The sequence below is a fragment of the Cygnus olor genome, chromosome 4 (assembly GCF_009769625.2).
Source record: "Cygnus olor isolate bCygOlo1 chromosome 4, bCygOlo1.pri.v2, whole genome shotgun sequence".
Taxonomy (NCBI): domain Eukaryota; kingdom Metazoa; phylum Chordata; class Aves; order Anseriformes; family Anatidae; genus Cygnus; species Cygnus olor.
Genome location: NC_049172.1, coordinates 51926360 through 52070538, shown reverse-complemented (window position 1 = coordinate 52070538; position 144179 = coordinate 51926360). Strand labels below are relative to the sequence as shown.

Sequence of the window (144179 nt, the reverse complement as noted above, 5' to 3'; positions counted from 1 at the left end):
ACTGGTCCAGAAACAAGCTACCTGTGCCTCTCCTTTACAGCACCTCAGCCAAAGGAAAGGTAGGCAGTGAGGACAGGAATCTCTGACCTGCACAGAGGCAGACTGACCGTGACTGTACCATGCTAAAAATATTGGTAAAGCTGTAAAAAGCAAGACCATACTACAAAATGAAGATCTTTACCTGTAAAAGCAAGAATTGCAAAACCTTAGTGTCATTAGAATAGACGTTCTCTGTACAGATGCAGCAAATAATCATCTGTAATTTCCTGAATCAAGCAAATAGGCTGGATTATAAAAATTAATTAAAATAAAAATATCCTTGCAATGAAGGTTTTCCGTACCAAAAAGTAATGATGAAATTATGTTAATACAAAAACGTGTATTCAATGTGTGGAAAATAAAATAAAAAATAAAAAGAGTGGGCAGAAGGATCTTATTACTGTAAAAAAAAAAAAAAAATCCCCGTAAAGCTGGAATTTGACACTTTGTCAATGGGGTCATATTTATCAAACTCAATACATCAATGTTACCTATTTAGGATGGGAACAAAGTTACATTAATTTAGAACATCAAGTTATCACTATTTTACACATTTTCTGTGGGACCAGATGCATTCTGGTTTTTAATTCTGCCACTCTTTTACTACTTCAGACTCTCTTCCTTTCAGATTGTATTCCCACATTAGAAGCATTTTAGAATGAGAGAAATAAAATATGAGCCTGCCTTGTGATTTCCCCCCCAAAAAGAATGTCCTGGAGCAAGGAAACAGAAATATTGTATGTGATATACATGTAAATATATCTGCGAATTCATTCAAGGTTCCATGAAGCTGAGGTATATATCCTCAGCAGACATACTTTTCTATACATTTTAGAAAACATAAATAGTTGTCCCTTTTCATTATTATATATATATTTTTTTTTTCTACAAATTTCTTAGCCTTTCATTAAACATTTATTGAAACAAGGATATAAGAACACAATTCAGTAATGGATTTTTTCATGAATTATTTCAAGGTCATTTGAATACTTTTAGAGCAAAAATTTTAGCTCACTGGAAACTAGTCTCAAAGATATAATTTCCAATAAGACTGATGTACTTCACTAGTTTAAGGTGTATTATGGTTTCTATAGCTATCCTCCTTATTTGTTGATATGTTTCTCATATAATCAAAAGTAGTAATACAAATTCAAATTTATCAAATATATATGTTTAATAAGTTCTTTACTACAAACTATACTTGTCACATTTTTCTTGTATTTGGGTATCAGATATAAGTTTTCAATTAATTATTTTAGAGTTTGTGTGGACAAATGCAAAATTCATGAAGGCAATGAAAGTGATAATGTTCTTTATATTGAGGCTAAGGAGAGGTGGGATGCAAATAATTTTATGAAGAAGTGGCATACAAAGAAGATCTTCCAGTCAGAATCTGATCTTTTTAGATAGTCTTCTGGTAAATTTATTATTAATCTATTTGGCTTTTTAATTCAGGCATGAATACAGTTTATCAAATTTCATGAAATTAACAGAATTGTTTTTGTTAGGGTTAAAACCACCCTAAGCTCCTTTAATCATCAATAGAGAAAAGAAATAACTCTAGACAACATCTTAGTTCATCAGACTTCTCAGTTTTCCTTTTAAGATGCCTATTCCTCTGTCTTCCTGGCAATGGAGACACTCTGAGGAGACAACATTCCTGCCTCCTGTGCTTTATGGCAGTGGGATTATTTCAGGCTCTGGGCAAAAGTGGTAGCTTGTCCAAACTCCATAGAGCATGGCCAAAAATAAAATCAGAGTAAATATCCCAAATCTGAAATTCAACCTTCTTAAAAGAAATAACTTTATTTTGGTTTGTGATTTGCATATATACTATTCTGATAACCATTCTTGAGTCAGAAATATACTAAGATGTGTTGAAATGTTACTTTGGTAATGATTAAAGTTACAAATCGTTGTTGCCATATTCCTTCTCTTCTTAACCACATTTCATGGTAGCTCTTGTCATTTCAGTGCATAGTAAATATCAGGTAGTGGCAGTCTAATTATATGATGATTGCTATAAATGTTACAAAGTAAATGGAGCCAGTGTCAGTTACACAGTAATTATTCTTGGCCATACTAAACATTTTACCAAGTAATCGGCAGGAACATGTAATTATCTTATCATGAAAGAAAATTAAAACTACCTTCTCGACTTTCAAATTCTTCATGGTCTCTTTACACATTTGCTACATGCTGCCCAGTGTCTCACTCTGCTTGTGAAACCCAGTCTATTCTCTGTCCTCTCCATTTGATTGCACACATCAAGATAAGACAGTGACTTCCCTATCTTGTCATATTAACATTTACAAATGCAAACATTTGCATTTGCATTTCTTATTTTTAGGTAACCATCCAACGATAAATAAATCACTGCTCAAGTTCATATTCTGAGAAGACATAGAGCCATCAAGGATGTTTCCTTTTTGGAATAATCTCTATGCAGAAATTTCTGCACCTTTACAAGAAGCTAACACTTTTCTACTATAATTCTTGCTAGTGTGAGGTTTGAGAATATTTCTTTTTTTGATACAGCTATACCTAGGATTTTCATAGCTCGTTGTCAAGATATAAAACTCCACCTTTTTCCTACTTCCCCCTGTTTATATATTTCTCTTTCATCTGTTTCTGGCACATGATTTTTTACCGCTATAATATTTTGCCTTAGAGTTTATTTTGACTCTTTCTACTTTTCTGATTGATAAGTATCTGATGCCTGAGGCAAACAATTCAATAACTGGTGTAGGGGGAGGATAATGAAGAAAATTTAGGCAAACCACAGAAGGAAGGAAGGAAGGAAGGAAGGAAGGAAGGAAGGAAGGAAGGCAGGAAGGAAGGAGGGAAGGAAGGAAGGAAGGGAGGGAGGGAGGAAGGGAGGAAGGGAGGAAGGGAGGAAGGGAGGAAGGGAGGGTCTTATCTTACTGGTTTTTGCACTGATCTAACAGGAGGTATCTTAGAAGACGGAGTTAGATTTTATTTCTAATTTTTCTCTTATTTCTGTCTAAATAAATTCCAAAACAAAACATAACAAAAAAAAAAAAATCTTGCACAGAAAGAATATGAGCTTCATTGTGGTGCATTGTGGTGCAAAACTATCATAACCTTGCAATAAAATGCAAGCTGTGTCTCCTCATATTACTTCATGGCCACCGCATCTCTGAGCTTTGACAGAGAAGAGACTGTTTTTATATTTTTTTTTTGTTGTTGTTGTTTGTTTGTTTTTTCCTTCAAGAGACTTTTTTTCCACTTCTTTCGGACATTACTGTGGCTTAAAGTAGAAACAAAACAAAACAAAACAAAGAAACAAACAAACAAAATCCTTCCACTTCTCTCTGAAGAAGAGTGATGGGTTAGCAGGCTAGCATCAGGAAAACCAAAAGCAAAGAGCAAGTCACAGTGTCTCTTTCTATGACAGTGAAGTGCAGCCACCCACGAAGAGATGGATATGTTTCAAGAGTGGTCAAATTTACATAGGGTTGTTTCCATATAGAGATTCTCAACCTGGGGAAGGTCAACAGTGTCTAAGGAAGGTTTCCAAAGTTTCAGACCTAAAGGTCAGAATCACTGTGAATTGAGTCTTACATTATTATATTCTTCACTACTTTGTCATGTTTTGTTTTAAATGGTTCAAGAATCTAATTCCTGCGAATTCCTTCTGGAAATTATTTTGGAGACTAATGGCCACCAAGGCTGAGTGGTTCTGTTATCTCTGACATTTTTTCCTTGTTGACATTTTTCGTTCAGCTTAAATAGGAATGGCAACTGCTGAGTTACTTCACTACTATATGTATACACTCATTTATAGCTCATTTCCACTCCCATTAACAAGCTTTTCAACACCCATAAGTAGTAGGAAAGAAAATATTTGTAGCTATTAACAAATGCACCATTTAATGACATTATAACCCAGCCTGATCAGAGCCTTTTACTATATATTGGATTGCTTGTTGAAAGTCAATATTACAACAAAATAAACACTGGCATGACATAAATTTCACTGTTTTAGTTTTCAGATGTAGTTATATACCATATTACTCCTCAGGGGTGAAAAACATAATGTGTGCAAATGAATTTAGATACACAGCAACTGATTTTCCAGTGGTGATATAATTAAAGCTATAAAAAGAGTGCCTACATGTAACAGCTACTGTGGGAGCCCCTCTCATGTTCTTATATACACGACAAACATATTTTGTTTTCTCAGTTTGCTTTAACATTTACTTGTCTTTTTGCAAAGCAACCAAATTATTCAGTGACTAAAAAAGTTTCTAAAAGACTGAGAAGCACAATAATTAGACCACTCTGACTCAAATTTTGCATTGGAGAAAAATAAACATTGCTGAATCCAAATACACCCAATTTGTTTGATATAAGCACTTGTTTTCAATATATAAATATGTACCTCATGAGAACAAAGTTTTAACAGTTTGGTTTTCTTTTTTTCTTTTTTTCAAGATGATCACCTGATGTCTGAAACAAGGGTCTATTAACACTTCTCTTATTTTCAAGCAAATATTGATCCAATTTGGCTTCACTTGGGATCAGTACAGTACCAAGTACGCACAGAGGCATGGTGCAACGTTTTCTTTTGTGCCAAGGGAGGCTTCATTACTTTTTTTTTTTTTTTTTTTTTTCTTCTATCAAAGGAATAGACTAAGTGCTGCAATTACAGGAACCATTTAACTTTCTGCTGTTCTCCTTGATCACCTGAGAAAGCAGAAGATAAGTGATTCTGATTCTCTGTCAGCCTTATAGCACTAGGTCAGAGAAAGGGGGCTGCTGAGCATTGTAACCACAAGAATGGAAGGAGAGAAAATAAAGATACCCAAGCACTGAAGATACTTCCATCATTGAAAAAGAAATATCTTAGCTCTTTTAAAATACATTTTGGAATGCATGAATAAGAATATATTCAACGAGTAGTTTAAGCAGGGAACAGTTTATAAATATTAATAAATTGAACTTCACTCTGTATTGAAGTGGAGAACTATCTCAGTAGATACTCCAAGTCACTTTTTACTCATGTTTTACATGTAAAATTTCACTGATTTCTCTGGGAATTTTGTTTTAATCAAGAAAAAAAAAAGTCAGATTTTTTGATGCAGAAGATGAAATTATTTCCCTTTAGTCACATGAACTATGCAAGCACAATACTTAATAGTCGAGTGTGGTCAAATAACTTTGGTGAAATTTATTAATCAGAGGAAAACTGCATTACATTTTTTTTTTTGGGGGGGGAACTTCTTTCAATAGAAATGATGATATTGCTTTAGAAAACCAAGTATATGAGAAATGAAACCTTTGAAATTTTGAATGAGAACACAGAATATTTTCTCTGAAAGACAAAAAAAAAAAATAAAATCAACTCAAATAGTGCTGTTCTGCTTTGAATTGTACTATTTAATTGAATTCTAGCTCATAAATCAGTTAACATGTCCCCCATCTTCATTAAGCAATGATAAAGAAATGAGTTATGTGAGAAAGAGTCAGGCTGAAGAGCCCATCAAAATGGCAGAATGGGATTATAAATCCTGAGCAGCAATTATAACAATGCCTTCATTTGGCTTGTGCAACCAGTTTGAAGAGACTGCTTCAACATGTTTCAATTTTGGATTGGTTATTGAAAATTTGAACTTTTCCTCTTTAAAACTGTGAAGTCTTAAGACACACTGAAATCCACTTTTATACTTGCCACATCTTTACCTTTGCATCTCTGTTTATGTTTATGTAATATACATGTTCACAGTGAATCACCCTGCACAGGATGCAATCTGTACTTTATTCAGACTACTATTGCCCTATTACTAGTAGAACTACCAACGCCAGTGTTTATGGACTCTTGTTTTGCTTCCATTAGAGATGCTCATGGAGCCTCCTGGGTTAAATTTGCTGATGTTCTAAATCTCAGATTAGATCCACATCACAGCTGTCAAACAATCAGAGGCACTTTCAGTGCCAATACCAGCAGTAATGTAGGTCTATAATACGTTGTTAAAAAAATAATAATCAGAGGCTGCAAGAGTGTCATGCAATCTCGTTGCTCACATATCACTGCTGTTCCTTGCCAAAAAGAAAAGGTCATTTGGTGGTTTTGTTAAAAAGAGATTCAGCTTTTTCCTGCTCTAACTCTCATTTTACTATTTTAAAGACTCTTCATAATGCCCATTTCTCCCTCAAAACAGTTTTAAAATAATTATTATTTATAATATACATACATATAATATATATATATTATCTAATTTAGTAGTAATTATATTTCAGATTGCAAGTCCCAAACATACTCGAATTCATATAATCCTAATGAGTCCAGTGAGGAGAGGAGAGGAGAGGAGAGGGTGAGGAGAGGAGAGGAGAGGAAGGAGAGGAGAGGGAGGGAGGGGAGGGGAGGGGAGGGGAGGGGAGGGGAGAGGAGAGGGAAGAGCTCTTTTGCACACATTAGCTTGTATCACAAATATTATTATCCTGACTACTTCTCAGCAGTTACAATCAATATGCAGGCAATACTCCTTCAAACTATCTGAAAGGGTTAGAAATTGATTTGCAAAGAGAGAAGAGTCATTAGATTATGCTTGGTAGCTAATGGGTGATATGGTCAATGATGTCTCATGCTTTGTTTGGGTTAGGAGTCCAGTGTTAGTGTTTATATGAATTGTCTAAATAAGATCATCTAGGTGAATAAATGTTCCCCAGTATGAGCAAGGAGTACACAAGACCCTGGTATATAATTTTCTACCAACTTGGAAATTATAGTTTGATTTACTACATTAGGAACAATAAGATCAGAACTTTACTACTCACAGAAGACCAAAAGATTTACTATAGATGTTAAGTTGAATAAATATCTGAAAATACAATACAAAATATAATAATATACACAACATTCAAAAACTTGCTTGTCAATTACTGATTTTTAAGACATCTTTTTGTTGTTGTTGTTTTGTTTGGTTGTTTGTTTGTTTTAAGAGAAGAAAAAATGATTGCAAAAGCTTGGAGAAGGTAGATAATAGATGTGTCCAGAAGCAAGTTAAGAAGAAATAAGAAGATAACTGATTTTGTGTGGAAAAAATGAATAAAGTAAGACCAAACAGAAAGGACTGTTTTGTGAGAAAAGGTGACTGAGATTTTGATATTTGCATGTGCAAAAAAAATCCCACTTAAAACCTCAAGAGAATATACAAAGCATTAGAAACCAGTCAGTCTATCTTCTAGCCAGAATGGAAAAAAGTAACCAAAGAGATCATTTATAACATTTTCAAAACTGACAAAGTGATAAAGAATCTTAAGGCCTCCTTACAATATAAAAGATTTTCTGTCAGGTTTAGTGGAGATTAAGGTGAAATGTATGAAGCAAAGACAATTAAAATAACTTCCTCCTCTGGATCTCCCAGTGAATCCTGGACTTGGGAAAAAACACATTTCAGTGGAAAGCTCTTCATGAAGTTGCTTTTTTATTCAATACTAGTTCCATTATATTGTATAACAAACAAATAGAGAACAAAATTAATTTATTTCTACATTCAAGTGTACCTGCACAATTCAAATACTGAACTTCATTTAAAGACAGCTTTTCAGAACCTTAATGCTGAAACTGTACTTGTTGAGTAATCTGAGAACCTGACATGATAATGAGTACTTATTTTCCAGAAAGCAATACCAAGAATTGAAATAGAACGTGAATGTAGGTTAGAGTGAAAGAAAAAGGAAAAAGGAAAAGGCACAACTCTGAAGATATGTTGTCTATTTATTCCCATGAGAAGTCAAAATAAAATATTCTAAATACTAAATGTAGGAGGAGGTTCTTAGTGGCAAATATGTGATGGTTGTCAGTTTCCTAGTGATAGATTTCATCCCCAATTTCAATATTTTATACAAATATAAATGTTATTCCATACATTATATAGAATTTGTCATTTATATGGCATAAAGTGTAATATAAAATATCACATTATAATGAAGACTACACCTGCAAGGATGGATTTAACTGTTGTCCCTCCAAAACAAGTCTAGTTACTGGTACCACCAGTTTATTTTCTACTTTAAATTTTTCTTTGAGGCATTATGTTTGGTTTGTATGTTTTTTGTTCTTCTTGTTTGGAAGATAAATTACTGCTGTGCCATGAGGGTAAGTCTTGGCTGCTCACAAATCTCAGCACTACTGATTATTCTGAGTTCAGATGATGTAACTGTCCATGGAATAAGTGATCTGCACAGCTGATCAGTTGACAATGTGAAGACAAAAGCCCTCTTTTCAACTTACAGTAATAAACCATGTTTATTATATTTTAATATGACATATAAAATGTCATAGGTCAGTCATAATGCTGATCATTGGCATTTAACTAGCTTAATAGCACTCACAACCAGTTACTACACAGTTACATAGGATAAGAGTATTAAGCAATAAAAGTATAGTTGTAAGTCAAACAACCATCAAACGAGATCATATTTCCATATTAAATAATAGTATCAGAAGTCGAAAGGTACACACCATCTCTGTCCAAAGGCAACTTCATATAATGAATCACCAGTGATGTGATTGTTCTTAATACTTCATAACACATTAAGAAACAAAATTGTAGTAAAAGTACTGAAATTCTGTTACTTGCATGTGGAATATTGGTTTCACCAGGGAGACACCAGATTCTCAGCTGTGGTGAATTTGGGTTTACTTGGAGATAACAAGAGGTTTTCCCTTCCTGCTAAAGCCTCCTTACCTATTTTTAGAATCCTCTCACATTTATTCATGCAGTGCTTATCAATGTGTGAAATTAAAGCATGAACTGATCAGTATGTGAAAGTGAGGTTCCCAGAGTTAATTTATGAATAAATATTATGGGATGCTGAATACATTTAAGGAAGGTCTTCAGAACCTGCTTTAAATGAACTACTACTACTGCACTGAAGGCTGAAACTGGAATGACTGAAAGTGTAGACTGACTGACTGACTAAAGTCAGGCAAATATTAGTAAGTTACTAAATAAGGACACTATTTGTATTTTTTCTGGGATGGTTAGTATAAATCATATCTTTAAACATGAAAGGTGGGTTCATAGAAACTAATTTTTTACTGTAAAGGTGTACAGTTTGAGGACAATGTTTTAATCTATAGAAATTGTTTACATATAAACTGTATTTTTCTGCTGAAGTTATTGAAATCAATGCTGCCATGTGTCGTTACAACACCTGTGAATTAGGAATGTTAGTGCTTTAGCTCATTTTGGAGTAAGTAAGAAGTGAACACATCTTGTTAAGTTAGTCTCATGTTCCCAAATGTACTGGATCACTTTCATACAGCTTGGGCTCAAAGAGACTGTGAACCATACATGAAGTCAGAAGTAAAATGAAAGAGAAAAAATAATGATGTGTAAGAAGCTTAAGCTAAATGCTCCATTACACCTGAAATCCTCTGAAAACTCAAAGTATCTGGGAAAGATTTAAGCTGTATGTAGGGTACTAATAGGAAGACAATTGGAAAGTAGCCTAGTTTGTGCCGATAGAGAATTCTGGTGCACTGTAGGCATCTGGACAGACAATTGTACATATCAAACCAATTTTGTTTGGAACCGGGATACATAGCACAGTAATGTCTGACATGATTGATAGTTTATATATGCTCCACTTTCAAACAGAGTGGTGGGCTTTGACAGTGTAATAAATAGCTATTTTACAGCACTGGGTAAAAAGTATTACGTGGACATGATAATGAAAAAAAAAAAAAACAGGCAAAGGCTGTCTTGTTCTCAAAATGTTGCAAAAATACTCTGTCTGTCTGAACTGTTGCACAAATATTGACAAGCATAATATATAAGCAACAGAAGCTGTGAAACAATGGAAATTAAAGGTAGATATTTTCCCAGGTAATTATGTTTCAATATTATTATAAATTTAAAATTATAATAATTTTAAAAAGGGTCACGTGTTTTAAACTGGTCATAAATCCACAAATATCTGTATAAAGATGGAGATAGTTCCTACAGTAAAGATGCCGGTAAACTGGTAGATATGCTCAAGCCCCAGCAACTTCTAAAATTAATGAAAATTGTATCAGAGGGTATCCATTCCAGCCTGTTTACAGCCACTAAATGGAAATGCTACCCCTCAGATTTGTAGGTCATAATAGTTGTGTTTACTATGTTAAAACAATACAGATTTGTGATTAAATCATCTGAGAAAAATTAAAGCAATTATTTTATTTATTTCTCAAGCACACAGCAACGGATGCATGCTCACCGCAATTTGTCGCTAGCAGGTGTGGGAGGGATGGAAGACCATTCTTCGAGAGAATTTCAAGATTTATTCATTCAAGCATACATTAAGGGCAAGGCTAATCATACATGAGCTAAAAACCAGTACTGAGATTCTGTTTTCTCAATTTGAGAACAGGAAGATGCTTATTTCAGACTCTTCTGAGCTCTGCTCTCTGTAGTTATTTCATCCCATAGAGATCTCCCTTCACCCTTTTTTGCTCCTTCCGTTTTAACCCATCTATTCCAGCAGACAGGATGCTTCTCTGACATGACTCCACTTCTCCTTCTCATAAAACTAAAATACAGCTTCCAATGTTCCTTCTTCGTGTGTGCTTCTTTTTTTCCCCTTTTTCCCACAATAATTTATATTAATCCAAATTTTCGGTTCTCTGAGCTTTGTCTTGCTCCATGCATCTTTCTTGCCACACATCTTACTGATCATGATTCTTTGTTCTTTTTCCTGTCATTCATGACAATTTTTCCATGACTCTGTAGATTTCAATCTCCATGTTAATGATAGCATTGACTGTACTTCTCTTCTAAATTTTTGATTTGAAGTTAGTGAAACAATAGGTGCAATAGACACTATGGAGGTTAGATTTAGTTTTACTTTTTTTTCTATTTTTTTTGTCTTCAGTTTTAAAGGGGGATCTGTTTATTCCTGGCTAATATATTTTATTATCCTCCTAACATTTCTCTAAAAAACAAGGAAGAAAGAAAATGCACTAAAATCAGCTAGCACAAGCATAAAGAACAATGTTCCAGTGGGAAATTAAAAAAAAAAAAAAAAAGTAAATGTTCAAAACCCAAACTTGATTAAAACATCATCACAAGTTCTAAACATTTCAGAATACACATAAGAATATGTGCTGTCCAGAAAACTGCTTATTTCCTCAATATTTGAGTAAGTCAAGATTAAACTATATTTGCTTAGTCAGCTATACATTTTCTTAGTTTCTTTTTTTTTTTTTCCAGGTTATCTTGTAAAAATGAAATTAGATTGACATAAAAGAGTTTCCACAGCTCCATTCCAGCAGGCTTTCCTTCAAACGAAACTGCACAGTAGTATTTTGATTATTTTGGGAAGATAAGATTTGCTTTCACACTTTAAAAAATAAGATTTTGTTTCATTTAGAAATATGTACAAAATGGAAATTATAAAATTGGATATAAATTCACAATTGTTTATTTGCAGCTATTTCAAGTGATCAGATTTTTTTTTTTCTGTTACAATGGTGAAGGGAAATTCATTTTTATGTGAAAAAGAAGACATTCAAATTTAAATGAAATACTAATTTACTGGGTTTTAAGGTAATAGCAGAGTTGAAATGTTATTAAAAATGATTGTCTTTTTTTTTAGAGGTAAAATGACTACGGAATGTAGTTGCAAGAAGTGCAACCTTGAGAGGAAGAAATTAAAGAAACGTTATTTAGAAATATGAAGGATTAAAGAAAAAAAAAGTTATTTTATATCACAGCTTTCAGTGTGATTAATGAAGCTTGGTACACTGCTGTGCTGAAAATAGAGACGTTACTTTATGTCATATTGTCTGATCTTGTAAATTCAGAGACTGATGCTAAACATATCAGATAGCTCTCCAATTTTTATTAATCTAATTTTTAGCTCTCTTTTGTTTGGGAGCAGTCATGTTGGCTAAAAAGTCACAATCTCTTACTTTTGCTGCTGCTAGGAGTACATTTATAGTATCTTTTACCTTTGAAAGGAAGTGAAATGCTCTAAATTTATTTAAGAGCCAGCAGATTTTAGACATAAAAACGGAAACATGATCACTTGTATATGCGTAAGTTGTAGATACTACATTTTAAAAGTCTGAAATATTTTGTGTGCTCCTGTTTCACATATAAAAGTACAACCTCGTGAGCAATTAAATCATACAGAAAATACATTAAAGGCTCTAATGCTGCCTTGTATGGCTTATGAATAATGAACATGTTCTGCTCACAGCCTTGGCCATTATAATGTTATTACACAGTCATTAAATTAAAGCTGTTATTACACTGCTAAAACAACTGATCAATATCCATTACCGTTCAGTGATGGTTGAGCCAAAATGAGATTATATTGCAAATGAGCTGCAGACAAGGTAATGATCCCTCCACTTTGATATATTTAAAGGCGTTCCCTAAAGCAGATAATTTCCTTAAGAGAGAGTACAACTTTTCTATCAATTCTCCAATCTAGGTGAATAAAAGTGCTCTTTAATTATCAAGAAACTTATTTAATGGTTTATAATGAAATGATAGTGTCCTAGGCAAAGATCACTGCTGTATCAATGAAATTGTTTATAGTTTCCATTCATTGATTTCTATATGTTCTGCAGTTCTATATGTTCTTGCACAGCATATATGTTGTGAGGCTGAGCCTATGTCTTACAAAAGAAACATCAATTGATATGGGCTAGAAGTCATAGTATCTCCCAGTGAGGTAAATTTAGAGTTTGTCTAAATAGATAAATGAGTAAATAATGAAGGAGAGATGTCCTTAGAAGGATATTTGTGTCTGTTTCCCATGAAACTCATGAAAATTTGGTTTTTCCCCCCTATATTTTTCAAAGTTCTGGCTGAAACTCTTTCAGGCTGTGCTTGATTGGTTCCTTCAATGGCTTTTCACTCATTTACTTGAGGGATCCAGTCTTTCCTATCATCTCTAATACTTTCCACTCATTAAAGTATCTGGGTGTTTTATTTATATATTTTTCTTGTTAACCTGATATTCTCACAAGACAGGTTTCCTACAGTCCAGGTGTCCACATCTCCTTTACATTCTATATACTTACAATATGCAGAAGTTGTTGCAGTTGCACCATCTTGCATCTCTTTTTAGCAATTCTGGTAGTTTTGTTATTGAAGCAAAAAGCTCCACAATTAAACAAATTTAGTAATATATAGCACAGCAATATATGAATAGAGTAATACAGTATAATTTAGTAGTAGAGCATAATTTATTACTATATCTCAAGTCTATTACAGCTTTCCCACTTTTCGTTCTTCTATATTCACCATATTTCATTCACATTTTTTTCCCAGAGAGGATGTTGCTTTATCATACATGGACAAAATTATCAGCTTCTTCCAAACAGCACTTTTGGAACTAGAACTTCAATTTCTTTTTCTTTTGAACTCATTTTTTTTGATTTTTTTTTTTATATTTTTCCGGAATATTAATAACACTGTAGCCCTCGTTTATGCAGACTAGTTCAAAATATAGCCTTACTTTTGAGACTATATTGACTATTTGGAAAGAAAAATTATGATAGGATTACATAGGCAATTTTGCATTAAGGATAAATGCTTCAAGTGTGAGAGAGAATTTTTCCAACACTAATGTAAAATACTGGAAGTCTAATATCTCCTCTTTGCACCCTGCTTGATATTCCTCTGAGTCTTTGTGTGATATTGTTCAGTCTGAACTCTGAAGCAAGGGTCTAAAAGACTTGGCATGTCCATATCTCTGCAAATGTCCTGAAGAAGACCAACTCCTCCATGGGTATAGATTAGGTTATTCTCTTTGTACATGTCCATAAAACAGAAGCTGTGACTTAACTCTACAAAAGGGAAACATTGTCTGAACTTTTACGCAGAAAAAAAATGTTGGGTATAGGCTGAGTTCTGAGGGCAATATGCTGTTGACCTCTCTCTCTTTTTTTTTTTTTTTTTTGGTGTGTGTGTCTGTGTTGTGTTTAAAGCTATGAACTCCTGTAGTTTTTGCAGAAGTCACGTTTCTAGACCATTTCTTTGAACAGGTCATTCTCAGTTTCTCCTCCATCTGGCTTGCTCTTCTCATGAAGATTTTTTTCCTCTTACCAACCTTAATTGATATCTCTATTTAACAAGTACAACTGGGTTTTCTCCATCATTGCCCCTGAGTTATTTTATTCTCCTCCTTTTGCCATGAAGCCTTGAATAAAAACTGTACTAGTTAAGCAACTGGTGTCCTGTGACCATTATGCATGAAATACCAAGCCACACTGCTTCCTCCACTACCTGTCTGCCTGTCTCAATTCACCATGTCGTGTATCTTTGCATGTGCATGACTCTGCTGCACAAGTGTTCAGCTGCCTGGCTTGGCTGGCTGCCACCACCATCACTATTGTACCACAGAGTTCAGTGGGAGCAACATAAGACCATCTAGGATCTCAAGAACGGACTGAGGCAGCCACTGTGTATGCTATGGTGATTTTGCTGCCATTGATACCCATGGTAAAAAGTAAAGCTGACCCAGGCTGTGCTTGCTCTTTAAACACACTCACAATTATAAGTTCCTTGGCAGAACTGTGTACTGCAACCAGAACAACTGGATCATAGTCCATGGCTACTCTGAGGCACAATAATAATACCAATAATAAATAACAACGGCAATAACCTTACATCATCTGACAGCTCAAAAGCATATTTAATGTAAAAATAAATAAATCATTGTTATGAACAGACTCTTACAGCCCCTTTTATACTACTATATTCTGCTTCATTTAATGTAAAGTATGTATCTGAGTCTGACAGCCTTGACAGCAGAACTGTCAGAAGATTTAGTGGAATTGTTTGATTTTTCCTTCTCTGATCAAACTGAGAACCTCCTTGTCTTGGCAAATCTGTAATGAGGTTTTGAATGTTGACAGAAGAAGGACATAGTGGTGAGAGGCACAGGTCATAAAAACTATCTAATCTAATGAATAATGTAATTCTTAATTAGTTTTGTCTTGTTTTCTTTCTCTCTCTCTCTTTTTTTTTCTTTTTTTTTTTTTTTTATTTCTCACAGTTTTTTTAGGCTATTCTAGTCTTCATTTATATTTCTATATGGATGCACTAATTACATCTTAGTTTTCAGAGATCTGAGGGTTCTGCTGGTAGCAAAACTAGATGCTCCTATTTATAACAACTGTTTGATCAATAATGTATTGCAGATGCACAGCCCATAGTACGTTGTTACAAACATACACATGGGATGCCTTCCTACTGCACACACTCTATGGTAACTCAATTTGCAGTGGCAAGTGCTGTTACACTGGATTAGAAGCTTACAGAAATCTTGCTATTTAATTGCATGTCCATTAGAACAACACCATAGGTTAAGTTATTGCAGTACTGACATTTAACTGGCAAATAGGTGAAGTCTGAACAGAAGAAAGGAATTGTGATGTTATTTTTATTGTACGAAAAGAATAATTGTACTGAAGTCATAAGTATAGCTCTGAAATAACTCCAGAATATACTCTCCTTGGCTTTGGCTGAATACAATATAATAGAAAACAGAATGTAAAGATTAAGAGAAAGAAGACCTTGATTTCCTTTTACTTATACCCACCTCATCAAAACTAACTGCACTGCAGGAAATACATAGGGGAACTGACTCTGACGGATTGTTTTTCACTTTTATGACATGAATGCCAAGTAACAGAACCTGATTTTGTCCTTATTACTTCATTAGGTTTGGTGGGTACAAATAAGAATAACTTCCAACAAAATTCAATGTAATATAGACAGCAGGCATATTTATTTGTTTGTGTCATTACAAAAAAATTATTGCACTCTATTCGACAAGTAATAATGAACAACTGTGACCTATAAATGCTCAGCTCAATGGAGTGGCTTAAATAGATCTAGATACATACATAGTAATGAGAAAATATGTTATTTTTCATAAATAAAGATTCCACAAGCTTTTTCCTACCCAAAATAGTAACATTTTATTCCAAGGAATAAGCTACCTTCATCATTACTTTGAATGCTTAAATCAGTATTAAAAACCTTTCTAAAGATATACGCCAGTAACTTCCTGAACTGGAGGCAGAACTTTTGGTAAAATTATACCGCTTTTTTAGACAGAAAGATGTAATGGTCTCTCTGAGCTTTAAAAGTGAATTATATTACCTTTTATAATAAAGCAGCATGTTCATCGTTCTTTTGAAGATAATTTATGTTAAAATAGAAAAGATATTTTATTGTTTTCAAAAGCTTGTTAAAAGTTTTTAACTTTTTGGTTTAGTAGAAACCAAATCATTTGCTGTCATTTTTAATTTCTAAAGTTCTTTTCAATCAGTCCCTTTTGTTATGTTTACTATTGTACACTATCTTGCACATCCTCTATTGTCTTCATAAATTTTTAAACATTTCACCAGAACTTCACATAATACATTTTCTTCAACAAAAGTTAACTGAATAGCCAAAGATTCTGATGTTTGAGAATAACTCAGAAGATAATTATTTTCCAATGTTTTTCAAATGATTTCAAAATGATTATCAGATCTGTCTCAGATTTGTCTTATGTACTCCAAAAATTACAGAATTTGATTGCCAGCATCATTCTATAGACAAACACATAAATTAAAATTTACTGTCTGACTGGTAATCATAGTTCTATTATATTAAACTTTATTATTTAATACAATTCTCATATATATTTACCTGTAAACTTATGAAAATTTATCTTTTGTTGTTTAATCCCACTATTTTCCTAAGAGGTCTTTTTTATGCGTAAGTTTAACAGGAAAAATGACAGCTATATAGTGTTTTATATCTCTTCAACACTTTAGTTTATAAAATGAAAAAAAAAAAAAAAAACAGACAAATGCACCAATTCATCTCGGTCTTCTTGCTTTCTGAGCACATCACCGATGTGTGTAGTGTTGTCTGTGGGATATCACCACGTGATTGATGGTACTTTTTTCCTACCTAAGTGCTATGTTATAAGTGTTTAGAATACAATTAGTTTTTCTAATGGAGTTTACTGGAGTATGAACATCATCAGGGAGGGTACTAACAGTTTTTAGTTTAAATGTCCAGTTGTGCACCAGCTGAAGTCACAGAAATAAGTCCATTAATTTTCAGACAGACAAGTTTAGACTACAAAATTCAGGATAAAAAGCCATAAAGTGTGAAGATAGAACAGCTAAATTCCAGTATCCTTTATACTAACTTTTTATGGGTATAGCTCTGTCAACATCACTGGAGCTGCTCCCAAGGTACATTGGTATATAAAACAATGGGACTAAGATTAGATTAAAACTGAGATTTAAATAGTTCTTATGGAGCATTACTTGATTCAGTAATTCTTGTTCATCAAAATAGGCGATCTAATTTCTGCAAGATTACCTACATAGGCTAACAGATACAAATTTCAATCCAAAGCACTAGGAGTCCACAGTTTTTCTGCGTCATTGGTTTAATCATAGTGGAAGATCACATCATGGTTTTATGCATCCGTATTGCATTTGACTTGTCTCTGAGGAGCTGAATGTTCATTACTTTGACCCTAAGTAAAAGGGAGAAAATGCATCCATTTCTTTTAGGAGCTTGATCCACCATCACACTGAGCAGGTTGTGGAAATGTCAAGGGCTTTGAATTGCTGTTAAAGTCAAAAGCTTGAAAGGTTGAGTCATATAGACATTCATTTATAGCAATTAATAACTTGAGACATTAAGTCACTAATATGCTATACATCTTAATTAGAAGCCACATCTTCAGTTCAATTTAATTACCCTCCTCTATTATGTCTTCAACTCAATTAATTTCCTTCGCAGCTTGCATAACAAAGGTACATATTCTGTATAAGATTTACACTGGATTCAATTGTTGTTATGTTGTGTGTTTATATGAAACTTGATGAGAAGAAAGAGGAACACTTAAGTGATCCATTTTTACTCCCCAGATAACATGCAAAATTCTCATGGATACTGGAAGATGCATCACGGAATACCTCTCAGTGCCTTTGAGAAAGTCCTGAAGCTAACCTGACTTGAATATAGCTAGCCTTTTTTAGTTTATTCTTATTGCTTTTACAATAAGTCATAGTTTATTTATTGCATGTCCAATTAGAATTATAAGTTCAATACAGTGGGAAAAAAACAAAACAAAAACATAATGGGAAGGACTTCTTTTAAATACAAATTTAAAAGCAGTCATGAATTACAAATCACTCAACTTCTAAGTAAAAAAAAAATATGGGAAGGGAAGGGAAGGGAAGGGAAAAAGAAAGAAGAAATGAGAAGTAACCCTCTCCCACAGTATATTCTAATTAACTTAATACATTAGTTTGGCTTTTTATGTTTGCATGGATATATTTACTTTTCTAACTAACTCATTTATTATATTTCATATCTAGCTACCATGCTGACTTTAGTCTATTTCCATGCATAACTTACATCACCTAATTTCTGCCTTTACCATCTCCTATTCTGATTACATAAACCAGTTTGCACACAGCCATTTTGAATTTAGTATCATCTCAGCTGCATATTTGTCCCACATCTGGTCGATAGGAATATGTGGTGAGATTCCTCATGAACCCAATTTTTTCAGCTTATAAGAAAAGGAGATGAGCTAATCTTTCTTCCTTTAGGCAGGCAAAGATCTGTGCATAGATGGGAAATACATAGTCAAAGATGATCCTCCCTTCTAAGGAATGTGAATTCAGGGAAGGTTTAGGTTGGAGATTAGGAGACATTTCTTTTCAGAAAGAGTAGCGAGGGTTGCCCAGGGAGGTGGTGGAGTCACCATCCCTGAGGGTTGGAAAGGTTGGACTGGGTGCTTAGGGACATGGTTTAGTGGGTGACATTAGGAGTAGGTGATAGTTTGACCAGATGATCTTAGAGGTCTTTTCCAACCTTAAGGATTCTATGATTCTATGAATGTTGCTTCTGACATAATACATCTCTTTCCTGCCCTGCTTATTAGCCTAGATAAAGACATACGTCTATTCGGTGTTGGTAAACCACCACCACCAGCAGCCCAGCATGCTGCTCCTCACTGGGCGTGCTCAAATACTTGAATCCATTTCCCATACTGCATGTGTTTTGGTTTGGTTTGGTTGTTTTTTTGTTCTGTTTTGTTGTTGTTTTGGTGACAGGATACCTGCCTCCTTTACTCACAGACATTATTTTTCTCCCTCTGCTTGTTCCAGATGTCAGTGGTTTGGTTTTAGGGCTTCAGAGACCTTGTGCCTTGTGCCAGAGAACAGTGTTCTTGATCAATACGGTCAAGAAACTCTCAGAATCTCATAAATCTGAAGAGATCTCAGCCATCTCCAAGACTAAGGTGTTTAGATGTCTCTCTCTTCCTGTTAGCATAACTCTTCTGTGCTTGAGAGATAAACTATAACCTTCCCATTCAACAGAAGGCAAACAGGCGAAAAAAGCCTAGATCCAAAAAGGGTCATCACTTAAAATGAACTTCATTTTACTGCCAGCACCCATGTCCAAAATTCTGAGCACACATCATCCACCAATGTCCCAGCTTTTCATTTTCTCATGTATGTGTAACAGGAATGAACAGTCAGACATCTCTCTTGTGCCTTAGCCTCCTTTGAATCACAAGTTAGACCTTACATTATGACACAAGTCACTTGTTTGTCAGAAAACACAACAAATTTATATAATGCTCATTTTCCAAGTCTGTTTAGAGAAAGGTGTTAGTGCTTTGTTTTTAGCAGTGGCTTAATGATAGGATTACTCCTCTGGGCTGGGTTTTAGCGTCTTATTCTGCCTGAAGCATTACAAATGAACATCTCTTCTTCTGTGACCTATTATAAGATACGGGGCTCTTCTCTTCCCTGCTAAGTCATTCCAGTCCACGTGACATACCTGAGGGCTTTCTGGAACAGGAAGAGTGAGACAACTGTGGTCCTACCCTCCAAAGGCAGAATGGAGAAAAGGAAACTTAAATCTTGGAAGTGTTCCACTGAATATATTCTTCATCCTGGGATCAGGACAAAAATGAAATTCTAGTCCTTGAAAAGAAATTCTCTAGTTTACAGGTTTTTTCTTTCTTTTTCACTCTTCTGAAATATTTAATTATATTCCAGACTAAGGAAAATCACTTGAACAAGATAGAGTTAAAACATCCAGGCTTCCCTAACTAATCTATTACTTGGTGGGTATACCACATACAATTTTCTATTATAAGCAGAAACCAAGGGCTTAGATAACTGGACTGTCACATATTTGTGGTGAATATGCTAATCTCTCAACTTTAATGGAAGATGGAGTTAGTCACTGAGCTGTAAAAATAGGGTTCTATACATCTTCACAGCCCTCAGAGAGGACTGGGTGAATCCCAAGCTGAATCTCAAGGAGAACTTCATATGTACGCTGCACCTAGATTTCCTGTCAGCAAGGTCAGGTGCTCAGTGCTCAGAGTGATGGTTTCAGCATTGCGTTACTTTCTTCATATTTGCAAAAGGAAGCCAAGGTCCCTAATCAAGTCTGTGAGCCTGCTTCCAAGTGCCAACTTAACTTCTTCTAAGTTAGGAAACTTCTTGCTAAAATGTTGTGGAACTAAAGGTATAAATGGGTTCATGGACACAGTCTCAGATAATAGATGCCTATTAAACATAATGATCCTTCCTTTAGGTCAGGAAATCCCCCAGCTTCTGACTCTCAGCTGTGGGAGGGAGTGAGAGGGTAAGGGTGCTGGTACCTACACTGTTTCCTGAGGCATCTATTACAAATCACTTTCCAATACAATCCAACGATTTTTATTTTATTTTATTTTATTTTATCTTATATTTTTATTTTATTTTATTTTATTTTATTTTATTTTATTTTATTTTTGTGATTCTGTAGGGATGCTCATACATAGTTTAAATGTATAGATTAAGGTATGTCTTAATTTAAGATGCTCATGATGAAAGACTAAATTGAAATCAGGTAATAATCATAGATGTGTAAAAAGAAAACAGTCAGCACTGTCAAGATTAACTTTTGTCATAAATATTATCCTGGAGCAAAGGGCACAACTAATAGCAATGAGTTTTTCAGATAACATGGTTCCTTCGGTACTTAATGTAATCTTTTTTTCTCAGTGAACTGTGCATAGAAAAGCTTAAACTAGTTGTATCAGAAATCTACAATAACAGCAACTGAAGTTAAACATATGTACATACATATGTGCATGTGGATTTCTGTAGATTTTAACTATGAAAATATTAACACAAAGTGTTGATGCTGAGAATATATTGGTAAGAGAAGAAATGAAAGGGGAAAAGAAAAGAAAAGAAAAGAAAGAAAAGAAAGAAAAAGAGAAGAAAAGAAAAGAAAGAAGAAAGAAAGAGAAAGAAAAGAAAGAAAAGAAAGAAAGAAAAGAAAAGAAAGAAGGAAAGGAAAGGAAGGAAAGGAAAAGGAAAGGAAAGGAAAGGAAAGGAAGGAAGGAAAGGAAAGGAAAGGAAGAAAGGAAAGGAAAGGAAGAAGGAAGGAAAGGAAAGGAAAGGAAAGGAAAGGAAAAAAAAGGAAAGGAAAAAGAAGGAAAGAAGAAAGAAAGAAAAGAAAAGAAAAGAAAAGAAAGAAAGAAAAAAGAAAGAAAAGAAAGAAAGAAAAGAAAGAAAAGAAAGAAAAGAAAAGAAAGAAAGAAAAGAAAGAAAAGAAAAGAAAAGAAAGAAAAGAAAGAAAAGAAAGAAAAAGAAAAAAGAAAAGGAAGAAAAGAAAAAAAAAAAAGAAAAGAAACACTCTTTAACAGTAGCTTTAAAAGTTGCACTTATGATATTAGGAATTCTGCAATGCACTAAGACACTTTTGTCCCATGAATCTTCCTAGAGCTGGTGGATTTTTAACTGTTTCCTCTGGTCTGTTGTGCAGAAAACTGATAGATAGAGTAAATCTACCCTCACAAACTTCCAAAGACAGTTAGTTCTCTGACATTTTAATGGCCTCCATTCACATTCGATTACCATACTTGTAATGTCAAGCCATTCAAAAAGTGGGGTATTCCCAGCAGCCATGTATCTCATTGCTCACAATGCTAGTCCCACTGGTTCTTAAATAAATATGTTGTAAAAATAGTGATCAGGGAGTTTCTTTTGAAGATTCACCTCCTGAGTCCCAGAGTGTTACATTTGTTAAAGGTCATAAAATGAAAGGAAAAAAAATCCCTCGATTCACAAAAAATGTGCTTTTTTTTCAAAAACCTAATTAGTAGAAGTCCTCCAGAGAAGGATTTCCAAATCACCTTTGGCAGGCAGACACAAACCTGCAGAAACAGAGAGGCCTGTAGTAACCCTTTATCTTCTGGAAGGAAGGGTTATACATGATTATGTAAGCTTTCACTATCTGGCAGAAAGCACCTGTCTGCTGGTGTTATCCCTGAAAGACCAATGCTCCTGAACAGATCTGCCACCTTGGCTTTTCAGCAAGCAGATGAGGGTTTGAGAGGGAAGAGGTCCAGGCCTGTGGGTACTCAGAGGCCATCTGAAGGAGAAAAACATGAAAAACAGAGAGAATCTGGAAGTCATGATATCAAGAAGCAGCAGTGTGAATGATGGGCATATATTGAACATAAGGAAAGAAAATATATTTGTATATTTCTAATTCCAATTTATTCTCACATGTCTTCCTTGAACTATCTCTAAACACATAACAGAGGTCCTCTGCTGCTCTCCTTTGAGAAAGCAAGTGAGCATACATGTGCATGATGAGGAGGGATGTGGAAAAGATAAGGAAAGGTAATTTGGGAGCCACAGTTCCAGCTCAAACATTTCCATTTAAAGGTTTCCAGTTGGCATCCATACAACCCAGATTTTGGATAGTTTTCAGTACTTCCTTTCTCAATATATTGCATCCCTTCCTCTACTTTCCCTTTTAAGAGTAATTCAGGCTTCTTTTTGTTCATTTTTTAGTCCTCATCCTGAACCATTGTATTTGACAGAGTTCAGAGAGTGAGTGTAAGGAAAGCATGTGACAAGTTTTTGTTTTTTTTTTTTCTTGAGGGACACCCTTCTACAAGACACCTGTATATGCAAGACTTCTTTTTATTTGACTTGAGACTCCATATTTTACTCACAATACACACAGGTATGCAAAAAAAGCAATTTCATTTATACTCATTTAACATTCAGATAGATGAGATGAAGACCACAGATCATAATGTGTATAAAAGTTCAGAAGGAAATTATTAGTCTGTCTTCACAGAGAACTTTTCCAGTGTTCACAAGGATGTGTATTTGGCAAAAAGCATAATGAACATTTGCTCCCAAAATCGGGATTTTTTTGTGTTATTGTTTATTTAGTTTCCTGCATTTGACACTAATCCTAAGAAAAAAACAGCTTGCATCTAGGTAAGACTATCAATGTGTTTGAATATTTGTTAAATTCCAGGAAAAACTGAAGATTTCCAACTTTGTAGGGACCTTGAGACTTTTAACACCATTCTTCTAATATAACCATTTTGATGGGGTATGTAATAGGTAAGTTTTGTGGTATGGCTTTAGTAAGTTGGCTTCTGGAATAGAGTTTTAAACTGATATTTTTATTTGTTATCATTTATTTACAATAGAATTGCTTTTACTAAAGACTACACCCGAGGTCTCAAGTGAATTGATTGCATAAGAAAGGTTATTTTTAACTCAAACCAGTCTCCTCCCAATAATGTTACATTTCTCACTTTCCTCTTCTTCAGGCAAGAATAATATATTATAGAACAAAGACTTATACTAGCAAAATATGCAATGAGAATCTTCACAAGAGATTTTCACAGAGAATCCTTTTTATTCTTAAATAAAAGTAATGTCCGTATTACCAAAAAATGATGATATATAAAGGAAATTTATATTAAGTATTGTTTATCAGCTGTTGAAACTGGACAGCTCTAAAAGTAATTCTATAGAATAATAATAAATAATTTAATAAAGCATTATAGATAAAATAATATAGAATAAAAACAGGCTTGCATCTAGATGAACTGTGGGCACCATATGTGTAAGAAGAATTTTATTTTAAGCATATGTAAGGTGAGTGCCTAGGAATAAAGAAATGAACGAATGAATGAATAAATAAATAAGAGCAGAAAGGACTCTCAAAATTTGCAGAAATGCCTGGTGTTTACGTGTTCAGTGATGCAATCTAAGCACTTTTCTGACATCCTAAGAAAATGAGTTATGGATGATGGGAGAAGAAACTTTCATGGCAAAAAACAGAACACCCAGGTGTGCAATTATTTGTATCTACTGAATTCTCTCTTGTTTCTTTCTGCATTGTTTCAATAAATTCATTTATTTTATGGTGATTTAAGATTCTTATATTATGTTTTTTTTTGTTTTGTTTTCAGTTTGTGCCTATTCTAGCATTTAAACAAGGCAACCCTTTGTAACTTTGTCAAACATTTACAATCAAGAAAATGACAGTTTCTCAGATTTAATTGCATGTAAGAATTTGATGTTAAAAACAGCTGACAACCTGGCAGATGTTCATCGTGCAGTAGGACACAAAGGTGGTTTTTTTGCATCATGTCAGATGGAAATGTTTAGATAGCACTTAGAGGCAGATTAGGTGAAAGAAATATTTTGTTTTGGATCTCTGAGAAATAATAGATTATAATAAAAGGCTCCTTATGAAATAAGCTCTAAGGAGCTTCTTTCCTACCCAAGGAGAAGAAAAGAGAAGACTTGGACAGAAGATGAAGTATTTCAAAAATTTAAAACAATCAAAGAGGTCTCAATTCTTGAAGATGTCTCATCAGAAGGCAAAGACCTGATTTAAAACTTATTAACAATACTGTGAACAACCTCACTAATTTCAACTGTCTACAAGACATTTAACTTAAAAACTCTTTGGCTAAATTTGTAATTAGAAAAAGATAGAACAATAGTCCTGGGTGGTCTCTGGGTGGCTAGAGGTCAGATATCATTCTTAAGCTTCTTAGTTTGGAGCTGTAGTCTACTAGTCTACTGCTTGCTTTTGGTAAATTGTCTTTACAAAGATATATATATATTTTTTCTTGTTCTGATCATTGTTAATTTGTTCCATCAGAACTGACAGAAAGTTTGTTTAGTCTCATTATTGGAGGTGGTGCTATCTTAATAACCTTTCTCAGTTTTTCCTTACAGTACAGAAAACAAATTTGCAAAGACACTGCTCCATTAATCGGATTGATTCTAAGTCATTAATGGCTGTTAATTACAAAGCAAAAATAAACAAACATACCCCTCAACCTTTTATTTCCTTCTAGAGATCTCTTTACACACTTGAAGGTTAGTTTATCTCTAACATAAATATGTTCCATTTCATCAGAAGTATAATTTAATTCTAATAAAATATATTAGAATTCTAGATCAAAGGTTTTTTGTAAAACAATATCATGATTTTACTAAGATAATGGTTTGTGTTTCACTATTCATATTCAATCTCTATTCTTATGGTTTTAATATGGTGCAAACTAAATGATTGTTCACTGAAACAGAAATCATTATTCCAATTAGAAAACACACTTGCCCTATACATCAAAATATTAAGACCTTTTAATTACTTGATGGATATAGGTAGATTCCTTTCCCCAGTGCTTCCTGAAAGAAATAACATAAAATCTTTATTTCATAGCAATGTTTCATATTAAACCACTAGCAATATGTCAAAGAAAGGGGACATGAAATTTTCATAATTGTAAAATTTTCAAGTAAGAGCACCACTAAATTAAAATGTTATTGAATGTTATTGGTTTAAAAAAAAAGGGGGGGGGGGGGGGGGGGGAGGGGAAGGAGAGGACGACAAGAACTTCCACACAAATATCTTAGATATTTTCGTATTTATTAGAACCCCCAAGTCAATGAAAACTCAGGAAAACTCACTGTCAAAATACTTGCTAACTTTTGTGTGTCAGGAAGAGCTCAGAGGCAACTGAATCTCCATCTGTAAGAAATGAATAACACAATTTGCATTAGTAGGCTCTCAAAAATTAGGCTAAGTTTTAAAAATCAGTGAGCATAATACAGCTCCTAGACTTGCTTTTGCTTCATCTCAGCAATGTTGAACTCAGCCTTGGGATATGATGAATGACTTCATTAACCAGCTTCTTACACTAACATGTACATAGGATTCTTATCTGTATGCAGCTGCTACAGCACACTTGCTCCAGGTTTACACATGCCCATAGTTTACACATCGTCATTCACAGTCTAACTTCAAGTCAAAATTTAGAACTTTATTGTCAGTGTATTCAGCAGCAGTTGTCCCCAATCCTTACCACAGACTTCTCATATCACATTCTTCAGTCTTCCTATAAGCCAGAAAAAGGTAGAGAACTTCTGACTGCAGGTTACTGCTGTGAATGGAAAAGCTACCCCTTAATGCTGTGGAGTATGTAAGCTTTGTTAATATGATAAATGACTAAGAAGTGGATATTTAATTATTTACAGAAAGAAGTAGTTTTGTGAAAAGAAAAAAAAAATGCTATAAGGTCTTGCATTAAAAAAAAAAGCATAGATTTTTAAAAAAGGCTATCTTTTATATTTAAGATTGCAGAAAAGAAAGCTGATGGGGCATATGATTTGGGAGGAAAAGAGTTATTGACTGTGAGATGCAGATCTCAGAGAGAGAGAGATGAACGAAAATTAAATGGAGAAATTTCCCTGATAGATGGGATAGTTGTCTACATTTTACATATTCATAAATACAGTGCATGTGAAAAGAAGTGGTCGTCTAAACTTCATGTCTCTGTTAGAGTGATATGTTAACCTTTGTTTTACAATATGGCTTACTCCTAAGAATATTTTTCAAAGATTATTCAACCAAACTGAGTCAATATCCAATGGCAACTATAAACACAGTAAAATAGGAACAGAGAAATTTAATTAAAACCTTTTGGAAAAAAAAATGCAATAAATAAATAAATAATGATAACCTTGAAGGGGCTGGATGGGGAAGGGAGTGCAGCTGGTATTTGTTTGGCAGAACGTATCTGTCAAAAGGGCTGATGTGAAAACTGAACAGGAGGGAACTCCAAAGCATGGCAGGAAGACAGACAAGAAATTTTGGGTATTGGGGAAACAAGTTTAATTGCAGTGCAGCATCAGGTAGCTGAAATCACACTGATCAAGTGTGGCAGGAGAACAGGGTGAAGCTCCACAGAAGATGATGCCCATATGTCTTTGCACTTAGAATTAGAAAGTAGAAAGGAAGTAGATGCTGCAAGTGGCATCAACCAATGCTCGTAGAGACAGTGACAGATATTTGTATTAACACAATTCTCAAGCTATATTTTTTTGGGCAGCATGAAAGAAAACATCTGTTGCAGAGAGTGCAGAGACTTTGCATTCAGAAGATGTTCAAGCTTCTATGCACAATTTGGAATTTAATGCATATTACGAGACTTTTATCATGGTGCCTCACATAAACTGTGTCTCCCTTGTGAAATCTCACATTGGGGTAGGTTATAGGAAGCCAGTAGCCATTACAATGGTAATTTGAGCTGGGACAGAGTAATGGCACCATATTATGAACCAATAATGGGATACTAATGTTTGTAGTACACTCTTGCAGCGCATAACAATGAAGGGGAAATATAAGTTTAAAATCAATGCTTAATTAGGTGGATGACTTTCTGACTCTGACAGACACTGAGACTTGCCCAGAACTTCAGCACTGATTCAAAGCTTTTGCAATGTTTCTACCTTAGAGCACATAGGTCTCTACCCAGCAGTTTTTGGGGCTGTTTGCTTTATCTTCGATTGCATAAAGTCACCCGAGTCTCTGAGTAACTTCTCGAAACCCTTAGATTTGCATGCAGCTTTTTCCTGTTGTGCAAGTGATCTTATGCCATTTGGCAGCACACACTGCTGCAACACATCACTATTTCAGCAGAATTAGAAAGCAAAAAAAGGGAAAATGCTGGTGTTTTGGGTGCAGTCAACTTTCTTTTGGTAAGTGTGAGGAAATAGCTGCCAAAAATTATTTCATTAAATACACTTTACATGTGCATACAGATGTTCCAGGTGGTGAAGCTTCACAGTGTGGGTCATGGCTGGCTACAGGACACCTTGCATCAGAAATGATTAAATCAACCTGTTGAGTTAGACCAAGTTCAAATGGCACCCAGAGGCATGATATGAAGGCAGCTTTATCCCCTGCACGGCCTGAATATCATGCCTTAGTCATATGTGAGGAAGGAACTGGTGAAATAAACAAACATATGGCATGATTAAGTCTGCCACTGTTCTTACACACTGGCCTAAATTCTCTGCTGCTGCACAATGACATCAATCAGAATCTGTAACTGGGGAGTGAAGCTGGGCTCCTCAAAAGCTAAACTGCACAATCTCATTTTTACTTTATATTTGTGGTTCTGTTTTATTTATTTATTTATTTATCTATGGTTGGTACAAATGATGTGTAAGAATTCTGTGTGTGCCCTCAGGTTCAGCTGTACCAGCTTCATAGTCCATTAAGCTAAACGTCCCTGCTATTTTCACTAATTTTATAGATGTGATGTAAGGGTTAGGGAACTCTGCTAAATATCTCAGAAACACATTAAAATCTGAAATGTACAGATACTGTATGTAGAGCATGTTCATCAATCCTTGTCTTCACACATCTGGAAGCTGACAGACTGCTTGCTGGGCACTCAGCACAAAGGAGACGAGTTTTATGGGGCAGCAAAACAGAGCAGCAGAAAGCAAGCTGCCCAGTCCTCTTTTCCTGCCTTTCATGCTTACATTGGGAATTCCTTAATTCAAATATTATTTGAAGTCCCCTTGCTGAAGCTTGTGGGTTTTCCTAGAAATGTATGGAAATTCATTTAAAATTGTAATCTTTATGGGCCAGGAATAATATTATATAAATTATTTGTGTTTTCCTAAACAGATGCATTCTGTTCCTCTTAGAATATTACTAATTCCACCTCAATTTGCTATTTACTGCCTGCTCAAAGGTTAGGTCAACCAATATGATTTTTTAGTGTACAATCATGATTTTAGGTCACTTCATTTAGAGCAATTAAGTAAGTTGCTAGAAGTTTCTGGACATACCAGGTCAATTCATTAAGTTTTATAATTCTTCTGAAGTTTAAATTTAACATTTTCTGTTGAATTACAACTCTAATTAATTATCCTCTGCACTAAGCATCAAAAGGAGACGTCTTCTCCTATCTTAACCTGCTAATAAATGGCAGTGTTTATAAAAAGGAATGTGTCAGATTCTCATTTGCACCAAGGCTGTTCATGAAAAATGACAGTAAAAGAGGTTTCATAGGGGTGTAAGATGCACTGTCTCCAGTTTCAAAGACCCTTCTCTACTGATATAATGGACAGTTATTTTGATAGTGTCTAAATAAGGAAAGATCTAAGATTTTGTGAGTAGAGAGGCAAATAGGCAATGAAAAATGTCAGTTCTAGGATTTAGAACCCATTTTATTTTTATAATATATATACACACACACTATTTTTTTGTTTGATACAGTGTTATATATTACTATAGGAAGAGATCTTTTCTCAATATCCCTAGGGACATGCCTGACTCTCTCCCTGTTGATAAGTCTTTTTAAGGTTCATACGTTTTGTTCTACCAGCTTCATTGTTTTTAAAAGCCAGCCTTGGCAGATTTATAAATTGAAGATACTAGGGGGTAGGGGGTGGGTAGAGAATGGGGTTATTTTTTGTTTCTCTGACAAAAAGGTATTTGCAGAAGCATGCTATCATGTCATCATCCTCAGGACTCTTCTGGTGTGGAAGGAGAGCTATATTTTGTGGGTGATTGCTTCCGATTCAGAGTAACAGCTTCATTCCTGTCCTGTATACTATAAGCACATAACCTTTTGTCCTGAATGAAATTATTATGAGCTGTTTAGAATGCAAGGAAGGAGAGATGAACAGTGAGCAGACCTGTCTAAAGCAGGTATTTGCATGGCTTCTATTTCCTGACCTGAAAAATACAATAAAATTACAGGAAAGAGATTATTTGCAATCAGCCAAAATTGCTATATGGCATTGCACTATCGCTATTACTGAATTTTTGTGACTTTATTTATTATTACTACTTTAGTATTCCAGTCCAATTTTTCTTCCTAAAAATATACCTAGATGAACAGCTCCTGTACACATATACATTGCAGAGACTGTGGGGTCTCCCTGGGGTGGGGAAGCCAGGGTCAGCCAGGACCCAGGCAGCTGGGGGGCAGCTGAGGGCAGCCCCAGCCCCAGGCATGGGGCCCTCACTGGGCTTGGGGATGGAGAGAAGCCAGGATATCAGCCTGCAGGTGGGGGGTTATAAAGAAGCAGGATGGTACTTTTGTTTACAATCTGGGCATCCCAGACTTTTTTTAAACTGTAACTTATCTGCAGCCTAACCCTCCAAGTATTCACTCATTCAACATCACCTAACTACTGAAATGCCTGTAACACACCAAATGTTTATACCCCAGGGCTTGTACCCAGCAACAGTCCCCATCTGGAGCTGGTGGCTCCAGCAGAACATCTGGACAGACACATGCCACCTCCTGGAACCCCTTTGCTACTCCAGATTTCTCAGAAAGCCTGTTTTTGCCTGTTTTATTTACTTATTTATTTATTTATTTATTTATTATTTATTTAATAATGAGCAAGGAATGGACCTGCCATGTTGTTAGGGTGGCTCAGTTAGTCATGCTGAAGCTGAGCACTCATTCCCCATCACGTAACCATGTCCCATATGCAGCACTGCTTATAAGCAATCATTCGAAGGGCAGCTGGTGAAGAAAGCCCTGTCAGCAGGTGGGTAAGGAGGGGGAAAGGACAGGTCTGCTTTGGGACTTAACTTCCCCTGGAGGTATGTTTCTATCCTCTGTGGCTTGTAAGGGAGAAGGAAGAAATTGTATTCTGTTTTACATTTCACCCTCACTGTGCAATCGCTGTTTATTTTCACATCCCTGACTCTAGCCTCAAGCCCCTCTCACAACCTTTCCCATGCAACCCAAAGCTTCTGACGGCTTCCTTACAGAGAATTCACTAAGGATTTCAACCTCAGCCTATGAAAACCATGGTGGCTGAGCACACCACACCTGCTTCAGCTTCCTCCAGGACCCCCCAGGCCACTTCCCGAGGGTGATGCCAGGACAGCACTTCTTCACTGTGTGGTTGGGAGAAGCTGAGATCAGTTCATCAGCATCTCTCCCTGCGCTCTGCTTGGCCATTAGCTTCCTATATGCAGGTGCCTGGCTGTCCATGCAGCACTTGTTCAAGGATTCTTCTCTGGTGGGGCAGCACCAAACCCAGCTCACAGTAGCGTGTGCAAGCGTCGCGTAGCTGACACAAGCGCGACTGTGTGTGATCCTCTGCCTTCTCTGCACTTTCCACAAGCTCAGTCTTATTTTATTCAAGGAGAGACAAAGTTGGCTGCAGGCCCGGATTTGCAGCTGGTGTCTCCAGCATACAGAGGGAAAATACAAACCATTAAACAAAATAACCCAATTCCATGCTGAATTTGCAGGCTATGAAGTTGGCATCATTCAGCCATACAAAGACATTGGAAAATAGACGGAGGTTAAGGCTAAGGTTAGGGGAGTGTAGCAGTATCTACTGTCTCTCCCCAACTGGTGTCCAGTAACTGAGAATCCTGTGGACGGGACCAATGCTTATAGTTTACTTGGCTCTGCCGTGCAGTCCAGGAATTATAGCCTAAAAAAAGAAGGAAGAAAATAGGATTTTGCTGATCATGTGTTACAGAGAATACATTATGCCACTGCCAGAAAATATCTGCACTGCCAGAAAAAATTCCCTTTTTTAAAATTGTATATAAATATATATATAGATATAAAGCAGCTTGTTTTCCCACCTGATTCTACACAAAACCTCAGAGACAGAGGTACAGAAAGGGTGATTATGCAAGAAGGAGAATACATCTCTTTCTCCTTTTCAGCACTGTGCTTTGGTAACTTAAGCAGATTTGCAAATATAAGTATTGCAACAGTTAAAGGTAGCGATGGACCAGACAATTGTTTTGGACACATGCCTTCCATGGAGGCTGAGTAGCCAATTTTCAGGGCTGCCTTTGAGAAACTTTGAGTGGTATATCCTATAAGTGAGCAGAAATGTGCCCGTAAATGCAGAACACAGCTGTGTGGTATCAAGCTGGAGAGACCCTACCCTATCTCTCTGGAAAGGTCTGGGTCTGTATTTACAGGCAGCTGAACTTGCAAAACTGTTAAACATTAATTCATTCATTATTATTTATTTCTAGTCTTTCTGAGGAATGTGATGCTCTTTCATGAGGTAAGTTCTCATGGCTGCCATCTGCTTCAAAACATTGCTCTGAATTTCTAGGACGTGAACAGATGGGAATTTTAAGGGCAGAATTTTAAGGCATTCATCCTGCATTTGGATATACATGGGGAACATGTGCATTGATACCAACAGACTTTTGACCAACACAGGGTCTTGCTTAGCCACTGGGCTGCAAGATTGGGTCCTATGATAAAACATTTCACCCCTTCAGGAGCTTTCCTGCCTAGTGACACAAGACAAAATTTCTCAACTATCACACACGGACCAAAATGTTCACTACTGAGATAGGTTGTAGGTAAGGTTTTTTTCCTCTGTTTTGCATTCACATGATATGATTTCTAAGTTAGATGATCACACAGTTGATAAGCAAACAATAGGCTGCCATAATCTGGTAAGTCTGAAAAACATTAAAGTGTCAAAGAGAAAGATAGGTAATTAGGAAGATTTGGTGCAGAAAGGCTAGGTCTAGGCACAACATAACTGACAAGGATGTTCACTGATATAAAAACAAAGGAGTTATGAAAAGACTGTGATTGTACCCCACACTGTAATAAAGTTTAAAGAGAACCATTCTAGGGAATACTAATAGAAACAACATAGAACAAACAATCTCTCTGCATTTATGTTATATTTGTTGCAACTCTCCCTGTTCCTGTTTTGTCATTTTCAATCGTCTTGAGACAGGAGACAAGTCTTTATGCTTAGCTGTAAAGCACTAGCCATGTATGTCATGCAAAATAAATAAAAAATGAATCATGATAGGCATTCCAGGATATTAAGTAAATCAGCACACGCCTACTGCATCAATAATTCTTACTGATTATCCTTGAGTGACTGAGGTGCCAGCAGGGATGAGGAAAAATAAATAACATGCCTTCAGAACTGGGAGGAAGCATCAAACAGATAATCACACAAGCACGTATACAGCTTCAAATCCTGGTCACTTACCAGCTGAAAATAATCCTTTAACAGTTAGAGTAAGAACAAGATATGATAATTCTGGTCTTGGGTCCTGCACAATATTGCAGTTTTGCTGAGATCTTCAGGTAATGATGGGATGTGGCAAACATCCAAGAAAGAAATCCCTGGGGGTAGTCTATGCCTCTCCCACCATTATTAAAGCAATAATCTATGAAATTACTTCCCTGTTTACTACACTGATGGCTTTAGGCAATGAGGACCATGATTGGAAGTCCAATAGGAACTCATCTCCTGAGCCAGGAACAATTCAATAAACAGGGGGCCCCAGCACAGAATTGAGGTAATCATGTAGGAAGGATGAATTCAAAGAACCTAAAGATCTCTCTGCTCCCTGGTACTTGGAGACGGAGGAAACCACTCAAATCACTTTCAAAGTCATGCAGAATCTTTTTGTCCTGTTCTTGTTTTATTTTGCCTCTTTTTCCCCCTATGGCAGCTTCACCATAAGTAGACTTACAGAGGGACACAGAAGCCTTCAGAAAACTCCTGTGGGTTTTCAGAAACACTAATGTACATAATTTATTTGAAGCTCATATGCAGTGGAGTTCTTCTCATTTCTGTACCCACAGAGCAGCACCATGGCTTCCTCCTGCTGAGATGCTTATCACAGGCTGGCTCAGGCAATTGCTGTTTACCCTAGTGTGAGACAAGACAGACTCACAAGGAGTATTAGAACATAGCTCTTGTCAGACAAACTTGATTATTCCTTTTAGTAAGCACTACAGAATTAGTGTATGAAGGGAATGGGATGTTATAATCATGCCTGATTTCAATGTTAAAAAAAACCAAACCCTTACTAGTATGATTAATTCAAATTGCCTTGGAGTGGAAGTGGGAAGCTGCAGTTAAGGATGATTGACAGATCCTATTGAGATGAGGGGAAGGACACAGGGATCACTGCAGAGGTAACAGGAGTTTTTCAGAGGTAGAGAAAAAAGAGTTAGACACAAGTCTCAGTAAAAGCCACAGGGAATTGGGGCTCTCTCACCTATGTGCCTTTGAAAATCTCTCTCACATTTTATTTGCCATCGTCTAATTATCTAAGATAAAGTAAGTGGGATATTCATAAAATTCAGTTAAAAAAATAATAAAATAGACTAATGAATAATTGGAAACATAGAGAAAGGTAAAATGTGTCTGACATTATTTCTGGTCAGAAATAATTGAAAATCGGTGCTGTTTATTTGAAAAGGGCTGAAGTAACCAGGAAAAACAAAGGCAAGGAAAAGAGAGAAGAGAAGAGAAAAGAAGAAAGAGGAGAAAAAGAAGCGAGAGAGAAAAATAGAAGAGAGAAAGAGGAGAGAAAGAGAGGAAAAGAAAAAAGAGAAAGAGAGAAAGAAAGAGAGAGAGAGAGAGAGGAAAGAAGAAAAGAGAGAAGAAAAGAGAGAAAGAAAGAGAAAAAAGAAAGAAAGAAAAGAAAGAAGAAGAAAAAAAGAAAGAAAAAGAAAGAAAGAAAGAAGAAGAAAAAGAAAGAAAAAAGAAAGGAGGAAGGAAGGAAGGAAGGAAGGAAGGAAGAAGAAAGAAAAGTGAAAAAGAAAGAAAAGTAATACAGATCTTATTTCAGGCAAGACATAAGCTTACAATTTAAGAAGGCAGTAAAAAAAAGAACATAAAATAATGAATTCTATAAATGGGAATGTCCCTTTACAGTGCAGGAAGAGAATAACCTTTTTCTACCCCTGTCCTTCTATTACTGACCAAAATGAGAATATGTGCATCTGTAAGTACCTGTTTCCCAAAAGAGTATTGAACACTTGGAAGACACTCAAGGAAAGTAAGAAAACACTTTTAAAGAGACAGACTGAATCTCAATGTCAGCAGAGATACTTGCCAGGGAAATTCTGGACAAGTATTTGCATGACTTAGTCACAAAAACAGAAGCCAAGCCTGCGCTCTCTTTAGAGGCCAGGAGGGTGCTACTTAATTTTTCCATGAGGACATACTGGATCAGCATCATAAAACCTGTGAAAGAGCAACATTTTTTCCCTCAAAGACTAGGTTTAGTTCTGTAACTTGGTGAATCCAGAATTCCCTTGGGGAAGGGTATGCAAGGACTCCACATCCTGCCCTGCCCAGAGAGAGAAGCACCACAGGCTCTGTTCCTCAGGGACTGGGTTTTTAATCCCTTGGGTTGCCTCTACATCCACAATAGCATGAAAGATTATTTTTAACACTATCTTTTTTAGTCCCATTTCCCTACCTCCAGGGCAGACTCTATGGCAATAGCTTTACTGCTCAGCAGTCATCTCAATTGCTGATGTCAGAAGCTTACTAATGTAATTTAAATCAAGGTTAGATATAAATCAAAATAATTCAAGACCAAATGCCAGTAACTGTTTTGTACTACATTGAGTCCAATACTACCTTAAACAAAAAAATAGCATGAAATGAAACCCACAACTCTCCTAAATAGGGAAGAAAACAGAAAATAAATAAAAATAAAAATAAAAATAAAAATAAAAAAAAATAAAAATAAAAATAAAAATAAAAATAAGGTCATTGATGGATGGTTCTCACACTTCATCCTAAACTAAACTAGCAATCTAGTAGGGATAAGAAATATTCCATCAGGTGTTCATGCTGTCAAAATTTACACTTACTATGCACAGCATACATTTATGAACAAAACGGCCTGTCAGAAATTTAGCATGAAGTGTTGCCACATTATGAATTGATCAATATTAAATTAATGAATTGCATGCATGTTAAGCAGATAGTAGATAAAGTTATGGTATTTCAGCATTAAATGTTGCTTGAGAATCAGGAAAGATTATTTATTGCCAATTGTGATCTCCCTTCTTTTATGTTAATTTAATTTTCTTCTTGTTACTGGTACTCATCTATTCTTGGGTGACTTCTTGCTAAGAATTACACTGCACTGTAATTGAAATGCTTACTATGCTCAATACTAGAATTACATCTAATACGTATAGGAAAGATTATACAATCTAGTATCTCAAGACGGATGTCATCAAACTATTTCTACACTCTCTCTTTATGTACATAAAGGAAGATAAAGTAACATTTTAAATAAGCAGATTTTAAAAGGCAATACAACACAGAGACTGTCAAATTCCCACTACCTCTATCTAGTCTGTTGTTGCTTCTCACTCTCTTTTCTTCTTTTTGGCCCAGCAAAAAGAGGACGAGTCCTCAGGGGAAGAGAAAATCCCCAAATATTTATTCCCTATAATCATCATTCACTGCACTCACTGCATTTGTGGTTTCCCCAATGTTTTTACACAATATAATGCCTGAAACTGAGGGTTTCCAGGGTGCCAGCCTCCAAAGAGGGGAGTACAGTCAGTGCTGAGTTTCCTCTGGGCACCATTTGTACTGTTTTCTCAGCACCCCATTCACATTACCATGAGGCCAGTTTCAAAGAAGGAACAGTGTGCTAAAGCAGCAGAGCTCTCCATCTGCTGCTATGGAGCTACACGTAAGGACTTGGTCCCATGGGACAGATGTTCTCAGTGCAAGCAGCGATGCTCCAGCAGTATGAAACAATGGTCCCAGGTCAGATACAGTGATGAAGGCTGTGCCCTGGAGAGGCAGCTGTCCACCACAGCAGTCTGTAAAAAGTGGTATATCTTTATGAACAGACATACTGCTCTTACCTGCTCTGTGCAACCCAGAGTCATTGTCTCAGCTGCAGTACCAACACAAAGTGTGTGTGCATGGTAAGATGAATACTGATGATATTGGGATCATATTTATCTGTTAGCAACACTATTAGGGATTGCTTCATTGGATTACTGGACAGTGATAAAGAGATGTAGGGTGATTCACCTGGCTTTACCTTTCAGCTTGTGCTTCATGTTATCTTGCCAATAGTACTGAAGTTTCCTCAAACAAGCAGCACTCACAGTGTGCTCAGCTTCCCCCATCATTTTCTAGCATGAAGCCTGCTGTAGTCCCTTCTGAATTCAGTTATGTAACTTCAAGTAAAGAACAGATAAATAGAAGTGATTATAAGAATGTCCATAGTAACAATGGAGAAAAGAGAGGCAGAGCAGAAAATATGAGATTGGATGAAAATTACTTCTAGATAACAGGGCCTGGAATAAATAAAGCTATTTGATGGCCTGTAATATATAAGCTAAAGTAATGTGTGAATGCTATTTTTATGGTGAGCTATACCAATGGTGTGATCCTGTAAATAGCTAAAGCCTTCTTGAGAATTTCTGAGCACTCCCAAGGAACTTGGTTCAGGACATGAGTCATATAGAGTGAACCCATCATTGCCTGTTGTTACCCAGTATACTAAATTGAGTTTCCACCTCCAGTAGGAAGTGTATTTTTGAACATCATTACTTGAACAAAGACAGCATTAGAAAGTCAAAAATGATTTTGAATAAGCACAGTTTTTAAAGGTGGACATGATGTTTTAAATACAATTTAGTTCATTTAAAATTCATTGAAAGTGAATTCTAAAATATATTTCAAATTAATTTCAAAGCATGTGCTCAGTGGCAATTTTATGGACACTACCGACTTCTGTCCAAACATTTTTGCTCATCTGATTTGTTTGGTAGATTTTTCTTCCAGTAGATAAGTAAAAAGAATAAAATCCAAGACTTGTAAATTTAAGTTAGAAATAATCCTCAGAAATAGGTTCAGAAGTAATCCTTCAGCAGTAATTAGGCCACCATGTGATTATGATCTTTCTTCACACATTTTGAAGGTGTAAACTCCATTGCATGTACCCCTGTTTCCCATCTGCTCAGTTAGGACAACGAAGAATATAAAATAGACAGATGTGCTATCCATCATGTGGTCTTAAAAATAATTTTTATAGTGAGTAAACATGGGCAACGAGAACTGTTTTTGTGGCAGATTCTGATGAATAGAGTAGAATAGAATAGAATAGAATAGATAGAATAGAATAGAATAGAATAGAATAGAATAGAATAGAACAGAACAGAACAGAATAGAATACTTGAATTTTGTGAAATATTAGTTCAATTAGGACATTGCTTCTAAAGGAAAATTTGTTTTATTTTTATCTGTTCCTAATCTTTAAAAACAGTTTATAATATACCTTTCTGTGTTGCTTAGCATGTTAAAAATTAGGAACTAAACTTGGCAGAAATATACAAAGGGAGATAGTTTTACAAGTTCAATTTTCAATAACATAATGATTTAAGTTTTTGTTGACTTAGAAAAAAACTTTCTGAAAACAAAATATTTTTTTCAAAAAGACTTACTTTCCTTCTGGAAATCAGTTTCATTTATATGTTATGTGACCTATTAGTATTTTATCTTATATTGACTTTTTTTTTTTTAATGTATTTTAACAAAGCAATTATCATCTAAAACTTATCATCTGCTGGCTAAAAACAACTTGTTCTATAATGAGATAAAAGTTAATGTCATTACTCTAACTGTGAAACATAACCCTTTAGAACGTGAAAATAATATGAAAATTATAGTTGAAATATTGAAAGAAAAATAACAAATTTATTTTTGACATTCTTTTTCAAATTTAAGATTGAAAAAAAAATTTTTTGATCTATCTTTCCTTTCCAAAGAATGTGTATTTTAAATGTATAAACTTCACATGGAGTGGAATTTAATGTACTGACCACCTCTACTGAAAGACAATAAAGGACACAGAATTCCAAGGTTTGTAGACTACTCCTCTGTAACAAAGTAAATAGCTGGAAAAGAAAGATAATGAAAAAGACTGAAATGGATAAAAGAGAAAGAAGCTAATTAGAAAAGTAAGAAAAAGAGAAGAAAGAAGGATGCAATCAAAAAACCCAGCTCTTACCACTTTCTGCTTCTATTAGAGAACTCTCTTATAACACTTGGGAATTTCCTGCCAACCCTATCCATCTAATCACCCACAAGCTCCTCAGTTACACCAAATGATGTGGCTTGCTATCTCCCTAATCACACCCTGTAATCTTAAACCTGTAAATTAATAAACACATAGATGGGGTTGGAGCTGTAACTGTGTGAACTGTATGAAAAGTGTGACAGGCATTGCAGAATATGCCTGGAGGATTCACGGGAGCCATTGTTTTTTCCCAGTCTCTTACTACACGTGCCAATTTTTCACTCTGAAAGAAGGAGAGTGTGTGCTGTGTAACCCCCGACCAAAACACTTAATCTGAAGATGCTGGTGGGGTTGCTAAGTAACAGCAATGTGGTTTATCTGACACATCACTTGTGCCTTGCGAGCACTTCAGTTCTCTTCAGGAATGAATTAAATCTGAGAAATTTTAGGTAGTACATTAAAAGAAAAAAAATCTCATTAAAAAAAATCTACATATTGACAAATTAGAAGGGATAAACAGGTCAAACAAATACCTAGCCATACCATAGGCAGGTAGTGACTGAAGTGCTAAGAGTAAGTAGCACAAAACAGTCTCCAAACTCAATGGCAAGGTTTAATAGAAAGGTTCAAGATACTGTGTGAACCTAAAAGGCATCATCCCAAATGGAAACGGCATAAAATAAAGACAATGGAAAACTGCATAACCTGTGAGAAGCGCTATGAAGTCAGATTCAAAAGGCAAGAAGAAAATTCAGTGTGAGATTCTCAAAAATTCTCATTAGTCTTATTTTAAGTTATGAAAATGCTTTCAAAAGATGAAATGCTGGAGTAAACTGATTAGTTGAATGGGAAAGAGCAATAAGCTCTTTCCAAGTATGGCTGTCTGCACCACAGTTACCTTGTTATAATGACAACCATATCAATTTTCCTGTATCTGCTTTGAGAAATTAGGTTTGTCATAGAAAAGACTATTCACAGAAAACTTTATTTTGTAAATGTGTAAATTTTCTGTGATATTTTAAATCCTCTGTTTCTAAGATGATTTTTGTGAACTTGTCGAGTTTGGACTGCTTTCAGTTCTGTTAGTGAAAACACGCAGTGTTTTAGTTCATTCCCCCCTGCAGCCTAGCATAGCTCTTCCTTCTGGAGTCTGTACTGTTGTTCCGATTAAATGGCACTGCACTAAACATTGTTCACCCACTCCTGAAACATGTTTTTTGTTTGGCTTTGTGTTGTGTGTTTTTTTTTTTCATTTTTTTTTCAGCAAAGTAGTTATGAAAACATTAAACAAAGCAAAACAAAACAAAAACAATTTGCTTGAGTCTCTTAAAAAGAGAGAGGAGATAACGATAGCCAAGAAAATCTACCAGATGGTTCTTTTAATAAATACATTAAAGTCTTTTTTATTTTTCTCCAATTTTAGTGACTAACATAACAGAAACTTTCAGACCATCAAACCAGTTTTCACAATCTGTCATAAGTTTGCATTTCACAGAAATAATCCTGACAAGCACTAATAGATGAACGTTGTGGTGCAATAATAAAACAGTATAAGGCATATTTACACCATCCTTACATACAGAACACTGTACACACAAAAAAATCACAGACCCAGAACAAAGCAAATTCAATCCCTTAGACGTTTTACGTTTATAGGCTTGGTATCAAACAAATAATTCTCCAAGCAACAGACAACCTCTTGTTCTTGTGTGATTTATTTGTAACATTGTGCTCATGCAAAATAGGTATTTGTTTTATTGCATTAACATTGAAAGAACATTGGGAGTTAGTTCTGAAACCAGTTCAATCAAATTTTCAACCCTGTTTCTCTTCATCCATAGCAAGTCTGAGTCATTTTTATTTGTGACATAAAACGAGGCATTAACTGATGATTGAGATTTTTATTTGATAAATTCCAAAATGATAATGAAGCTCAACTGACTACAGTTCGAAAACCATCTTTCTTCACCATGCACATTTTTCTTTGCTATTATGAGGTGGTTTAGATGAGACACTTTTTTGTATTTTTAAGTTTCTATCTTTTTATATATATTTTTAAAGAAACCATGTACTATCCAACATCCACTGTTCACAGAAGGAAATAAGCAGCAGGAATAGCTCTGGTGGCAGAGTTGGCCAGGAGGAGGACATCAGTAAGTTAGTGGCAACTTATTAAACATCAAATGCCCCAGAGATACGTAATGAAAGAGTTGAGTACTATAACCCATATTTCTGTAAGAGTTCAGACTGCCAGGGACGTTTGCGCTCTGGAAAGTAATCTGGAATGTGGATTTTTTTAAAATCTTGGATGCATTTTCTCATTTCTTCCTCAACACTCAGCTTCTCACATACCTTCTTTTTGGAAAGATTTGTTTCTCTGGACTTGCTAATGAGAGTTTGAAAGAGTTCACTGTTCCTGCGTTTGTCTGGCGGTGGCATCCACTGCACTGGGGCCTTCTTAGATGGACGATCCAAAGTCAGAGTATTTGGCTGGTGAGCTGTGGACTGCTGAGTGCTAGAAGCATTTTCTTGAGGAGTGCTTGCTTCTGAGTGGCTGTCACAACTTGAGGTGGACAACTCGTTGCAGGAAGTCCCACTTTCACTACCCTTGTCCAAGACTTTGTCGTGCTTCCTGTCCTCATGGTCTTGTTTGGGGGAAACAGTTCTCTGTGGTGGCCCTAATACAAGGCAGGAAAGAAAAAGTATTAAATAATGCATCGGTTTACACAGAAAACTGATCAGCTGTCATTTAGAAAAACATGATGCGGGGTCTCAGCTGAGACAAAATGGAGGCATTTCCTTTTAGTCAAAAGAATTATGTCAGAGTGGTATGTGACTTCTAGGTCTGGTCCTACATACGTGTTCAGTTGTCAATATCCTCACACCTAAAAATGTTTTCAGCAAGAATTCAATGCCTGCCTAGGAAGAATCCAGGAAATGAAATATGTAATCCTCACAGATTATCTGCATCAGAAATCCCTGCAGGCAAGTTTGAAAGAGGTATTTTGCCACTACATCCCAAGAAGTTTATTATGAAAAATTAGTTTTTGTAGTATTAGGAAAATACTGTCATACAATTTGCAATCTCTTTCCTTTGCTTAAAGAAAAATATTCCAAGGGCATTGATTTTTTAATTTTTTATTTTTATTTTCATTTTACTTTTATTTTTTGAAATAAATTTATCTGTTCAGAACAGTCTACTGATACCATGCCCTACAGATGTCAGCTATGCAGAAACCCCAGTCTCCAAAAGAGTATTAATCCTGGAATAACAGAGATTGTTCTGTACTGGCAGTCTTTAGGCTTTTATTATTATTTATTTATTTATTTTTGCCATATACTCATTTCACTCCCCTCCTACTGTCAGTTGTTATGCCAGATTTGCCTCAGTGCACATTCAGGATTAGGTTGTACATCTCCTACTGCACAAGCTGGCAAGGAAAAGGAGGCTATGAAGTTATCAGCAACGAAGCACTCTGTAGCAGCAGAGAGAGCAAGCTGATGGCCTATCAGCAGGAATTGCTCAGTGCTTCATGCAACTGAAAATGGGATCAAGGCTGTATTCTCTCCAGATATTATTTTTGCTTTGAAGTCTTGAGCAGAATTATGAATGTGAAGATGGTTGTCGCTAAATCTGTACAAGTATTTTCATTTCCGAAAACTTATTTCAAAACTCCAGCTGTGAAATGATGTTATGCTGACATCATATAAACATCATGATGTCAGTTTGGGACACTATCTAAAGCTCACAGAAATATGTACAGAGTTCAACAGGCTTCGGATCAGAGCAAAGATGTTTAAACATCTAAATGAAAATGAAGAGCAGTATTTCAGTGACAGTTGTGTGTCTGCTATGAATCCTGACAGAGTCCAAACAGCATCTAAATGTCTTATCAAACCTAGCTTACCCTTACAGTTTACCCAAACACCACAAGCATCAGTTACTGTCTTTGCTTGGACCAAAACTCTGGGTATGACAGCCCAACTCCAAGTTAGTGGGACAAAGCTGCAAGGAGATTTTTGAGTCACTTATTATTCTGTTTTTCAGAATTACAAATTAGAAATATAATTACAATTATAAAGAATGCAGGAGCAATACAAACACTCTAGTGTCTTTTTGACAGTGCAGTTCTATGATTCAAAGGAATCTAAGAAGATGGCAGTGTTTTATAAGAGACACAGGGGAAAACAAAACAAAGAAAAACACAAAACAAATACATAATAAACTAACAAAGCAGCACTCAACAATCTGCTTTTCTTTTGTTTAAGACAGCATCCCAAGATACTGTGCCACGTTTCTGTAGTCCACCTGGAGAAATCCATGAATAATCAAGATCCAAAGAGAAGAGAAAACAATCCATCAGGGCTTGTACTTACATTATTCACAGTGGAAATCACAAGTGATTTTCTACTTCTTTAATAGAAAATATTTAGTGCACAGCTGCAGAAATTTCCCTTCTCTTTCTCTTCCAGAAACATGTTCACCTTCTTAAATAGATTTACATGCCTGCCTTCTACTATTGTATCTGGCACTTCATTTCATACCTCAAAACCATTGCATGGATATGCTAAATGCAGACAGTCAGCTGACATCATGGAATTACTCTGCCTGTGCAGCATGCGATTATAAAACTGAGCAGTTAATCAGATAATGATTTCAGTATTGTTACTGTGATTTTCAATAACATAATTAACACCAATGTCTAGTTTACAATCATAGCTTCTTCAAATATAACAACAGAATCTGCGATTGAGAAATTAGTTTAGTGTTAGCAACACCCTGTAGACTTCAACTCTGTCTTTCCTGGCCTTTTTTTTTTTTTTTTTTTTTTATCTGTAACCACGTGAATCAAGATATTATGTCTAGTTGGTTTATTACTTCTTTATTGCTATTCCTTGTTTCTCCAGGGCTCAAACCTGCACTGTAATAAGGATCTAATTCAAAAAAAGTATTGAAACACACATACATACTTCCAAGAATATAAAAAAAAATAAATCCATTTTACAGCTACAAGGTTATCCAACTGCCTGATATTAGCAGGTATGTAAATGTTTATTTGGACCAGGGCCCTGACGTTCAGTACCTTACAGCTCTGAATTGCCTAAATTCACAATGAATTTAATCCATACACAGGTTTCTCTCACACCTCTCCTTTTAAAAATTAACAGATACTCCCTCAGAAAGAATTATTTATATGCTCCTGCACTTCTTTCTCGATAGCGCGTTATTAACAGAAGTAAAAGTAATGCTGAATTAGAGTTGTTTTTCTCACGGTATTTTACATCTGCTTAAACCCCCAAAGAATTTATAAATACACAATCAAGGGTCCTGAGAAGAAATTTGTTTATTTTCAAAATTAGGGATTATTAGATAAATTTACATATCTCTCTGTTTCAGAAAGCAACTCCTTATTGCCCTCATTTGTGACTGGGACTGTGTGATGGGGTGCTGGTTCCACTATACCTTCTCAGCTCTTCCAAAATATCACCAAAGATGTTCATACAAATCAGTCTACCTGGAAATATTTATTTTCCACAAGTATAGAATAGGTCTATAGAATAGAAACTCAGAGAAAGTATATTTGCTCTACTGTGCATGTAACTAAAAAGCTTCACTGACTTCCAGCCTTCACCCTTCCCTGTCCCTCCTTCTCCTGCCCTTTCCAGGACCTCTTATCTGCTGCTGGTTCTCCAACTGGAAGCTGGAAGTGAGTCACTGCATCTTGGTCCTCTCCAACTCATTCGCCTCTACCCATATATGTCTGGTTGTCCTCTCCGCTGCCCAGTTCTCCCAACATTTCCCAGTTAACACTTCTCTGGGCAGTTTCAATACATAAATAGATAGGATAATTGAGTTGGAAGGAACCTACAAAGATCAAGCCCAACTCTTGACCACTTCAGGACTAACCAAAAGTCAAAGCATATTATTATTAAGGGCATTTATCCAAATGCCTCTTGAATGCTGACAGGCATGGGGCATCAACCACATTGCTAGGAAGCCTGTCACAGTGTTTGACCACCCTCACAATAAAGAAATTTTTCCTAATATCCCTCTTTTTTTGAAAAACAAACAAACAAAAAACAAACAAAAAAACAAACCACAACCTTTTCCTAATATCCTCCCCTGGCCCATCTTTGTGCTGTTTCTGTGCATCCTGTCATCAGTTATCAGGGAGAACAGACAGATACCTCCCTCTCCCCTTCCCCTCCTTATAGAGAGCAGTGAGGTCACCTCTCAGCCTCCTTTTCTCCAGAGTACACAACCCAAAGTGTCCCTAGCCTCTCATCAGAAGGTGTGTCTTACAAGACAAAAATTTTAGCAAATACTTTATATTTATTGAGAATGCATCTTAAAAACATTGCAGCATTGTAATAAAATAATGATGTAAAAATCCAAAAAACCTTCCATGTTTTAACTGATTTCATCAAAAATGAAAACAGGAGGACAACAAGGCTTAAACTGACTGATTATCTTGGAAGGCTCAAAAACATGATAGCAAAGAGAACAAATGCTATATTTTATTTATAAAAAAAAATCTAATCCAACAATATGGTTTTCAATTTGATTCATAATTTTTGCATGAATGAGAATATTGGCAGTATGTGATTTGCATATGATTTTGCATGACATGAAGACTTTTTCTCATCATTTTGCGTAGCTACATAGGATTTCAGTCTGGTACACAGCCTTGTTAATACTCCTGAATGAAATTTTCTTCTACTTAGTTTCTCAAATTACATTATTAAACAAATCCTATTGTTTTATGCTTTATTCTTAAAAGTCTAAGTAAAATTAACTGTATTTAATAATCTATTGTAAAAATCAACAACAACAAAAACCCCTCATCAAATCCCATATTATGATGGACTCATCCATCTTGTATACTCTCCTTTTTTATTACTTTTCACCAACATTCAAAGTATTGCAATAACCTGAAAGCTTAGAGAAAAGTCACCTGTGAATTTTGATGACAGGTTATGATTACTGTGAGAACATTTTCATTAACAGACTTCTGAGTACTTAGTATGTTACTTTTATGATAAAGGATTATGTTTTTTTTTTTTTTTTGTCTAATTTCACCTTTATTTTTTAAAAAGATTTTTTTTTTTTTCAAAAAAGCTATAACAAGATAGCTCTATAAACCCAATATATTTGTGGTTTGTATTGTTACTCTGATTTTCAATAATATAATTAACACCAATATCTGGTTTACAATCACAAGGGCACATACTCTGCCCTTGTGAGGCCTCACTTGGAGTACTGCATCCAGATTTGGTGCCCCCAGCACACGAAGGATGTGGACCTCTTACAGTGGGTCCAAGGGTGGGCCATAAAGATGATCAGAGGCATGGATCTTTCTTCACCTCTCCTGTGAAGAAAGGTTGAGAGACCTGGGGATGTTCAGCGTGAAGAAAGGAAGGCACCGGGGTGACCTCACTGCAGCCTTTTCAGTAAGGGAGCTTATCAAGAAGATGGAGAGCAACTTTTGCTCAGGCAGATAATGATAGGACAAGGGGGAAGGGTTTAAACTAAAGAGGGGAGAGTTAGATTGTTAGCAGGAAATTCTTCACTCAGAGGATGTGAGGCACTGGAACAGGTTGCCCAGAGAAGCTGTGGATGCCCCATCCCTGGAGGTTTTCTAGGCCAGCTTGGATGATGTCATGGGCAACCTGATCTAGAGGTGGCATCCCTGCCCATGGTAGGAGAGTTGGAACCAGATGGTCTTTAAGGTTGCTTCCAACCCAAGCCGTTCTATGATTCTACGATAATCTGTGGCATATTAATGATATTTCCACTGATAGGAGAAAATCCAGCTAATTCCTTGAGACCAGCATGGATTCAGCTTGCCTCTTACCACCAGAGTTGTAGGTTAAAACTAGCAACTGTAAGTTCGTGTTATATCATCTTATTGAAATCTCTTCTGTGACATACACTTTTTGAAGAATAGTGCTGATGGCAAAGAAGTTTACAACAGGACCACTGCACTCTGTCCTCTTAAACGCACAACAAAATCAAGCTAAATCAACTGCTCTATGGCCAGAAAAGAAATATTTATGTTGTGGTGTTTGCTTGTTTTTTTTTTTTGTTTTTTTTTTTTTTTTTAAATAGCAAGTAAAATAATTAAAAGCAAATAAATAAAGAAATAGATAAAGAAATAAGTAAATACTCAGTTTTCAGCTGGTGTCTCCTCTGGAACAAAATTTCAAACCAGTTTTTGGATTAAAAGCCAGATCCAAAGAATGCTTAGTATAAAATAGTGAAGTAGTTTTCAGAAGGAGGATTGAAACTCAGATTTTCCTATTTTTATTTCTCCTTTCAGATGAGTGATCAACTGCTATGGGTAGCCAAATGCTCACACGTGTGTGTTTTTTGACCCAGCTGAGACTTGGCTTTAGTCAATGCAAAGTAGAATAGCTTTGATAAACTGAAGAGAAAGTTCCCTTCACCTTCAATTACTCCAGTGCCTTCAGGGTAATATATACATTTGGAAGACGTGAGTTAACTTCCCTCAGGCACAAGAGAGAATTACTATCTGGGAGGCTTTGATTTATTAATGCTTTAAGCCCTGAACTCTTGCATAAAAGGCCAATACTGTTGACAAAACCAACTTCGGTACTTGGAGCAGAACCTAAATTTATGTGACCTAAGAAAGCCAAGCAAGTCAGCTTCCAGATGAGACTGACACAGAAAGGTCTTGTGAATTGCAGCACAGCTTCGTTAACATGAAGAATAGCACTTAGGTTACTCACATCTTAACAAAACAGTTTTGTAAATATGACCTATGATCTGGCAAAGCTTCAGTTCATGTTTTCAGGGTATGCAGATTGGTTTGGCTTCACTAACAAGCTGATTCTGATCTGTGAATCTGGTTCCAAAACTGCATCCATTTAAAAAAAAATGTTTTAGACTAAAATGTTGACCCCATTCAAGTCAGAGACAACATAATCTGTGACCATAAGTTATAAAAAATTGATTTCAAAAGAGTGTTCATTCTAGTGTGAATGTAAAAAAAAAAATCTTAGAAGATCTTAGAAGGAAAGTAATTTAATGGTGAAAGAAGGAGTGAAAAGATACTGTCTTATTGTTAATGTTTCGGAGCATCAGGATTTTTAGCAATGTTTATTTTTTGTTTGAATACGTGGATATTTCAACAGGAAGAATATGTGTGTGATTGCACGTTTGATGAAGCATTTTATTTAAATCCCCTTACCTGCCATGAAAAGTTTAACAGGCACTGTGTAGAGATTTTGGCTGTACCGGGCATAGATCTCACAGGAGAAATTACCCTTTAATAGTGTTAAACTTGGTGGTGTGTGAATGGATATGTGGTACGTGAAGGGAATGAACCAATTCATCTTTCAGATTAGTACCACATGCCTGTAAGTGATAACTGCTCTGTCTCAAAAACAAAACAAAAAACACAACACAAAAATATTTTTTTTCTGTCACATTTACTACCACCTGATGTTAAATTAACTTCTAGAAAGGGTATAGTAGAATGAGTTAAGCAAATCATTTATTTATTGAAAATTTCTTTGTTTACTTCCAGTAAAGCTGTATTTGAAATATTAACATTATTCACAATATAAAGAGATTAACTTATATAGAGGGAACTACCTTTGTTATTTGGAATGACTGAAGATATGCAATAAGCACTCTGATGCCCAACTTGAATTCATTAGATACTTCAACCTAGTCTTGTTTTGAACAAATAACAAAACCATACTCTTTCCATTTATTAGTTTTCTGACTGGGTTCTGTGGTAGGCAAAACAGTACATAAATATAGGAGAGAGTCAATGAAATTCTGACACAATTTGTTGCATTCCAGTAAAACTAACGAAGAGTCCACAAAACCTTTTTAAATGTATTAATCTGAAAATTGTGAAGATGTACCAAGAAATGTCATTTCTTGGACCCAAATCTGAAACCTTTCTTAAGATAATTTTGATACTTAAGGACAACTTAAAAATGAGTGCATTGATATATATGAAAAATAAATTTTTAAAAAAATCATAAAAATCAGGCACCTTCCATACCTTCACTTGCAACAGTGAACAGACAAAACTAATTGTATTTCAGAAATATCTCAGCAACTTCTGGTAAACATCCTTGTCATTCATTTCCTAACTGTCAAGTAGGTTTGCACTCAGCTCTATGTGCTAACATTATCTGCCTCTTTTTGATTATTTTTCAGTGGCCAGCAGTTAAGAGCTAAAACCTTTTGTTCTGTCCATGAGAAATGTTTATTAGTTTTCAAAAAAAAAAAAAAAAGGGCTATTCCTTAAAAAAATAGTTAATTAATATTAAACTATACGAAATCATCTTCAAATTATTAATTTATGGATCTGAAATTTAATAAGACTTATCTAGGGTGATATTCTCAATTGACCACAAAAAGAAGTCAGGAGAACAGTATCAAAAACAGGACATTTTATCATGTAGTTCTTATAAACTCCCTTAAGACTTCATTGCTTCTTTCCCCTAACTGGTGCTGACAGAAAGCTTATCTTGTTACCGTTGATCACTGGAAGAGAGTTCCTTGATGCAAATCCCAAGCTTCCAACTCTCTCTTTAAACCTAAAAGGAAAAGTGTCTTCTCAGTTCTTTCAACACCAGGATACTGGTCTAGATACTATAATAAAATCCCAGTTTCAAGGATCCAAATGTCTTTAAGTTGTTCTGTTTAACTATTTTCTTGAAATTACTTCTACCACAGGCTTAAATTACAAAATAAAAAAAAAAAAATCAGAAGTAGACAATGCACTTGCAAAAACTTTATGGGGGCAGAGTGACAAAGAAAGATAATCATTCCATCTTCATATTGCAGAAACAAACCCTAGATGCATGAATCCCAGGATTCATAGGACAAACTATGGATTACTGTTTAACCTATGGGTTTATAGACTCACTATTCTCTTTCCTATCCTGTATCCTTAGGCTGCATTCAGAGAAAACAGCTGTTGGGCCGGGAAGGACTTTTAGATCCCTGTGCTTTCCTTGGATCTCTGAGGTTGCCAGATACTTCTGGCAACTTACCATTCACCTTCCTCACTCCCTTCCCCGTTCTTCTAAGAACATATTTAAGGATAACCTAATCAGGAATTTCAGTCTGTCATCAACTGCATTGCTGGCTGCTGCCTTCTGCTTTGTAAATATTGATATTGGTTGGGCATCTGCTCAACTGTGAAATAGTCTTTTAGCCACTGGATCTGTATTTGGCAAAGCCCTACTCAGAGCTTTAGGCAACACGAAGTTGAATCCCTTTCCACCAAGATAAGTAACACTCCTTTTTGAACGACTCACATTTTGTTTTTCCTAAATTGGTTTTAACTTCTCAGCTGTCAGATGCAGCTCCCTGTGTAGCCACACAAATGCTTGTGCCAGAACTAAAGGCACCAAAGGGACAGGAAAGAATACAAGAGAAGGGATTGCACTTTTCAGAGAAGGCTTATGGCAACTTGAAACATACATGAAACTATAACTTGTCTTTTTCCTACACACACGTACAGTAATAATGTCCTCATCAACATGTAGTTTACTTTCAATAAAAATATACTTGGAATGTAAAAAATACCCACTCAAATAAGATCTACCAAACACAAACTTATTTCAGTGGGACTTTGGGGATTCTGTCACTTCCAAAAACACTGCTACGCCCACAGAAGCTCAAAAATTATTTCAAGACTGAAGGAGAGGGATTAAGACAATGATCTCAGGAATCTTTGTTTTGATATTTTCTTTTAATGTAAATTCATTCACAACCCTTACATTGGTAAGAACTCCTTGTGATGGACAGCATGGGCAGAAAAAAAAAAAAAAGACAAAATCCATAATCTCAGACAATAAAACAAACTTTTTCCTCCACAGTTTTACTTCTAGTTTGTCTGGTATCATCTCACATTTCTTTGCTCTGTCAATTACTTTGTCAATCACTTTAGATAAAATGTGTAATCTCCACTTCTTCCTTCCATCTCTTTCAATTTCACAGGTTTCTTTCCTACTGGCATGCAAAATAAATTAATGTTAATGTGAATTTACAGAATGTGTATAAAACACACTAGTAGAAAGTTGCCAAAATACCACGCACTGGCTTGAAAGAAGTGTCTCATTAAAGAAATATATTTTAGACATCAGCAATTTTGGCAGGCTTACATGATACTAATGATAGCACTATAGGCAGTATGCAAGTACAAAATAATGAGAAATATACACTAAGAACAAGTCTGTATTTTAATTTTGATTATTGACAGATAGCAGAGAATGAAATGAACAGTTTAAGAGTCCACAGCAAGTTTTCCTAAGAGTTGAAGAACTAACAGAGTGGCAATTCAGAATATACTCAGATTATATTTGCATAGTTTTATGCCTTTCCGTGCAGGTTCTTGGGATGTGTCAGTCTTCAAGAATGCTGTGAAAGGACCAGAAATGTTTGCTGAAAGCTTTTCCTCAGTAACAGTGATGACCGTCAACGAAATCTTTCTTACTTCTATGTACAAGCTTTGAAGTACATTTCAGACTAACATTTCAGTAATAACAGTGCCATTCACCTATTTTATCATTAATGGCTGGTACATGGAAAATAAAATAATATGAAATTAATGAGGCATCGCATCCTAAACTATGTAAAGAACATGCTGATAATAGCACACTATCTTTAGATCCAAATTCCTAGATCAGCCTTATGGAACATTGAAAGCATTCACCCTAATAACTACAGAAAATGTGAAAACATGCAGAAAAACAATCTTATTTATCTGGTATATATTTAAGTAAAATAAAAGTTATTGAATACTGAATTCACTCGACACATATTTTCTCCTGTGCAAAAACAAAAAGAGTTTGCAAATGATTTGTATCTAGAAACTACACTTACTCAACCAAAATATTGTGACTATATCACATAAACTCACAAACAGAGACTGAAGACTGAATTCACTGACTGAATTCTCTTTGGGAAACAGTGAAACAGCACAGATCACAACTGCAGTGCAGTAAAGAAAATGTGAAATTCTTAACAGAAATCCTGAGTATTTGCAGAAGAGCAAACTACATTTGCGACAACACAGAATTAAAAGCATTTAAGGGACAGGAGTACACTGATCACATTTAAAAATCCAAAACAGCAATATTCAAAACATCAAAAAAAATTGTCATGCAATTCTTGGACAATACGTGAAGACAAGTGTGATGTTATATATGTTGAACTAAGCTAAATGCTATCATTTAATCAGATACAAGGAGTAAAAATGAAGACCCAAAAAGGATTTACCTTTATTGAAGATGTGGCTGTTGTTAATAATAAATTTATTCCTCTTGCAGTTGCAGACTATATGCTCTATTAATCACCTGCATTGTACACAACGTAGTTAGGCTGCATCAGCATTAATTAATAGATGACCTTTGCGCCTAAACAGTTTAAAATCTAAGAACATGACAAGAAACAACAGATGGGAAGAGACAGATGGGAAAGTACCAAAAAAATGCAGTATTGGTCAGCATGATAGGCTGCTTGTCTCAGACCTCCAGCTGTCTAATCTTTTGTCAAGACTTATATGAGCAGCATAGAAACAGAGAGTTTTAAGGAGGATTTTGAAGGAGAATAACACAATAGCAGTCCAGATTTAAGAGGTATTTTCTTCCTTAAGTAAGGAGCAGTATCAGCAATGACATGAATGTGAGCAATAGATAAAGTCACCATGGTCTGGTGGGAGCCATGAGTTAAAATTACAACAGGAAATATGTGGGGGCTAGGTGAGGATAGTCAATCAAAGGCCTGGAGTGTGAGGATGAACAACCCACTTTGACATAAAACTGAAAAATTTAATGTAGGGACTGAGAAACAAGGGTCAAAACAATAAACTACTTAAAAAATATATATTATTTATTTATTTATTTATTTATTAACAGCACAGAGCAGATGCTCTGTAAGGAGATAAAGTTTTCTTTTCCACAGTTACGTACTTAAAGTTTGGATGGAAGAAGAGGAAAATAAAGACCACCTATTAAAAGTATAATTAATTATTCATGTTTCTAAGCAAGCTCATTTAAGACTAAAAATACATGTTGCTGTTAATATACACAAAAGTGCATATGACCAGTTTTCATTTTTATGTAATTTTCATTTTTATGTAATTTATTTTGATAAGGTAGAAAATACCATTTGCCAGAAGATTTTTCTGTGCCCTCTGTTATGCAGCTATGTAGGCCAATGGAACTTGCTGGTCCTGGTTAGCTTTTCCATGATTTCCTCAACACTTCTTACAATACTCTCCTAAAATGCTTTCTTGCAACACCGTAGCTCTTCCTAAAGTAGTCCTCCCTTCTTCCTGCAGCACTAATCAACAGCTAAATTACACCAGACCTGTTCTGAGCACTTTTAGGCTCTTAAGATCTGTCCTGCAAACACTATATACACTTCTGATTCTATTTAGCTTATTATGGATGCAACACAATGCACGAATTTGTAAGCAGAGAGATCTTGCCTGCAATATTTATTTATTGCTTAAATACCTCACCAAAAATATTTGCTGCAAGGTGACATCTAGTTGTGCCCAATGGTTGTATTTACATGTAACATTTCCACCCCTGACCAAGTTAAAATGGCACTGGTTCCCAGCCCAGAGAAACCCAAGATTACGATAGGTAGGAGGAATTCATTCTCCCCTTATTTCCAAAGTTTCAGATATCTCATCAGGAGACAAAATAAATATGCATAACTGAGATATTTAATCACTTAACACAGTTGCATGAATAACTTACGCCCACCACAGACTGAAATGTGTTTATTTAAGCTCATTCTTTCTTGAAATATTAACTATATTTGAAAAGTTTTTAAATAATAAAAATGCTAACAATAAAACATGCACTGATTTTCCACTATCCTGCAAATTGAATACAAAATAAGTCCAAAAGACTATCATTTCTTTCATTATTGTTAGAATTTTGGATTTCATGAAACATACCATATCTTGAGATATTCACAAAACTTGTCTTATCAGTGCAGAAATATAGATATTAGTCAATTATCTAATTTAGCCCTAATAGAGGCAAAACAGACAAACTACAAGAATAAGTATGAGAATTTCAGAGATACACATTCATTTATACATTTTACAGCAATTCCAGTAAATTATTTGAATAATGTTTGAATTAAAAGTAGTAACAACAAAAACAGTAAGAGCAGAAAAGAAAAATATATTTAATGTCATTTTGGGACAGTTGAAAGTACTATTGAAAGTTATTACTTCAGATTTCATCTGCCAAGCAAACCTGAGCAATTTTCATTTTAACATAATTTTCATTTTTCCTACCTAATAGGAAAAACATTTCATAGAAAATTACAACCTCACTCTGATTATCACTAACAGTTCTGCCTCAGTGTGACCAATGTCAAGTCAATAATTGTTTTACTAGAATTTCATTAAGTCTAAACTATTTTATTTTTATTTTATTTTTCTGTCTTGGACAGGCTTAACAGAGGATTGGCCATCAGATGGAATAATTAGTTGGGAGTATCATCACAAAAAAGTTACTGGGTTAGAATAGCAGCATTCAATGCATTTTAGCAAGTAATCATTCATAATGAATATAATCTCATTTTGTATTAATTGGCATCTTCATTGCATTCATCTAAGAGCTATAATATCTTAGTTGTACAAATATACTAAAACACACAAACATTAAGATCTGGAAGAAGATAAGGGGCAGCTGATATGAAAACACTTCTTTCTTCTAATAACCATAAGGTTTGGGAATATTTCGTCTTTCAGAATACAAGACTCATTTGTTGCCTTACAGGCGACAAAAAGAGCCTAGAATAAGTCGTAGTTCTGCATTTGGAAGTTTCCAACAGCATCTCAAACTGAAACCTGCTTTTCACAACAGGTTGAGGTGGTGCTTCTTTTCTGTCACGCTCCAGAGATGGCAAAAGACTATCTGCATAAGGACTGTCAGGGGTGTATGATGTAACTTCAGTAACTCAGACTTCCAAGTGCTATCTGTGTGGTGATTAATCAAGGAAAGGCCTACATGTTACTTTTCTTCTCACTCTATTCCCCAAACAGGAACCAAAGGTCAAAATACTCCTCTCTTTCATTGGCCTCAGGATTTTTGTACAAAATGTTTTGCTTCCAACATCTTGTTTCTCTTAATACTACTCATCTGATTGCCTCAAATGCTAGCTTCATTTAACCAAGTTTTACCAATGATAGCATCTCTTTCCTAATCAGCTGTACATTGAGCTTTCAAATGCAGCAAGACATTTACACTGAACAAACTGGTTTTGTGTCTGAAAATGTTATTTTCTTCTGCTTTTCAATGTCATTATGAACGTCAGTGTGCCCCTGCCTTGGTGCCTGAGTTTCTCCATCTGTTAAATGTGGGTGGTCTCCTCTGAAAATGTTTTCAGGATCTACTGCTGAAAATATTGTATGATAACTGGATACTCATAATATTAAACCAGAAGAAATCTCACTGAGATGGGTTACACAATAAAGTACAGCTTGGGCAAAGAGAAAGTAAAATCAAGATCATAAACTCAGTAACAGGTTTATGTCTTGAGACTACAGAAGATATCCCCCTTTTTCATTCTTACTTGGTTTCTGCTCTGCTAATGAGTGGTATTCCATGGTATCACTGTGGTTTGACAAATTTAGGAAAGTAAATGAAGTCTAAACACATGAGGCAACTACTCTGTCCTTAACGGAAAAGATGAATGAAGATCCAGTGATCTTAACGTTGGTTCTTCTGGCTGCTTCTAATTGACTTTGATGTTCACTCATCAGTCGACGGTTTATGACATTGTTCCTTACTTCCTTTTAAAGAAAGTGCAAAGAAATTTGGAAAAGAGGAAGAAAAATGTGTCAATATGGAGTCCTGAATTTTTCATACAAGATATTGTAAGTTACATGCTGAAGAGCTAGCTTTCATGTTATCCTTACTAGGCATGATTGGCAGAGCTTCAGAGCTGCCTGTATTCCAGACAAGGTCACAGATGTGAGATGAACACTGGTAGGAACTTTTTTTAACAGAACAAAAATGTTGAGGTTTCCCTTGAAAGAGAATGTATTTAAAACAAAAACAACAAAAGAGGAACCAGTTTCAGAACAGGAAATAGTTCTGTCTTTATTTCTACAAGGACTTCTTCCACACTTCTTAAATTCCTTTCCCCTCATTATGATTATGAGGGTAAAGATCCTTGGCAAAATATATTTGTAATATCCTAGTCATAGTGGAGGTTTTACATTTTTTAAGTATATGATGGACTAGAACAAATTTGCTTTTTCTCTTGCTCAGGATGTGTGTTTTTGTGATTTTTGCTTTTTAATTTTTTTGTCTCTTGTTTTAAGACAATTTTTGTCATTTCAGCAAGTTACATGTATATATATGATATATATATACAATATATATATTAAAGATGTAATCCACATAAATAAAAAAATAAATAATTATTGAATTAACTTCCAGTACTTTGGAAATTTTCTGTTTTTCTTTTCTCTCTTTTTTTTTTTGGGGGGGGGGGAGGGGAGGAATAAATTCATTTAAATCCGTGTGCCTCAAATGTTTTAGCGTCTGATGAAACCCTTATTTTTCACTGAAAAAATATTTCAGCAGATTTTTCTGAACACAACCATATATATATATCCTCCTATATCTCCCTAAGTCTGTAACACAACTGAACCAATATTTCTACAGATTATTATTTTATTATATATTTCTGAAGCTATTTAAAGTCTTTATGTGGAAGACTAAAACAAAGAAAGGGGCAAAGAATATGGACTATTTTAACATGCATGGCAAAGTAATTAGAATAAGAGTATTTATGGATTATGCAGTATCTATGGATAATGTAGACATAGATAATGCAGTACTAAAAATATAGATATAGGAATACATTGCTACTAATGGTAAGACATTATATAATATAAAATATGACACTTTTTTCCTCAGCAGGTGGAGGCAGGCAATTATTTTACAATCATCATATCCTTTGCTTCCTACTGCTATTGTTTGCTCAGTAATGAGAATTTCAGTTCTGGCACATTCATAGGGATGCATTTTTGATAGCATGAATCAGATCCTGATCTGACTTGCAGTACTGTAAATATAACTTTATTTCAGCTATGCTGAAGGAGGTGCTTTGGTCTTTCACCAAACTTAAAACAGAACATGAGTTCACTGACAACATCTCATTTATTATCATACATCAACCTGAATATATGCAAAAGAGACACAGTGCTATATTCAGCAATATTATAGTTGGACCTGGAGGAACTTAACACCTTCTGAAACTTCTCTGTTTCAAAAAACTCAGAAATGCTTTCATAGTCATCATCAAACAGCGCTGCTAGGATTGGAACCATTGTATTGCTCTTGCAGTTCATTTTTATTGTTTGTGTATTTAGATATGTTTTTAAAGCATAGCTACTAGGAAAGGATTCATCATTTTTAGATGATGAATTATTTTCTGCCTTGTGGAACAATCTCAGTAGGCGGTCCAGGAACACAGACATTGAAAGCTAAAAGCCTGGAAAATAGAAAACTCTGCTATAGATTGCACAGTGAAGCAATAGCTGAGTCAGGCTTCTCAGGATGACAATTTTGGGGTTGTCTAAGTTCCAGCATATACACTTAAGTCTTCCTCTTTTTTTTTTTTTTTTTTTTTTTTTTTTTTTTTTTTTTTTGTTATGTGGTTTTCAGGTTTTTCATAACTGGAACATAGCTTAGAGATGTTTGCAAAACATTCATTTGATTGAATGGTTCTCTCCTGTCATCTCTCATGTAAGCAATGAAAAATTTGGAAAATTTCCAGTCATGTTTTCTTCCTTTACATTTCTTTAATAAAGGCTTCACTAAGTGTATTAAGCATCTCAGTTTAGCCAAAATAAAAGGAAAACCTTATGGCTGGGAAGTAAGTGAGTTAAAGAGGCTTGGAAATAGTAGTATATGGTAGTGTATGGTAGTATAAGGTACTATATGGTATGTGCCAGCTTGATTCCTTAACCCTTGTCCAAGCCTGGATATCAGGACAAAGTAGATTGATGTGAGAGCCCTCTTTTCCAAAACAAAAATAAAGCTCTTACTTGCATCAAGGGACACCCTGAGAATTGGCTCAGTTTATACAGAAGCAAATATTGCCTGACATGCACAATTTCAGACATAAGAAATAGTGATAGTCACTGAATGGGAGTCCACAGCATTAAACTAAACCCCCTCTGTGAGCAGCATGTCTTTTCAGGATTAACAATTTATGAAGTTAATGCAAATCTAAGTATGCAGCTGTCCTTTTCTATTTTTAATAAACAAAAAGAAAATGTCATGAAGGAAAGGGGGGAAAAAACTGTTTCTCAGCTGCAACTGTACAGAAAACAGTGGCAGCATTATTCTCTGGGCTGTAAAATTGTACTAACCAGTTTTGTCATGGAGCTTAAGAATACAAGATAGGCCCAAACATTTTAACTCAATTTATTGTGCCTTCATGTTATTATTAAAATGTTCTTTGAATGAACTTATTTTAACTGATCGTAAAATAAATATGAGTTTATGTGTCATGGCTTTGCATAAACAAGCGTTGCTGCTCTAAATATTCCAAGATTTCATTGACTTTTCTTGCTGTTTTATGCAAGAATTAATAATGTCTTAGTTTCCTTAGGCATTTAAGCATGAAGAATCCTTAACTGCTTTGCAAAATTATATACAAGAAGGAAAAACTTGCAGCATTTAAGTGCAGCAGTCCTCTGAGTGGGCTTTGTGTAAATATACATATTTTTCTGCTTGCCATGGGTTTCTTAGACTTTGGTGATGGGTGTGCTATAAATACGTTGATAGGAATAGAATCTGCAGCTGCATGAAAAGATGAATTCTGAGTAATAAATATTTTGCTAAGACATCAGCACAACTTCTCACTCATTTGAGGAGTATTGTGAAACTTTTGCAGCAATGATCTGCAAAAAGCCAGACAAGAGGACAGGATACACAAATACAAAGGTGGCAACCTTTGACTAAATGGGAGGTGAAGATGCACTGAAAATTGAATTGTTAAGCTAGAGAAAAGTGACAAGTGGTTTCCCTTAGGAATCATTCTTGAGATGAGTGTCTCATTTAGTATTTGTAGTAATGACCTCTGCACAGAAGCATGCTGCTAAAATGTGTTGTTGACGCAAAGCTGCAAGAACTGCCATTAAAAGGGAAGCTGGAGAAATGAACTGATGCTGAAGACCAAAAATGTTAAAAACAGGATGAAATAGATCAGTATAAAAGGCATCTTGAACATTATTAACAAGAATTTCTTCCCTAAGTATCTGAGCTGGAAACAAAAGGATAGGAAATAATTGGTTGTGCTAATTGATCACAGTGCCTCTGAACAAAGTAATACAGACATTAAAGAGTAGGATGTATGCAATTCCTGAGCATGACAAGTCAGGCGTACCCAGAAGAAAATACTGAACAGCTCTAAAGGGAAGACCTGATCCAGAATACCACATTTAATTACGGCTTCCCACAGTCTTGAAAGACAATTTCAAATCAAAGGAGATGTAGAAAGAGCTTCTAACTTTCCTTCCTTCCTTCCTTCCTTCTTTTCTTTTCTTTTCTTTTCTTTTCTTTTCTTTTCTTTTCTTTTCTTTTCTTTTCTTTTCTTTTCTTTTCTTTTCTTTTCTTTTCTTTTCTTTTCTTTTCTTTTCTTTTCTTTTCTTTTCTTTTCTTTTCTTTTCTTTTCCTTTCCTTTCCTTTCCTTTCCTTTCCTTTCCTTTCCTTTCCTTTCCTTTCCTTTCTCTCTTCTTTTCTCTCCTTTTCTCTTCTTTTCTCTTCTTTTCTTTTCTTTTCTTTTCTTTTCTTTTCTTTTCTTTTCTTTTCTTTTCTTTTCTTTTCTTTTCTTTTCTTTTCTTTTTCTTTTTCTTTTTCTTTTCTTTTTCTTTTTCTTTTTCTTTTCACAGAAATTACAGTGCTGGTACAAAAATAAGTTGATTTTAACCAATTGTGAATATAGTAGTAGCTTTTTAACAAGCAAAACAACAAGGTTTTGAAATTTGATAAATTTGTTAACAGGATTCCTTCCATGTGGTTGCTTGTGTGATAGTACAGGAGCAAATTCAGTAAAATGGTAATTGTCTTCAAGCCACATCTATGATGAGGCATCCAGATCAGCTACAGCTTTGGATTTGCCTAGATATTTTCCTATTGGTAATTCTCAAAGGCTTTTACTAAATGAGAATTAACCACAACAGAAAATGGGTTTCCTTGAGTCATTTCTGCTGGGGGCTACCAGATTTATTTATTTTTTTCTCAGATTTGCACAACTTTTCCGTTCCAAGTGACCCAGTGATGGTACGAGGCAGAAGCAACATCCCTTCCTTTACTCAGCCTATATAAAAGATCACAGTGTCCAAGCTTAAGGACAAACAAATGAAACACGTGCTGTCATGCCACCCTGTCAGAAATGAAGCTGGTCAGCTATACACAAAATATTTTTTTAAAAAATCCTGCATCTTACTCACAAACAAACAAAACACCCTCCCCAATAGGTGTTTCTGAGAATTTGTTAGCTCCCAGTAGCACGTGTATTACATGTGTGATGTTGAGAATATGGGGATCTTGGCCAAGCTCTAAGACCAAGACTGTGTGCCTTCCCAGGCAAGAAGAGGCTACAGAATATTTTGAAGTCAGATGAAAATAATGGGAAAAACACAGAGTCGAAAAAGTATTTCACAGTTCAAACTCTATACTGATAGGAGAAAAGATGAAGCTGCATTAGAAGAGCTGCTGGATTCAACTAACTTTTATTATCTATTTAAAGCTATACACGATTCTCTTGATCACTTGGAAACAGAAGCCTGCCCTAACAGCTCGGTTTGGGTGTAATGGTAGCGGGTCCACCTTTCAGTGAAACCCTGTCATCATAATTGGTGAATACATATTCTGCATGCTGTTGATTTCGTAAGATTTCATCGCTTTCATGGCTGTCAGTCTCAGCACTCTCAACACAGTGTTTCTTCCTCCCACATTCTCTTTAACTTCTTTAGCAAAGGGCACGTAGTAGAGCATGATGTTTATGCTGCCATCTTTGCTGCTGTTGCTTCCACATCTAATGCATCTAAGACAAGTTGTTAAATCATCATGAGAATAACATACGTTATGAAGCAGATTACTTTATTCTAAAAACACTATAGAGTAATGGTATTTTTAACATAAAGCTAATTTCTCTTTATCACTAAAATCCGCATAGGGCCAGTTAGAAGTCTAGTAAACATCAAATCATTAGTACTACAGGTTATTAAATAAATTCATAAATTCATATGAAAACCCTTCTTCTAATTCAATAGGGTAACTCTTTTGAGGTTATGTTAATAACCTGTACAATTCTTCAATGCATCTGCAGTGGTTATCACTTACTCTGAAAAGAACTATACTGTGTACCTTTCTGGGGCAAAATTTAACATATTCCTATCTTTTGAAGGTCTCAGCAGCAACTGAGTATACTAAAATATGCACTGACCAATGAAACTAAGTATCTGTTCATGGGAGAGGAACAGGGGTAAAATTAAGGGCTGTATAAATTTAACAGGCACAGACATCCTCTGGTGAATCTTAATGAATGGGGACAGAAGATCTTAAGCTTAGTCTCATCTGTTCTCTGTGCAACTCTGGAAGAGGTTATAGCCCCCTGAAACAACAAAAGAAAACAATGTGCCTGTATCTCAGCTACCTTTCAACACAGCCCATTAATCAAATCTATTAAAATTTATATACATATATATATATATAAATCAGTGTTGTTTTAAAGGAGTAAGCACTAATAAATGTTTTATTATTCTTGCTTGGTTCCATCATCATACATCAGAGTTGTTCCTTCTATCACTGAAATACCATATATTTCTAATGTAAACAACAGTACAGCCTGTCAATTGATATCCTGTATTTTTTTACAAACTGTTGTGCCAAATAATCATGTAGTCCATAAATAATATTCTTGGTGAACAAGTCTACCAATATGTACCAAATACTACATACCAATAACAGAATATTTTTGCTATGGATTCATATTCTCTACAATTTCATCAGTAATGTATGTAAGACATCAGTAATGTATGTAGACTATGTAAAATAGTCTAATTGTATTGATATCTGTGCTGTTTTGACTGCTGCAGAAATCCATTTGGATTTGTTTCTTTTCCAAATTTTTATGTAGCCCAACCTCACTTTTACTACTCTAAACAGACGTTTCAGTGTTGATTTTCTTTATGCTCTGACCTTTATTAACGAAATACTGCGCAATCTTCAGATTGTAGTTCAAGTCTGAATTATGCAAAGGAAAGCTCTACAGATAAATAAACACTAGTAAATAGACGCAACTTCAGCTACTGGCCAAGGAGATTGTTCAGGATGTGTAATTGCAAGCAATTTTCTTTGAACAATTATACCCAATGCCAACAACCTCTTTTCCAGACAATAACCCTACAACAGCTCTGTGATACCTCACAGAGGTATCTGTGAGGCCACTGCCTAGGCTTAAGCTTCCCATAACAGCCCCACATGTCTTTTAATGCTGCATTATGATTATGTAGCATACACAGTCACTCTTCTGATGCCTGAAGATACTCATGATGAGAAGTGAGGGGACTGTCCTGCAGCAGTGTTTCATAATTAAGAAATTGGGCATTGCAGTTTAGCAAGATACTATAGATAAAAATCACTCAACGTTTCTTGTGGCAGAATGGTTTGGAATAAAGAAGGCAATTCTAGTTCGAATGCAAACTTACATATGGAGCTTAATTTGTCAACTTGGGGGATGCATTTTGGAAAAAAATATAGGTGGAGAAAAAGAGAGAAGGATGTATAAGATGATTACACCTTCCTGGTATATAAGCATACATCTTCATGGCCTGCGTACTTTCAATATATAAAGCTCCTATTTTCCAAATAAAAAAACTCAACACCCTAATTAAAAACAGGTATGTTGAAAAACAAAGGAAGAAGCATTTCCTAATCCTATAAGGTAAAGTAATAAAATGCCAGCTAACGGCATAATGAGATAAGGAATACAGGCTAATTGGTGATAAAATGTCAATATTCCAATAGACGCATACTAGCAGTCCATTAAAATTAATTAGGCTCTCTTAGCAAGCAATAAATCATGCAAAAGACAAATTGAAAAGGAAATCAGCTGACTACTGTGAAACACTCACAGGTTGGTTTACCAAAGCTAATCTTTGGGCAAATTAAGGAGTAGCCCAGACATGTTAAACAGAGGATTTGAAAAAATGACCAAAGTCTAATATTAGTACAGGATTAAGAGATTACACCTGAAAATCTAAAGGCACTGTTGATCTGCTCATGTTTTAATTATAATTTCATTTATTGATATCATAAAAAAAAAGTATTAGGAAAGCTTTGAGTGAATGGAAGCACTAGACTGGAAAACTGGGCTGCTTACACACAGCCTTGTTCTAGAAGCTGTTAATAATTAGTGTGCAGCATGTAGATGCTGTAGCTTCATTCTGTGTTCAGAAGGGCTCAATGTACCTGTTTCTGTACACACTATCAACTGGATTAAAACCTACGGGGCATGAATGGAAAATGAAGTGTAAATGACTCAGAGGCCTCATTTGCAGAATCAGGGCAGAGGATAGGAAGTGTAACATGCATTGGTTAAACGCATAAAAGCAAGCAGACGGTGGGTATGCGACTATGAGATAATAAAAGCAGCATTTCTTGGATTACCACAACACAGGACAGTGTTGTGCCAATAGGATACAACATATCTGTCTAAATTAAAATTATTTTCAGATTGAGATCAATGATGGGATTTTATATTTCTATGACTATTCTCAGCTCTTTATCAAAAGATGTGTGAAAAGGAAAATGTGACATTTTAAAAAGTGTATGAAACACAAGGCACAAAGAAGCAAAAGAAAGAGAGGTTTTGTGTTAATATTTGGTAGAGGCAAAGGCACGATAGGAATAATAGCATACAAGAAAACACACTTTCTGGCCAAATCTGAAAATAACAATTGAAAACTTTTTTTTTCTTTCTTTCCTTTTTTTTTTTTTCCCCTAAACTAATCACAATAATAAAAAATGTATCTGATGAAACTAGGAGAGAACTGACACAGAGCTCCACTTTCCCACAAGCTAGACCTCCTCTAGTTTTATGCAAAGCAGAGTAAATAGTTTTCATTTATTCAAAAATGATGTTCTGACAGTTTGCATTAATGGGATTGGTGAGAAAGGAAGGTTGGAGAGAACCTTTCTGGTTTTGGGTGTTGCTTTTTTTTTTTTTTTTGTATACAGTAAAAAAATCTATATTCTTTTAAATTTCCAGTCTTAATCTGCTCCCTGGGAAATTATGGGGAGGAGGAAAAGGAGAGGAAGTTAGAGGCAAAGTTTGACAACTGTTTGCTGGATTTAACTATTACTTTGTGCTTGTTTCCTTTTAACTATATATTAATATTCTATGAAATTATCTCTGTGGTAAAAATGCTAACTGGAACGGTGATTTGCAGTGAATAATGGAGAGTAGCAGCAGAAAATAAGCTTTCAATTTGTAATCCTGTAAACTCTCAATTTGTGTCTCTCTGTGTGAGATTGCCTTAATGTAATATCAAAAATATTTTAAACCAAAAGTTAATAACCCATCTCTATTAACTTTCTTTCATGTAAAAATAAGTCAAATATTGGCCTTTTTAATAGTTGTGCTTGATGTCTGCTCAAAATTGCTTCAGGAAGAGAAATTTTGTACTCTGTTTTTTAAATAATTAACTGATCTTCATCTGTATCCTGCATCTCTCTGCTGGACACCAGTGTGATTTCCTCCAAGAAATTTGACCTCTCAAAAGAAGTCATATGCAGCATGGAAAAAGTGGTCCTGAACTATAGATCCGGATTGGCTATCCCATACCCACTGAGCATCCCCTTGAACAGAGGTCTTAGCTCCATGCTTTACAAAATATATGCTCTGTCTGCTTCGAAGAACAGGCTCTCTTGGATTTTGTTTTTCCCGTTGTGCTTCATTTCTTCACATGGCATATGGTATACCTCAAACCAGACTTCAAAAGCTCATGTGTCACAAAGTCAACGACAGTACTTTAAGAAGAAAAGTAGTGCTTAACAAAATGTGCTGCAGTCATGAGTATGAATTTATTTTCTTAGCTTATGTACAAAACTCTCACTCTGATAACAATCACTGGCTCTGTTACGCTTCCATTTCAGACTATCCAAGTTACTGACAGCTAACACATTACACCGAGAATTATCTATGGCATATTTTCAGTGCTACACCTGAGCACCAGGGTAGCACTAACATGCATCAGGCATATCACTTCTGGCATCAGATGAGCTTCATCAGCACTAGCCTGGAGATGTGCTCCATTTCACCGTATAGACCTGTCCTATGGGAGGGAAAAGATATCCAAGCTCCAGTAAGCTTCAAGCAGCTCATTCTTCTTTATTTTGTTTTTCATTATTAATTTGAAGATTCCCCTTATATTTTCCATTTGTAGAAATGGAATTCTCTCTATACAACCTCTGTATGGTTATTATGTTTTATATGCATTACTATTATGTCAGCAAGTCAGACCAGTGTGTCCATGCAGGAAAACATAATCAATTATTACTTTGGTATTGTGTGGTTTCTGGAAGACTGGGACTTAACACCTGTCACTTTCTGATACATAAGGACTCTTAAACTTCCATTTTTCAGTAAGTTTACTGTTAAAGTCAACGTTTTCTTAGGGAATAAATATATAGGAAAAGTTGAAATCTCCATGTAAGTTTATTTGCTGGATTTGTTTCATGATTACCCTTAAGAATGCAGTGTAGATGCTAGAGTATAGCCTGCTGTCAGTTTTAAACCACTTCCCTATTCACATTATTGAATGAAACAACTCTGGGAAAATTCTTTAGTTAGGATTTGCACCCCATAGATGCAGCCAATTTCTTAGATTCACTTAGAATACATATAAAGATAGGCTATTTCTGGTAGTAATTTGAGGATTTAATTAGTTTGATTATCTAATTCCAGTTCAGTAAAGACTAATTTGCTGATTTGACCTTGCTGTGATAGAATGTTTTATATTTGCTCAGTTAAAGATTATGTACAGTAGCCTAGGTTTGGTGATGTGTTGTAAGTGTTCTGTTAAATCTTACTAGTACTGCCTCTTAATATCTCTTGATATTAGAGGTGACAACAGGTGGTCCATAGGAGACTGTGAAACCTATGTTTAACAAAGAAGTTCTAATCAATAATAGGTTTTACTATTAATTCCTGCTTTTTCCTTGGTTTTAAGAGGTTACTTTCACTTAATTAATCAAAAATTAAATAGTTGGAAAGTGTATGACACTACTTTTACTGGCTTTACCGGAATTTTGTATCACATAGGCAGAAAATGTTAGATTCTCTGAACTAAGCTGTAAAGGCCCAAGGACACTACTTCTTTTACTCAGAATGGGAAGGAGTTGGGATGGGGGAGGAGTGGAAGAGCTTTCTGGACGACTTTCTCATGGAGATTCACAACAGAGGTGGCTACTGAAGCAGAGGCTTCTTAGCGTTTGTCAGGCTGTCGGCAATTCATCAAAATTTACAAACCATGTATGTTAGCTCTGGGGAGAGCAAGGGAGTAGCAGATTATCCTAGTCTCCATTACTGTACAGAACACAGGAAAGAGCAGGAGATACAGCAGTGTCCTAATAGGTTATTAATTTATCTCAAGAAACTTTACAACTTAATATATTGTCACAATTACTGTGTTTGTTTCAAAGCTTTCTATTCCTCTATTGGTGCACTACTCATCATCTATACTGCCCTTAACCCTTCTTTCAGATAAAGAAATAAAATGCTCTAATATTTCTAAAAACTAATAGTTGTAAGTAAATAAGAGTTCTTATCAAATTGTCAAAATATTAAACTATTTTTCATAGCCATACCTACCAAATACAAAAATGAGAAACCTGTGGACTACCTAGCATTATTTCTTTCAAAACATTAAGTATGAGTCCAACCCTGCATATTTATCAGAAATGGGAGCTTCAGAAAAGAGTTCAAAGTATTCCTGTTTCAGCTATCTATGATACCTATGTGTCATTGTATCACTGTATATATAGCATCACTTCTCTACTGTAAGGAAAAAGTGTTTTACTTACTATTTGAGAAAACCAGGCAATAAACACTTATTTAGAAAATGGAAAATAAGTGATTCTGAACTGAGGGCCTGTTGAAAATATTTTGAATACTATACTTGACAGTTAATTTATTTTATTCATCGACTCCAGATACTATGCATAGGTATGAGTATGTTCCAATATAACTAAATTCAACACCTATAAATATTCAGAAGGAAAATGCTTTTCCTTCAGGGCATATATTCATTCATTTGTTCTACCTAACTAGTATCAGCATCCAGATAAATTCCATGATGATAAATTGATATTATCCATGCATGGTGTAAAGGTTGTAATTTGTGACTGAATACTGTGTTTTATTTTATTTTATTTTATTTTATTTTATTTTATTTTATTTTATTTATTTTATTTTATGATTATGAGGCAGCAATTTCCCAGTAGTGAGACTTCTAAATGAAACTGAAGAATTCTGAAAGTTAGTACTTCCTGAAGTTCTGAAGGTTTTAAAGCTTAAATAAATTTTAATTAAAAAAAAAAAAAAGAGCGAGAAATGCAGGGTACAGGAAGCCTGAAGGAGGATTTTAGGCTGGATGACATGAAGTTCACTGCAGACCATGATTTCAAAGCTATTTGTACAAGGTACAGAGTAACATTTTGAAATCTTTGAGGTTTGCTTTTTACATTTTCATTTTTTTTAAACATTTTGAGTCACAACCATATATGACTAAAAAAGATTGATAGCTTTACCTTTGATGATAAATAATTACAGTTCAGAGATATATTCATTTAATCTGTTCATCAAATAAAACCTTTAAAAAAGCCTCGATTTCTCATGTCTTTTAAATAAATGAGAAAACATTAAGAATAAGCATGTAATCCAGCACAAAAAGTTGTTAATATATAGGTATAGGTAAATTCTAATTCTAATATTCTAATTCATTCTGATTTTACCAGGTGTAATAGACTGAATTCTGCAAAGAAAGTTAGAAGTAAAAGGAGCAAAAAGATTAATGAGAACATAGTTTTAGAAATATTTGGAAAGCACCTTCTTGAAGGAAAAAGGCTAATTAAAGAATATTTTCCAATTTATGGATCTTAGTGCAGTGACTATACATATAAACCGAAGGAGTTACAGGAACAGGGCATGAAGCTTCTGACTTTTAGGACCCCAATCCAAATTTTGTCAACAACTACTGCAGAATAAACACCACCAAATGAGCACTGTCTTGGTGAAATGGGTGTTTATTTTCTCCTTACTAATTATCCACAGACAGGCTGACTGGCTCATTATTAACTCAATTGTGTGGAAAAATGTGAGCTGGAATTTCTCTGCTGTGCATAAACTCCTTTGACAATTTGAACAGCAACACGCTTTGCTATTTTAATAAAATTGTACAATGTTCTGACTAAACATCCTAGCATCTGAAAAGTGAAAATGTAACATACAAGGAAGTTATATAGATATTTACAGAAAATGAATTATAATTGTTTATTGATCTTGATTCCACCATTTCCTATTGTGATGGGAAGGGCCATACTGCTCAGCTGCTCCTTAGACCTCTACTGCAGTGTGTTTGCTTAAACAACTGCAGAACTGAAGAAATAAGGAATCTCCATACTCACAATGGAGATCATGAAAAACTGATGCTCCAAAAAGATGTGCTAAAATTATTATTTTTTATTTCAAACAATACTTAATAATGGTAATGACAAAATCTCCTCTAAGGGTTCTATAAACTATTTGATAATGAAAACTTACAGAAAGACTCTAGTAGACTTAAATTATTGAATTTTACAGTGAATACTAGCTGTCAGAAAAAAAAATCAGGCATCTAATAATAAATGATAATAATAATAAATAATTAATGGTATAATTCTCAGAAATTTCAGTCACTGAAGTTGTATTTTGGATACTGAGAACAGCAAAACAATATGACATAATTGGACTTAAAGGCAAAAATGGTAAATCTTTTATTACAGTACCCAGACTCAGCAGTGTGAGAGGCATCAGCATATCCTATGAACATATATTGGAAAGAACTTTTCTTATTTTTATGTAAAAGAGAGCAATTACAAAGCCAGCTCAAGTGATCTCCCTTATACAAAGCACCTACAGCATGCCCACCATGGTTTTATGCCAGTAATCAACAGTAGCAATCATTTTTTTCTGTTTCAGTTTAGGTGTGGATGCATTTTCAGCCTGTATGACGAGACTGTCTGAAATACAACCCTATTCTTGCCTGACAATCATGTCAGCCAAAGAGAGGTGAAGGTCTTCAACCTTCTCAAGAAAAGAACCATTGTTTGACCCTGAGAGAGTGTGGACGCAAAAGTCAAAGAGTACCAGTTATCTACTGGACCAGAGCAGTGATGGGTATGTGAAACACAATAATCTTAAGTCTTTCATAGACACCAAAAGGCTTCCTCCCATATATCCTATTACTCCTCCCTACCCATCAGTTGCCATAGTATTCTCACCTGCAACACATACACTAAGATGGCAGGAGATAAGAAGACAAATGGAAGAAAACCAGATGAACAGACTGATATTTGAGTAAGGAACCTCATCCCAAGCAGTGGCTACAAGTGAGATAAAAAGGTATTTTGCCTTCTTCAAGATCAGGTTATACATGGCAGAGTGGACTTTAACAGAGAGTTTGAATTTTCTGCATGTAGCTATTTTTTTCCAGGAAAGAAAGCTGTATGCTGTCAGAAGTGATATAGCTCCCAGAGATTTTTATTTTTTATTTTTATATTCTTATCAAAATGCAGTAAGTCAAAACAGATGTACTTTACACTTTAAGAATGAAAACTGATAGAACAAGAATGTTTAAATTATCATAAGTAAATAAAAATCATAAAAGCAAGGTAATTCTTTCCTTAGTGCTTCAGGCTGCCCTTTTCTTGAGAACTGATTGAGTAAGAGTAGTTATTTGTCCACTCCAACTCAGTATTACTGGAATTAGCTCTTAATATTCAAGTTATAAGAAGCATCCTCTCAGCTCACACAGTATAATCAACCATTTTATGAAAGAATATATTTGATTAATTTTACTTTAGACTGGCAGGTCTTGAAGAACAGAGAGACGATAGATGGATTTTTCTTTTCTATATAATATGCTAAACAAAAGAATTGCAAGGTATAATTTATAGCTCAAAATGATGAAGTACTTTGGAGACAGCTCTGAAATAGTGATTCCAGGATTTCTCTCTCAACTTTTTTTTTTTCCCCATTGTGCTTCAGCCCCAAATATGGAACAGTCTTTCATCAACAGGTCATTTTACTGCTCTCTTTTCACCTTTACGAAAGCAGCCAATATGATAAAACGTTAGGTAAACTACTGAATTCCAGGCCTATACTAACACAATCAAGAAAGTATGTGATTTTACTGGCACAAGAACTGTTATCTTAACTTATATCTTTCTGTAATCCATTTTATTATGTTTCTTTAAAGAGCATACAGAATTAAGTTGCAAACTTCAGAAAAGTATTCCCTTTTAAAATTTATATAGTTTAAAAAGCTTATGTTTACAGGCACTGTAATAATAAAGCTCTTTTACATTTGTCACCAACTAATATTTTGTTAGTTTTTTTGTCACACAATTTTAAGGAAGAAGATTATGACAGTATGATTTTGCTTAATGTGCTCTGTCTATGGAGTCTGTCTGAAAATAATCTGTACTTCACGTGGAATGTGAAAATTTCACATCTGCTGTATCACAAGGTGAAAAACATTTTAAACGAACAATATATATTCACAAATAAAGAACTGGCTGGAGAGAGGGAGCAAAAATCCAGACTGGAAAAAAAAAAAAAAAAGCAACCAAACAATAAGAAATAAGCATCAGAGTGGAACTTGGACAGGATTAAATTCATGCTTCTTAAATTGATAATTCAAAACCTCTTTAGAGCTTATGAGTTTATTGCCCGTAAAGGAGGCAAAAACCTATTGGCATCCCAGTATTCAAGTGCTGGCTAAACTTGAAATTCAACATACGTAGGAGGCAATTAGGCCTCTGGCAAAGTCAAAGCTCTGTGAATTACTAGATATAGAAATATAGTATTAGACATTGATTTCCAATGCACTACATAACTTTGACAATTTCCTCAGGTGAAGCCTCACTGTAAAAGACTGAAAACCACTGGTACACACATGTAGGCATGCACACGTTGGTCACCTGAGCCAAAACCATATGCTGCACAACATTTGGATCAGAGCTAGCTTTGAAGGGCAAGCTTTACCTGCAGATTACCCTGGGCAGGTTTCATCTACAAATTACCCTAGAACAGAGACGACCTGCAATAGGGATGAGGGGATCCTTAATGCATCTCTCAAGGGCCTTAGTCTCACTCATCTCAAAGCATCACATAGTCACAACCATTTGCCTGTAAATGACTCTCAAAAATCTGCAACTCTACCTGTGCAATTTTCAGTACTGAAAAAAAAAACACTGGCAAAGATCCTTCTTTCAGAGAAGTTACGCAAGTATTTCTTCATAGAGGATGAAGAAGATGCTGTCTGACTGAACAGCAGCAAAAGCATATACAGAAGGAACCCAAGGGTCTTCACCCTACAGAAGACCCTACAGTCTTCACGTTTTGTTTCACTAAAATCTTACTATGTTTTGTTTCATTTCATAAGAAGATTTATGAGCACCCTGAAGAAACAGTATCATTTTTAGATAAATTCTGTCTTTATCTACAGGAACCAGAAGACAAATCAATTTTAGAATACTAATTACAAGATGAGAGATACAAGTCAAGACACCCAATCAAAATCAGTAAAGCAATAGGGGCAGATGGTCTGAAAAAAGAATTCTTTCATGCAGTGCAAAATCTCTTAATCCTTAAAATGGGGGAAAAAAAATCAGACAGTTTCTAAAAGTATTTGGCCTAAAGAGTTATATTTTTCTTGTGATAACTACTTCTGATATTTTTCTTTTTATTCAGCCTTCAGTGTAGGCTCTAATGTATTTTCAAGAACTTCTATGTTTGGGAAAATATTTTACTTAAAATAGTTCAGCAGGATGAGGATTAACAATATTTAATTGTACTAAAAAATAGCTCTGATAGGCTGTATTAGAATTTAATTTCATTTTTGGTAAGATTTTCTATATTATTTGATCTCAACCTCTTCTATGTGGTGATTCATACTGAAACAGCAAAATATCACATGAAAACAAAGCAAGATGCATCCATGAAGAACAGGATTCTCTCTGGAAAATCTACACACTGGCTGATGTAGGCAAAAATAAAACAAGAGCAGAAGTTATCAAACAGGGCTCTAAGTTTGAGAAGTGTAACTGATCCTTAGTATGATGGAACACAACTGTGAAATCTTTTTAGAGTGGTACTTGTTCCATAAGCTGGCAAGAAAGTTTGTGGTGAATTCAGGTTCTTATCAGGGACTGAAGCTAATGATAGCAAAAGCCTCATAAATAAACTCCAATTTTCAATTTCTATTACATTACACAAACAAAAAGAGTAGTAATTAGCAACTGCTTCCTCAGCTAGGACCTGCTTGGTAAAGTTCATACAATCTCTTAAAACAAATAGCTGTGGTGTGCTAATTATGATTCAGATAGGCAGATGACCATTTCAGATGACCAGAGGGTTTAAGTGCCTAAAAAACTGAATTGATCCTATGAGCTCAGTTATACGAATTTGTAGGACTGCATCTCACAGGTTTAGAAAAGATTGAATCAACTCATACCATTATTAGTATTAGGTGAAAATGAGTACCTGGCAGAGATGTTTAGTTTGTTAATGAAGTTATTTCATTAAACATATACTTATGAAATAAAAGAATTCCTCCTAATTATTATGATCACATCACTCCACTCTTTAACAGATTGGTTTCATTACTGGATTTAGAAGTTGACTTTTTTGACCTTATTTTGTAGGGAACAATCCAGATGGTATAACCTGGGTGCTGACAGCACTAGAGATGAAGCCGATCTTAGCTCCTGTTAAATTCTTGCCTGCTCTTTGATCACACTAAGCAAGGTTGAATTTATTTTACCTGAAGGTGTATCCTGCAAAACTTAAAAGACTAAGTGCTACTAAGAAGCAATAGAAGCATACATAATTTAAATGACAGCATGCTTTATACAGAGGGTTGTCAAGGAATATGACAAAACTATGAAGCAAATTGAACAGAATTTAAGGAATATAATGCAGTTGGTAAAGCTAAATGGGAAAGATTAAAAATCCTAAATAAAAGAAAGGTCAATGGAAATTAAAATAGCTATAGACGTACAATAATTTTGGTGATTGTCTAGCACATTTCTAGTATTTTACAATTAAAAAAAAATGCCAATAGGGAGAAAATGGTTAGTAATAGCTTAATAAAGAAAAGAATTGGAAGACAGGAACTAGAACAAAACTTAGAAGATGAGTCAGACTGCAAACAGTATTTCAATTATTGGTAGAGGTTTTCTTGCTAGTTGAAGTTCTCTTGCTGATGAAAATGTGTAAGGTTTGCCGACACAGCTCAAGTGACCTTTTATGGGTGTCATCATGAAGATGCTGTATGAAGACACAATTCAAGCAAAAATGGGGTGGTTTGCACTCACTTCTTCACGTTTTTAGTGCAACACTATGCAACATTGACTCAGGCATTTTATTTGATTTGCTAATGGTAAATAAAACAAGTTTCTTTTTCTCTCTCCAATGCATGCACATACATACAGAAAGCTTAGAAAAATTTTGACTCTAAGTATCAAAGTACTGCAAAATTATTTATCTAAAAATAAAACTTTATGCTCTAATTAACAGCAAGCTCACAAGAGAGAAAACTACAGTAAGAAAAATGAGAAGAGCCACTGAAATGAATGAAGCAGTGCAGACTTCCTAGGGATGGTTTCCATCTGTACTCATGTCCCTGAGATGTCCTCATTTGCCTGGCAGTATCTCATTAAGATGAATGGGCCACTTCACAAGTCTTTGGAGAGTTTCTGAAAGGGCACAGAGACACGAAAGAGAAATGATAGTATTTACCTTCTGCACCATTTAATGGCTATTTACTGGCATGGGGACCAGGTGCTTTACATTTTAAAGAAAAACAACAGAAAGATCCACTCAAGTTCTTAGGTTTCAGTGTTCTTGTCAAACTTTCCCATCTACTATTAAGAGCTTTTGTTTTGTTTCATTTCTTTTAATTAACTAGTTTCCTTTCATGTTTCTAATTCTAGGGTGTAGTAAAAGGCAAACTATAAAAAGTTACTATTAATATTGGTAGCCCTCAAATATACCTTCATGACAGGTAAGTGCTAGCCTAAATACCTTCAGTATGTATAGGTTTAATTGTAATACCATTAAAGCAGCACATTTCCTTTTGGTACCTAAGGCACATTCTCCAGCTGATCTGAGAGTTGTTAGTTTGTCTTCAGAATTCACTCCAACTGAAAGGCAAGCAGTACTTAAAGCAGCAGGATAAACCTGCTATTAGACTAGCTTAATGGAAATTTCAGCCCACTTATTAAAAAAGAAATGGCAGTAGGTAGAAAGAAATGGTGGTACGTAAAGTTCTGGTACAGCTCTAATTATGCCAATGTAATATCCTGGGGAGCTGTAAAGGCTCAGAAAATTTCAGATCAATCTGTTCAAAATAAGCACAGTTGGTACCATCCATCCACCACACTTTCTGGTGGGATCTAACCATGCTCCCTCTCTTCTAAACCAAATTGGCTCTGGATGAAGTTGAAGATTCAGTGATTCAGTGAAGACTTCCTTGCTGCCTGGGACTAACGGACTTTTCCTGATGGAAAAAATGGACATCCCACAAAACCAGAGTCACTAGTGCATCGTCTTCTAATTTGGTACTGATTCCTTCTCTGCCTTCCCACAAGTAATTATAAAAGTAAGTCACAGTGCTATTTTTCCACTGCAAGTTTGAGAAGAGAAGAGATTTTAGCAATACCTGACATGTACTCTAACGCTTGAATGGGAAAAGAGGAAACTGACCCCATAGCTATGTGACGGTTGGGTACATGTGATGGAGCCAAATGCCTGATAAAGGCAAGTGATGTATCTTTGCAGCAACACATGTTGCAGTTTGGGATATTCAGGATGCACATTAGGAAAAACTTTTGCACCAGGAGGGCAGTGTGACACTGGAACTACATAGCTCAGAGAAGTCATGAAACCCCTTCCTTTGCAGTTTTCAGGATTCAGCTAGACAAAGCCATGTCTGACCTTGTATAAGGATGGTGACAGTCCTGCTCCTGGCAGAAGACTGAACTAGATGACCTTGGGAGACTCCTTCCAGCCAACATTTCTAAGATTCGATGAGAATTACAGACATAGATAGGCCAAGTAGGATGCCTTAAGTCAAGAAATGGAACAATATTTGTAGAACTGGAAGTCAGATGGTTTGGAGGCATTTGAATCTCCTTCACTCTGGTGCACTCTGGGATCATGGGTTTATTTCTAATTAGGTTCTTCAAGTATGTCATGTTCATCAATCCATCACAGCAAAGCTTTAGCCCTAAAGAATCTGTACCTCTCTTGGTGAGTTTGTGAAAATGAGATCTGAATTCCTTTCTCCTTTTTTTAAAACCACTGTCAATGCCATAGCATGTTACAATACAAAAAGGCAATGGACTAATTTTTTCCTGATTTGGAATTTCTCATACCCATATTTTAAAAATCACTAGATATAATATGGCAGTCAAATCCTCAGCTGATGATATAACACTCCCACCTTACGGAACATTTAAGATTTCACACTATTTTAAATTTGCATAAAGACAATTATTTGTATAGCTATATAAATAAAAAGATCATCAAAACCGTTAGCTGGAATTTATATGCTGAACATATATGATTTTCAGAATTTTCAGTCTCTTTTGCTCTGGAGGATCACGCCTGTAGCACCACAAGATTTTGTGGCACACAGATGGTTTGTGGCACACAAACCGCTTTGCATAGAAATTTCTCAAGAAGCGGGAAATTTTCAACCTGATGAAATATTTGTAATACCATTTTTCTATAGAAAGTACATCTTATATAAATATTGCTCAACAGATGAGTTCATTTTTAATTCAGTCCTTCTAATGCTTCAATCTTTTCTGTTTAAGAGCTGAAATGAAAAAATAAAAAATATGCACTTTAAGCCAGTTGGGTTTGAGTCAACTCTGTATGATTACTGTTAGAATAGAGAAATTAGAACGCTTGAAAGCAACCGAATAAATAAACATTCATTCTTCACGAAACAGAACCATACATCTATGGACATTAATTCTCTAATTAACATAAGTTACAATAACAATGTTGGGTAGCCAAAGGACACTATTTACTAAAACTGATTTTAATAATTCTCAGATAAAGGAAGTAAATTTGGGATTCTCTCTTTCCCCCAGCTTTTAAAAATTCTAGTGATAAGAACAGCTCATGTGGAGTCAATTAGCTTCCCTTTTTCTATGTTGATGTCAGTTTTGCAGTTATACTTGGCATAACAGCTTTGATTAAGCATTTTATATAATTGTAAGCTTCCTGAGGGGACTTAGAATGGAGCTATCAGGTGCTTGGGTTACATTCCAGATGGCAAGAGATTTGCTCAGCTTCACACTCGTCTTCCCACTGATGATACTAAACCACTGTGGAATTCATTTGCAAGTAATTCCGGGAACCATCAGGTTGAATTTCAAAGAATTTTAAATACCATCAACTCTCCTTTTAAAAAAAAAAAAAAAAAAAAAAAAAAGCAGATGAGTTGCTGTGGTTGTTTTTTAAACAATTCCCAGGTTTTCCCTTGAGTAATTTTTAAACCTGTGTCTGCATGCATTACACTCTAAAAACACTGCTGCTGGAGTAAGGCTACAAGGGAACTGAAACAGCCACCTACAGTTAATCCTTTTCTATTCCAAATTTTATGTGAAGCTAAATGGAGTCAACATTATCTAGAAGCAGATAGGTATGATAAGGGAGTCAGGAGAAGGCAGCCCATAATCAGACTGATTTGGGCTACCATCACACCTGGGCTCCATTTAGGTGAACCTACTTTAACATAGAAAGTTAGCTTCTGCAAGAGAAGGAAAGTTAGGAAGCAAGTAATCTCCCCTGCAGAGACAGCAATGTTAAGGACATGTGGAAGCAAACCTGGGGACGCTGCCACTCCGTGTTCCAGAGAGCTTCAAGCACGGATGGCTGCGAGGACAAACAGAATGATCATTCTCAGAAATCCCTAATAAGCTGCTCCATTTTTTTGCCATTTCCCTGTTCCTAGTGGGCTGTCAATTGGATATACATGATTCTGAGTTACAAGAACATTTTTATGTGTGTTTATAACATGTGTAATGATAGAGGTGAACTGGCTTCTGGATTTTTCCTATCCCATGAAAATGTGCATCTAGAAGGCGACTTGAGCACTGTGGAAGTATTTACACACAAAGCTGCGTTGCCCAAATTCTCTTTGGTGACTGAAGATTACTAAATTCAGTAGGCACTGTTTTGAGTTTAGAAACACTGCTTCTGGTAGACATAAAACTGACCTAGTTCCTGTTTAGCCCGAATTTGGCATTATTTGACTTCAGGCATCCTAAAAGACTTCATCCACTGGATTTTAGGCTCAACAAGAACTGAGCCAAGTTCAGCAAGAGAACTGTTTTTTTCCTCCCATGCTCAATAACACATGGCTTTGACAGCTTGACGATGTCTAAGGAAGAGGAAGTGGTCATGGAGGATTCAGTGCTGTTTTTGCAGGAAATGACCAACAACCACAAAGTGACTGTCCTGCAATAACTCTTTGAAAAAGTGGCTAAAGACACCCCGTCAGAGGAGAGGAGTTTGGAAAGATATTTTTTCCTGAACCAGAACCAAATTGTTATTCAGCATACTGAACAAAATTCTCATTCAGAATGAGAACTGAACGAAAGCTGAAAACTACACAGAGGTTACTGTCTATGAATAAAAGCTCATCACAGATGTTGCTACGTGGGGAATCACTCAACAGTATTGCAACAGGTAATGGCAGTGAAATTAATGCCTGATAGCCAGGATGGAGAACAACAAAGACAGAAGGGAGTTCTTCGGTCCATGTTATCCACTTCTTTAACTTATGATATGAGAAGGTGGAAGACCAAATACTTATATAAAATATAGGTTGACTTGATACTTACGGCAAAAGCTACTGGGGGAATGGCACAACTTTGAGTGGACTTCACTAGTATGCCTGTAGTATGACTGTAGTTTTCAACTGAAGATTTATCAAAATCCTGTCTAACATAACTCATTATGCTCTGTAAAACAATCAAGGAATGTAACTGTGGGTAGTGATTTGATAAATTAGCATCAGCAATCTAGTGTCAGACTGTCTTAACAATGCAAGTCAAAGCCAAGGAACTCTTAAATTCTGTTTTTGTTTTTTTTTTTCAGGACACAGCTATTTCAAATCCCCCTTGCCTCTGCATGAGCAGAATAGAGAAACATTGCACTAGAGCATCTTAATTTAGTAATAGTATAAACATGTATAGTTTCATTCTGAAAAAGACCTCTGCTTTCTTATCACTAAAGTTTGCAGGTGTTACCTTCAACTGACAGGAGAAGAAAATGTTAAAACGATGTTTCACAATGGGGGATTTTTTGAATCAAAAAATTAAGTAATGTTAAATACAGAGTAAAGGTCAGATGAATACGATCTTGAAAGATCACGATGATGAACTGCAAGTCTTTAAAGCCTCTGAAATCTCAAAAAATTTAAAAAGAAAGGTCAATAAAGGATTTAGTCAATTTGCTGATGAGTAACACTTTAATGAAAAATGAATCTTATGTTCTATCAGATGATTAAAATGTCATGCCTGAACTATATTACTTTCCACAGTTGTAGCAACAGTTCTAGCTACATAATTGAGGATTAAAAGAACATTTTTTCAACTCAAATAATGATACTATCAGACAACTATTAGAAGTTTTAAACAGTGATGTATAGGTTTACAGAGTTTTTCATTAAAATAATCCTTAGAAAACAACACAGTAATAATAGTAAAACTCATATAAAGCTGAAGTTAAAGAATTAATATATAGCCGAAAGGATATAACTTTAATAAGATTTTAACTTTGAACCCTGTTTTGAACTTACTATAACAGGCATTTAAATGTATTAGTACTGATATTTTTTGTGTGCTTAGAGCTAAACTCTTAGTTCTAACATTTTAATCCCTCAGGTTTTGTTTGTTGGTTTGTTTTCAAATATGAAAATACCAGCCCTGTATTTGAATGAAGTGAAGCCTTCAGAACATAAGCACCAATTTTAGCCCACTATTCTTTGTCCTATTGATTAAAACAAACAAACAAAAAAACAAAAACATTAACTAAGTCTGACGTGATAGGAAACAACCCAACAACAACAACAAAATATTTTCTGCCACCTTGGATATTTGAACACGTAGAAAATAAAGAAGCCATTCAAGGAGTGACTACTTGAATATAAACAATAAGGGATTCCCTTTTCTGCAGTTCTCACAGATGTTTTTGTTCAACAAAAGAGTCAAAAAAGCACAGAGCTCCTTCTGACTGCAAGGAAATCTTCAGGAGCAAAATCAGGCAGGATAGCAGACCTGTGCAAGTTTGCTTGTAATTCAGCTGATTTCAATTTATGAATTTCCTTTTCTCTTACCTACTTAAATTCTATGAAAGATAACTATTTTCAAAAGAATCTCTGAAGTTATTCTTTCTATAAATAAAACTCCAAATAATTATCTCATCCCATCTAGAAACTGCTGTGTAATTATGTAGCATCCAAAAGTTAGGAAAGTTAGATTTCAATCTAGTAACTATTGAGATTTCATTTGTTCTTCATAGACTTTTAATCTATCAATAATGTTTTGTAAAATGTAAATGCAATCACTCAGTTTATGCAAATAATTATTCTCTATTGGTATTGAAAGCATATAATCCACAGGCAATAATAAAAAAAAAAATCATTTTAAGCTCCACTAATTCTTCACATAAAACTATTTTAGAACCTATGCATTATATATTTCCTCATACTCATGTTTTGCCACTGCCAGTACTCATCAAAAATATCTAAAGAGATCACATTCTTAGTTCATCTCAGAGCAATATTCAATTTTTTTGAATTTGCGTTTTATCATTCCTCCTGAAATAACGTAAGGGAGCATTGTAAAAGTTCGCTTGTTGTTCTTGTATGGATAACCCATTAGGTATTTGGAGAGGTTTGCGACCATGTGAAATGCCAAGATGTTATGAAGACATCATAAAATTATTTGCAGCTCTATGATGATACTACATTGATGTCTAGTCAAGAAACAACTTTGTCATGCTACCCTGCTAACAGTATTTATTTAAACAATAAATACCTGAAACCTGATTAATAATAATAATTAAAAAACAATCAAACATTAAGCATCCAATGGATGTCTTCTGAATTTTCATTCTTGCAAAGTTTTCCCTGCTCAGTTTTAAGACATATTCCCTACCTCTGAGATGGAAAAGATGACTGTTACCTATAGTGAGATAAAATGGAAAGTCCCATCAAGAAATTTTTAAATGCATGAATAATTTCATAGCTAAGAATGATTCCTCCTTTTTTGGGACTATGACCAGTCTGAGCCCAAGGCAGCCTGACCGACTTGCTAGTCATGTCATTTCAAGTAATCAGAAAATTTGTGGGAAAAATATATTGATAATGAAACCATTCTAGTGTTTTTTCTTTTAATGCACGCTTGTATTGTCCGTTGCCTTTAGTTGTTTCAGGAGACACACATTAATGTTTCAAATAAATATGCAGCAGCTTCTTAGGAATTTACATTACATATATATTTCAAAGATCAATTACGGGTCAGATGGTCCCTGGCTTCTGTGAAGCTGCAAAGAGCTGCAGAAAAGGGATAAATCCTCCTTAGCCTGTCTTGTGCAGCCATCTGGGAAGAACAGCAGCTCCAATTTTGAATAACATAGCAGTGCTTTCTGCATTTTTGAGCAGAGAGGAATCTCCGGACTGCTTGGACAATCCCTGGAAAGGCAGACGGAAGTGAATCTTCTGTTCTCTTTTAAGAGATGTTGCTTGAGGTGCGTATTATCTGCATGCCATGCCTTTGTGAAGTCATTGAAAGGATAAGGATTTTGCTGAAGGATTCAAAGGAATAAAAGGAAGTACACTGGAATGCTGGGATTACTAAAACTCTGTTTCATGTGACAGTCAAGTGTAAATAGACCTGACCCTGTCAGATGTTTCTGTGTGGAGAAAAGTAAATCTTCAGCTACTCTAAAAAGAAGAAAGGAAATTGGGAAGATAAGGAAATAGACTTTTTTTTTTTTTTTTTTGGTTCCCTGACTATAAACTATGGGAAATAAAGGCCAAGTCATCACTTGTAAATTGGTGGCAAATATTAACATAGTCTTTACCCTCAAGGCAAATGAGACAGCTCAGATTAACAATGAAAACCTCTCATGGCAAACAGTAAATACAGGGTTGCCTTTTTTAGGACAGAGGCTCTGGGTCTGCCTACCCAAAATATCCAACTAAAATGCATTGAAGTTAGCAGTATCTATTTTCCTAAACTTAAATAGAATCACAATGAAATCCCTCAAATGCTCAAAGTATTCTAAGAAAATCAATGAGTGTTCATTTTTTTTCCAAATGGACTCTTGTAGCAAAATTGTCTCCTTATGTCAAATATAATTTTGTGATGAGAACTTTCACAACGGAGGGAAAGAATTTAAGGACAATGAGAAAATATATCAAAGTATGCAACATTGCAAGAAAAGGGGCAGCAAATCACTTTTGGCTGCTATTTTAGGCCAATGTTTTTATTAACTACCCTGACAATCACAGAGCATCAGCTATGGTAGAATAAATGTTAAGGAAGAATGAGTGAAAATGAACAGAAAATATAGAATGAGACTATATATTTTCTTAAGAAGTACTTAAAAAAATGCACAAATCCCACGTTTAAGTTTTCAGATGTGCATTTTTCCTGAATACAAATCTTGTATAGTGAATGACAGATACAAATAATGTGATTTCTATTTAATTTTTTGCAATTAATAAACTAAAAAATACCAGTGTCACAGGAAACTGGGAAATTTATGTGTAACCACAGAAAAGAATATTTGACATAGAAATGACAACAGTGTAGCTTTAACTTTTATTCATGGAGGTGTTTTAAACTTTACATATATATCTAACCTAATAGATATCTTTATCTAATAGATATATCTTATAAATCTATTACTATTCCCCATGCATCCCAGAGCTCTGTACATCCCTAGGTAGCACTGTTTAGCCATTTCTCATTTACTAAGACTTATAGGGAAGGTTAGCCCTGTCCTTTCATATTGAATGCACTTCTTTTGCCAGAATGGCCAGAGGGCGATCTCCTTCAGCTGAGCCCCTAGCTATGCTTTTTTTGGTGTGTGTGCATCCATCCATAGCATAGTGCCAGGCAGATTTTTACTGTCAGTTACATAACCAGTTGATGCTATACCACCCAAAACAGCAAATACCACCAAAAATATACAGCACCACTCTTGATTGAAGAAGACAAGAAACTTGAAAGCTCCAATGCATTCCTAAAAAAGACTTATGGTAAAGAACCTGTAAATCTTATTAACTTCTACGTAGCTCTTACTACAACCAGTAAAATTCATACTTCAGCAGACTAAACATGCAGTGCTGTAGTGGTAAATCGGGACTGCAGGACTCACTCATCTTTTCCTTTCCACTTATTAAGAACAGCAATTTTATTTTTGTATTTCTGCTCAGTACCTTTATCCTCTAACACAATTACACATTAGAGATCAAAACATGGAGAAAAAAAAACCCTAACACTATCAAATCAATTATTAAAACTGAAGCTGTTTGTATTGTCTTGGCCTCAAATACTTACTAAGTTTATGAATTTTCCATAATTGTACCTACGGAATTAAAAACGTGGTGCTAACGTGCATTTCTGCTATTAACATTTTTATTCTAATGCCATTTATATTAAATAATTTGTACAGTTTTTATCCCTAAAAAAAATGAGGTTTACTTTTTATTTTCCAGGATAAAGAGTGATCAGTTTTACATTCCAATTAAAACAATTGTTTTAGTAGGCACTTTCCAGTTGAATACTTCCCTCTCTGCCCAGGTGTTTACATATCCCTTGACATATGTCTCTTTTCTTGCTCAACATTTTTTCCAGCCAATGTTATAAGTTGGGTTTTCAAGTGCTGTGACTGAAGCTATGAAGGCAAGGAAATAAAAGATGAGCAGGTTCTCAAATGCCTTTATATTTCTTATTACTTTCTTTCTATATTCCCTCTTTTCCATGTTACGAAATAATCATAAACTCCTGGGACCACAAATGCCAGGCGGCAGATATTAGCAAATCTCAGTATCTCAGGAGAGGCTGTACCCAGAAATATGATCGGTGTGGTTGCCCAAGAGTCCAACACTGCTCGGTACAAAATGCTTCTTACCCACATCTGCCATAGGATTAAGTTATAATCAAAAGCCTTCCATGAGCTCTCATGCAGTATTCTCCAAGATGCAGGACAAAATATGCCTGACTTAAAAATTACTCCTGTAAGCAACTTGTAACTATGTGCAATGCCCTTCTTCTGCTCAAACAAGCTTTCTCCCCAAAATACCATCTTTTTTCCTTACTTGTGAAACATCTTGCATGATTCATTTCTTTTAATAACATCTTACATAGATTAAAAGTTTAACAATGTTTTGATACAAAACAGCCTTTGCGTAACTGCGACAGAGAGACATAAAGCTAATATTAAATACAAAATTGTGTCATATTCTATACATTAAATCCAGTTAAGCTCTGACAGAGCATCTGTAAAGGCTTCCTTGAACTCTCCCAGTGTTTACTTTGGTGTGAACTAGGTTCATCCCTCAAAATTATGGTAGTTATCAACAACTTTAAACTACTTGCAGTGGATGAGGAATAGGAAAGCCCTCAGTATTTCTGAGGTTAGAAACCCAGACAGGGCACTGGCCTGGCATTCTGTCACCTGTGAGGGCATGATAGAACAGAATAGTACAGTTGGAAGGGACCTTCAAACACCATCTAGTCCAACTGATGTCTGTATGGCCACTGAAACAGCCTTAAATTAATAATATGCCACTCCAGCAATGAATAGCAAAGGCTCTGAACCCCACGGTTCACACCATATTGTTTTGAGAATCCTGTAAACAGAGGAGAAGACATAGTTCCTGATACAGAGACAACAATCTAATAGGCAATTAAACTAACAGATTAATAACTGCAATGTTTTAAGAGCAGTTTCTGACCTCAGTTATACCACTACCAATCTACTGCAACGTCCCCATAATTCACTAATGTGTTGGTTTTTTTTCTACAAAGTTCCAGACTAGGTATGAAACACATCTTTTATTGTGCATTAAATAAAAAACATAAAAATTTTTTGCATCAATCAGTTCAATTTTCTGGATTCCAGGATACTAACAGATATGTGGACATCTGTGACAGAAAAAAAAAATGCTTGCTTCTAGGGCTGACAGCTCACATAACTAACGCTTCATCTACCATATGATCTATTGGAGACCGTGATCAATCATAGCTGTGATTTGCAGACTTAGGCATTCCAATTCATGTAAAAACTTTGCAATGTAACACAAGACTATGAAGAAACTATTATAATTATCTGTTACAGGAGTGCTGTGTTCACTGAATGGGGTCTCCATCATCTGCTGTTTCCTGGCAATTCCAGGCATTTCCACCTTTCCCCTTCTTCCTTGCCCAATAAGAAACTGGAAAACTATATCAAACAGTACCAGACTATTAAACCATACCCCAGTGACAGCAACCCTACTGCCGAATTCCTCAATATAAGCCAAATATTTTGTTGATAGTTACATATGACAAATCCCTTATCTCATTTATTCAATCTTGTTATATATACTGGCATTATTAATATTTTCCTGTATAAAGCCATTCCTTTTGCTATATTTTTCTAAAGTAAAAGATGCTTGTGTATAATACATTGAAGTCAATATATGCACTGTATTTTTGTTGTCCATTATGCTAGCATTTTATTCTGAAACAAATCTCCAAAGGCCTGCTATAAGCAGACAGCAGATGGAGGTGATGAATGCATCCATACATAATCATGGCTGCTTTTATTCTTTTTAGTGGCTGGAAAACTTCCATAACATATATTTTGTTCATGTACTCATACTCATTTCTGATCTACTCTGAGAAGTTCTCAGAATCAAAACTACATAGAACTGGAACTGAATGTATTTTCCATTTTCAGGGAAGATTTATTCTTCAGAAAGGTGCAATGGAAGACTTGGGAGCATTCATTCAGCAGTGTTGAATGTTGCCTATGAGGATGTGAACTTTTTTGACTTTGTGGAAAGTCAGTGATGATGGAAACACTCAGGTCTTTGATGCTAAAACTGACCTTTGATAATTAGTTAGAAGAAGGGAAAAAAAGCAATCTATTACATGCACGAATAACCTTATCTTAATTGCCAGCAAATGAAACCAGCCTTCTTTTTTTAATGCCTCAGACTTCATTCACCTTAAAAACTTATGCTTATACTTGCAAGTTGGTACTTGCAGGAAACTGAAGCTCAGGAGAGCTCAGTTAAGATGACTAGAGCCAAATGGACCCATTTTGACACAGGCATGGACAGACCAAGAAAGAGTAAATGCTTTGATGTGAATCCCAGCCCAAGTGAGAGGGCACCTATAACGAAACCCCATCACAAAGCACTGACTCTAGCAGTAAACTGTTGCCAAAAAAAGGAGATTGGGTTTCACTCAGGTAAAAATGTTAGATTAGCACTGTGCCTATTCAAGATTTTGGTTTATTTTCACATCCCTCTCTAGAATGAAATAAGGCTATATGGTAACATTAATGGAATATTGAAAGAAATGTTATTAAATTTGGAAAAATGATCTTCTGGCTTCAGAACTTGACATTTTTACTGAAAATTTCACTCACCGCGGGAGTTCACAACAATTTGGTTCCCCCGTGCTCTTTTATAGGTTTTCATGTGCACGCAGGTCTTTCTGAAACCCCAGAGTTGCAGAAGTCATATGAATATAAGTCCCAGTCAGTAACAATTGTAAAATTTCACAGCAGGGTTTGCTGTTTCTGCTTGGGGCAGGATCCTTGAGTTACTGATATTGGCTTCTGGATAAATACTAAACCACAATTAGGGTCCTTTGCCCCCCACAGAGAGTGAAAGCAAGAAACAGGGAGAGGAGAGAAAGAAAGAGGAGGAAAAACAGATGCCTGCAGCTAAAACTCCTCATGTTGTGTGTGAGCAAACACACTGCAGCAACGCAGCACTATTTCATTAAGGTTTTCAATGGACAGCAGGCAGTTGATACCACTCACAACTCATCACACTGTCCAAAAATACAAATAAAAAAAAAGAGGGGGGAGGAAGCTGAAAGCTACAGAACTGTAGCACCCAGAAAGGTTAATTACCAGACACTTTGAAACAATACAAACACAGCTCTGAATTATTATTATTACCTTTTTTACAACTCAATGAAAAGTTTGTCAATTCCACAGAAAGACATATAGCCAAACCTACACCGCCTTATCAGTTTTGGTAGTCTGAAAGTGTCTCTCTCTAAAAGTGTATTTACTCCCAGTTTGGATTATGAAACTACTATGGAATATTTAAATTCTCAATACAGTCTCTATACACGATGGAGTTATTTTAGTATATTTAAACAGGTAAACTTAACTCAGTATGGGAACTTCTAGGTTCCATCTCTTCTGTGAGACTAGGTACAGGGGACAAAAGTCCACTAGTCTAAATAGATAAAAGATATTTTAAAATAAATAATACCAATTCCAAACATCCAAAAACAAAAGGCAAGTCTAAAACAATCATAACATTGGGTTTAAAATCTTGACAGGAAGAAGGAAACAGGATTTGTCTTTTTACTTTCATCCTTGTGAAGTATACCTTTCAATCTTTTCTTTGTAATCCACAAGAGCCAGTACTCATTTTAGAATATAATTTAAAAGCTTGAATTCTGGGTAATTAGATGAATCCAGGAACTTGGTTTTGACTTTTGGAGGAAGAGGACTGAGGTGTGGTAGGAGGCTCTTGGTAAATCACGGAATGCCATAAAATCTGGGGTGAGCAAAATGTTATATAATTTCTTTTTTATAAATAGTTGTACATTCATGAGCCTTACACTAATAAAGTGTTAATTGTATGTGGCTCTTAAAGACATTATCTTATAAACAGATATCAAAACACTTCATGAAAGTAAACAAGACCAGTACAACCACTTTACAGATGGAAAAAATGAGTCAAAAAGGATCGAAACAACCTGACAAAGGGAACATCCAGCAACAGCCTCATATTAATGCTACATCTCAAAAATCCCACAGAAGTATTCCTTACCAAATGCTGTCTCAAAATAGTAATCTCTACACTTATGGAATTTAGTCATAGACAATAAATTGACCACCTTAAATAAAAGGCAAACTGCAAAGCCATGCAGTGTCTTGCAATTTGCTCATACATTTCTTCTAAAAATCCTGTTTCAACAGCTAGCATAACCACCTGGTAAGAACCATTTTCTGAAAGCTTCAGATTTGATCCAAATATAAAAACCTGTTCATATTGTCTTTTTGATTATGCAAAGCTTTCAGGACTTAAATCAGAGTAAAAACACACCAAAAAAAAATTAATTGCTTTGACTCTGTGTCTTTCACACCAATAAATTAAGTAAGGGCAAAGTATAAAAAGAAAAGGGAAAAGTAAGAAGGATAATTTCAATGTAGTGATTAGATTCCTCGTGTACTTGTCACTAAGGCACTGTGAAACATTAAATCATCGGAAGACCCAGCCATAGCACAGCTGTTGGTAGTTTAGCAGTATGATACACCAAGATCTCCCTCTCAGTAACATTTCTTTGTCTTTGCTCTAAGCAGTGGAAAAAATCAAGGGGTGGCATATCATTAAACTGAATTTATCAAGTAGAATACGTTTTCAGTATTTAGTTTAAATATTGGCAATTAGCATCAAAATTTTAGGATGTAATCCTGGGAAGACTTATGTGAAAGCTTAAATTTACTCAAATGCTTAAAGTTTATAAAATGTATAAATCATTGATTGTCTAAGACATCTATTTAGTCCTTGTGATATAAAATAACATGCCTTTATAGAAAGTATTGCATTGCTGTCACTATTTTTGCAATAGGAACTTCTTGGAAGCTCACTCTGACTACATGGGCAAGGCAACATTTCCAAAAACACACATGGACACTTCATGCAGGAAAAGCTGGACATGGGAACATTCACAATTTTCAGAATTACAGTTCAAGGTTTACAAATCTCAGTGATTTGGGAATATAAAATCATCTGGCCAATTATTTACAGGTTACAATTATGGCTGCGTTATGGTCTGCCACATACAACAAGATGTTAAGTTCTGAAAGAAAAAAGAAAATCTGAATGGAAGCTTAGCCCTAAAAAAAAAAAAAAAAAAAACAAAGCACAAAAAATCAGCTTACACTTGTAAAGGCTAAACTATATTTTAGAAAGACAATATTCACAGACAGCTTCCGTTCATTATGAAGCATGTTTCTAATTTCCTACTGCTGACTCACAGCAATTAAACTAGGAAACATAGTCCGGATAGAAAGACTCTGGCAGGCAACTCACCGTTGGCTGATAAGCTTATTCACAATGGCAAAATTGGCTCTAGGGGCAAGAAATGAGGTGTCATGAAATCCTACAAAAGAACAGTTTTCATGTGCTTTAATTTGAAAATTACAGAAAATGGAAAGAGATGTATGGAATAATTATGCTGACAACACTGTGCTTTTAGTGACAGAAGACAAAGTCAGAACAAAAACAAGCAACTGAAAACAGAAGCAAACTGGATAAAGCATTAGGTTCTTTTCCACCTGAATATTTCTTTAATGAAGCAGTAATCTCTGTCTCCTGCATTAAAGAAAAAGGTTTGCATAAAAAAATAAAATCACTGTTCTTCCAAATGAAAGCAGCAAATACGAAAAAACAAAACAAAACAAAAAAACCACGTACATTTAAAGTGACAAGTTGCAATGGTGCGAAGCACAACAGAATTCAAGTAATAAATGGGGCTTTTGCATAGGATCTTGAGAGACATCCAGTTTTCAACAGTTAGGCAAATATATACCCACAGAAGTTTCAGTAATGCTCTGTTGTAGCAATTGCAGAGATATTTCCAAACCTGTAACCTTTAATTGCTTGTGTTTTTTATTTCTTTATTTATTGAAATCAACTGTGAATCTAAGTGGCCACTGTACAAAATGACAGAACAAAGAAGTCTCAGGTAGTTGATTCCAGGCCCCTGTTCCTATGTTTGCACAGCAATAAGCCCAGACCTGGCTATGGCACACCACAGAAATGCAAGGTCCCAGAGAGCTGCCTGTAACCGGCAAGCTGGGACAATGCATCAGTACCATCTTTATCACACTCTTATAAGTATGACCAGGACAAGAATTAATACAAGAAAAAGCCACTTCAGCTTTTTCAGCTATTTAAACGAAGGGAACTTAACACCTTTACCTGTATCTACGCCAGAATAAAAGCATTTTTATATTTTAGATGGTCCCATTCTTTTTTTTTTTTTCTCCTCGTGTCCTATCCATCTCAGAAACCTTCTTTTAACAGGAGCTTTAGCTAAAGCAAACAAAAAACACATAAATTTGCTTCCCAGTATTAAATCTCCCTCCTCCCCGTCCCCCCTCCTTTTTTTTTTTTTTTTTTTTTTTAAATCCTTTCTAATGGTAGTGTTTTTCATTTGGTAAAGAGTTTCTACAGCTTTCAGAAATAGGTTCTCTCAAACACTGCGTAAGTAGATTTTGTCTGGGATTTATACTGCTCTGCATTTGATATCATGTCTATTGAATCCAATTGCCAAGATACGCATTTTTTCTGGGTAAATGCTTTCTAAACTGTGAGGGGAAAACCATACATGTATTTTTTTTTCATACAGCTAATTTTTACAAGCCATTTTGTCCACGTATCTTCTCTTCTTTTTATAAAATAGGTGTATTTCAAATGTATTTGGGGTATTTCAAAATAGATTTAGTTTTTACAAAAGTGCCCTTCAAAGATGGAACAAACAGCACACGTTACTGATATTTCAGATCACCAGTAATACAGAATATTTTGTGTTGTAAGATCATGCATGTTGAAGAAAACTAGGAGTTAGTTTATATTACAAAGAGTACTTGCAAGGGATAATGGTGTAATCATCATTAAGGTGCAAAATGCAAAACTATTGGTCTGGGCAAGCCTTCCAGGCCAGATAGGCTGTACCTGAAGTCGGGGATTTTCAACAGTCGAAGAAAGAAATAATTGTTTCCCATTCTGTCCCTGGGCATTTGGAGAGAAACAAATAAATGAAATAAACCTCTGATTGGTAGCCAACTGCAGAAAGAAATACTGAATACTAGTAGAAACATTGCACAGGAACAAACACTATGTGCCTAGTTTTCTAAGTAAAAGTCTGTGTCTGAATAAAGATACATACATTTTAAGTAATAACATATGTGAAACTACAGAGCTTACAAATATTTTACAATCAAATACAGAAATGAACATGATTTTTTTTTCCATATGCAGACTATGCTAATGTCCATAACCATCTTATTGCCATTGAAAATTCTCAAGCACATAGCAATATTGCTTAGAACTCCGAGACTATTTATCATTCTCAAGGTCAGTTGCTTATCTACAACCAGCTAGACCTTAATCAGTGCTACTGCTGTGTGACAGTAAAGATCTCAGACTGTGGATTCTTTTTCATGCTATGAAGAAAATAGGAGAGTGGGAAATGCCATCTTACCTGAATACTGTAGAAGCACTTACAGTTCCCTGCTATTGGTCTCTACTGCTTGTCTATTTTTTTTTTTCCTCTTACATTTCATGTCTCATCTATCCCATAATAAACTTCTCCTAAGTTTATAAACTTATATAAACATTATACTTTATTTTTCATGAGCATTCTCCAATGAAAGAATTTCAATATCCTTGGTTATGGACCTCTGAACTCCAGACAGGAAATCACAGAGGCATCTGAAGCCTGAGATCTACCAGTCCTATCAGTCGAAACATTTAAGTGTTCATGAATTCAATGACTAAAACTTATGAACTTAACTTAAAATTAACTCCATTCTCAGCAATTAAAACATCTGATACTTCAAAACTGTTCTATTCACGAAGAAGAGAAAAAAAATCAGCAACTAAATTATGAATTATTTTCTCAGCTCTTTTCAGGACATTGCATGATGTGCTTTGTTGCCTCAAAGTTTTCTCTACATTAAACATAAAACATTATCATATTTTAAAATTTAATGAACAAGTCGTAAAGAAATTACAAAGGAGCTGTGAATGAAAGTTACCTTAGAAGTGTCTTAGGTAGGTGAAGTTTAATGTTGGCTTTAAAATAAGTAGTTTAGCATCTGTCAACATAATCACCTACCTTTTATTGTCAAGACATTTTCTTTTGGGTGAGATGCACTATATTCTATGGAAATTGCACAGTTTGCAAAATTATCTTCCAAAGAGCATCCAGAAAGCTATTTGCTTTGGTGTGCCAGCATCTACATTTCAAATACTAACACCAAAATATTTTTCTGTCTTTATATATAAGTAGAGGAAGTATCACTATTGGATCACCAAGTATCTACACTTTTCAAGGCATTTGATATTTGACATTATCTTACCTGTTCTTCATGCCTCTCCCTAGCTAAATACCCTATCCGTCCATATACATCTCTGATTAAATATCCTCTCCACCCACAATAATGTGGCTACTGACTACACGGTTTTGGTTTGAGACAGCACAGCCACATTAACTATAAGCCTTAAGTCAAGATATATAGTTTGTACTTCATTTGGCTACATGACACTTTCTACATGCAGATCATCTTCCTTTTGATATTTCCATGTGCTATTTCTTCTAAATGGATAAACAGCTTATTTTGTATTACAACATTACGATAAGTTTAACAGAACCTCCTGAAAATATTAAAAACCTATTAATAATTTTTCAGTTTTATTCAGATGAAGCTTTACACTTGAGAGCATAAATTTACCCCCATGTGAAATGATATTAACACTAAAGGAGGTAATCTCATTGTATTAAAAAAGATATACAACTTCAATCCTTCCAGAATCCTCTGGAGGTATCTCTCTGTCTCTCTTAACCATAAAATTAATAAATAAATAAATTTCTAATGACAGATGCTTTAAACCTTACCTACAATAGGTACTTAAAGGTAGCCTAAGGTTTACAACATGAACATTCACGGTGGGCATATTCAAGGCATAAGCATGTCTTTGAAGTCCAGATATAACTGCTGGTATTTAGCAAAAATCATGGTATGGATAAGCTCACATATAAAAGAAAGGCTTTTAAAACACAAATTGAAGTAGGACATCCAACTTGCAGTGGCCTGAACTTACTAGTTAAAAGGCCTTATTTGAACTGCTACCTAAAACCAACAATACCATTGCACCAAACCACTAGCAAGCATTTATTTTCAGATTATTAAAATTATATCCATAATAAAAAACAAAATATATCCATCATAAAAAAATAAAATACTGCGATATGGTTAAAAATTGCTTCTGGATAAATATTTTAGATGTTAATAATATAACTTTTGTTTAAATTTTGTATATTGTGCCATCCATTATTATTATTTCTTAATTATGTTTTAGCACCAGCAAGTAATTAATTTTCATCATACTTTTCAACTTGAAAAACTTCAAGAACCTAAAGGCATTCTGTGAAAGCTTTGAACTTTCTATTTCCTTTGTACTTTCCATTTCTCTCCCCTGTTCTGCTGGTTCATGCTTACATGCTTAAAGATACAGCAAAAAGGTCACAAGTAAAAAAGGCAGCTCAACCAGCACCGAAAACAAAACATTATCGGAGCAAGAAGAATGAAAAGTAAATCTCTATAAACAAACATAGTTCACAAAGGCAACACAGACTGTTGTTGAAACAATTTAGTAAATGCCTCTGTAGTGACACTGTTGTCAGTAAAGCTTACATCTCATCTCCCAAGCTACTAAACCAAATGTCCTTGGCATTCCAGTTTTCTAAACCATACGAGTGAAATTAGTTCTCAAGTGGACTTAAATTACTACACCCTGATGTTTTGCAAATTTCCCTATGATCTCTGACTTTTCAGATAAGAACCCTTCCTTTTATTTGTTATAGACAGCTTGGAAACATAAACCATTGGCTATTCCCAGCTAGGACTGTCATTTTTTATATAAAGAAGTAAAATCTCCCAAGTATCTTACATTTTACAGTCTTCTAAAACAAAAAAGCTACCAAATTGATTTCAGAGCATTTCCAAACAGCCATGACTACATAATATCCAGGTGGAATAATCAGATTTCTGTAGCAATAATTCAACAAAGCACAACTAAAATCTTCCAGAAACTTGTTTAGGAACAAGGTTTTCAAACACACTTGGGATGCCTTGACAGTTACATACTTTACTATGGATCACTGCTGGTGATATATGTATGGCACTTTAGTCTACTATCTTAGCTATATTTTGCATGGCTTTTAAATTAACAGTATTATTTTTAATGTAATGGTCCTGGTTTCAGTTAAGACAGCGTTAATTTTACTCCTAGTAGCTGGTAGGGTGCTATGTTTTGGATTAGGATGAGAAGAGCGCTGATAACATGCTGATGTTTTAATTGTTGTAGAGCAGTGCTTACACCAAGCCAAGGACTTTTCAGCTTCTCGCTCTGTCCTGCTAGCGAGCAGGCTAGGGGTGCAGCAGGAGCTGGGAGGGGACAGACCCAGGACAGCTGACCCAAACTGGCCAAAGGGGTATTCCATACCATCTGACGTCATGCTGAACAATATATAGGGGTGGATAGCCGGGGTGGGGGGGGCCGGCTGCTCGGGGATAGGCTGGGCATCGGTCAACGGGTGGTGAGCAATTGCATTGTGCATCACTTGTTTCGTACACATTATTATTATTATTTTTTTTTTCCTGTCTTAATAAACTCTTCATCTCAACTCACAGGCTTCACTTTCCCATTTCTCTCCCCCATCCCAGAGAGGGAGGGGGCAGGGTGAGCAAACTGCTGTGTGGTGTTTAGCTGCCAGCCGGGTTAAACCACAACAATGTGCCCAGAAATAGATCTACTGGTGTTGTTAGCAAAGTGTTTTTTTAAAAAAAGCAGTATTAGTCATATTAACAGCACTATTATAATTCTTTTTTTTTATGAATTAAAAAAAAAAGTCAAGTTTCAAAGTATTACTGAAGGCAATTAGTAAGCAGCAAGTCTATTGCCAACAGTTTGCATTTTCAGGGCCAGTCATGAAATGACATATGGATAAAAGCAGACAGGCTGCTAGCTGGCAACAGTGTAAGTCAACAATGAAAAGGACAACATTAAAACAGTCAACATAAGTGTTTTCCATGTCAGGCCGTTGATGAGTCCTTGAAGAGATTCAAGGACTAAAAAAGCAAAGGTAAAGGGAAACCTTGGTACTGATAAATGCAAAGAGGCAATAGCAATAATGGCACTGGACTTGCTATTTTTCTCTCTGAAGAAGGCAGCAAACTCCTACACAGACGGGAAAATAAGAGCAGGTGGCAAAAATGTGATGTGTGTGTAAAAGGACACTGAAATTATTTGAGGTATGAATATCCAGATGAAATGCCACTGCTATATATGCAGAATATAATTTCTTGCCTGTGAGGAAATAAGGTCATACACTGTTCCTCTCTATGAAGATCCAGATGGAGTGGTTTTGATCATGTTATTACCCATAAAAAGTTACATTTTCTTGCTTTCTGCTTCTTCAGCCCCACAGGTCCCAATCTCCAAACACCACAACAGGGCTGTGACATGAGTGGTGAAATCCTGCTGAGGAATAAACACAACCAGCAGGAGCGTGTGGCATTGCTCCTCGGGGAAAGAAGCAGTGGCCCTGAGCACAAGCAGCAAGCGCTCAGTGTAAAGGGCTGCTGCAGTCACTGAAATAACATGCTTGCCTGTAAATTAGATCAGCCCAGCTGGGATGCATTGAGGAAGTCAATGTAAGTGCATTTGCACCATGGGATTTGGTTTCAGAATTATGTGAATTAGAAAATAATTTTGAAACAAGAGAGATTACTTCCAAGTAAAACCATGCAGTTCTTTCAACTGCCCATGCTTGCCATTACGATCGCTTATTGTGCCTACTGGGCCGAAGAACGAGGCATAAGATGATATCATAGCCAGTTACATTTCTGCCTGTGTCATCTGTCATTGATTGGGGATTTCAGTCCCATAAATTCAGCAAACTGATGAGAGCATTGCTGCCTCCACTGCTGAGCTCTGATGAATCACTGCATGCTGCGATGTTGGCCTTTCTTTCAACTACGTCTTGTGAAAGCTGTTTCATCTCTGCATTACTTCATTGCCATCCTTGTGGTGTTGCCACCGCTTCAACGTGCTGCCAGATACTGCCATTCCACCTGCAGCAAATCTTAAAACATTAAGAGGTAAAAAAACTGAAAAAAAGATTCAGAAGAGAAAAATCATATCACTGTTCTTGAAGAAGACCACTGAGCCATCCTAACCACATTGCAACATATCCAAAAAATTATCTGTTTGAAAGCATATCCAGAAGGAAGTGATAAATGAGTATATCACTACACAGATTATTTGATGTGACTTGCCAGATGCCATCCAAGAAGCTGGTTTTCTTGTATCTGTGCTGAGGCCCCTGAGCTTTTCAAAAAAGAACCTCCAGTATGTGGCAAACTCTTAACTGAAATTAGTCAAGATTACAAACACCTACTGTAGCAGTTTCTGCTTTTTGACAGGTGTGACTAATGAGTTACCAGCTCTTGTCATATGCAATGACTTTCATTTGACAAAAAAATGAACTAGTTTAAGCTATCATCATCTCCAGTTGAATACTCAGGGTGGATAATGATGCAGGCAGTTGAGAGTGTCATAAAGAACTGAGGAAGACTGGCTGACTAAGGCATGTGTCGTGGTTTTGGCTGCGATAGAGTTAATTTTCTTCACAGAGGCTTGTAGGATGCTGTGGTTGGATCTTTGGTGATACAACACCAACGTTTTTTGGTTGTTGCAGAGTAGTGCTCACACAGAGCCAAGGACTTTTCAGCTTCTCATGCTGCCCAGTCAGCAAGGAGCCTGGGGGGCTGTGATGGTGTTTGTCTTCCCAAGAAACTGTTATGCGTGATGAGCCCTGCTTTGCTGGGAGTGGCTGAACATCTGCCTCATGATGGGAAGCAGGGAATGGATTCCTTGTCTTGCTTTGCTTGCACATGCAGTTTCTGCTTTACCTACTAAACTGTCTTTACCTCATCCCATGAGTTCTTCTTGCGCTTTACCTTTCCAATTCTCTCCCCTATCCCACCTGGGGTGAGTGAGAGAGTGGCTGTGTGGTGCTGAGCTGCTGCCGAGCCTAAACCACAACAGCTTGTCAGATCCTTCACCTCACGGCAGGTCATTTCCATAGCTGGACAAGGACAATGTGATCAGTATTGCTACAGCACAGCCTCCACCTGTGTCTCTGTTGAATGTATGGGATTTTATTCTAACACTGACCATCCCAATTGATATCCACACACTCCTTACTGCCTGTCACTGTCCCTTATGAGACACACTGCTGTTGTGCTCGAGGTATATGGGGAGTTGCCATCTCCCAAGGAACGTGCCCAGTTGAGGGTTGTGGAAGTATTGCAAGTACATCGTGTGAGTCTATGTTGTATGGATGGGTATTTCATAAAAGAAGGAGTATGTGTATGTACAAGGGAGACTGCAGTTCTGGTGGATAGGATGAAAGCTGACAGCATGTAGACAGATAATAAAAATATATGTGGAAGAGATTAAACTGAACTTAAGAAATGTCACAGGAACTTCCCAGATAGACCAGGTAGTAGAGGCAGGAAAAAGAAGTTGTACATACCTAAACATACATAATGATATGCTGTAGTTCTGTATGAATACAACCACAGAGCTGAAGAGCCTGCCCTATGGCATTGCCCTGTGCAGATATTTGTGCTTCACTGCAGGTGGGTTAATCACCAAGTTGCCGTAGTAAAGCAGCCCTACAGATCTTCTGTGGAGCCAACCCTATCATCAATGGCTAAGGTTCTGTCTACGATAGGAGAGACAGAAGGCTTCACTCACACTACTGCCAGAAATCTGACAACTTCTTCACTAGGGGTTTCAAAGAATCTGGAAGCACAAGACAAAAACTTTAGAAGACAGTGGAAGAGCAAAGGTTGTGGTTATTTCACATAATCTGGCTTAGCGGAATCAAAGATTGGCCAGATTATTTATATTCTTCTTCTGTGCTTATGGTGTTGAGCACAGGAATACTTAAGGTAGAGGAGAGTGTGCCATCTATTCCAATTTCCACCCACTTGCTCTTTTGGAAAGGGGACACTGCCAAAATGTGCTCTGATGAGAGATACACACATTTCGGCCCCATATAGTTTCATAGCCAGGAGGGATGAGCAGAGTTTAATGCATGCCTCTTCACCAGCTGTTGGCAGGCAGGAGATCACTGCGGGATTAAGTAAACAAAAGCAATGTGCTTAATAGCAGATCAAGGTACCTGTACAGAACCATGTAGCAGGCTTCAGGACTTGCAGCTAAAGGTGAAGATGCAAGCATTGAGAGGGAGTGCAAGAAAGAAGGTCCCAAAACGAGACAAAAATCATTGTTTGGAAGCGTTGTTATTGACGGAAACTTTTAAGATATATAGTTCTAAGGGTTTTACTTGGCCTCTTCTACAGACTGAAGAGGAAAAATAAGAAGTAAGGACTATATTGCAGGGACCCTCAGCACTCTTCTTCCATCCCTTGCCTTCTCCCTCCTCTTTCTCTGCCTTGCTCCTATTCCTGTCAGCTCATCCATGCCTTGTACACTTCTGGTGACACCTTCAAGGTGTGGAGCACAGCCAGCCACTGGGGCAGGGTCCATGAGGTGAAGCTGATAAAGAATAGCCTGATTGTCACCATTTTGCTGCTAAGACAGAAAGCTGCATCATTGCTTTCCATGTATTTTGTGCACACTTCACAGGCTCATAGCTGCTTACACATCTGGGTGAGGCTAAAGGAAGAGGTACTACACAAGACGAGTACCTTCTTCAAAAATGACAGAGGGGGTCTTGCAACACAGATTCAGATAGGAAGTTGCATGGAAGTTTCACAGAGTTTCACAGCTGGGAAAGGCAATGACTCAATGACTGAGAGCTACTCAGCAAGAGGCAATCTTTGTGAACACAGCTGAAATGAAGTCGGTTTATTAATTGTATGAAAGGTCACAAAAATAGGTCACAAACGCAACAGGCTATTGTAGCATGGGAACGACGAACAAAGCACATTCTGCTGTGAGGCAGAGTCAGAAGTCCAAAATCTGAGTTAATATTGAAGCGTGAGTTACCAATGAAGCGCTTTCCTAACAGAAATTGGTGTTTACATATAAATATATGTATCCTCCCACCATTTTTCTTTTATATATAACCATTTGCTAAAGATTATGATGAAAGTGTCTAGGAAATTGAAGACAAACGGTTCACTTTAAGAGCAGAAGCTATACTGATTTTACTGGTGGTCATGTGCTGGTAATGAGGAATCCTGAAAACTAAAGATTTAAATATGAAACACACTCTTATCTTCATTACCATATGTTCCAAAAACAAATGCTACCTATGGTCTTACTAGCAACATCAAAGCTTTTGAAATTTTTGTGAAAGTCTTACATTTTCCACTTGGCTCAAAGACACAGAGGAAGGCTCTTCAAAGCCTTTGGGAATACATTGTAAGCACAGTTATATTAATAAGAAAATGCCCTGGCCTTGTAACAAAAAGACCAGCTTGCACATTATATCCAAGTCCACAGGGACATATGCAGGTGGACTAATAGGCAGAAATACCGATACCAGCTTATTTCCATTTCAACAGGAGCCTGATACAACATATTAGATGAGAAAGTTGGAAATCTTTCAAAGAAAAAACTGTTTGGTATTTTAAAAGCAACTATCATTTTAGCATATTATGTGGAACTGAAGGCCAGAGGAAAAGATTGTTATTGAAAATCCTCATCTTTTTTCTTTTCCTTCTTACTCAGATAGTGCCTGACAGACACATGTGAAAATGTAGATTTTAACCTTTCAGATATCTACTTCACGTAATTTCAGTGAATGTAATATTATACTGTCATATTTCTCTGTGAGGCAGTTGATGATGTTGATGAAACAAATGGCATCTCATGATTACAGAGGAAATGCCACTGATTGACCAAGAATTCAATTATAGGCAGCTCAGGGAGAGAATGTGAAAGATTCCACAGCACTGCATTTTAAGACACAATACACTACTATGGAAGTAACCAAAAAATGTAAAGCTTTTTACCCAAAACAGAAGTTTCTCTCTTACATCTTTGAATATATCTCAAATAGAAATGGCTATGCTAAGCATTTAAAATTACTTCTGTCAAAAAAAAAAACAACTTCAAAAACTTCACATTACTTGTAAAATTTACAATTCTATCTCAAAAACATCATGATTATATCTTTTAAGTGGATTCCCATTCTACTATTTCCAAATAATGCTACAAGTAGTCCATAAATAATAAGCAAGATACAGATCGGTGTATGTGGTTGAGAATCAATGGCTCTGACAGTGCCAATAATACCTTCTGTTAAAATAAAATATTGTATCACAGCCAAAAATAACATATGTGAATATGTGTATAATTGACTCTCTAAAACTCACGGCATGCTATGACAAAGCATTCAAAACAATTGATGAGAACTTTAAAATTCTGAATGTAGAAGTGAAAATATCATAAAGTAGGGCTTAATACTCGCTGTGAAAGGGATCTGAAACAAAACCGTGTGAAATTTAAATCACATACTACTTCCTATTTGTTCCAAAGTGCATCTACTCCACATAAAGTTCTGAAGTGGACTGCCTTATCAATTTTCTGCAGAAGAATTACATTGTAAGAACAGTTTAAATTTAGTTTGCACCAAAAGCCCAAGGCGAGCAAAATGTCTAAGTTAGTAGTAAGAATGCCTCTTTGCCACTAGGAGAGATAATGAGTCCTATTACTAAAACACAGCAGTATGCCTAATTGTGAAGTCACATGCAAGTTATGGCTTTAACATTAGCATTTTTAATTTTAATCCTATTTTTAATATAGTTTCCTAGCAAATTGGTACATAAAAAATGTAAAGAGGAAACAGCAGGCAACAATCAGCTCTTGATTATGCACTCAGACTCTGAAGGGATTGGATAACCTAAGTAACCCCAAACCACATATAATACAAAATATGAGTAATATTAGGCCCTAAGAACACATAGCAAGGTTGTTACAGATGAGCGTGGAGCACAAACATCCCCAGGGAGGCACCCACCAAGCAGTTACGAGCATATTGTGCATTCAGTTTGGGCATTGCTGCACTTCTCCTGCAATGAAACCAGCTCAGGCAGAGCCAGCTCCGGTATCTCTGCACCAGCAGCACATTTAACCCTGAAACTGAGTAATGCATCCATGGAAAATTAAGACCTGGCCATACCTGGCTGTTCTGAGTCCATTTGTTAAATGTGTCACCTACAACTGTGGCTACAGCAAATGAATGGAAGTTTCCCTTGCCAGGTATTGTGTATTGAACAGTGTTTTAACTGTTCAGATCTTCAGTGCATTAGCTATTTTTTCGATTTAAAGACTAAGATAACATTTCTCCTAACAAACTTTCACCCAGTATTATGGATGTTGCTTTAGCCTGCCATTTTGCTTCTATTAGTTATTAAGTTTTGTACATATACTCAGGAGGGAGAAGTAATTTACACTGAATTGACTCAATGCATTTTCTTTCTACTTTCCTTTTCTTCCATTCTATTTCAAACACTTACACTTATTCGTGTAATTCCTCACCTCAGTTTTAATTCTGCAATACACTGTATTCTCCACTTACTCACACGCTTAGCACAGCCCTAATAAATACCTTGCAGATTCATATTAACTTCTCTGATTGCCTAACACTATATTTAAAGCAAATGGTAATCCCAATATGTCCTAGAGATGATGGGAGCAGTAAATCACACATTTAAAGTGTATTAAAATCTTCAGGTGTGAGGGACTATAAATGTTTAAAATATCACTACTGAATACTCACTGTGGGAAATAAGACTAATTGCTGTTATACCTCCTCATAATCTTATACTACCATTGTCTCTGGCAGAAAATAAACAATATGCTGGAGCCTGTTTGTCTTGCTTCAGTTAGGAGACCTAGAAACATTTTTAGTACAAACTGTGAGAACAGCTACAAAATATGACTGAAGGGTACTGCTAAACTCACTGACTAGTTGACTGAGTACCATATTAATGTTATTTTGTATTTACCTGTACAAGACGAAGGATTTTGAGATTACAACCTACTACGCTCTTTTCATCAACACATGCTAAATTTGTAACTTCCCCTTAAAATTACTAATATTTAATAAATCATATAGTACCATTTTAAGTACAAAAATCGGACTTGACTTTTAAAACATTCAAGTGTTTAAGAATTCTATGCAGCTAATTTTCCTGAATATCTACATTAAAGCTCAGTAATAATAAAATTCAAAAACAAGAATGCATTGGGTAACAACATACTTATTAAAAATTAAAAAACATATTTTAAAGACAGGATAATTCAGTGCTGAATGTACAATGTAAAGTCATTTTAACCTTAATGTATGTAGCTGTATGGGTACTGCGGTTCAGCAGCACAGTTAAAAAAAACGTTATTAGACCAACACTTTTCTGCAGAGAAATATGCTGCTATTATCTCAGTGGGAGATAACCCTGGCCTTTAACTTGAAATAACTCAGCAAGTTACCTTCCTGATAAACAATGCAATATTAATATCACAGCTGGGAGCAGTTCTCTGAACACTCACAGCAGGTATCAAATTTGTTGCTCAATTTTTGTTGGAAATATAGCATTCCTTTCTAATGGACATATTTAGCTTCAAGAAAGAGGAACAGGTAGAGTTCAAGATATAATTAATTTTATATTAAATTAAAGGACAAAACAAACCATGGAGCAACAATTATTAAATCATAGCATGCATAAATGTTAAAAACTGTTCAAACCATGTGCGATGGTATGATGCAAGATTCTTAAGTTTAATATACGTGTTAGTAGTACACAAATAAGCCTATAAAAATTGAAAAAAAAAAACTTAGGGAAACGCTTGTATGCGAGTTCAATTTATGTTGAGATTCTAAGCCAAAGATCATGATATATTATGGTCTCAGAGATAACCAACTTTTTTTTTTTTTTGAATCCACTTTAAAATACATCAGTGATAATCCTAAGCATTTTCTACGCTTCTAAAATACAAGAAACAATGCTGTTTTGAATGGGAAAGGGTGAAAAGTCCAACATGGTTATTTATTCCACTTTTGAACATCACCAATCTTAACAGACCACTTCTATACCTTTTAAACCACAAGAACATCATGCAATGCACGCCATTTTGCAACAGACTGAAATCAAATACAACGCAGAAGTGCAGTAGGCTACTCCACTCAATTTCCAGATTATTGCTACTTGCATAATCAAGGAATTCTCCTGAAAAAGATAATAAACTGTACTTATCATGAGAATTTCATAACAAGATATTTTCCAATAGCAAGTGGTGACAAATGCAGCTAAATGTTATTTCATTCTAAGCTTAATTTTAACCGTAGCTCATTTTGGCATTCATCACAGCTCTTCTTCCCTTCTATTAACACCTGAGATACAAGTGCACTGAAAAACTCAAGAATGGAAAAACAGAATTTTCCAAAGGAAAAACACATGCTGCAGGCCAAATTTGAAAACTGCTGATTCTGTCTCTGATGTTTAACTAATAACATTTCATTATCATTGTGAGGATTTTTGTTTTGCAGTAGTCAGAGTTTTAAAAGCAACTTATACATAAATTTCAAAGAGCGAGCTAGTATCTGTTTGGAAAAAAAAAAAGTATTTGTGAAAAAAAAAGACTTTATTCTAAAATATGTAAATGCCACAATAATGATAGAGTCTCATTGGATGTACTCTATACAATTCTAACTTTTTTTCCCCCCAGAGGCTCAGATGCAGAAAATAAAGGTACTGGGAAAATCAGACGAATGGTAACACTATCAAATAAGAGTACACAACAAAATCATACCTTGATCATGTTAGCAAACAAACACAGGAAGAACACAGCTGTTCCTAGAATGGACAAGAAGGCCTATGTAAACTACCAGCAAATAAGAGCAAATCACAAAAAGAATAAACTGATTCTGGGTAGAGCTAAGGCTGGATATTTCAAGGTGGCTTCTAGCCAACAGAAGTAGTGACAATGGACACAGTGATAGGCTTTAAATTGACATAGGCATATTAACAGGACTATGTACACTTATTTATTGAGGCAAGGGGCTGGACCTGAGCATCTGCAATGCCATGTCCAGGCTTATGGCTTATTTTTCTACAAACCAACCAGTGCAGCTGAAAGTTGCACCGAGGCTGCAACAAAGCTATTTGCTTTGTTGTCTCAATAGGTTGCTGGAGGAAATCTAGTGTTTTATCTTCATCCTCTGCCTTAAGATATAGAATGTATTCTAAATAAAGATTGAGAGACCAGGTAATTCATCTCATCTGATTCTTAGGGATATTTGATTTCTAATTATATTTTGTTCTTTATTCATGAGATTTGAGTTACCATACCTTTCTTACAAATGTACACACTGGATTACGTAAAAAAATAGGTTCACTTCTCAGAGTGACTGCTAAGAGCTTTGCAGGAAGGAAGACTGACTGCGAACAGAGGAAACAAAGGTGCTGTCATTCATCTCCCACACAGCTGCGCTAGAAAGAACTGAGAATATCTAATTTCTGCAGACCATAGCAGAATGATTGCCATCAGCTCACAGGAATAAAATTATAACTGTCTTCTATTAATTTACATATGCTTTAACCTATGTGAAAACGCATCAGACCATAGCCAATTCCTCACTGGACCTTAGCTGGATACAATCCTTCATACTCCTCCTCAGCAGAACCGCTCAAGTGTAAAGAATTTGTATTTTGGGGTCCACTGCAGTATTGCAGGAATTACATCTGCCAAAAAGTAGATTTTCAGAGAACAGAAAAACAATGAGGTGTACAATGCTACAAAACAGGCAATTTTGGTGATTTTGTTAACACAAAGGCATGCAACAGTAATTAAAATATAGGATTTCATGTTTTATTGCATATTTTTCATTAAAGTTCTGTAACAAAATGAAGCTAAAGGCTGCAGCTATCCTCCCTAAGCTCTTCCATCCTATAAATATAGCAGATGAATAAAACTTTCATGACAATGAGAAGTTAAATCATCTACACAGATTGCCACTGGACACTTCTGCCTTCATCTGCACGTCATGCTGATTGTTGTGCATATTGCCACTATGAGCCAGGACCCAGAGAAACGCAAAGCATAACTCAGGATGCCAAACTGATCTGTTCATACCATACAACAGAACCATGTAATAAAATCAAACTTTTGCAAATGTTCTACAGATGTTACTACGGAAACCTATTTTTTTTTTTAATTTTATTTTTATTTTCAGAGAGTCTATTCCCATTTCTTAAAATGTTTTTAAGTTCTTTTAAGTCCTTACAATTTTTTGTAAGCTGAAAGGAGAAGTGAGGTAAAATTTCCTTTAACAAAAACCACTATAGTCCAGAAAAAAATCCACCCTCCAGCCAGGAAAAGGAGAATTACAAACACAGGGTGAAGCTGGCCAGACCAGTGATTCAGCAACCTCTGTCTAAAGATTTTTTGGCAAATACTTCAATAAAAAATTAACAAACTCACTACTCCCCAGTGATTTAAATAGTGCAAACAGAAAGGAGGAACAATATATGATACATCATTTACAAACATATGGAAAAATGTGATGCGACTTTAAAATAACATAGGGAAATTAGAATTTTTTTTTTCTTCATTGTGTCATACAAAAATATGGAGCTGCTCTGAGGGATTTTCAACTGGTTTCTGACAGAGTAAATAAATAGTTATTAGTACTAGAAGGTATAGATTGAAGGTTTTCGGGCAGATATTCTATTTTGCAAAACTTGTTTCAACCGATTCTTTAAATGTCAAATAGTAAAGCAAGTACACTAAGAACACAAATGATAAAGTATTAGGCACATCCACAAAGTCCAAGGGGAACATACACGTGAACACATCATGTTCTGGGGTTTGTATTACTGTTTGATTAAATAAACTGTATTTAGTCACTGTGAAAAGAAAATGGGAAAGGTCCCTCTTCTCAACTGCTTCTGTCCTCGTTCTCAGTTTCCCATGTCTTTGAAGCATCTCAGCTCCCTTCCTGGTGTGACAAACTTGGCTTTCTCAAGCCAGTCCAAGGAAAAACAGCGCTGGCACAAGCTGCCCCCTCTGGATGTCAGAAGTGAAGGACTGGTGGTGAGCAGCAATTTCCAACAGGCCGGTGAGCCTCCAGTGTAGCATCCCAGACTGAAGGCTGTCAGTACTACAATTGTGAACTAAGAGAAAGAATAATTTTAATAGTGATACTTAGGATCCTCGGGACCAGCAATTTTGGATATTTAAATTAAAATGCCAGTTCTGTTTTTGCCTCCTGTCTGTATACAGCACTGTGATCATCACAGATAAATATCCTGTCTTTTGTTGCTGACTTCTTAACACGTGGCATGATTGAATATGATCTTTTTTCTCTCAAAGAATTCTTCTTGAATTTTAATGGCTTATGACTCTCTTGTTGTCTTTGAAGAGAATATTGTTTTCCGTAAAAACTCAGTTCAATATTAAGTTTCACAAAGTTAACATGACAATGAGGTAATGCTAAAGTTGCACATCTAAAGCTAGAAAATCAAGTCCACAGAATACAGGATGGAGAATAAAAATAACTGAGCATTAATTTTTAGGATAGATGCTTTCTGTGTTTTCTTAAATATTTTTCAAGTTGGATAAAATTAGCCATTTTCCCATTAATTTTTTAGGGAATTTTTTCAAGAAGAAAATTCATTAAATAATTGCATAGTAATATTAGCACAAATTATTTCAATTTTGTAAGTTTATTGGCCCTAATTGGGAAGGACATAAATCTACCTCACTACCTTAGCTGCTTTTATATGAAGTGAGGCAGAAAGTAACTGCAATAAACAAAAACATGGAGAAAAACAGACTAATATCTTAGCAGCTTTTATATTTTTGTCTGTAATAATAAATAAAAATGCATACAGGTTTACTTTTTATGCTATAAGGGCAGCCACAACTTGGCTTTTCAGCTGGACTGAGGATTTGAATCTAAAGGAGAAACTGACAACAGTGAACGGAAACAAAGGACTTTGAGTATGTTGCAGAACTTACTCATGAAGGAATAAAAAAAAATGAAGCCTTAAACAGCGAGATCATGTATTTCAGTCTCCATTTTAAAACATGAATTGAAAGAAAGAATAAGAAAGCGTGACATTTTACTAAAATACAAACCTCTCTATCTCTATTATGCGACCCAAAGAACTTACACCACTGTAGAACAGAATGTGACCATGGGAAGTAACAGTTAAGGAATGGAAACAAGAGAACCAGCTGTTTCCATATGTCTGGCAAGACAGAGATGAGAAAACAAAGACAATTAAGAAAGAACCAAAGCTGCTGTCTTTTAAAGGTTTTAATTTTGATAAAAACAGAATAAATCATAAAATGAGGTAGAGGGATTGTCTGTTAAACCCTCTGAGTACAAAGTATTCAACTGCTGGTAGAATGCCTTCCGTTTAGAAGCAATTGTATAAGACAACAGAGACTTTCAAATTAAAATAACAACAAAACTTAAAGGTAATGAATTAAACAAGAAAAAAGAAGAGTAAGGACAAAACACAGTGGCAGAAAAACTAAGTGACAGCAAAGAAAGGAGTTAAAAATGCATAAAAAATCAAAACAAAGAAAAGAAAAATGATATCACAGTCAAAAGGATAATGAACATATCTATAAGCCTCTCAAGAGGAAGATGATGGCAAACAAATAAAAAAAGCTATATAAGTTCAGGTAAAGAAGGAAAAGGCAGAAATTAGGAGGACAACAGGAGTGCATAATGAGTATTTTGCAGGAGTATCTGTGACAGGAAAAGCCATTCAAAATTTAATTTATGATAGGATGTTTTTCCCAAGTCCAATGAGTTGGAAGGATATCTCCCAGATGGTGTTTAGAGTAATTCAAGTGTAATCTGCAAAACTTGACTGGTAAGCAATTGGATGGCATAAAAGCCGTACCAAGGAATGCTAACGTCAACGTAGCAACAGTAATAACTCCATGTGGAGGTGACATTTCAGATCCAGGAGGAGGCAAGCAAAACACTGGGGAGGGAAAGTAGTAGTAGGAACCCATAATGAATGTGCTCTTCATGAATGTCAAGATTATCAAAACTGGATAGGTGTGACATTTTGTTTTGTTTTTCAAAAACACAGCCACAGTAAACCCAAGAAAATAGTCTGGAAGAGCACATTGCCTTTTTGAGGAAATAAAGCTTGGATTATGGGTGTGCAAATTTAACAAATATGTATTCCTTCTGCTTGTGAAGCCTGATTCTTGAAAGCAAACCAACTGTTTACAAATAAATCACAGATATGAGTAAAGACAAGTCATTTGGGTGGTTTGAAGAATCCTGTCATTCATTTGTTCTTCAGATCTAATCAGAACTGCCATATGAGCAAGATAAAAAACTGCTATTAGAGCAAGATGCTCATGGATTGCCTGAACATGAAGATTGCTGCTGCTTCTCCAAATGCTTAACATTGCTTTTAAAAAACATGAGAATGGCTACAAATCTACTGATGAGATAACCACATTCTAATGAGACTCTCTAATTATTTTAAAAATATAGATGTTACGTTTCTTTGCTACTTACATTGAATGTTTACAATTTATCTTCTTTTTAAACTGGATTTTGATCTGCATACTACCCAGATTGGTTAGCGGAGCCTCTGAAAATGCAATTATGTTAATATTAAAGAAACTCTAGCAGAGGGGTACCCAGAGGGACCCTAGATCTCTGGCTACCATTTATCATCCAGTATGTGAAACTGTGTGCTCACAACAGAAGACTGAAAGGAAGATAAACTCTGGGAGTAGTTCACCTACTCTCAGACTCCTTTTTTTCAGAATTCCCAAAGATCTACATCAAAAAGAAAATCCAAATTCATCATCTGACCACAAGATGTTTGGGAAAGAAAACAAAAGCAAGACAGAACATAAAAAACAACAACAGCAGCAATAACTCCCCCCATTTTAAATATCTGCATAATACTGTTCATATAAACAAATATTAACTTTTATAAATACTGATTGTATAGATATAATTTTTTTTTCCTTAAAATACCCCAGACATTTTTCCTCTAACAGCTCTGTGCTATGTCTCCTCTTGATGGGAAGAAGAAGCCTAATTGGAAAACAAGTTTCTGTTTTATGTAAATCTTCAAGGCACCATATTTATATTTGAATTCAGGAAAAAAAAAAACAGTTGCAAAGTGAGTAGGTATTTTTCTTGACAACCTAACCTGATGATTAGAAAAGTCAGAGGTGGGAGGTCTATATTCAGTCATTTGTTCTCTCTGATTTAAAGAACTGGCAACTTCTACCTCCCACATAATTGTCCCAAGAATTAGGCTCACTTTCTAGCACAAAGTTCCTGACAAATTCCGACTTCACACCATTTGTTGCTTTTCCTAACAAACAAGGAATAGTTTAAGTCAAATACAATTTGAGCTGCATTTTTATAGCAAGCCATCTGCATCTTCTGGCAGAATTATGTAATAAATTACAGGCAGGACTACTGCTTTCTGTGAACTACAAAAAAATTACAGCAAGTAACAGCAGCACATTTTGCTAAAAGATAAAGTTTCTGTGAACATCATGGTAAAAGATAGGCAAACATTCCTTTGGTTTTCCTGCCAGCAGTATTAATGAAATTTCAGCTAGTGTGGCAGACCTAGTAAAAACCAGTGAGAGAAAATTTGTTTTCCTGCATTTCAATTTGTTTTTATCCAGCTCATTCAGTAGAGATATAGCAAAAAATAAAATAAAACTGAATAAATAAGGCAGAAGCTGCATTCATTGAGGTCCCAGGAGACACCAACTTTAGTTAAATTTTCTTTAAGAAAATATATTCATGGCAGTAGTCTTCCCAGCTCCAGGCAAAAACTTTCCTGATTTTAAAATGCTTAACTCCAGTGAGCAAGATAAAGGTGGTGCAGCGAATTTATCTCCTGTAAGTATAAATTTGAATGAGACTTGAAACAGTGATCTTATTTCTGAGCAAGCCCCCACCATGAAGAGACTCTTCAGGAAATCCACATAGAGAAAGATATTTCTTTGGTAACTCTTGACTTCCTGATACCTTTTTTTTCAGTCTCTTATACCCTCTTTCTTTCAGCTCTTTTTCATACAACCAGTTATTCCTGCATCCAACCTTTTTTTTTTTTTTTTATTATTTCAACTGCTGCTTTTCTTTTAAGATGTTTAATTTCTCCTGGTACTGCATGTGACTTTTTTTGACCACAGAGTCTATTCATATTTGCATTTTTTCAAAATCCTCATGTCCTTACATACGAGGATTAAAAATGAGAGACAAGGGGTTGTAGGTTTTTTTGTTTGTTTTTGGGGGGGTCTGGTTTTTAATAACCTTATGTTTTGAAAGCCCTCACCGATAAATTTCAAACGTTATATCTTAATTTCAAGTTAAATTTCAACTCCAAGCTTCCTGCTTTTACATTTTTCTCTAAGTGCGACCATACATCCAATTCCTTGCCCACCAAGTGGTCCATCTATAGAATTCAGGTCTCTCCAATTTAGGGAGAAGGATGTCACGCCAGACAGTGTCAAAGTGACTTTGCACAAGTCCAGGTAGATGACATCAGTTGCACTTCCGTTATCCACCAACACTGTAACCCTGTCACAGAAGGCCACCAGATTTGTCAGGCACAATCTGCCCTTAGTGAAGCCATGTTGTCTGTCACTTATCACTTCCTTATTTTCCATATGCTGTAGCATAGTTTCCAGGAATATCCACTCCATGACCTTGCCAGGCACATAGTTCAGACTGACTGGCCTGTAGTTCCCCAGGTCTTCCTTCCCCCCTCCCCCCCCCTTTATAGAAATGGGGGGTTATGTTTCCCTTTTTCCAGTCAGTGGGAACTTCACTGGACTGCCAGAACCTCTCAAATGTAGTGGCTTAGCAATTTCATCCGCTAGTTCCCTCAGGACCTTTAGATACATCTCATCCCATGGTTTTGAACACCTTCAGGTTCCTCAGATGGTCGCAAACCTGACCTTCTCCTACAGTGGGCACTTCTTCATTCTCCCCGTCCCTGCCTTTGGATTCTCTAAATTGGGTGGTATGGCTAAAGCCATACCTAGGAACTACCTTTCCTTCCCCCCCAAACCCCAGTCATCTCTCTCTGCTCTCCATCCCCACCTCTCCAGCACGTGGTTTTCTTGGAAAGAGAAGGAAGCTGTTTTTTTTTTCTCTCCCTGACTTCTCAGTGTAGACAACACATGGCTCAAAACTGTGAGGCAATCTGCTCTGAGTCTGGATGTATTCTCAGCTCTAACTCAATAAAATGCTTCGTATGAAGTTTCTATGGATGCAATTCTTTAGGGACAGCACAGAGAAAGAGACCTGGTTCATTTCACCTACAGCCAATGCAAGCCTAGTTCGATCACTTTGAATGGATTTTCTTTTGTACAACAGAAGAGGAGAAATAATTTGCATTTTCCTTTGCACACCCATATGTGGCTGATTGTAATCCAGTCTCCTTTGCAATTCTTTGAGCTATGTTTGTATAAGGAAGCACGAAATAGAAGGATTTGTTCCCCCCTGGACAAATTAAATCAATTCCCCTATCATGCACTAGTGCTAATGCACTGCCATCTAGTGTGGAAAATCAATATAACAAAAACAAAGAAAAAAAAAAAAGGTTCAGCAACATGGTAGATGAAATGCTATCAGCTTCCACCAAATGTTTTGAACCTATATAAAACATTCCATTCATAATATTAGTCACTCTTCTTTAAAAAAATATATATAAATCCTGCCTTTTATAGAAAACTGCTTGACTTGACAGACTGCAATGGCTTCCATTAGATTGTACTGTGTCAGGGCAGACAGGTTCATCAGAGCTCTTCATCCCTGTAGCCTCATTTGAAGTGACTTTTGTAAAGCTAAAAATAGAATTCTACAGTATTTAACAGCAAGAATTTTTTACTAAAAGAGCTTTTTCTTAATTAGCACAAACTTAATTTCAGACTTACAATTTCAAGGCTTTATTCTCTAACTCACAGTCTATGAAAAGCACTGCATCTTAACAGATGGACTGCACAACCAGAGATCAGGGACTCTTCAGTTTTGTCTCTGCATTAGCTGAAGATCTTCTCATATCTTTCAAGAAGATTTCTCTCAATACAGCCACAAGTTTCTGTTGTTTTGCATCCTGTGCAATTATCTACAATTGCTCAATGGACACAAAAAGGACCTGACCTGTTTTGCTTGGACCAACTTTGCACTGAAGTTACGTACAAATGATATAAACCAAAAGCACATAGCCCATAATTTTACAAAAACTGCAGATTTGTTATAAAGACTGATTATCATAAACGTTATCATAAATTGTTTCTTACTTCTATAACTTGCTATAACTTCTACGTTACCACTCAGCTAATCAAGAATTTTAATTACTCAAGTAACAACCTAGTCTGCCTCTTTCCCAAACTATACCATGACAGCGTTATTTAACTGGTACAGATATTCCTTATCATCCCCACCACAAGAAAATCCTGCTTCGAACTCAGGCTGAACCAATGTCTCTTAGAGGCCACATAGCTAGTTTCTGCATCTTGATTAAAATGTAGTCACTTTTTTGTCTCCAGTAATGCTGTAGAAATACTGTTAATTTGGAGGAGAGAAAAGAGAAAATGTATTTATGTGCCAGTGAGACTATTTTCCTATCCATTGAGGGGTGAAACATCATCATCTTAAAAGAGAAATATGTGGCTAGAAAATCCTGTATAAAAGTATAATTCATAAAGAAGAATTAAAAAATATAAAGAAGAATATAAAAAGCAGAATTACTTTAGCATAATCTTCTATAGTTGATAATTCTTATTTATTTGATGTAGAATTTACCATTACATACAATGATTGTTAAAATCAATAATTGTATTTTGATACAATTTACATATAAATATAAACTGAACTAAATGCAACGACCTCAAGAAGCTTTCACCCAAGATGAAACAAATAGTTCTTAGTTTATGCAAAATCAATTAGGAATTCCTTTGTGTTATGAGTCACATGGTAAAACAAATTATTTCAACACTAAACATTCTAATAATCACCAAGGATCAATGAGATATTTGTTTGACTATTTAAGAATGTATGAAAAAATAACAGACATATGAGATATGGCAATAACATCCTGAAACATACTGGTGCAGCTATCTACTTCTTAAATGTTAATAAAAAGAAAAGAAGCAAAGTATCTTGCCAAGAATTTAACTCCTGTCAATAATTTTATAAGGAAAATACATTTCATAAAGTACTTTATTTATATTCCTCCCAAACCACCACAATATGACTCAGAGTACTAAGCCAGGGTATCACATCTAGCTAATGCCTTTTCTTTAAACATTTATAGATAAATATAGATACAATATAAGATATATAGATTTAAGGTTATGACACATCAGATTTAAGAAATATTTGGAAATACTGCGTTGATAATTTGTTACTGTAGTTCCAATGGTAATATCCAAATAAAGGTAGAAAGAGAGTACTGAAAAGAGGTCATAGCACCAACAGACACTAAGCTCCTCATTCACATGATCATGCATAAATGAAAGGCTTTTATTTTTAAAATAAAAAGCAATTATCTGTCCCTCCGCGTTTTCTTCCTCCAGGAAGAAAGGATGACAGACATAAGCAGAGTTGTGAGATCAATTAAACTCTGGAGATGAGCCTAAAAAGTCCTGAAATGAGGAGGCCGGCCCATGCAAATCACTGAGGGGTTAAACTCCACGGCTCACTGCATCTATGACATAACACCAACTTAGGCACAGAAAGGATCTACCAAAACCTCGTGGCTGCTCTTCCTCAGGAACCCTTCCTTCCCTCTCTGCTATCGTGAACAACTGGTCTATGCGTAGAATTGTCCTATCCTGGACAGAAGTTAGTTCTTTGCTTATGGAAAGAAGAAAATGGAGCTCATCGTTTTGAATGTCTAGCAGTTTCTTCTAGGTATACTACAGAAGATGAAATAACAGCAGGAGAAACCCATAATAAATTTCTTTTTTTGTCATAGACTGTACACAATCAAGACTTTTTCCTTTTGCATTAATTATTTGGATAATTAAAAACAACTTAAAAATACACACATTTAAACTCATTTAAACACACATTTAAACATTTATAACTTGTAAGGCAAAAAAATGTAACATGACAACATTTTCTTGGTAGCATCTTAGCATTTTATTGAAGATGCACCACAATGGAACATATGGTGGACATGAAGCCTTTAAACATCAATAAAAGGGAAAAAGTTCTAACTCGTCTCCTTTTTCCTTCACAATTTGATAGATTTTCGTGGTAGTAAATCAGACATAATGATAAAAAAAAGACTTTCTAGCCACTGGAATACAAAATCACAAATACAACACTACAAAATCAAAACAGATATTCCCCCAATGAGGTTTCTGACACTTCCCTATTAGGCCTTGGATAGCTTTAGAAATCCACTATAGATCAGGCATATCTTATGAAGAAGGTATGAATTAATGAATCAGTACTTACAGATAGATTAATATAAATCCATGAGAACCACTAAAAAGTAATTCAGCATAGTTCATGTTTGCTTTATGATTTGTTTCTTAAATTTTCCAAGCTACCAAAAAAATTCTGCTCAGCATATTTTCAGTTACTATGTAAATTGACTCAAGCTGTGCTGGGGAAAAATACAGAGGCTGAAGAGCTCAAGCAAAAATATGTCATACTAAAGAAACCAAACACCAATCAAAAATATAAAAATGAGGAAAATCCCAAAGAAATCCAAGGTGATCTGTCATATTTAAATTTTATAGGAGGTATCTATGTCTCAAGAATGACAATGAAAGTGGTTAGAGATTTAAAGAGTAGTGGTTTACTATATTTTTTTTTACATGTCTTTCTTCAAGCAAAAGTTGATCAACCACCATAGTAACATCCAACATTAATTTTGTAAAATTTGTGTAAAGTACTTTCTTATTTGTGGCCTGTTCAACATTCTACGGTTCTGAATTTAAGCCAGAAAGTCCTGTAAAAAAACATTTTCCTGGAGTATTTGTTTCAGTTCAGACTAGATGTAAGATACAAAAAAGTAAGTAAAATGATAACGTTAAGTTCAGGTTTTGAACCTCGTGACATTTGGAGCGATCAGAATTTAAAGCTCTCTATAATCTACTTCATTTACCTGCAGCAGTTCCAATACTAAGTTAAAACACCTAGCACAGAATCACAGGGTAATTGAGGCGATCTCTAATCCAACATTCTGCTCAAAACTCAAAGCAAAAAAAAAGGTCTGGCATCTATGAGGCCAAACCAGGTTAGCAGAACTTGATCCTGTTGAGTCTTGAAAACCTCCAAGGATGCCCAACATACACAGCATCATGGCACAGCCTATTCCAATGCCTGAATGCCTTAATGCAAGAGGCTTTTTCCTTCTATCAAGGAACTTCTAAGTCTATTAAGAAGCTCTAAAGCTGAGTGTTACACAGCTGCTACAAGTAATATGAAATAGTCTTAATTTACTGATCCATAGTCTAACACCACACACCTTCCTGGACAGAAATTATGGCAACCCATTCTGAACAACCAGTAATTACCCAGTAACTTGCAATAGCTTTGCTATACAGCTACTTGATAATACAGTAAATAGCTTTTACCACTATTGCTGTTGTACAGTAGTAACGCTGTTACAAACTCATTTAATTGAGCAATAATAATGACTGAGAGGTAAACACTAATAGAAATTTTTTTTTTTAAAAAAAAAAAAGGTGAATTTTGGTAAAAATGTCGATTTCTGTATTGCTAAACCTCTAATATAACCACAGGATAAAGTAGTCGTCAAACAAGTACGGTTTATTGCCAGTCATGAAGGTAAGAACCACCAAGTTTTCCAAACCAGCAACATAAACTTCAGTTCTCCTATTCCCACTGTTTGACTGGTACTCAAAGTGCAGATGGAAATTCTCCCTGAACTTTTCTGAATTTTCTGAAAATACATTCAAGACTATATGCATTGATTTGGAGCTCAATTTTAGGCTCATGCTATTCTCAAATGTGATTAATTATATGGTTCATTAAAAAGGATATCTGCTTTTGCTAGTAGCCTCACTATTGATTAAAAGAAGATAACTGTTTCCAAACAGATGTATTAAAGATTAAAAAAGTGCATCTTCTCAAACTTCAGAGTATTTTTACTGTTTTCAGAAAATGCAGCTAAGCAACCCCCCAAGCTCCTTTAAACATTTCATGCATCTTAAGTGTTACAACACAGATAGGCTTGCATGCAGTCACTTTGTCAATACTAATTAAAAATCAAGCGCTTTTACATAAGTCTAAAAAGCAAATTTTTTTTTTCCTAGGTGTTTTGTTTCCAGGTTACCTATTGCTTATAACACAAGCTTTTTTTTTTTCCTACTCCATGTTTTGTACCCAAATGTAAAGAATATTTGGATCTTTGGATCAACCTTAGTAAATTGAAGATTACTATTAAATTTACACCATTTCAGCAGCACCATTGAAGAAACTCAAATAACGTGCTTCATCACTGAATAAACATTTGCTAGGTATAACTCTTGCCTTCCTGGTGTCTTTGACCAGAAACCCTTGCTTTTCATGTATAATAATAACTCAAGGAGTTATTTCTCATGTATTTTGTGTCATAAGAAGTTCATGAAATTGCATGGAGGAAGGAAGAAAAAAAAAAGCCATGAATCACTGCCCTGGGATTTCAAGGCTCTGAAGCAATCCCGTGATGGTGGCCTGCCACAAGTGCTCGGAGGACACAGCTCTCGGCTTCTCTGCTTGTAGTCCCAGAAAGCAGGCAATTGCAAATTCCTTCCACCCATTGCTGCCAGGCCTGGCTTTAAGGACCCTGGCCACCAACGTGGGACTCCTTCACAGGCCAGGATCCCATATCAGGCCCAGGACCCCCAGCAAGGCCACAGCAAGGACAGACTTCAGCTCCCCAGAGCCCAGCCCTGGGCCCCAGGCCTACACCCCTGCTCAGCCCACCTAGCCAAAGACACTGAGAGGCCCCCACATATTTTTGGCAGCAGGGACCCACATCCAGCTCGCCCCTAGTATGTCACATCCCTCAGACTAAAAAACTAAAGCCTCTGAATAGACCCAAACATGTACTTGCACAGACCACACAGGCTTTATTTGTCACCTCCACAGCAAGAGGATTTAGGAATAAAGCACTGCCAGAGCTCAGCCACCAGGGATGTGATTAGACAGGCAGCATTTACCCTAATCTCTTCTACAGCAAGTGCCTTCTTCTTCCTGTAATTAAATGTGATCACAGATGCAGTTATTTAGGGGCATAATTTCACCAATTTAGACACCAAACTACTTCCATTGCAGGTGGAAAATACAAGTAATGAAAGGGTGCAAGTGAAAATGTGAGTGTTGTTATGACTGGAGGCCAGGCTGATGGCTAATGATTATATGAATATATATAATCTTGGCAGGTTATGGGAAAAAACAAAAATTCAATCAGTACTCAAAATGTCACATACTAAATAACCCATAAATTTCTGAAAAGTTTGTATCTTTTATCTTATGGAGTTACAGCATTATTCTAAAGCTTACAGATATTGTTAGCTTTTATTCTCAATTTTTGGAGGGGGGGATGATAGCTTAAGGATATACATTTTGTCTATCTTTGTCTATAACATTTAGAAATGCTATATTCATTTATTATATCCCCTGAGACAAACTGACAGCATGAAAAGATTTCATGTGAAAAAAGAAGATGGTCAGAAATTGATGTTTGAGTTATGGCAAAACTGAAACAGGTAGCAGCTATGTGTAGTTTATTAAGGAATTGCTAACATAGAAAATTAAACTCTACAGGTATTAGGAAAGTAAAAATTGCAAGCGGGATTACAAATTAGTGTTCATAGTTATATTCCTTTCACATTTTTTGTTATTGTTTTAATATGATAAGGCATATGCACATACACAGATACTGACAGTTCCTGCTCTCAAGAACTGGTTCTGAGAATGGATGCCACTGAAAAAGGAAGGTGGGGGGTTTAACGCCAAAAATTTGGATACAAGAGGACAGATCCAACCTTACTTAAACAACTATCCTATTCTATCTTGCATCATATATAGCTGAATTGTTTTGATATTTTTTCCTGAAGTCCAAGTAGCTTCAGTAATATTGATCACACTCTTACAAGATTGCATGCAGTTATTTTTAGAAGGATGAAATGAGTGATATTTTTATTCCTAAGCACTGGAAAGAGACAAAAATAGGTGAAAAGGCAAGAGTAACCATGCCTCCACTTTGTTTCAGATCAACTAAAAAGCCACAGTAGGCATTAACAACAGAAATAGTAACAGCTGTCTGCAAACAACAATACTGAGAGGTTACTGGCTATAAATGGGTGACTTAAGAAAAAGGGAAAGAAACTGTCTTTATTAAGAAAGACTAGCAGAAAATGTTGTTTAGCTTTAATGCGTAGACAATACAGTGGAAAAAGACAACCCTGATAAATTTTCCAGACTTACTTTATCTGCCTTCTAACACTTTTGTAGTTTGTTTTCATATTATTTAGTATTCGTGAATTCCAATGAGAACAAAAGAACCTTGGATTAAAGACCACAAGCATTACAGAATACTTCTACTTACACATAATAGATATTTATCATTACTCTGGAAGTTTTGCTGGTATGGTGGTTTTAGTGGAGATTTGATTAATAGGCAGGAAAAAAAAAACAAAAACATCTTGTTATAATAAACTGTTTTTAAGTTATGAAAACATATTGAAAAAAACTACATCATAGCTTTTTATTTATTTCTATAATGGGTATATATATGCAATTCTGGACCTCTTTAAGATCAGTCATCCTTAAAATATATTTCACTATATACAAATATTGGCACCACCCCTTTTTTATTATACTTATAAAGGGTCAAATAATGCATATACTTCACAGACTCTCCAAGTTACATTCATGCTCTAATTCAGCTATTATGGAACACAGTTAGGAAGGAATAAGTAGATTTCTCTTTGGCATTTTGATATTAGAAATACTGTGAATCTAAACTTTCAAAATCTTTAGCTGAGCTCATGTTTTTTCACTGAAACCAGATATATTTGGAAAACAAAACCAAACTTGCATGTCCTGTCAATAAGGCATAATAGTTTAAGTACATGGTCCAGTGCATACCACTACCAAACTTTCATCTTGATGTGACTTGTATCCAGCCTAGTCTGAGCAGGGTAAGAAAATTACATGCAAGCTTTAGATCCTCAGTTCTGGAGCAAGTGGTGGAATTGAGGCAATTAGCTGAACAGAAAGATGAAGGAAAAATGCAAAGCACAGGGGGAGGAGAGAAAAAGACAAATAGAAAAAAAGATGAGCAAGTCTGAGATGAGAAGCAAGTATGGAAATAAGCAGCAAACAGACAAAGGTGGAAAATGTTTAATAAACATCCTCTGGATATACTTACGTCAAACAGAAACTGAAAATCAGCCCTAGAGACTCTTACATCTCTCCAGGACAGGGGAGAATTAAAAAAAAATAAATTCTACTTTTACTAGGTGACATAGTATCCACTGAGCCCACTTATGGTTGTTTTTTCATATACAGGTTGTCATCATCAAGTAGGTAAATGAAATCAAGACAAGGAAAAGTGAACTGATCTTCCAAAAGAAAATTCTTCCTCTTAATAAGTTCATTTATTCTGGGAAATTGCTTATTTGTGCAAAAGGACAAGAATACCTTGTGTTTGAGCATTTAAAATCATACTGCGTATGTCCACTTTAATTCTTTTTGTACCTTAAACTGCGACCATCAGATAGGATAGACATGGGTATTTCATTAGTAATCTGAATAAAGAAAGGAGCTTGCTAACTCTGCTGGGGAAAAACCTTTGAATCATGAACAATGTTGCCAGATTATATACCTCTGAGTATCATTAACCATGTATGTATACATGATACACATACCTATGCATATAGACATGCTTGCATTAGAATTTAGACATGAATTTCTTCTTATTATTTAACAAATTTAAAAAGCTTCACAGATATCCAAGAGCTATACAAAATATTTACTGGTTAAAAGCCTCTGGAATGATAACATACTTTAATAACTTCCACAGAATACACTTACATAGTTATAAACCTTGAAAGAACCTATGAACATCCATGTTCAAAAATGTATATACACAACAATTTCACTATTATCCTAAGTTGCAGAAGTCTGTTTACAACAAAATGTGACAAGAGTCCCTGAGCACCAACTCCTCTCTCTCTGGGAGTGTTTGTTAATACCACTAAAGAGTAAATCCCAGTAAGGATGAAGAAGAAAAGATACAAAACACATCTGAAGGTTTTAACAAATAAATAAAATACACTGCCTGATTTCATTTCTGAATCACATCTTTGTGCTAATGCAAAGAGAACATCTCTATATATTATGTACAGTAAGACTGAATGCATGCTAAATAAAAAGCTGGAATATTTAATTTCATTAATAAAAAATAATGACGGTGTTGATTTCTCTTTAGTTTTTCATCCCTCTCTTTCTCCCCCAAAGGAAACATGCAGCATATCTACTTCTATGCATTAGTTACTCTTGCTGCATGTACTTGCACTTTGGATTGAGTTGTTTGTCTCCGGACTGTTATTCATAGTGTTGTAAAAGTGTTGTCGAATCCCCTTCAAAAGGAATTTCTATTACTTTTTTATTCTATAATCCATTATGGTTTTCCTTATTCACTAAGTGCATATCATTGAAACAGAAAAGAAGTCAGGCACAGTGTACACAAGCACTACAAAGTAAACCTGACAAGCACACATAGCTCAGAGGCAGCAGAAGCCGCCTGGAGGCGGAGGCAATCCCCCGAGGCAGTGGCTCCTGTCTCTGCGCCTCCTTTGCTCAAAGCCCCTGCAACAGAGTTCAGGAATATGAGAACAATGAGAAAGGGAACAACTGAATTTTGACCAGGAGAAATGGCGATGAATGAATCACTGAGAGCAGTCCTCCCACTGTTTATGGCCTGGCTGGCACCCATAGGGTAAAGAATGGGTAAATACGTTGCTCCCAACCTTGGAAAGACAAGATAGAAGTCATACCATAAATATGAAATAATACTTGCTTAAACATTTTTAAACCATTGTATTCATCTTTTCACTAAAAACGGGAAACATTCATTGACACCACTGTGATATTTACATGTGTGGTGAAGTCCTGAAAATATTTAGAGATGTGTTTACATAAGTGGAGTGGCACCTTGCAGCTAGATGCACCCTTTCATTTAAACGTCTTCTGAAACTAAACTATCAAAACGTAACAAAGTTTTGTTACCACATTGTGATAAAACGCAACCAAAATTGAATGGTTGCATTCAATTCTTTTACAAGTGCCATGAAAATTATAAATCATCACTGCTTGCCTCCTGCCAGGATTTTGTGTACTAGAAACAATTATGACACTAAATAATTACTCATGTAATTTGAATTTCACTTTGATGTAAAAGACTAGTGCAAGACTATTTGGTGCTTCAGTCCCAGTGAAGGTCTATCTCGCAGCTGTGAATGGGGCTTGAGTGTGAGTTTCACACACTATTTGTATGATTAATCCCATTTAGGTTAAAAAAATTTAAAAAACACTGAACAATCCTTAATGTGTATGAGGCAAAAGCTAAATATACAAAGGTCATTACTGATTTAAAAATAAAAAAATAGAAGTAATGCAAAATATTTAAAGAGACGTACTTAAGCTCTACTGAGAATGATAATTTCATTTCAGACCTAGCACTTTCTTCTCCTAACATTTAGTTAATATATGAACTTTAATTAGAATATAAATTACCTCTTCTCAAAAAGAACATGCAGTTTTATCAAGCTAGAGTGAACAACCTCCCCAGGAAATCCATCATGAAGCATTTGATTTGCTAAAGAAAAATGAAGTTTTCCCAGGTAATTTTTTTACAGGATTTTCCATTGGACTTGTGGCTCAATTTAAGAGCCATCATTTGAGAGTGCCATTACTATTCCTGCCACTTTAAGTAAGAAAAGTCTAGCGATGAGAAATGAAATAGGCATCCTCAGATACAAAAATATCAGTATCTGCTTGCCAAGTTAAGATGTTATCTGGTATAGTGACTCCAGCTTTCCTCAACAATTATATCAAGCCAAACAACCTCCAACCAAATAATCAGCCTGTACTGTAGAAAAACCCTGTAAATATGACCTTGGTCAACTCAACTCTGTAATAGACTTCTTACATGACTCTGGCAGTAGAGTAATCCAAAAGTAGAGATAGAAAATGAGAGGGAAGACCAGAGCAGGGCCATGCTATTCACTTCTGCAGAGACACCCAGGATGTGCCTAGCTGCTGAGAGAACAGAGCAATGCTGGCTGGGGGCTGTACCAGGCACCACGCTGGTCCTGGTCACCCCACAGGAGTGAAACGGATGCATACCACCTTCCATACTTTCCTTCTTTGTCCTAGATACCTGCCTCAGCAAAGACCTCACCCTTAAGCTGATAACACACCAAAATGTGACTGATTATTTCTGGATGGTTTGTTCAGATCATGCTGATGTTCAGCTGGGCCACAAAGAGTGCCCTTCTTAGGCTTAGGTTAGTGGAAACCACTTCAGTCTTTCCTCACGCCCGTAGCATTTTATCTTTGGGAGCTGGCTGACAGGCTTTTCATTTCTGGGGAAATATGTTTAAACGCAGAACTGTGGCAGAAAGAGGATAACGTGAGTATTGTTGAGCTCTCTCTTTGTGCAGCGCTCAGTGAATTTTTGCACACCACACAAATTCTCATCACAGCATAATGAATTCCGTATTTGCTGCAAAGGAGAAAAGCAGCAGTGAAATTACCAGCCATATCACACTGTGAAAGCAAATACGTTTCAAAATATATTTTATTAGCAGTAATGTTTTAATTTTAAATCATGATGTTGGAACAGTATACTATGAAAAACTTTTGTACACAAATTCTGTGCTTGAACAGTAGGTAACTAGAAATTCATGTTGACAATAAAGAAAAAAATAAGATATGATTTGCTCATTCCACTGTCAAAATGTAAACATTTCCCTGCAACCACTGTCATAAATCCTTGAAAATGCATGAAGTGATCTGACACCAAGAAGCAGTTTTCCTGCAAAATATTAGAGAACCAGCAAAGTCAGCTTCTCCAACATTGTAACTTCATTCCCAACCAATGCATAAGAAGTATAAGTCTGGAATAGTTATCAAAACTAGTGTATTTCCATTTCCAAATACCAGAAATAATAGCTGCTTGTATCAAGGAATCTGTTACTCATCTAGTAGTGATCCTAGTATATAATACCAGGACAGATGTTTCCTCTGACAATCCCCAATTTTACTTTTAAAATACTGTGCAACAGTCCCAATCCTCAGCTCCAAACATTAAAGCGGTTATACAGTACTTAAAAATTTAACTTTATTTTAGTAAGAGCAGAATGTAGATATAATGATTAAAGCTCAATCACAAATCATTGTATTGAGTCTTGCATACTTCTATTTGAATTTAAGAAAATCAAAAGGTTCCCGGTATCATTTTTAGTGCAGTGTCTTTACGCACTAGCTGTAGAGAAACTCTGGTTTTCATTATTTATTGAAAACCAGAATTTGTTCCAATTCCTTTTTAATTTCATATCTTAAAAAAATCAGTCCCTGAAATTGAGTCTGTAGATTGAAATGATGACTGAAATTAGAATATCAATTTCAGTAGTCTGGATTATTTCACTATGTCAAATGGTGGCATAAGGAAAATATTCTCATAATAGTAATTTATGACTGTATGCTTTGATTCATCCTTTTAAGTTCAGGGGCATACATTTTGGAAGATGACAAGATAAAGCATACTATTATTTATATATTTTTAAACAATATTAGAGTTAACTGGACTAATAAGCAGAATATCCTGAAGTTGTATGTCAATTCTCCGAAGTCACAGGACAACTTACAAAGTCACTAAGTTCTAAAAAGCATCATGCAATAGTCCTACCAGGACCAACATTCCTAGATTCTGATACTGTCAGAAATCTAAAGCTTTCCTACATCACACTTGTGATGCAGGGAGACGTGATGAATTAAATACACCAACAATTTCCACTCAAATCTTTGAGACACTGATTCAGGCTCAGAAAAAATAGCCCACCTTCACGTTCCACAGAGAAGCAATATCCTTATTTTACTTTTGGTTTAGTCTCCTTTCTTTTCCAAGCCTAGCAAGTTCCAGGTATTCATTCCATACATAAAAAGGGAGGTTAAAAAAAGTATCAAAGACACACTCCATGTAGCAAAAACACTACCAAATAGTGATGGATGAAGAGCAGCTTGGCATTGCCACAGAAACCACCCACAAGATGGATCTCCTGACACTGCTCCCTCAGAGCAGTTTAGGGTTACCTGCCAACACACCGCCCCCTAGCTATCCCAGTCGGATGTTGAACTCGATTTGGCATTTACAGAACAATTAACATCTCAAACTATTTTACCTATGTTTTTTCTCCATGTTTCAATCATCACCTCCTGTTTTCTTCTCCTCTGTATTACAAAGATATAAACAATGAGGTGGTGGTGTGGTATTTTGTTTACTTGTTTGTTTTTGAGGTGGGAGTGGTTTTCTTTTTCTTTTTTTTCATTGTTTCCAACAGATTATTCCACTACTGATTATGAAATTATTAACACTTGTTTACAAAAATTTCCAGATACACCAGTGTAATCTCTGCATACTATGACCGAGCGGAAAATAAGTGCCATAAATTCATGCAAACATCACCTGTTATGAATAAAAATAAAAGACACGGAAACAAAACGTCACGTGAAACAGGGACATTGAAACAGAATACGACAGTTTTTTCATGAAATATTACTGTCTTCTTCTTACAGTATGCATGTCAATTCAGAGTGGATAGCTTCCAGTTGAGCATGACGCTCTCAACACCCATAAGTCAGATTGTGTAGCAGATGTTAAATGTAAAATCCATTAAGACCAATTAGATTCTACAGAAGAAAAAAATATAGTAATAGCGTGCACAGGCAATTCTACATTACACAATAGCACCAAGAGATACAGTGAACCACAAAAGAAAGGCAAAAGCTTAAAAATGTAAATTACACAAAATCGTTACAAAGAGACCTGCTAACAGGGTTTGCTAAGTTGTCTGCAGCCATGTGAAGTATGGTCTCCTTGCTTCTGGTCTCCCATCTCCATCGAGATGGAACTTCTGTGAGGGCTATCTCCTATGCACACCAACAGGTAATTAACTAAAACAGTGGTCCACGTGATGGCCTGAAACTAACGCAGCAAAAGAGCTTGAGCCTCTTTCCCAAACTGCAGATGCGTTTCATACTGTGTTAACAGAACCAAATCACTCTCCCATGGGTTAAGGTCTGTAAGCTTCAATAGCCCTAGTTAGTCTTCAGGCTCTGAGCAAGTATAGCTCAGAGCTGAGCTACTGGGGAGAAAAAAAAGGAAAAGTGATGCACTCTAGTAGAGCCCTTTCAATACCACATTAAAAGCTACCAATTTTATAGGCCATTAGGAGACAGAGTTTGTAATAGATACATGGAACAGATCTGTTGAGCACTTTCCAGAACTGAGCCATCAATATGTAGTAATTGTGGAGACAAATGAAGCAGTCACTGCATAGGTGATAGCTTGCACACCACTGGAGGCAAGTAAATCTTTTCTCTTTTTTTTTTTTTTAAAAAAAAAAAAGAAGAATTATGCACACTAAGGAAGCCTGTCTCTCTATGCGTCAGGACATGTTGCCAAAGTCTAAAGCATCATCTCAAACAATCCCTGGTTCTTGAGTCAGAATTGAATCAAATAATCCATCCATGGATACTATGCAATCTAAAAACTAACTAAATTATGTTTAGTACCCAAAGTGAATTTCATCTGTCACAACATTTCAGAAAGTGGAAATTATTTTCTTAAAAAGTGAGATGGTCTTTTCAATTCAAAATACAGAAGATAGAGATACACTAGAAACAGACCTGAAATCCATTTCCCAAAGCAGAGATTAAAGGCCACCTTTGGCCTTCAAATGTTCCTTAGTAGCTCGGGAAGAAACTCATTCAGCTTGTCCTGATCTAAGGCAATGGCTAGAATGTGTATATCCTCATGTATTTTTCCACACTTTCAGAATTGTCCACAAGTCCTCGGGAGAAACAGTTGGAGAGAAAACTGTGTGGCTGCTATAGAATTACAAACCAATAACTAATATAGCTGCTGGTCACAGGTGTTCATGATGTGTACAAAGCTGTGTTTATGTAAGTGAATAAACAAATACGGTCCTGGCAAACGGTCTTGGAGAGACCACAGTCAGTAACCTTGACCAGTCTTCTCCCCCCGGTATACAGCAGCAGGGCAGGCTTTCAAGGTTTGCTGTGCCTTCAATGGATTCTTATGCAGGAGTCAGAAACTACAGAAAGCACCCAATCCATCCAGAGCCCTCCATTATAAAGCATTGTTTTATCAGAGACTCCATCAACTAGACATTTAGTCAGTTAAAAAGAAAAATAATCCCTAAGGCATTACTTCAGACATTATGCTCTGCCTGCTTCTCTTCCCATTTGGATGTTGTTTTTCTTTTTTGTTTGTTTGTTTATTTTTTAAGTTATCTCAACATTGCTACATTTTGGAAGAGTCTATCACATAATCATACAGAAATTTATAAAGTTACATTAAGCAAAGGTTGTCAAACTAGGCTACAAAAATTAAAATGTGTTCCCCTTCTTTTAAGCCTACTTTAGCTCAGCCATTGTTTGCACCCAGGATTAGAGAAAAATAATAACATTAGGCAAAAACTGAAGTTTTCATTTACCAAATTAAGTAATTAACTACCTGTTTTACTTGTTATAACACGGTAAGCTGGAAGCCAAAAAAGAAATCGTGGTGTACAACATCCAATTCATCCCTGGCATGATTCCACATAAATCAGTGGCATTACACCGGGGATTAATTTGGAATGCTGATCTGAATTAGAGCACTGTTCTGTACAGCAACCTCATCATAACACATGCAAAAGAATCCAAAACATTGTAAGCATCACAAATGCACACAAACAATTAGGCACATAAAAAATCTATGTCTGAGCAAACAGAACAGGCTATTTCATAGTCTTGATAACAACAGTAAGGAATTTCTACTATTTTGAAAATTAGTACATCCCTTTTTTTCAGAAAGAAAAATTAATTAACACATATTTTACATGATTAAGTCCACCCAGAAGAAAGTAAAGCTCCTCCAACAACTCAGTTTTCACATCTCCTAATCAGACATGATCAGCTTGATGGGTTACATAATGAATCTTCAAAAGCTGTTTTAACATAGTTTTGAAGACTGAAGAACTGAAGTTTGTTCACCAAAGGGTGGTCACCACCTATATAACATAGAGCAACGTGAACTATTGAATGACCTTCTCCTCCCAATAGAAAGCCATTCACATCTCCCTCCTCTATTAAATCCTGTGCACAGGTCCGGTTTTGCACACAGAACAGGTTGCTTCTGTTTAGCCCCACTCCTGGTGGGGTTTGGGGTTGTGTATCCCACCCAGGGGCAGATGGATGCTCAACAAAAGCGCTCCTCCTGCCCTCAGGCAGCAGGAGACCACACAAAGGTAGAAGGAACAAGGCAGGGGATGGAGAACAGCAGGGCTCCCTTCCCAAACACACCAGTAAGGTTTAAGGCTAACCTCTGCCTTTCAGAGACAGATCTCTGCCAAGGGCTGGTGTTTTCCATCCAGCTGCTGTTTCAGCAGTCCAAATCCCTGCCCTACAGAGGGCTGAGTACTTTGCAAGACAGAAACCCTGCATTCTCCATCGCTTGATTCCCCTATTTGCGAGTGACCCGCAACCTTTAAGGCTACGCAGAGCCGACAAGCAGAGTTACTTAAGAGCTGTGTACACACCACGGAGTTTTTGTGTATACATTTGGGTTTTTTCCTCCCTTGGAGCCAGGCTCCTTCTTGCTCCCCTGGGACATGGCTCTGCCGTTGCTGCCCTCACCAGGAGCGCGCCCGCTGCCAGCAGAGTGCTTACTCCGCAGCTAACAAGAGCTGAAGGCAATGTAGTAATGAAATATTAAAAACCCTTCCTCTCTCCCTGCTCCAGCAGCGCAGTCCCCGCACCATGGAGCAGCGCAGCCAGCACTGGGACCTGCCACGATGTCCTGCGGGGAGACCCCGACACTGGGCAGGGGGGCTGCTCCTTCCCAGGGCACATTCGCCTCCAAAAGGTGCGAACAGCCCCGATTTCTCCAACTGTGTCGGGGGGGGGGGGGGGGGGGGGGAACCGCTCCCATCTGGACTCCGGAGACATCAGGCAGCCCCGGGCTCTCCCCCTAGACAAAGTACTGTGGGGGTGACAATGCTTAAAGAGGGGTTGCAGCCCCATTTTTCCCCCAGCTACACGTTGCTGCGGGACAGCATGGCGTTTTTAGAGTATTTTTTAGGGGGTGGGGGGGCAGCAAGGTGCTTTTGTTTTTTATTCAGGGGAGTGGGGACGCAGATTTAAGCGGACGCCGGACGCCGCCGCGCACCCCCCCGGGGGCAGCACTTACTGAAGAAGATGTACTCGGTGTAGCTGCTCCAGATCTTGTCGTCCCTGTACTGGTTGATGAAGGCGGCGGTGCCGGTGGAGTTGCAAGCCACCATATGGAAGCCCGCCTCGGAGAGCCGGTCGAAGGCTTGCTCCAGGTAGGTGAACTTGAGGTAGAAGCGGGAGGTATACTTCTCGGGGGGGCGGTCGGGGTCCCGGCTCTCGTTGAGGGTCTCGCCGAAGACCTCCTTGGCCAGGGCGATCCTGCCGCACACCATGATGCGGGCGACGCGGCGGAACTTGGCGTCCGCCTGGTTGTCCCGCACCGTGGTGTAGGAGCCGCGGTAGCCCACGGTGAGGAAGCCCGAGCGCTTGTCCAGCGCCGCCCGCTGCAGCCGGTCGCTGCTGCCCTGTGAGTTGCTGTCCTCCAGGTCGCTCTGGCAGCCCTCGTCGTTGAGCGAGCTCTGCTTGGTGACCTTGGGCGACAGCAGCTTCACCAGGTCGCCCAGCTGGAAGTACTCGGCCTCCCGCAAGAGCCGCTCCTTCTCGGGGAAGTGCTCGGGCAGCGCCAGCTGCTTGTCCCGCAGGTAATCCAGCACGTACCTGAAGAGGAAGCCGTCGCGGTCGATGAAGAAGCGCGCCCGGCTGTCCCTGGGCAGCTGGCGGGCCGCCGCCGGGCCGCCCCGGCAGGGCGAGAACATGGTGGCCAGCGTGCTGTCCGGGACGCTGAGCAGCGTGGAGTGCCTCGTCACGTACACCTGGCCCCCCACGTTCAGCTCCACCACCTCGGGGAACGGCGAGCCCGACGGCCCCGACACCATGTCGCTGATGGGCAGGATGCTGCCGCCCGCCTCCTTCAAAGCCATGGCTGCGAGCGGGCGGGCAGGCGGCCGCGAAGGAGGGTCTCCCTCCTAAAAAAGGCGACCTCCCTCCCTCCCTCCCTCCCTCCACCCACCCCACCCCTCCTCCTTCCCCGCCGCGCCCGGAAGCGCCTAGACGGAGCCGCCGCTCTCCGGCTCCGCCGCGGGGCGCGGCGCCGGCCCTCACCTGCCCCGCGGCGCCCCCTCACTGCCCCGCCGCCGGGACGGCCCTGCCCGGCCCTCCCCTGCCCGGCCCAGCACGGCCCGGCCCGGCCCCGCCTCGCCCCGCCCGGCCCCGCCCGGCGGCAGGGGGTCCGCAGCAGCCGTGGTCCCGCGGCCGAGCAGCCCCCGGAGCCGGCTGGCACTTGGCGAAGCGCTGCCGCGCTGCCAAGCACAGCCCAGGGGAGAGCCAAGCCCCTAGCTCGGCTCCTCCCCTTCGCCTCGGCTGCTGGGTGGCTTTTTTGGTTCGCTTCGGATTATTTTTATTTATTTATTTGTTACCCCCGCTTAAAAACCTCTCAGGCTCCCCCCCTTGTCTCCCTTACGCTGCCGCGCCGCTCGGCGCTTGCAGAGTTTCACAGCCAGGATGACGGTGGTCCGTCCAAAAGTAGCATCCAGCAGGGTGCATATGACAACATATTTCACCGTATAATCAGCACGCCTTCACCGCGAGGGATGGGGAGGAATTTAATTGAGGGCATCAAAGAAACGGGTGTTCAGCCGTGCCGGTGGTATGGCTCTGACAGGCCGCGTTGGGACGCAAACGCTGCATGCATCGCCGGGATCCTGATTTTCAGAGCGCTGTGGCAGAAGCTCAACGCGATCTCTCACTTCACAACGGAATTGGGATGATTCAGAACAGAAAAGAAAGTCAGCTGCCACCGGGATCCAGATGCCAAACACAGATTTTGTCTTGGAACACATCACCATCTGGATTGTTGGCTGTGTAACAACTAAATTTGTACTCTATTTAAAGAGTAGATTTTTTTAATTTTTATTTATTTGTTCTTAGCCGGAGCCACAGCTCACCTGCATCCAGATTTCTGATGCATGTACTTTCAGTCTGTGCTGCTGGAACGTACTAGAGTGCAGACTTGTGCCCATGTATTGGAAGAAAGACGTGCAATTGCTCTTGCCAGTAGAAACTGAGGCCTAAAACTGACAGGATTTCTCAGACTCCTAGTGCCAGATCTAAGTGTGACTCCCTTCTGCTGGGTACTTCATGGCAACACTTTGATTTTTTATGATTCCTTACAAGTTAAGTATTCAAGCCTTGATTATGCCATATAGACACAGTAGCCCAGCACATTCATAAGTTAAATAACGGTCACACTTTAGTCTTCAGAAGACATCCATTCACAGGTAGATTCTGTTGCAGTCTGTTACCTCCTCACTAGAAGGTGCTGGTGAAGAAAAGGAAGTTTCCTTCAGCAGTCACCAGAAGCTCAGTCATGTTCCTCAACCTATTTAGAAAGGACTTCTTTAAATGCACTAGCACAGATATTTCTACAGCACTTCATCCCACCTGTCTTAGGTACCTCTTTCGAGGTGGAATGAGTCAGTCTATGGTGCTACCATCTCCCTCCATTTGCTGTCGACAAACCTTACATATAATGTTTAGAGAGCACTCCTAAGTTTCACATGGCTAATGTTAGGGGAGGTGCATCCCACCTATCCGTTGGGTGGGGAATGTTGGAAAGACTGAGAGAAGATTTCTAGAAAACAAGGTTATGTTATGCTTCAAACTTAAAAATTACTTGGGTCTGAAAGGGCTTGTTATAAAGAATAAATGTACAGAAAAGATACCATTAGTGCCTCTTCTTGACCACATGCTGAAACTGATGAATAGTTTTGAAAACAGGGATGACTGTAAGAAATTAAGCCACATTCTCTCTCTTTGGTTATTTGTTTGAAATGCTCTTGAAGGTCAGAAAAAATATTCAAACTGCTAGACAAGAAGAAAGCAGGGCATCATTGTTTATTGACCATTTTGTCACATATTTCTTTAGGTGCAAATCCTTAAGGTATGAGAGAAGACAGTTTCCTCGTCTTATTCTTGCCTTCAGGGTTTCTCTTTGAGAATTCAGTTGAAACATTTCTGCTAATTTCTAAGAGGACAGATTCCATACCTGCCCTCTTCTGTGTAGTATGGAATAATAATTTATCCATGTCTAAGACAACTTGTGCCAGAGCACTGTATGGCTGTGATGTTGCAGCATCACACCAATGAATGGCACTGAGCTGCTACCATACCTAGTGCAGTGCCACTAGCAAGGAAACAATTGCTTGTCTTTCTCATCCAGAAACACATGGCTACAGTAGAACTGTGTTAAACTTTCTCTCTACTGAGTTGTGTTTGTAAGGACGTAATCTAAGGATATGCAACTTGACAAATGTTAGAGTGAGATCATTTACCACGTAGGATTGCCCAAGTTTAGCAGGTTGCATAGGAGTCATGCATAAAACAAATGTTAACATATTACTCGGGGAAAGTAGAAATTTCTTCTCGAGATTCTCGGGGCGGGGGGGGGGGGGGAAGGAAAAATGAGTCCTTCATTCTTCCAGGCTGAACAGCCAGTGTCTGAAGCACGGGAAAAATGACCATACTGAATGTTTGCAGTCGCTTCTGCATTAAGCTCCTGTATGCTTCCAATTGTTTGGTCAGCTTATGGTTTCCTCTGTGAATAAGTACATTCTATGCCCAACAATGCGTATGTCTGGGTCAATGACCAAACCTCATATAAATTTCAGAGGTAATTTTACATGAGAATGGGGCAGAGAGAACATATTTGTGCTATATAGGATAAGAAGCCTCTTCTTGCTTACATATGTCCCAACAATGTCCTGCAGTGCCATGTGGGTGAAGCCTGAGGCCAGTTCAACAGAAAAAAGTAAATGTGCAAGTACATAAGTAAATTTCCTTATGCTTCAAATGGGTGGTGGTGTTTGATTCCTAAAGCAGAGGGGGAAGAAAAGATGCAGGTGAAATCAGGAAAGTGATTTCGGGGAGCATTTTAAGATAGGGCAGAAGACCTCATGTAGGCAATAATTTCTGTCTGAGATTCGCCAGCCCTGGCCTTAGGTAGGCACACTGGTGCAAGCAACAGACAGCAACAATAGCCCCTGGGAAAGCAGTCAGCCTGGACAGACACAGGCAGACCATATTCCTCAGTGAAAAAGCTTCCTTTTACCATAGTCCTTCCTGCCGTGGAGTCACTCCAGGTGCTGGCCTGATCAGGCTACATGATAAATCCAGACTTCTCTGCGACGATCATGCTGAGAGGGGAAGGTAGCAGAAAGGAGGGGCAGGGAGATCATCCAGACTGTATCATCCAGATCAACTGGGTCATCCTTATGAGAAATTCATATAGATACAAGCACGCGTTTACTGCTGCTCGGACTGCTCAGTTCTGAAATGGAAATCAGGATATTAGGGACTAATACATTTACTTGGCTTATTGCTCTGTCAGTTTTTGAACTGATAAAGGTTTACACCTGTAAATTTTTTACACCTGTAAAAGGTAAGTTATTTACATTTTAGAAATGTTTCTGTAATCTCTGTTATGAAAATATATTTGGTTAAAAACTGATAAATAAAATATTTAAGGTTTCTGAGAAGAGTGCTGAAGGTGACAGTTACCTTCACAAGTGACTTGTCCCCAGACAACAGTTAAGATTAGAACATATGTTTTAAAGATACATTTCAACATTTTTTAAAAATAAAATTAAAAAAATAAAAGTTCGCTATTACTATCCATGATGGTTTCTGCTGTTAGTCTTATTTTTACACAGTTGAATAATACAAAATGAAAGATTCATAACCACTTTTCAAATTAAATTGCAAAATACATCATATTCCCCTAGTGAAAATGAACAACAAAGTAGAGGATAACATGTAGGAGAAGAACAAACAATGAAATTGGCTGCTTAATCAGAGGTTCTTAGAGAGAAAATTATGAAAACTCTGCAATCGCGGTAAGTGAATAAATTAAGTGAACTTTTTTTAGCAAGATCTTCTTGCTAAATCTTCTGGCAGATTTCCAGTGAAGTCAAAGGGAATTGTTTCTCTGTCCGGAATTGCAGGATCAGGCAGGAAGAGCATCAACCAGAAAAAGTTCCAGATTATTACAATGAGAGGGTCTATAATAATTACAGAAATCACCTGATAAGCATTTAGGAAGATTATGATGTCTTTCAAAAACTCATCAGCCCCCCAAAAATGACATTAAAATTGTAGACAAGTGTGTGACAAACTGCCAGCAGAATTGTATTTCTCACTCAGTAAGCCCTAAAAGAATTGGCTGCTTTCATGGTTCTCTCCTCTTTTTGTTATAATTTCTGTCATTTTTCTGGTTATTAATATTTTTGTATTAAGATGTACATCTTTCTTGTTCTGTGTTGACAAAAATGCAACATTTCAACGAAATGGTTGTTGTTTTGTTGTTGTTATTGTTGTTGTTTTCCTAAATACTGTAAGCTTGTCAGGTTTCCATCCATCTAACAGTGGTCAATTCAGTATATGGATTGTATTTGCTTCTTCTTGGGTCTTCTCCTTACTATATTTTCCTTCTAGTCCTGAATCCACCTTTTATAATCTTAGAAGTATTTCTATGTAATGTTTCATTATTCCAAAATGATTAGAGCTCTGTCATACAAAAATTTAGAAATAATTTTATTCATGTGATTAATTCTCAGAGTTAAGCAGAAGCACACATGTAAACTTAGTACTGTGAGAATTTGTACATTCAGGACCTAAACAGCATTGCAAGTGTACACAACATTTCATACATTTAAATGAGTATTATAGATTATTTAGTTGTACCGCTGGGACTGAAATCAGGAGAAACTAATCTGCACACTTGATTCTGAGAATGTGGGAACTTTCTTCTTTACAGTCTGTAGTAATTGATTGCTCTAATGTAAGATGCATTTTGAAATGTACCTGCTGGTTATTAATGTTTCAGAGATTATACATTCTCAGGAAAAATAAAAAAAAAGATTTGGTGAGAAGTTTTTTTTTTTCAGTCAGGTTAATCAAGAAGAATTTAGCAAGTTTTGCTTCTCAAGGGCTGGAAGTTTTAGTCACTAAGAGCCTGTTTTATTAAAGTATTTACAAATATTACCAGTGTTAAATCAGCTCCATTGTACTGTGGCTGAAGTGAGTTGTTTGAATTATTCATTGCAACAACTGGACAAGCTTTACGTGATGAGTTCTTGGGGTCCAAAGTCATCTATGGAAGTTAAAATAAGCTGGGTCTTTCATACTGTAGCTGTTTGAAATGTTCCCTATACTATGTTACAGTATGAGAGAACACACACACAAAAAGAATAACCCCAGGAATTATAAACCAGCCTTGCTTAATTACATTATTTCAACTGTATTATTTTATCCAAACAAACATGAGAATAATTTGATGTTTGGTGTTACTGGACTCGTTACACAAAGAATGCACAATTTCTTTTGCTTCATTAAGATTAAAACATAGTAGAAAATAATATAGCACTCTGAATTAGCATACCCAGAGTACTTAAGCTCTTGGTTCCTTTTCAAAACAGAAATGTGTCTTCTTTGTGAATTTACACTAACCTAAATCTAGCTAAATTCTAGCTTCACTGGAGCAAATTTTACATTTAGCATACTCTGAATCTAACCACCTCATAGTAAGAATGTGTTAGCTCGTTGTTAATTAGGCCTAATAGCCTGGACAGTTATGCAAGTGTAACCTGGGTATAAGGACATTTTTCTCACTTTTCTCAGTGTAGTCTGTATTCAGCATTTGAATGTACTATTTTTTTCCGTCTTCTTTCATTTATCTGTTTAAAAAACCCTCTTTTAAATGTTGATCAATGTGAAGCGATCTCCATAAAAATCCTGTGTATTGATGTTCTGCTCAGCTGCTCATTTCTTTCTTATTCTCCAGCAGCAATTTTCCAAAGCCTGCTAAAATGAACAGCCTGACAGAACACACATATATCTGGCACAGCAGTGTTTCATTATAGTGAAGTTAGGTTATGTTTCATTAACACCTGGCTCCTGAATATTAAGTTTATATTGTCCCCTTAATATAGCAACAGATATTATGCAGCTATGCTCCTTTTTGCTATTGTCCAAACAGGGAACCTCATATTCTCTTGCTGCCATTTCTTTATGAACATAAGTCGAGTTAAATCCAGAAGCATCAGGAACCGATAGCACATATGGGTAGTGGTACGTACTTGTGCTGGAGCAGCTAGAGTCTGACTGTAACTGTTTTGTCAATAAAAATTCTGATTTTTCTGTTTTTGATAGATTCTACATAATCACAGCTCCCTTTGGCTTCAGCTTGTGTTTGTGGTATTCAGGAGTTCTTATAAGTAGGCACTTAGTGTCTGAGTGGGTATATACCTATAGTCTAGCACATGGAAATTAATGCAGCAGTGTTTATTTCAGGAACTCCCTACAGTGGTACAAATTATGGCTCCACTAAACTCGGTATAGATTTTTCCTGTTTGCTGTAGGTTATCTAATATTGGAATGGATGATGATAATGATCTTTTCCTTCTTCATTAAGGTAGAAAGTATCAAAGAAAACATAATGCACAATACTTCTGCAATATAAGATTATACTTGAGTCAAATGCACAAACCCAAGAAATGTCATGTTTCTGGTAATATCACAGCTTGCCATATTGTACATCAACACTGCTGTTGGATGAGTCAAAAAGGATGTGTCAGACAGGGCTCTTATTCTACAAAACACTTAAGGACAGATCTATAACAGGATATACAAGACCCTATCATGATACATTGGAGTTAATGTGAGTGAAATGCCTAAACAGGAGGTAAGTGCTTCAATACTTGGGTCTGGACATATAGAAACTTTTGCAATAACAGCAAAAAAGAGCCCCAATGGATATGATGAGATGGATATTCACATGCTATGCAGGATCAGAGATTATACTAAATCTTTGCTTCTCTGTCAGTTATACTGATGTTTCATTAGTATGAAACAATATTTATATAGAGCATAAAATAATAATTCATAACGCTTTAAAGCATACTGTCTACTCATTTCATCCTGAAAGAGACAAAATTACATAGTGAAATATGAATTTCTGTTTTGTTTCTTCTGTATATTTTTTCTTCTTTCTTTGTGTACTTGATACTTTCTTCCTAACATTCCTTTGAAGAACAAAATCAGAATATAAAGATAGAATTTCTTTGTCATGCAGGGAGTTGCATTCACAAAAGCAAGCTGTGGAATGGATTATAATGATAAATTAATGATAGCTTTAAAGTAGAAGAAAAATTATGAAAGTGACAAGGCTTCAATGAATAGCAAAGTAAATTTACACGTGAATGCAAAAATCAGTATTAACTACTAATAACAACGTGCATTTGATTTTTCAGCCAACAAAATTGTTGTCACTATCAAAATAACATTAATAAAAGCCATAAAGTAGAAAGAATAAAGTAAATTTTTTTTGTGTATGTGTGCTGGACTGACCAAAAGGATTTAGAGAGGGCTACCTCCCATTTCTGAGAGGACAATAAAAAAAATGAAGTTGGGATTTTCACAGGTGCTATGGAAAATAGAAAAAAAAAAAAAAAAAAAAAAACAGACACAAAACCACACATATAAGGGGACAATAACACCAAGAAAGGCATATTTCAGTAAAAACACTGTACGATGGTTTTCTCCTTACTGTCTTGCTATAGTTTATGACCGTTCATGTTGTGATTGACACTTTTTTATTTGTTAGAAAAGAACCTCCTTATCAAGCGTATATGTATGTATTCTTTATGATAAAGTATGTCAAGTAAAATGTTGTTAATTAACTGTAAATAACGACTTCACTGTTACAAGGTTTTTATATCAAAATAGGCAATTATATCATGTATATATTGATATACATATATTCATTCCTGCTGACATTTTCTGATTTAATATATAGAGTGGAGGGAGGAAAGACTTCTAGAAATTACCTGAGTGCACCAGTACTCAAGTGTTTATTTGTTTTCTACCTTCATAAGAGTATCTTATGATGGATAAGGTAGTATCTTATAGTCAGCTGAAGCTATTGAAGAAAAGCCAAACCCCTCCCAAATATGGCCTCTCTAACAATTGTATGCATAGAGATGATGAAAACAAAAAATAGAGTAAATGCTAACAGGAAAATGTACTTTTGTGGTGGAAATGTGCTATGTAAGAGATTAATGGGGAATTTATAGACATTAATATACGGTAATGTAAGCTCAATAATAAAAGGTTGTTAAAATGCCTGTATAAAATGGAAAGAAGTCTAACAAAGTAGGTAGGAGAATGAGAGAGCTAGTCATATGAAGAAAAGTAGGATATTACAGGCATAACTTAAATATGGCTTGAAGATTACATTAACTGGGCTATTAACAATGAAAGATATATATTAGATGAAGCCAGCAGAAATGTGAAATAGGAAGTCTGTGAAATGGGAAGCCTGTACCTTCCTTATGAGCAACTACTCTTATGAATGAAACTACTTCATCCCCCTTTACTTGGGGGCAGAGGACCTGGAAAGGGGTATAAACTGTTGTTCTATCAGCTTAAATTGGCCATCCAATTCAATGTGGAGAGCCCATGCCATGAGAGAAAGGTTTCCTTTTTCCTTCTTTCCCATGACAGGTGTTCATATTGGCACTGATTCGCTTGTTCTTCAAGTGAAGAACAGCAGCCACCTGACAATTCCTGAGGCTTTGGTGTCATTAGGGGTTGAATTTGAATAGGTCTCAGAGAATAAACTAGTTACAGAAATATTGTATATTCCACCTTCTCCAGAAAGAACAGCTCGAGTGTGAAATGACTGAGGAAATGAAAAGGCATATGGAAAGGTCAAGAGAGCTTTTGGAGTAATGGGAGATTTTCTTAAACTAGTCATAGATTTGAGAGAATCAAGTGGAAGAAATGAAGCTAGTAGCGTGTATGTGGAGATAAAACACAGCTGCAGTTTTCTACATAATAAATTTTAAAATACTTTGAGCAAAAATACTGCTGATAATCACAAAACCTACAAATGTGGAGAAGAAGTATGGAGGATGTCAAGCTTAAACCTGAAATTAAAGCTAAAAATAGAGGTGAAACAGAGGTATGTCCTATTAAACATCAAAATGCAGGAACTAATAATTAAAATACAAAAGGTTGAGGTACTAGGGAACTCAAAAGATAATTCAATACAATTATTGAACATACTAAAGGTAGCTGGTGCTGCAAGCAGGGAATAAATGTAATATAAATACTTATACATAAAATATTAATAAATTATTGGAATTAAGAGCAGAAACATTGCCACACAATTTTGGATTTGACGAATAAACCTTGTATTGTAAATTATATTAACATTGATTTCAGTTTTATGTAGCATACCTTATATTAAAATTCATGAAACTTTATTGGTTTTGTTAATTTTTCCTTCTGCTGGAAATTGGGAATTGAGGGATCATACTCCTAAAACAACAAAACATTCGAATCTTCAAACTGACTCTTTTGTCTTTTTAGACTTTATCTGTTTTTTCTTTGTGTATATTCCGAATTTTTCTTAAATTGAGGTTGGCAGCCTGTGCTCCGTCAGCTCTTGGGGTTCACCAAAATGTAGCTAAGGTAAGCAGAATTAATACTGACCTAAAACTAACAATAATTCTCAAATATTTTGGTGCTGTGCAGCAAATTACTTCAAACACCTTTTGTAACTGGATTGGAGAAAAAGCAGAAAAAAACCTTCAGTATAATTTGGTTGGATTATTTTTTTTCAGAATGTGACCTACATGAATACTTACACCAATTTTCTTGATTTTATTCCTATCTCCCAAGCTGATGACAGCTTCTGATGTTACACACCAGAGCAACTGCATTTCTCCGAAGTGAAATACATCTTTTTTTTTTTTTTGTAATATGCGTGATAGAAAAAGAATTGTGCTAAGCTGTAATATGCTAAATGATCAAATTCTAGTAATTTAACCTAGTGAGACTTCACTGTGTGTAAATCAGTAGAATTTGGCCTCTAGAATCATGTGTATCTCTGGGAGAAAAAGCACATTTTTTTCCAGTAATGTTAAACAAGGAATGAGTGTAGCCAAACTTTGCACGTGTGGAAGGAATATGGTCTCAACCAGTTTATTCATCCTATAGGCATGATACTGTAACATATAATTAGATTTCTACTGCATAGTTAATCATAGAGGCTGGTTTCAGATGAAGTACAGTGTCTGGCTGCCATCCATGCATTTTTACTGTGTTAAAAGAAAATTTGTTGATAGTGTCAAATTCATATTCATGAATATCTGTGGTTGAGAGTGCCCTACCTAGGAACACATAACACTACATTTTTATGGTGCCATGATCAAAGGATCAACACATTTAAACTCTTCTATTTGTAAAGAGGTAGAGACAGAACACCTTTTTTGGTCTTCTTGAAAGCTTCCTGGTCTAGTTTCCTCATGGTTATGTTAAGAGTTACCTCTGTTTGTTCAGCGATGATAATGGGCTCAGGACATAGATCAGAACAGACATTGGCCACGGGAGCCTACAATTCAAGACTGATAATAAATTATGTAGTGGACTGGGTGTATTCCTAATAGAGCAGTGCATCAAATATATTTTCATACTGATGGGTAATAATACTTCCTAAATAATTGATTAAGGCTACCTGGTCATTGGGAGGCATATTTCCAGGGAAGAAAATGATTGCTTTCCATAGCATGGAAGTCACTTTGGAAGAAGGCACCTTGGTGTTCCACTGATCTATAAGAATAACCATATGGGGACACTAAAGGAGAATGCAGCAGAATAGGATGGCAGAGCCGAGATTTATCTCCTAGAGATGTAGAAGGTAAAGAAATTGAATAAAATCTAGGCCTCCCTGAAATCTCTTGCAAAACTCTCATTTACTTTGGTAGGATTTAGTCTAGGAAACCTAGAGTTTATCTTTAAGCTCAAACAGAACTCTGATTTAAAAAAATTCCAAGTAGACAAATTCATAGTTATTAAAACGCAGAACAGTAATCTAAAGACTTTAACCCTGATATGAAATAAGTTACTTTCCCATCCTCAGCCTTTTTTAGACCAATGCTGGCTTGAGGGGATTTGTTACACTTGGATGAAATATCTGAGACAAAAAGCTCAATGAATCATGCAAAAAAGCAGTGAAAGTGCTGGGAGGTGCAGAGGGAAAGATTGCCTGTTAGGGGCTTAAATAGAAGGGAGAGTGGAAAGGAATCATTTTTTGAACTCATAAAAATATCACCTGAAACAAAAACCTTCAGCTCTACAGAAATATACTCTAGAGACTTTAGGGAAAACTAATTTTAAATGCTGTTTTTCCATGTCCTCTTTTATAGAGGTTTATGTCTGATCTACAGCTATTAATGATGAAACCCTCCCATGTTAAGAAGCAGTACTGGGCCTATGTACTCCCTAAATCTCACTTAAACCTTCCAAATTGGGTGTAAGCGAGCCAATAAAATGCAGTGCACTATTGTGGATAATACCAGAGAGCACATTTTCAAGTTTTTATAATGAGATAGAAATACAATTTATATTTTTTCTTCAAATGAGCAGTGAAATGCTCTCACCATGGGTCAACAATGCCCCATTGTTTTGTTATCACCTGCATGCTTTAGGCAAATATTTCATTTCATATTCAGTTGCTATACTGCATAGGCTTGTTATATAGAGAGTTGTCTGAGTTAGGTTACATTTATATTCAAATGACAAGTCATGATTCATTTTTTAAAAGATCCTTTGATAGCACTAAATAGCCTGATTAGAAATATATCATTATGGTACATTATGTCAACCAAATCTTTATAAGGCAGCATTCAGACTGGCTTTAATGTTTATCTTCAGTGACGTCCAGAAACGGAGACTGAAGCCAAGCACGGTCATGCCGAGAATGGAAATTTGAAAAGTCTTTTTCATTTATAATAAACACACCCAGCTGGGATCACAGCTGCTAACTAGGGAGCCAAAGCTCTAGCTTCCTGCTACCTGGGAGGGTCTAATTACAAAACCACCTAGACCGGCTCTCAAAACTACAATAGCAGGGTCAGGAGTAATTTAGGCATGGGCCAGAACGCTATCAAAATAAGGCATCTGAAACACCACCATATCACTAAGCAGTGGGGATATTTTATACAGTAATATAAATCCAAAGAGCTATTAAATGAAACTGAAGTAATATGCTTCCAGGGGTATTTAACTTCAAAATCCTATTTGACCCAGTGTGCCTGATCTCCTTTTACAAAGCCATTTGGAAGACAAACAAACAAATAAATAAATAAATAACAGGGGAGTTAAAAAAAAAAAAAAAGACACCGATAGAAGTGGAAGTTTAACACTTAAACAGAAAAACACATTTTAAATAAGTCCAACTTATTTAACAGATCTTATTAAGTGAAGATCTAGAAAATCAGATAGAAAAGTACTCCATACAAGTCCATCTTCCTTATTCTTATTGTAAGAACAAATGCTATAATAAACAAGGAAGCGTAATTGTCTTTACTATATTTAGACATTCTTGTAATTGCACTTCAATTTCCTGTATTTGGGGAGATTTTAAGGTAGTACAGGAAAAAGATTTTATAAAAAGTAAAAACTGAATGTAATTAGTGAGTAGTGAGATACAAATATGGAACAGTAGTTCCAATAGGCCCCCTACTCCAGGAGTTTGCAATTGTTTTCCTTTGTTTTGTGTGTATCAATAACCATGTTTCTTTATACTTCTAACAGAAATGGCCGGTCTCTGTCAGCCCCTTTTCTCCATCATCAACATTATATCAATCAGGTATATTTTATCATGGAATTTTGACACACAGCTTTCTATCTGACAATTAAATCTATATTATAGACTGAATTTGCCTTCAAGGTTTGCTGATTAAATCACTCAGTTTTATCTTTCCCCTCTCAGTCCACTTCTTCCTGCCTTTTTTTTTTTTTTTCATTTTTCCTAGTGTAGGATACAGCTTGCCATAAAGGCTTAAAAATAGAAAGTTTAATTATTATACATGTATTGTACTGTATGGAAGCAAACCAGTGAACTTCCAAATATGACACTTAAAGATAATAATACAAATTGAATGTTTTTTACCCAATTAAATGATCTTTCCTGCATGGTTAGAATATCAGTGAGGTAATTAATCAATTAGCAAGTGATGAATGGCAGAAGATAATAACCAACTGGACAATGCATGACATAAAACATAAGATGATTCAATTGTATATGGTCAGGTTATAGATCCTTTGGATTCACACTTACACCCCATGGTATCTAGCACTGTTGCCATGTATCAGACTGGTTTGAACAAAGAAACAACAAATCCAGAGCTGAGGTGAGCTGTGGGGCTGAGTGCACCTAGTCCTTGGAAGAGTAGAAACAGAAAAGTCATATTTGGGTTTTCACTGGTTTGCTTATTCTCTCTGGCTTGGAGTCAGCTGGCTGTGGCCAGTGGAGAAAATTTTTGTAAGAAGGGAAAAGCCTTCCTCTTCCTCAGTCTCCCCACTTCCTTCTGGACCTGCATAGTAGGAGGAATGAAGAAAGGACAGAAAATTGTCACAGAAGAAATTAAGAAGTTGTTATTTTCTTAGCACAGACTGCTGCTTCATAATATATGCACAGAACATCTGAGAAGACAAAAAAATTCTCAGAAACCTTTTAATACTTTTACTTTAGGATTACTTTGTCTGTCATTTCACCAAACAGTGAGGCATGCAAAATTTCAGGGGAGAAGCTATATTATATTTCTATTTTCTTTATCCCTTGAAACATTTTGATCATTCCTGAGTTTTTTGGCTTTAATAACCTGAAGACTCACTAGCATATGACAGTCCTGTAGGACTTTATGAAGTGCAGTTCTCCACATCAAACCACTGCATGACATGTTGTAGTGTGCTTTTTGTGCACTCTGCTCCTGTGTAGTTGCAGAAGGAACATAATGTTCAGACAAATTAAGGGGACTGGGCAGTGACAGAGCTATGTTTAAATGAGATTTGGATACCCCCAATAACTACAAATCACATCTAAAGGATAGGTTGATCCACATCGATTTTTGGCATAGGAATTTATGATCACCAAGTTTTTGAAAAATGGGTAGCACTGAGATAACAAGTCTAAAGTGCTTATGGTCTTTTCCTTCATACTAAGCTCATGGCAAACAGCAGCAAGAGTTCAGGCAACTATCTTTACTGACAATTTAAAACCTCTACCATAGCTATCATTCTTGTCCTCTTCAGTCACTTATTATTTTATTTTCATTCAGAGTCAGGGAAGAATTCCAGGTATTTTTCAAATTCTTGCATCTATAATTAAAGAATACAATTCTTTCCTGCAGTCTGCTGTCTAGCATGTTTTTCCTTCATTGTAGTTACTAAGGCAATAACTTCCTCAGGCACTGTATTAACTGCAGTTCAGCCTGATCTTCACATTCTTGCAGGTTCCCTTAACACACTCCGGAGTGCATTTCCACAGCTGCCTCCATAGGGACCTCCTCTTGGGGTCTGATTGAGGGCTACTCTGAACACGATGCCAAAAAACATGTAAGGGAGTAGCTGCCATCTGAAGCAGCTCTGATGAACAGGCTGGAAGTAAAAGGGAAACAGTTGAATGAAGAAGAACATTCTTCATTTACCCTTCTTCCTAGTTTTCTACCATTGGGCTATGTTTCAAGAGGGTTCAGGACTCAGGAATAGATGCTGTCTTATGAGAATGCAGGGTACAAGCTGTATATGCATTTTCATGTGTGTTGTGTAGGATCAGAAGCTAAAAGGTAGTTTACCAATTTTTATGAATTAATCAGCTGCAAATCTGATAATTTTAAGTGCATAAGGGTTCTATTCTTTCTAAATATCAGCTTCCTATTGATATTAATGAGAATTACATGAGCTTAGTTATGGTGATATTAATTTAGTCATAGAAAAACATTTTTCTGTTTTAAGTAATCTGGTTGTAATTTCCTAAGACATATGTGTCTTTTTTTCATCAATAGAGGGACCTGTGGTTTACACTAACGCTTGTTAAATACAATATAGTATTTATTTCAATATACAACATCTACTACCCTACCTTACGGAATGATCTCATCTTGAAGATTTCCTCCTACAGGAAGGAAAGATGTGGAGAGTTTTATTTGTTTTTCAGTGACTTATCTATTTCTATTGATTTTTAAAACTCTCTATCAAATTGTTATTGCCTGGACTTATAATTCCTTAACCCTGAGCTTTATTTCCACTGTAGACATGATAACTGTGTTAATTATTCAAGAGGCTCAGACAACTTTCTACCAATAGTTGCCAGTA

General features: G+C 36.2%; 1 protein-coding gene across 2 annotated transcripts; it reads right to left on the bottom strand.

Moving 5' to 3' along the window:
* Positions 1 to 40407: 40407 nt before the first annotated feature.
* Positions 40408 to 128961, bottom strand: KCTD8 (potassium channel tetramerization domain containing 8). Of its 2 annotated transcripts, none has more exons than XM_040556177.1 (2): positions 128041 to 128961; positions 40408 to 41698 (listed from the first exon to the last, which is right to left on the bottom strand). In XM_040556177.1, exons 1-2 carry the CDS (start codon positions 128882 to 128884, stop codon positions 41238 to 41240), a joined length of 1305 nt encoding a protein of 434 aa, XP_040412111.1. In that variant the 5' UTR covers positions 128885 to 128961; the 3' UTR covers positions 40408 to 41237. The 2 variants fall into 2 exon arrangements, with proteins under 2 accessions (XP_040412111.1, XP_040412112.1); XM_040556178.1 differs by lacking the exon at positions 40408 to 41698 and adding an exon at positions 104723 to 105681.
* Between the last annotated feature and the right edge of the window lie 15218 nt (positions 128962 to 144179).

Coding starts and splice junctions, on each gene's coding strand:
- KCTD8 (XM_040556177.1), bottom strand. CDS start 128,884: ATGGCTTTGAAGGAGGCGGGCGGCAGCATCCTGCCCATCAGCGACATG. Junction 41,699..128,040: donor CACCGAGTACATCTTCTTCA/GTAAGTGCTGCC, acceptor GCCTTGTATTAG/GGCCACCACAGAGAACTGTT.